The sequence below is a fragment of the Muscardinus avellanarius genome, assembly GCF_963383645.1.
Source record: "Muscardinus avellanarius genome assembly, chromosome: 2".
Lineage (NCBI taxonomy): Eukaryota > Metazoa > Chordata > Mammalia > Rodentia > Gliridae > Muscardinus > Muscardinus avellanarius.
In genome coordinates this window covers 80,210,159-80,354,337 of record NC_137787.1, presented here as the reverse complement: position 1 = coordinate 80,354,337, position 144,179 = coordinate 80,210,159, and the positions used below count along the sequence as shown (strand labels likewise).

The following is a 144,179-nucleotide window of genomic DNA, read 5'->3' as shown; positions in this document are numbered from 1 at the left end:
TATTTGTCCAAGATTTTTGTTTTGTTTTGTTTTGTTTTTCTTATTCAAAACTGTTGATATTTGGTTTTAATTTCATAATATGATTACCATTTTATTCATTTAACATCATCGTTTTCTTACTTTACTAATTGTGTCTTTAAAGCTTTCTAGTTTGTAGATATTAGGTAGTCTCTTTTACTCTCATGCAACATTTTCTTAAAGAAAATAACCTTTTGTCTGCACACTATGTGGAAATTAAGGCACATTGTATACATTTTGAAAGATGGAGTATGTTTCTAATATTCTTGGATAAAATATTTGCTCTTATCCTTAAGATCTGGCAACCTTGTTCTTTAGGTTGTCTTTAGCAGTGTTAAGGGTATTAGCTTGGGTCAAAGTCTCCTGTTTGCTGCTCTGAGAGTAGGAAAAGTTAAACCTAACTAATTTTATTTTGATTACATCACGTTTTCTAATTTTCATATCCTCAGTTCCTCTTTTCAAATTTCACATAGGAGAAAAACATTTTTTTATTATTCGGATTTTATTTCATTTATCTTTCTTTTTAAAGATGCATTCTGATTTCTATAAGGTATAGTATATTCTTCTCTTCTTTTGAATAGATTTGGCTTACTGTCTACAGTTAAACACTTTATGACATCTAGAATTATCTCACTCACTTGTTTGCAGGTAGCTATTATTTATGTTTTGATTTTTCTTTAAAAGTATTACCATATGAGTTTTCATGAATTGGTAAGATGGACATTTTAAATTTGAGAGCTCTTTTGAAAAAGTAAAGATCTTCGGTATTTTTTCTATCTCCAAAGGAATATATAATAAGTGCATTCTTTAAATATTTTGATTTTGGGTGAATGTCTAGCTGTTACTTGCAACCAAATACAAAATCAACTGGAAGGATATACAATTATATATACACAAAGAAAATATTTCACCAGAAGTCATATTGCCTCATAGCACTCCATATTTACTGATTTGTCTGTGGTCTTATTCACCTTACTTACTATCCACATGCATGCTAGTCTATCCCATTCTTAGTAATCCAACTAGAGGTGGCAGAGAAAAGATTGATGTGCAAAGAGTCTGTCAAAATTTCCAAGTCTCACTACACACTGATCTAATTTTCCCCCATTCTCTTTCTACAGAGTTACTATTTTTCTCACTGTACACTAGCACCAAAATCCATGAAAATTAAAATGAAACTATAATTCTCAGTAATATCAGACATCTACTGCCCTACACAGACAGAAAATTATTCAAGTCTTATTGTCACATCCTTCATGTGTTAGAGTAAGTTATCTTTCTACAAACAGGAGTACAATTTGGAATTGAAATTTGGTAAACAATGTACTTTTTACCTGAAAGTTATAATTAATAACATAAACTAATATCTCTAAAAGGAGGGTTGAGGAAGAAAACAGTTCAAGCAATGCTACGTCTATATATGTAGCTATCAGTACCAACTTTACTAACATGTACAGGGAGAGAGGAGGAGGGAGCATGTTGGGACATGGGAGGAAACATTTCAAGTGCTGTGTGCATGAACATTTGTATCACTCTGGAACTCACCATGATGCATAATTGCAGTGAACAAATAAAGGTATAAAAATATAAAAATGTTTTTATTAACTGGATCTATTTTTGTAATTAGAAGAAATATCTTCATGTACATATTAGCCCTGAATTTCAAGTTTCTTCTTTTTTTCTAGTACTGGGGATGGAGAACAGGGGCATTCTACTTCTGTGCTACATGCCCAGTGATATTTTTTATTCTTTATTTTGAAACAGGGTCTCACTGAGTTGCAAAGGGCCTCTTTAAGTAGCTGAGGCTGACCACAAACCACATGATCCTCCTGATTCAGCCTCTTGACTGCTCGGATTATAAGCTATGCATCACCAAACCTCACTATTCTTTCTTTTCTTTCCTTTTTCTCTTTGTGACCCTTGTAGGATTTCAGGGAAAGTTATCAGGCATTATATCATGAAAACCTAAAGAACATTTCCTTTTGATCATGTCAATATCAGCACTTTAACATAATAGACTTTTAAAGGACGACCAGTAGATTAATATTTTTCTTTATGCTAATCTCTTTTATTACCTCTATAATATAATCTCCTCAGGTCTAACCCAAGATGTAAAGTTAAAAGCCTCTATGGTTGTATTAATTCTTCATTTATTTTGTATCATCTGTCATTTTAAAATATATCTTTAATAAAAAATTTAATTTTACTGTGATCCAAAGTAATTCTCACAAGTAGAATTAGGTGATCTTAAATTAGTTACTTAATAAGTGTAGTGTCCCCAAGATAACAGAGGCAAAACACTTTTTACATACCTCAGAACATTTAAAAATGATGCATTGTAATCCTATTGATAAGTCATTTAACTTCAATCATACTGATACTGCATGATGGAAAAAAATTACACAAAATCTAAGAACTTGTTTGATTACCACTTAACCAGGACATTATAGTTTCTATTACATCAGATCAATAAAATGATGTAAATTGTATTAAACCCACTTCATATCACTATACCAGAAACTATACATTGGCTACTAGAATACTACTACATTTTTTACATCTCTAATCTCTAGTATATACTACCTTACCAAACTCATGCTCTCATTCTGTTTGATCCTATCTGAGGCTTTACCCTATTCTTTCATTTACAACTTCAATTCCCTCCTCACTCAACCTTCACTGTTGAATACAACACAACTTGCCCTTGGATATACCAGCTGGCACTTAGAGACTGAGAGAAATCTATCAAAAGCAACAGATACTAACTTCTGAAATCTTGAGAAAGAGGATTAACAAGGAAGCAATGAGCTCCCACAACACCACAGTAACAGAACCTGACAACACAGAATTGCAGAGATCTCCAGAAGGTAAAATCAGCAATGTAACTATTGAAATTATACAAGACATCTGAGAAGAATTTAGAGAGAGTCTAAAAGAAATAAAGGATGCAATCATTGAAGCAAAGGCATCAATTCAAACTATAAACAATCAATTAGATCACATGAGAATAGAATCTTGCTCCTAGAAGATGATGAATCCTAAAATGAATGCATAGTATATAACTTATAAAAAACAATTTGACAGCATCAATTGGATATTGAAGAAATATGGGCCCATCTTAAAAGCTATCCTAAGAATAACTGGCATAGAGGAAGGAAAAGAAGATGAAACAAAAGAGATCAGCAATCTTTTCATAGGAGTAATATCAGAAAAATTTTCAAACATAGGGCAAGAAGAGGTTGATACACAGATACAGAAAACTTACAGAATCCCCTTTAGACAAGATCAGAGAAAAGGTTATCCATGCCACATAATTGTCAAAATGACCAATGTAGAAGCCAGGGAGACAATCTTAAGGGCAAAAGAAATAAAAGAAAAATGACGTTCAGAGGCAAATGAATTAGAATCACTCCAGGTTACCAAACCAAGTCATGAAAGCCGAAGAGCTTGGTGTAGCATATTCCAAACTCTGAAAGAAAACAACTTTAAGCCCAAAATTTCCAACCCAGCAAAACTATTTCTCAAATTAGATGATGAATAAAAACCTTCCGCAACAAACAGAAGCTGAAGGAATTTATGTATTCAAATGCAACACTAGAGAAAATACTCAAAGAGGTTAACTGCAAAGAAGAAATAAGTAATGCATTCCAGAAGCAGAGAAACAATCATTTCCATCCAGCAAACAACTAAGCAAAGAACAACAAGCTCTTTCAAACAGAAGTAAAATCTCAAAATGTTAGGAATTAAAATCAGCTCTCAATAATCACACTGAATGAAAATGGCCTCAACTCTCCAGTAAAAAAGACATAAAGTGGCAAAATGGATTAAAAACAAAAGTCTAAACTTTTAATGTGAAAGTAAAAACAGATAAGTTATAAACAAAAATATAATCAAGTAAAAAATAATAAATATGTGCTTAATTTTATGTGGGATTCTAAACATAGCAGATATCTTTGCAAAATATCAGTTTTAGAAGATCAGAAAGTAGCCAGGAGTGGTGGTGCATGCTTGTAATCCCCATGCTTGGGAGGTTTAGACAGAAGGATCGTACAGGTTCGAAGCCAGCCTCAGCTACTTAGTGAGGCTCTCAGCAACTTAGTGAGACCCTGTTTACAAATAAAATATAAAAATAGGTCTGGGCATATAGCCTGGAGGTATAAAGCCTCTGGGTTTCACCCCCAGTACCACTAAAATAAATAAATAAATAAATAAATAAATAAATAAATAAATATCCAAAAGTAATACAAAGTAGTATTAATAGAAATTGGCCATTATAACTTATATAGGTAGGAGAACAATTTCTTTAAAAAATATATTTTGACAAGGTAACTTTCTTCAATTTATAGGTGTGTGTGTGTGTGTGTGTGTGTGTGTGTGTGTGTGTGTGTTAATGATGATTAAACGGAGGGACAATGTGCCTCCAAGCTAAAATCCCAGCCCTGCTTTATTTTTTAAATGTTTAAATAGGGTCTCACTAAGCTGTTGAAGGCCTTATTGAATTGCTGAGGCTGATCTTGAATATTTGATTCTCCTGTCTCATTCTCCCAAGTACTAAGATTACAGGTATGTACCACCAATGCTGGCTATTTTAGTCTTTTTAAAAGGCTCCTCTGGAAATAAATAATATCTAATAATAATAACACAATAACATTATCAACAGAGACAACTATTTATAAATATTACAGTTCCTAGTAAAAATATCTGAAATGTATGATAATCCATTTCTCCCAAACATTTTACATCTTTCTTTTCCCCTTATTAAGTAAATATTTACAGCTTGAAAAGATTTTTTAAAAATATACTGATAATTTTTTTATTATTATAGTAATTAGAATGAAAGCATTTTAAGTAATTTGCAGCAAGGTTAACTACAATTTTCTCTAAGGGACACAAAGGCACATTTCCTCATGCAAAATTAAACAAGTTACTGTTGCATGGCTATTACAAAGTCCTAGGTAATATGAAAAAAATTTGGACACTCAAATGTTTTTATGTGTTGTTAGCATCCAGAAACATTATCTCTAAAATAAGGAAGGCAATCTGGTTCCATGAAAAGACAATGCAGATATATGCAACCTCTCCAAGAAAATTATGGTTTCTTGATGCAGAAAATCAAATGTAGAAAACTTGAATGGGCTTTACATATTATAACATAGAACTAAGATGTGATAATAATACCTCTCATCCAAATTTAATGTTCTCTTTGTCACTAAAATGATACATTTGAAGTAAGGACTCAACCAGTAAGGATTCAACTAAAGAAGAATATTTGGGGTACTATAAAATGGTTTTTATAACATTTATAAATGCTCTAAAGAAGTCATTTTAATAGCTAGACTGCAATGTGATTTCAAAGCCCAGAGTAGATGCAGTGATCTTTATCTTACAAAAGCAAATTTAACTCAGAATCTAAATGGAGAAAAATGTTTTTCAAGTCAAATCATGTTATAAGATACAGTGGGATGTTTAACAACTCAAGGCAATACTCAAATCTATCTTTATAAACTCAAATATATTTTTTGCTTATCTCTGTGGAAATATGTTCTTCTAAATGGACTTTACCATAGTAAATGGATTTTCAGTGAACTGATCTTATGATGAGTTACATATAATTTCTTATTCACTTGACATGTTGACTTTTCCTGTCACTTGCATATATATAGAAAGAGAACAAATGTCAGAGCAAAATGACTATTTGGTCTCTATAACAATTACTACATTTTGCTTTATAAATATATAAATGAGTATTTTGTTTTTACATATCAGTGTCAATGTTTAAGCAGGACCTTCCAAAGAGTAGGTGTTGCCAGGCGTGGTGGTGCACACTTGTAATCCCTGAGTTTGGGAGGCAGAGACAGGAGGATCGTGCAGGTTTGAAGCCAGCCGCGCTAGCTTAAGAGACCCTGTTTCCAAATAAAAATATAAAAATGGGTCTGGGAGTATGGCCCAGAGGTAGAAGGGATTCCAGGAACCCCAGTACCACCAAAAAAAACCCAAAAACATAAAGTAGGTGTCATGTATTTATACATATATTGTGCTTATATAATATATACACACATACATAGATGCTTGATTCATTTGGTTTTATACTTATTTTATTAGTATACATTTATTGGTGTATTATAATTATACATTGTAATGAGATCTAGAGTGACACAAATATACCAGCACACAGCACTTGGTGTGTTTCCCTGCATACAAGGATGATCACACAAGGTGATCCACCCTATTCCCTCCTTTTTGTATATGTTATTGAGATTGGTGTTAATAATTTTATGTATTATTTGAACTGTCTTTTCCATCAAATTTTCTCCCTCCCTTATAACCTTTCCATTACTTTACTTACTAGAATCTCTCATTATTTATTTAAAGTCTCTTCTAATTTCCAATTTATCTCTAGCTTCTACATATGAGAGAAAACATACAATTCTTCAGAGATTGGATGATCTAATTTAGTGTAATCAGGTGTGTGTGAGTGTGTGTGTGTGTGTGTGTGTGTGTGTGTGTGTGTGTGTGTGTGATGGAGGGAGGGAAGGAGAGAGAGAGAAATACTGGAGATTGAACCCAGTAGCATAATTCTATCTCGGAGCTACCCTGTCAGCTCTTTTTATTCAGTTTGGAATCAGGATCTTTGTTGTTGTTTTGTTTTGTTTTGTTTTGCCATACTAGGGATGAAACCCAGGGGCATTCTACATCCAGGCTATACCCTCAGCTCTATTTTTTATTCTTTACTTTAAAACAGGGTTTTACTGAGTTGCAAAGGGTCTCAGTAGCTGAGGTTGTTTGCAAACTTGAGATCCTCCTGTCTCAGCCTCCCAAGTGTTGTGATTAAAAATATGTGCCACCTTACCCAGTTTAAATTAGGATCTTACTAGATATATCAGAGTCTTGCTACACTGCTGAGGCTGTCTTCAAACCTGCATTCCTCCTGGGATTACAGACATGGACTACCAAAACCAGCTTAATTTTCTTTTCTTTTTATTTTGTTTATTTCTTTATGAGTAGGGTGCCCTAGTTCTTACCATAAACTAGGAACCCCAGTTACAATATTGTCAAGGCACATAATATGATTCATTTTTTTAAATTAGCTAAATAAAAGGACCTTACATAACATTGTTTTCATCAAGTTAAATACAATCTTGTGATGATATCTCCTGGTAGTCAGTGGTATTTTTCTAGATGGTACTGCCAATTTTTCATGAAGATGAAAATGCCCAAGTGCAGTAAGTAAAGGGCACATGGTGTACAAGTTTTATAAAAATAGATAGATTGTTGCTAATGGGAAATTGAACATTTATATCAATATATTCTGCTGTAAAGCTGTGGTATTTAAAATGAAAACATATCTTTACAACATCTTAGGAATCTTGAGATTTAGAGACTCAAAAATAAATATAGGTAATGGAGTTATGCATTGTCAACATAGATAAAATATGGACATCATGGTACCCATCTACAAACAATATTATTAAAAAACAAAAACAGACAATTTATATGGTTTTCAGAAAATAATCATCAGACATTGAATGACATTGACCTTTATATGACTGAGAACACCTGGGGTGAGCATGATAGTTGTCTAGCTTGCTCCTTTGAGTGACCAGGCTAGGGTACCCAGAAGGAGACACTCCAACAAGCCCTAAGAAGCTCTTGAATTGGGCAGAATTATATCAGAAGAGAGAGGGAATGAGAACAAATAGTTGTCTTTGGAAAGAATTTTAGAGACTTGTAGAAAATTTTGTCAAATATTTAACGAGGTACTTATATTTGAATGCATATAAGAAAAGTATTCAAGGTAGGAAGTGGATTTTTCAAAAATAATAGAGGTAACAATGGCAGGACATCATACAGGACTTAGAAAAGCAGCTGTTCCCACCAGTCATATTTGAAACCTCAAGATTCACATTGCAAAAGGTGGAGTGCTACTGCAGGTTTTGTCTCAGTAGTAGTGATTCTCTCTAGGTTGAGCACTACTTGCTTCTAGCTAATCATCCAGAAATCCTCAAAAGTTTTAAACTCTTTTCTAACAAATTGAAGTTTATTCTAGTAAAAGTTAAGAATTATTTAGAAATATAAACATGTTCAAAATTCAAAAAGATAAAACAATTTCTGACATAACAAAAATTCACCAAATGAGTAAAAAAAAATCAGGGAAAATACAAACCACAGGAGAAAAATTGACCCTAGCTGATAGGAACATTAGAATTATTAGACAACACCATTCATTAAAACAGAACTGGATTTCATTTTTACTAAAACTTAAGGAAAACTATGAAAGATATTACAGGAGTGTATATCTTTGGTGAAAGCAATAAAGCCAAAGCCTTAAGCAATTTTAGACAGATATTGAAAATATTCCATTTTGGTGTATTTGTTCAGGTACAAAATACTCAGTGCTATCTGAAGTAGTCCAACAAAAGTGATGATCCACACCACTTATGCTATTCATATCTGAGTGAGACTATGATAAGCCATTTGTTAACCAGAGATTATAGGAAGCCAAACTGCATTCCATTTATGTATGAAATAACTAAACTCAAATGAGCTATCATTTATGGTTTAAAAACAAATTTTTGCATATGCAACCTCAAGGGAGACTAATAGTGACTTTTCTAGCTTCAGTTACAGGTGCCACCTCTTTTATCTGCCTATCTCTGTTCTTAGAAAGAGTATTCTCTCTATGATCCTAATATTCTACTATGATTCCAGCGTCTTAAGCTAACTAGAATGTTTTAAAATATATTAATCTGTTGCTCTGGTCCTCTATGTCTTTTGTGGTTGACAGTGAAGAGGATGGAGATAAATAATATGATAAATTAAATTTTAATTATTCAAAATAATCATAGAATTATAAACTTGTCTATTTCTGTAAGCTTGGGGATTACTATAATAATGTTTTGATGTCATTAAGTGGATTATTACTAACTGAATTTTGCAAATGTTCTGAGTCAAGCTTTGAGATTTTAGTTGAAGATACATTTTTGAAAAAAATTGGATTACTTCCTGACCTCATAAAAATTAGATTCCCATAAACAAACTCACAAATTATATTCTTAATTTATCCAAACTAGGTGATGCTGAGACAGCAAGATCACAGGTTTATTGTTAGACTCAGAACTTAGTGATTTCTGCCAAAATGTAGGGAGACCCAATTTCAAAATAAAAGATAAGTTAGGGCTTGGGATATAGATCAGAGGTGGAGTGCCCCTAGGTTTGATCCCGAGCACCACCACCCCAAATTAAAACAAAACAATAAAGATCCAAGGTGGTAGAATAAAGGAAGGCTGAGTGTTTGCATTGTTGCGTGACCTGAAACCCAACCAGTGGGTAGACTACTTCTTTAGCAAGAGAAAAAAAGCAGTCAGAACTCAACAGAAGAAAGACAGCAAAAACATGTTCCTCCAGGCATGGTGGCGCACGCTTGTAATCCCCGCGCTTGGGAGGTGGAGACAGGAGGATAGCAAAGGTTTGAAGCCAGCCGGGCTGGCTTAAGAAACCCTGTTTCCAAATAAAAAAAAAGTATAAAAAATAGTTCTGGGAGTGTAGCCGGGAGGTAGAAGGGCTTCCAGGAAGCTCAGTACCACCAAAAAAAAAAAAAAAAAAGTTCTAATTGGAGACAACACAGAGAGAAAATAACTCTGGTTCTTTGCTGTGTTCATCTGGTGAGTGGAGAGTAGAGACAGGCATCACCTTGGTGAGCCTGCATTGGGAGATGTTGGCTGCCACAAATCAGTGGCTTTTGGAGACCAACTCCAGTAAAGAAGAATCTAAATCCTACTGAGCCAGTGATTACAGCAAGCTAATAAGGGGGGGAATTCACATTTTTCTCTTCATGCTTAAATACTTCAACACCACAAACATGTAGACTGCCCAGATAAACTGTCCCAGAAAATCCCTATGGCAGTAACTAAATTCATGAGACCAAGAAACTACAAACTCTGTAGAGACCATAGATGCTACAGATAATCTTGTCAAGACCCTGAGTTTTTAAAATATTTCAGTGGGAGAAAAGTGTCCTGATTTTCAGCTGCTAAGGCAACTAAGTAAAATAAGTATAGTTATGCAGTAAAGCTATTAAAACATCATACACTGATAATCCTGTTCAGTTTGAAGAAGAGTATGAATGTAGTTACTTTAGCTATGCAGTGATAGTACCAATGATAATAAGCAAGACTGTTTCCTCCATTCTACCAGAAAATAAACCAAATGCAGTGGGCATAAGGCAAAAATTGCACCAAATAAAGCATAATGAAAAAGAAAACTAACTCAAAACCTGAATATAAATAACAGACTGTAGTAGATGTCACTGAACATTTACATAATTTCAGATTTGACAGTCAGGAAAAATCTGTTATTCTTGAACTTACTTTACATGTGGTGAATTCTCAGATTTCTTCAACTAGACCTTGCATAAAAGAAAAAAGTGCCAGAAAATTTTGAAAATAAATACAATAGAAATAACTCTTGTAGGCATAAGTAAGAAAAGTGTTGAGCATTTTAAGAGAAAATTTGCTAAATCAAACCAAAATTTTGGTCTGAAGTTGCAAAGACAAACTTTAAGTTCTGAAGGAGACTTTGAGTGATTGAGTAAAAGAAAGGAGAAACTTTTAGGTCTTTATGTGGTCAGAATTATACTTTTGTATGTCAGAAACTCTCTTCAGCTTCTCTGGTTAATGGAGAACTTGATGAGGATGACATAGATTCTGATTCAAATAGTCATTCTCCTGCCTTGAGGAAATCTCAGCCTAGCTTTGATGAGTCTTTGCCATTCAGATAATTTGATACAGTCATTAATCCAATACCAAGTTATTAGAACTTGAAAAGTATTTGAAACCTTAAATCTGAGGATCAGAGAGTTTTATAGGGGTCAAAATGTTTTAAATGAAGAAACAATATAATCAAAAGACTTGGAAGAACATGGTTCTACATTTTCTCTGAGAGATTCAAGTTCCTTGAACAAGATTATTAAATGCATTGTACTAGAAAAAATGAATAAAGCATTACCTGTTATTTTGTGTCTTCTTCAAATTACATTAGGACATTTATCTCAAAAATCTTTTATGAACTTTCAAATTAACAAATAAAAAATTATCCACAGACCTGCATAGTGAACTTTAATCACTCTGATGTTGCTATCATTACTGATCTAAATTTTTTGACACCCAGAAGTATAGTCATTCTGCTGAAAGAATTAAATAATAAAGACCATGATGTTTAAACATATTTAAGAGAAGCTGTTAAGAAGAGTGTTATAATTCAGGAAGACAGAAGATGAACTTCTGCTTAGTATCTAGAATTCTAACCACAACAATTATCTGGTGGTGAATCATAACTATCTTCTTAGAAAGAGCTTAAATTTTTAGGTCTTAAATTTCTTATTTTCTTCTTCATGGTTCATTTCTTTAAGTATTTTCTCTAGTGTTGGCTTTGTATTCATATTTTATTTCTTGAAATTCTGCTTATGTTGAAATACTTATGCTTCTTCATCAATTTTGAAAAATTACCTTGCTGGATATAGCAGTTTTCATTGGAAGTTGCTTTATTCCAGGGTCTGGATTACATCATACCAGTCTCTCCTGACATTCATGGCTTGGGTTGTAAAGTCTGGGGTGCTTTTTATTGTTTTGCACCTGTATGTTACTGATTCATTTGTCATCATGGTTTTTAAGAGTCTTTCTTTAGCTTTTATGTTGGTCAGTCATTTTGATTATTACATGGCATGAGGAGGTTCTTCTTTGATCTTACCTTAACAGTGTTCTTTAGGTCTCCTGTACATGTAAGTCCAAGTCTCTTTCCATGTTTGGATAATATTTCTCTGAAGAGATTATGAATACCCTTTGTCTGTACCTCTATCTCTTCTTCAATGCCTTTTATCTGTAAGTTAGGATGTTTCATGTTGTCCCATAGTTGTTGGATGTTTAGGTTTTGTTATAATGACTTCTGTATGCTGTTGACTGTGCTTTGGGTTTTGAATGAACTGTTTTATAACAGTGATATTCTATTTTTCATTTCACCATATTTTCAGAATTTCTTCGTATTGCTCTTTTCATTTCATTTATTGACACTTTCATTCCAGACCCATTTCTGATTCTTTCTTAATGTCTCCATTTCCTCTTTGATTTCGTTTACACTTGCTGTGAGGCCTTTCATTATATTAAAGATCAGGATTCAGAATTTTCCTTCTTGCATTTCTGGTAGGTCAATATTCGTGATTTTCCTTATACCCTCAGTGCTTCTAGTTCTCATATTTTCAGGGTTCTTAGGCTTTTTTTCCGATGTCTTGGCATCTTTTTGTGTGTGTTTGTGATTTTGTGTGTAATCTGCCTGATCTAATCTTAGCAGTAGAAATTTAGAGGTGTCAGCATATTCATGCATGGGTAAACAGTGCTTTTTTCAAGGATGAGGGTTGGGTAAGGAAAGAGGAGCTGGGGTGATGAATACAGGAGTTGGGTAAGGTAGAGGATATGATTAAGTTGAGTAAGGATTTATGTATAGTAAGATAGTATCTGGTTGAAAATGAGAGAAGGTTAGACAATAGGATTCTTGTAGTTAGTAGAGTATTTGGGTATGGAGATATGCAATAGCTTGACTATAAAACAATAAGATACAGCAAGGGAAAAACAGTTTTGAGAGAAGAGAGTAGATAGGCTAGAGTAAGAAAGTTTGCAAAAGGAATAGAGGGAAGGAGCAAACATACTTGCATAGAGTAACAAAATAAAAACTAACAATTATATATCAAAGACAAAAAAAACAAAGAAAAAAGGTATAAGAAAATAATGAAAGAAAAAAAGGAAAAAGAAAAAAAACAAAAAGAACTATCAGCACTGTGAGAGAAAAAAAAAAAAAAAAAAAAAAAAAAAAAAAAAAAAAAAAAAAAAAAAAACAGCAGTCCTGCTAATTTACATATACAGGGCCCAGACCCACATAATAGCTGTATGTCTGTTCACTGTGGTAGATTCTGCAGTATATTCTAATATCCCTCATTTGCTCCATAACCTATTGTTAGCTTTTAGACCTACTTTATGAGTGTTCACACTCCATGTTCTCTGGCCCTGGCTCTGCGCTCTCTGCCCTGGGCTCTTTTATTTCAGGCCATGTGCTCTGTGCTTTCTCACCCTGGACCTACTCCTTTCTACCCACACAGGCAGAGGGCATCCAGTGTAGTCTTGGAGTGACCCTCTGTGACCCTATGCAAGCACTATGCCTTGAGCACTATGTCTTTTCTGTGTCTCTGGAGGTCCTAACTGGACTACCTTCAGGATGGGCCACCAAGTCTTAGCCCACTGGGGTCCTCCGGCTGATCTGGGCTGTCTTTCCTCTCCTGCTGAGTATGGAGTAATGCAAGTGGTTACCTTGCTGTCCTATGGGCTAGGTCTCTGAAGGGCACATTGTGCCACTGCAGGTGCCACCTCTGGTGAGCACACAGGCTTTTGAATCTTTTTATGCATCCCTGAAGAGTGGTGCTGGTCACTTACGATACTGGAGCTCTGTGGCCACTTTACATTCTTGGATTATTTGTCATGATTTCTTAGGGCTGCAGTACAGAAGCTGGCAATTGTGGTTCAGGTCAGCAGCCTGAAATGGCACTGGCTGCCACACCAAGTCATTGCATACTCAAGCTTTTAGCAGTGTATCTTGCATTCAGAGTACTGAATTTCCTTCCACTGTGGTTCCCCATGGTATCTTCTGCTGCTTTGTTTATTTTGTTTATCAAGACACTGCCTTCTCAGTAGTTGAACTTTATTTGTTCCAGCTACTGAGATGTGCTGCATTCCACAGCTGTCATTTTGAAATCTCAAAAGTCTGCTTTCTCAGGTCTTAATCCTCACCTCATAGTGTCTAACTGCAGAGGAGAACTTTTTCAGATGGAGAGGAACAATTATTCCAACAAAAATAATTAAGGGTTTATCCCTAGATTTAAAACCTGAAATTTTCATTTGAAAAATAAAATTGAGCTGCACATATCTATAATTCCAGTACTTGGGTGGCTGAGATGGGAGAATCATAGGTTTGAAGACAGAGAAAGAACCTGTTTCCAAATAAAAAACAAAATAAAGCTAGTGATGTAGCTTGGAGGTTAAATGCCACCAGGTTCAATCTCCAAACACACATACACACAGACAGACAGACAGACAGACAGACACACACACACACACACACACACACACACACACATATCACACAAAGAAAGAAGAAGGAGAAGGAAAAGGAGGAGGAGGAGAAAAGAAGAAGAAAAAGAAGAAGAGGAAGAAGAAAAAGAAGAAGAAGAAGAAGAAGAAGAAGAAGAAGAAGAAGAAGAAGAAGAAGAAGAAGAAGAAGAAGTTGATGTCTTAAATGTAAAATTGAATAAATATTCAAGTTAATATAATGACTACTTTTTATATGATTCTAGCCATCTTATCATCTAGCAAAGAAAAGAAAACTACCATTCTGGAAATTTTATGTAAACTCTAGATTCAAAGAATATTGAACGAATAAGTTCATAAGTGCTAAGAAGAAGCCCTAAAAGGATCAAATTTTGTATTTCAATATAAAGACATTAGAAATGAATCAGAGAAATTGTATAGGATATAAAAGAACATATTAATAAATAAGTTGAGATCCTAAATAAGAACCAAAACAAGGCCTTGAACAAAATTAAATAGACAATAAATAAAATAAGAAATAAAGACCTTAACAAAAACATCTCTGACAGACTAGATGACATAGAAAGTAAGTCTCAGTTTTAGAAAACAACTGATTTAAAACTGATTACAACATTAACAATATAGAAGCTATAAAACAAGACCAGAACATGACTAGAACATGAAAAAAATATACAATAATATAAAACAACCTAAGAGCCGATGTGGAGGTGGAGCGGAGCGTGTCGGCTCAGAGCAGCTCCTGAGCCAGTGGGTCCTGTGGCTGTGGAGGAACCTCTCTACAGAAGGTGCGAGAGGTTGGCAGCTTCTATTGAAGCCCAGCGAGCAGCGACGTCAGCCCGGAGTCATGAGGGACAGCAGCGAGCAGAACTCCGGCGAGCGGGTAAATATTGAAGAAGGAAAATGCGGAAGTCGTCATTTGACAAGTTTTATAAATGAGTATCTTTTCAAAGAAGTAATAGCAGAAAATTTTCCAAACATAGAGCAAGAGGTCAATACACAGGTCCAGTAAACTTATAGAACTCCCTTTAGAGCGGATCAGAGAAGAGGATCTCCACGCCACATAATTGTCAAAATGACCAATGTGGAAGCCAAGCAGAGAATCTTAAAGGCAACAAAAGCAAAAGGCCAAGTGACATTCAGAGGCAAAACAATTAGAATCACTCCAGACTTCCCAAACCAAGTCATGAAAGCCAGAAGGGCTTGGAGTTTAACATATTCCAAACTCTGAAAGAAAACAACTTCCAGCCAAAAATTTCCTACCCAGCAAAACTTTCTATCAAATTAGATGGAGAAATAAGAAGCTTCCATGACAAACAGAAACTGAAGGAATTTATGTCTTCAAAAATACTCAAAGAGATTAACTACAAAGAAGAAATAGGTAACACACACCAGAACCAGAGAAACAAGATTTTCCATCCAACAGACAACTAAAATTGGTTATCTGTGGAGATTCATTATTTATGTTAGTCTTTTACCTATTTCTAAATTGTATTGTATGCTTTTTATTGTTGCTAATTTTTAGGATTTCTATTTGGAATATTAATATACCTTCAGATATAGCATTTGGAAATATTTTATCCCATTCTATCAGTAACTTTTAACTCTGTTTACATTATCTTTGGACATACAATATTTATTTATTTATTTATTTATTTATTTATTTATTTATTTATTTATGGTACTGGGAATGGAACCCAGGAGTGTTGTACCTCTGAGATACATCCCCAGCCCTATTTTTTTATTTTTTATTATTTTTTTATTATTTTTTTTATTGGTGCACTGTATTCATACATCATAATGGTATAAAAAAAAACACAAGAAATCACTGCCAATTTCAATGTTGTGAGGTTTTATGATCCAGATTTTCTTCTAAAAGTTTATAGTCTTAAGATTTATGTTTAGGTCTTTTATCTGTTTTGAGTTAATATTTGTATATGGTGTTAGGTAAGGGTCCAATTTTATTCTTTTTCATGTAATTATTATTTTTCAACAATATTTAGTTAAAAGATTATTATTTCTTCCACCAAATGTTCTTGGAAATCTTGTCAAAAATAATGACAATATATGAAAGGATTTATCTCTAGGCTTTTATTTAACTCCAATGGTTTATATATCTGCCTTTATAACAGTACTACACTGTTTCAATTATTGTAGCTTTATAAGGATTGAAATCAGAAAATATGCATCTTCTAGCTTTGTTCTTTTTCGAGATCGTTTTGGGTATCTAGAGTCCATATTTCATATTAGGATAGATTTTTTTCTGAAAAATAAATAAATAAATGTATGATAGTTTCACCTAAAAAAAAGAAAAAAATATTCTCTGGTAAGAAAGAAAGCAAAAAGAAATATTGAAATATTATCTTTAAGTTGTCAAAAGCTTGGTATCAGAAAAATGAAACTTTTATGTGAGATTATCATTGTTAATTTTGGATAAATTGCTATAATACTAGATGTCAACCACTAAGCCCAGCATGGGAAGGAGGGATGGGGATGGAACCGGGTGGGGATCAGGTAGGGGCTAACTGGGCGATGTGTGCATGTATGTCTACAAAAGTTTTTTTTTTTTTTTTTTAATTTCAATATGATGTATGAATACAGTGCACCAATAAAAAATAAAAATAAAAATAAAAGAAAGAATGCATGCTAATTATCAGACCAGAAGTCCCACTTGTCGAATATTGAGAGCAATTTGTGTGAAGTGGGGGAGATGAAAGAAGTCAGAATATGAAACGGAAGAATGAAGAAAAGAAATTAAAATGAAGTTAAGATAAGAAGTAATCTGGAATCAGAAAGCACTATGCTAAGAATCCCATTCTGCTTCCAGAAGTGGAAGTGCTCACTATCGGGAAAATGTGCAAGGCATACCCCTGCAAGGTCTCGCTCCAAGGAAGATTCCAGGCATTCCAGATCAAAGTCTAGGTCCAGATCTGAATCTAGGTCTAGATCCAGAAGAAGCTCTCGAAGGCATTATACAAGGTCGCGATCTCGATCCCGCTCCCATAGACATTCCGTAGCAGGTCTTACAGTCGAGACTATTGCAGACGACACAGCCACAGTCATTCTCCGATGTCTACTCGAAGGCGTCATGTTGGCAATTGGGCGAATCCTGACCCCAACTGTTGTCTTGGAGTGTTTGGGTTGAGCTTATATATGACAGAAAGAGATTTAAGAGAAGTATTCTCTAAATATGGCCCCATTGCTGATTTGTCTATTGTCTATGACCAGCAATCTAGGCGTTCAAGAGGATTTGCCTTTGTGTATTTTGAAAATGTAGATGATGCCAAGGAAGCTAAAGAACGTGCCAATGGAATGGAGCTTGATGGACGTAGAATTAGAGTCGATTTCTCTATAACAAAAATACCACATACTCCTACACCAGGAATTTACATGGGGAGACCTACCTATGGCAGTTCACGCCGTCGGGATTACTATGACAGAGGATATATGATCAAGGCTATGATGATCGGGACTACTATAGCAGATCATATAGAGGAGGAGGTGGAGGAGGTGGTGGATGGAGAGCTGCTCAGGACAGGGATCAGATTTACAGAAGGTGTTCACCTCCTTACTATAGTCGTGGAGGATACAGGTCACGTTCTAGATCTCAATCCTACTCACCTCGTCGCTATTAAAGCATGAAGTTGAAGACCTTCTGAAACCTGCCATAGAGCTGGGATATTGTTTGTGGACAATATTTATTATTGTCTCTGTGTTTAAAAAGTGAACCGTGCCTAGTGAAGTTAGGTGACTTATACACCTTTTATGATGACTACTTTTGGTGGAGTTGAAATGCTGTTTAATTCTGCATTTGTGTAGTTAGGTGCTTTGTTCAAAGTTAAGTGTTTTCAGAAGAGTATGTTTCGCATGTATTTTTTTTACAGTCTAAATTTTGACTGCTGAGAAGTTTCTGTTGTACAAAACTTCATTTAAAAGGTTTTTCTACTGAATCCAGGGTATTCTGAAGATCGAAGCCTGTGTGTAAAATGCTACCAAATGGCAAAAAGCAACAATAAACAGTTTGATTTTTACTTTCCTTTCTAACATCAATGCTTAGCATAACTTCAGATCTAAGTTGCCAATAGTAAATTTAGAACAAAAATACCCATTTTTCCTCCAGTCCATGAAACATATGTATTTAATATACCTGCAACTAAGTGTTTAAAAATATTCTCTGTAACTCTGTACTGCTAATATTAGAAATAAAAAATCAATACCGCAAATGCTTAGTGCTTATATAAAAAAACAAAAATAAAATAAAACAAAACAACCTAACCTATGGAAAATAAGTATTGAAGAAGAAAAATAAACATAAATCAAAAGCATTAGCAACATCTTAAGAGACATTAAATATCATATTTTTCCAATCACAGAAAAATGAGATAGTCTTCCGTCTTCAGGATGCAAGCAGAACCCCAATAAGACAAGATCAAAGAACTCCGGGCCACATAATAAAATGACAAATGTAGAGGTCAAAGAGAGAATCTAACACATCAATATAAAAAGGATGGATACAAATCAGGGGCCAAAAGTAAGAACCACTCCATATTTCGCAACCCAAATCATGAAATCCATGAGGGTTACGTTTGATATAACCTAAAATCTGAAAGAAAACAACTTTCAACCAAGACTGCTGCTATATACAGCAATGATACCCTTCAAAATTGATGAAGAAATAAAAATCATCCAAGATAAGCAGAAACTCGAGGAATTTATGACTACCCAATTGACACCAGCAAAAGTAAAATAAAACACAAAATAGACAATAAATAATTACAAAAATCAGAGAAAGAACCAATTATATAAGATAAACAATATAAACACACCAATAAAATATCAAGAAAACAAAAAGATGGTTCTTTGAAAAGAAAAACAAAATGAATAAACTATTTTTCCAATACAACTAAAAGAAAGAATCTACCCCAAATATTACAATAATAAATAAAAAATGAGACATTACAACAGACAATGAAGAAATCTACAGGATCATCAGAAGTTATTTTGAAAAGTTATACTCCAATACAGAAGAAATTGATAGATTTCTATACACATATACCTAAACTGAGCCAAGAAGATATAAAAACATAAATCAACCAATAGTAAAAAAAAGAGAAACAGAAATAAAATACTTCCATCAAAGAAAAGTCCAGTTCCAGATGGATTCCCAGCTGAATTCTACAAAATATTTACAGAAGAACTAAAATAAATTCTTTACAAATTATTTCATTAAATAGAAAAAGAATTTTTCAAAACTCCTTAAATGTAGCCAGTATCATGTAATACCAAAAACAAATAAAGATACCTCAAAACGGGAAAATTATGAACATAAATGAAAAATTCTAAACAAAATCTAGTGATACACATTCAAAACTAGATCAAGAAAATTGTACACCATGAACAACTTGGTTTTATTATAGGAGTGCAAGGCTGGCTTAACACATGCAAATCACAACTACATAAAGATCCAAAGGAATTATGTAAATGCATGTAGATTGAATGACTCACTTTTGAATGAGGACAAGATCATAAAAAAATAAAGAAAAAATGAAGAAAATATTCTAAAATTAAATAAAAACAGAGACACAGCATACCAGAATCTATGAGATGCTTTGACAATAAACCTGTAAATTAGACCAGAGACTGAAATTATTAGAGGACTATATAAGTCCACAGCTCCAACATATAAGCACAGGTAGTCTCTTCCTCAATAACACCCCCAATGCACAAAAAATTAAAATAAGAATTAATAAGTGTGATGGCATTAAATTAAAGAGTTTCCATTCAGCAAAGAAAATCATCCAGAACCTTAATAGAAAGCTAACAGAATGGGAATAAAACTTTGCCAGATATTCCTCCAATAAACAAGTTATATCTAGATTATACCAGAGATATACTAGAATATATCTAGAAAATAACTTAAAAAACTTGTCACTAATGCAACAGCAACCCAATAAGAAATGGGCAATTGAACTAAATATTTTACAGAAGAAATACAAGTGCCCAATAAACATCATTCACAATCATGGAGATGCATGTCAAACTATACTGAGATTCAATTTAATCTCAATCAGAATGGCATTAATCAAGAAAACAAACAATGGTAAATGCTGGCAAGAATGTTGGGAAATAGTAACTCTTTTACACTGTTGGTGGGATTGCAAATTAGTGCAACTGCTATGGAGATAAGTATGAAGATTCCTCAAAATATTAGAAAGGAATCCATGGTATGATCCAGGTAAACTGCTCAAGGATATCTTGCCAAAGAAACTGAAATCAGAATATTATAGTGATACATGTATATTCATGTCCATGCTTATAGCAGCAAAATTAACAATACCCAAATTATGAAACCAACCTAGGTGTTTATCAACAAATGAATGTATTACAAATTTATGTTATACACACAAAGCAATTCCACTCAGCAATAAAAAAGAACAAATTTGTTTTTTTTTTTTTCAGGAAAATAAATGAACCACATTGTTATGTGAAATTAACTAGCCACATGAAATGAAGGGTCATGGGTTTTCTATCATATGTGGAAGATGGGGAATAATTGGGATACAAGAGGAAATTTAGATAACAAAAGTAAAACTCCAGTGGAATGAGAGAAATGTTCCAGGAAATGGTAGTGACAGGTTGAGGAAGAATTAACAAGGAAAACACATCCATTGAAAAAGAGAAAAAGGGCTTCAGATTTAGAGAATCATATTAGAGACAGTCTAAAATCAGGCATCGAGCTAGGTAGCAAAGCTGAAATTTAGAATAAATTGCTGAAAATGATAATTAACATTTGTCTAGCTCTTTTCAAAGCTTTTTCATGTGTATAATTTAATCTAATAATCATGCTATGAAGTGGAAACTTTAGAGAATGATTGATAGGTAGAAAATTTGCTATTCCCCTTTTGACTTAGATTCTATTATTAATTGTGAAAAGGAAAATCTAAAATAAATTTACAGACATTCTGAGTGGCATATGAATTATTTGTAGGTAAAATATTCTCTAAGATATTTCCCATTTGAAGAATGCTAAGAATGAAAGCATTCTTTGAATATTTAGAACATATGATTAGATGCTAATCATTTACCTTTACTGAACCTACATCATGTCTAGAATTTTATGTGAGTATTTTAAGGATAAAAATGACTGTACAGAGAAACAAATTAAGTTGTAAAATACTCTAGAAATTTTTTACCAGTGTCTTGAAATATGTTCACACATATGTACATGTCTCTAACAATATATGTGAAGGGGGTATAACAAAGTCTATGTCTATATATATTTTTAAATTGTCCAAAGATATATGTGCCTCATATATCTACAAATATGTGGAAATATATGCACAGTGCTTATAATTATTTTAAAATGTATGTATAACTAAATAACCATAGATATGTTTTAATTCATATACCCTGTACCATATTTCTTTCTGTTAAAATAATGATCATATAAACATACTTATAAGGTTGTTGGCTAACTAATCTTCACTGTCACTAAGTTTCAGTTAAAAGTTAGAAGTTTTGGTGCTCTGTCGCACATGATGGTGACAATTATTATATGCTATGGTGACTTTTGATAACCATAATGTACTAAACATTTCAGAAAGCTAGAAGAAAGGAATTTGCCATGAGTAAATGATAAATGCTTGAAGATATTAATATGTTTAACCTAAAGATTACACAATATATTCATATATATTCATTAGCAAACATTACGTGGTACCCATTAAAAGTTCAACTTTTTTTTAACAATTAATAAAACAAATAAAATAAATAGACTTTTAGTATAAAGTATGACCAAAACAGAGTCAAAAGACAGCTATCTTCCATATTTAAATTTTAGAAAAGAAACACATTATATTCTATTCTGAAATAATTTATTTAAATAGATTGCTTTTCTTTCTTTTTATTTGTGTGCGTGTATTTGTGTGTGTGTGTGTGTGTGTGTGTGTGTGTGTGTGTGTGTGTGTGTGTGTTATTGGAAATTTAAACTAAGGGCATTTGATATCTGAGCTTTACCCCAAGCCCTATTTTATTTTTTATTTTAAAATAGGGTCCAGCTAAATTCTGAGTTTCATAAAATTACTGAGGATGGCCTTAAAACTGCAATCTTCCTGTTTCAGCCTTCAAAGTACTGGGATTATAGGCTTGTGAAATCACACCCAGCTATATAGTAAGATTTTTAAAATAGTTCCTTTGCAAAAATTCTATACACAAACACAGAAGCTTACACAAAATTCCACTTTATTTTGTTCAGTTCTCACAAATCATTTTAAATTATCTTCTTTTTCATATTATTGAGACTTTATAGTCTTTTCTCCAATATAGCAACCAAAGTAGTCCTTTTAAAGCATAATGAATTAATGAGTAAAACTGATTTTAAAGTATCTCTGTGCACAGATGTATACTGATGCCAGATATTATTGTCTAATTTGAATTGTCACTGTATTTTGTGATTCTAAAACTCCAAGTGCTGCACTGTAGTTAACTCACCCAAAGTCAAATCTATAGTGTCTCCAGTGCCCACAACAGAATTTGTTCCCTTGACTAATTTTATCTATTTCTTAATGCCTCCAGATTGCACCCTCTACTATAGCTACACTATAGTAGAGGTAAAACATTCTCCTTTTAGGACCTTTGTAATTGTTTCTTCCACTTGAAGGATCTTCCTCCAAATATACATTTGAATGGCTCTCTCATTTCTTTAGTACTCTTATCTCAGATGCCTTTATTTATTCTTTGAAAATTGAAACCATACTCTACCTTCTTCCCTGTACTCTTATTCTATTTTATTATTCTCCATAATGCTTAACAGCATTGGACAAATAGTTTTACTATGGTCGTTATTAATCTTTAATTCTGCTGGAATGCAAATCCATGAAGATTAATAATTTATCATTTTATTTTGTCATAAATCCCTAGTCTGGAGAAACATGGGTGCTCAATAAATATTTTTGGGTGACTTAATGAAATCATTATAACACTATGTATAAAATAATTAATATTGGAGTAATTTTGCTAACACAGTTATGAGTTTTTTATATTAGTAGTTTTTAAGATGGTATTAAAACTATTTAGCCATTTTTTAAAAACTTGCTTCCCTGGGAAACAAGGATGTAATAAGCATAGAGGCAAACAGTAAAGTAAAAAAATTTGTTTCTTAGTCTTTTTTGGGGTGATGATGTAGAATATACATAAGATACCAGCCTAGAGTTTGAATAAAACACATTTACTTGGCCAAAATGCATGTAATTATTTAAATATTATTCATGTCCTGTAACAAGGAAAGGCAGACACTAATGAATGCAATGAAGAAAATCCCCTATGTTCACAAACATGCACACAATTATTTATTAAGATAGTTTTAAACTCCCCCACTGGTAAAACAAATTTCTAACCTTTTGTATCAGAGAGGACCTTAGATGTTACCTAAAATTACCTCATTAGTGGAAGGGGAAATGAAACCCAGAGAGGCCAGAAGACACACATTAGGAAAGTGGAGGAGCCAGGTTCCTTCCTGGTTGTCAGTCCCAAGACATGTATCACCACACCTGTCACTGTACCCTTCTCATCACAATGCAGATAAAGGTACCAATAAAAATTAACTTTATAAGTAATTGATAAGTAAGTCCAAGGGAAAAGCAGCTTGCATTGGCAGTAAATGACAAATACAATAAACAGAATTATAAAAGTTGCTGGATGGAATGATGATATAGTCTCATACTGATTATAGCCAGAAGTATTTTTTTTATACTGAGGACTAAATCCAGGGCATTTTACCTTCAAGCTACGCCACCCTCAAACTCTTTTAATTTTTATTTTGAAACAGGATCTCAATAAGTTGCTGAGCGTCTAACAAAGTTGCTGAGGCTGGTCTTGACCCTGTAACCATTCTATCTCAGCCTCCCAAGTAAAAGAGTTACAGGCATGCACCACCACACCTGTCACCTAAAGGTAAGAGGAAGTATTTGTTGACCACCATCAGTTGATATCAAGAGACATTTTAATCATTCTTATTTTATTTATTTTATTTTATTATATTTAATTAAACACACACATAAAACATACATTTGTAGATATTTGTGGGATGAAATGTAATGTTTTCATTTACATACATATACAAATGTCTATCTCTTCAAACATGTATCATTTTCTTGTGGTAAAATAATTTAAAATCCTTTTTCCTAAAATTTAAAAATATATAGTACATTATTATTATCTATGGTTACTCTTCTATGCAATAGCACAAAAACCTTCTTAGTTCTATTTAAGTATAACTTAGTACCTATTGATCAACCCCTCTGAAACCCTCCTTACCCTACCTTTACCCTTTTTAGCCATGGTCAATACCGCCTCTTACCCTTCCAAGTCACTGGTATCTACTTTCTAGTTTCACTTTTCGTAGGATCAACTTTTAGATTCCACATATAAGCAAAATCAAGCAGTTCTTGGCATCTTTGTTTGGCTTATTTGATTTAAAAGAATGATCTCCAGTCTCATGTATTTTATCATAAATAATAGAAGTTCACTCTTTAATGGCTGTTTAATATTAAATTGTGTATATATATCAAAATTTACACCCCATTTTCTTCATTCATCAGTTGATGAATGCTCAGGTTGTTACATTTCTTAGTAGCAGCATTATTCACAACAACTAAGAAATGAAAACAAACTGATGAGCTGAATCGAAGATAGAAACAAATGGAAAGGCATCGATGTTCATGGATAGGAAGAACCAATACTGTTAAAATGTCCATACTACACAAAACAATTTACAGAATCATTAAAATCCATACCAAATTTTAATGTCATTTTAAAATAATTATAAAAATTCTAAAATTCAAAAGTTATCACATACACACATACACATACATACACACACCTGCAAAAAGTCAAAGATGTCTTGAGAGCCGGGCATGGTGGCACATGTTTTTAATCCCTAAGCTTGGGAGGCGGGGACAGGAGGATCGCGTAGGTTTGAAGCCAGACTTGCTGGCTTAAGAGACCCTGTTTCCAAATAAAATATATAAAAATAGGTCTGGGAGTGTAGCCTGGTGGTAGAAGGGCTTCCAGGAACCCCAGTACCACCAAAAAAAAAAAAAAAAAAAAAGGCTTGAGAAGAAAGAACAAATCAGAAAATCAGAAAGTATTACACTATCAGAAAAAATATACAATTTTTATTAATTTTAAATGTCCCTCTGACCATGTTTTTATATTTAGATAGGCTTGCTTGCCATAATATTTAGTGATGAATTTATACATTTTCTTTGTTACTTTATTGTTTTATTTTGTTTTCACATTTTATTTAATTTGTCTATATGCCACCTTTGTCATCAAAGTCCAGTTATTAAATTTCTCATAAAATTTGCCCATAGTAACTAAAACAAATGTCTCCCCTAGAATCCACACTTATGAAAATACATTTAATTTAGAGAAAAAATTAAGAATTCTCAGTGTATAAAGGTCAGCACAGGAAAACATAATTTATCTCTATATTTCTCTCTCTCTCTCTCTCTCTCTCTCTCTCTCTCTCTCTCTCTCTCTCTCTCTCCATATATATATATATATATATATATATATATATATATGTGTGTGTGTGTGTGTGTGTGTGTGTGTGTGTGTGTGTAATAAAGGACATTTTCACATTTCAAAACTGTACTTACTAATTAGCATATATATTATAATAGATGAAATATGACAAGTTTTTTGAGGCAAAATACATACAACAAATATAATGTCTCAGGCAGCATTCTTACTGCTGGGACCTGATCCTTTTCCTCTTACTGATGTAGTTTTGTTTTAGGGATTCACCAGTCTTAAAAACTATAACTGGAAAGTTTTGTCATTCCCCTTTTATTTTTTATATGTCTAGATTCTCTCTTACATCAATGAAGGGAAACCAGAAAAGAGAGGAAAAAGAATACAGTATATGTATAAAGAAAAGGACGTGGACAAAAGTAACAGGGGAAGGGAGAAAAAAGGAGAGGCACTGTAAACAAAAAAGAAGAATATAGGCGAGAACTAGAAGAAAGGAGATGCAAATGTGTCATGGAGGACAGAAGATGGTGAAGAGTATTTGGTGACAGTTTGTTCCATTTGAAGTAAGGAAAGTGTTTAACTCAGCGATTCAGTTACTAGAAACTTTTGTTTGTTTCAGCATGCATCTAATCCTATCATCTCATAATGGTATCTTTAAACAATGAGTTGCTAATATCTTCTTCATCCCTGAAGGATATGACAATTAACTGTGTTTTCCCAGGCCTGCAACTAAGGTAGTGAATACTTACTTTTTAATGGGCATCTGTCTGAATCATGAACTATGTGTATAAGCAGTACCAAGGTGTTTCTGTCGGCTCTTCCACCACTGAGACCAATGTATCTGACAAGAGTGGTTTATTGGGGATCATGGTTCCAGAGGTTTTGGTCCTTAGGGCTGGCTCTGAGGCATCAACCATAGCAGCAGTGGCAGCGGTGGTGGCAGTAAGGTTCATGGTGTGGAGTGTTGTTGGTCTCACATCGTGGTGGCTGAAAACACAGAGAAGGACAGGAGGGAGAATATGGACTTATATAGTCCCCATGACAATAGCCCCAGTGACCTGCTTCCTCTGACAGTGCCCCACCGCTGTACGTCGCTGCAATGGGACATGCTATCAACACACGGCCATCTAAGGGACATTTTAAATCCAAAGTATAACACAAGAGATACCAAACATATAGCTAATGATACTAATTGCAAAGGGTCTGATGCATGGTTAAACATACTCTAAATTGCCTTGCTAAATAAATGTTGTTTACTTCAAAGCTACATAAAATTTATAAGATCATGCAGAATATTGGATGTGTGTGCATAAATTGTCTTGATGATTTAAATTCTGAAGCCATGATTCTAGGGGCTAAAGGCAAATTAAATCACAATATTAGCTGAAGAAATGTCTGAAGCCATATATAATTATTAAATTGTTTCATTTAACTTTAAGTATAAAAATATCATATTACAAAAGAAAAATAAATGTCCATGCACCTTGGGAAGGGAAAATGAAAGTAAGAAATTGAGTAATATATTTGCAGGCACATCAAATCATACAAATGTACTACTAAAAATTGTTATATAGAAATTGAGAGTAAAACATAGGAATTACCAGAAGCTGACATTTTGAGATAAACATACATTTTAAAAGACTTACATAAATTACATGTGGAACTATTTATATATGAATTAAATTTTATTTCAACACAATTTTGGAAGCTAATATGCTAAAGATCCAAGATAATGAGTATAATATAAAATTCAAAATGTTCCTTTTTTAAAACTTTTTATTTTTATTATTGTTTTTTTTGCAGCAGAGAGTAGGAAAGCAAATTGTAGTTCACTCTTAATTATAGAGTTGCAAAAGCAACCCTGTAATTAGAGCTGTGAAAACTGTCTGGTGACAAATTTTCTTTGTAGTTTGAAGGAGTGAAAAGTCCTATTGATAGTATTTGATGAGTTTCATCACAGAATACTAAAGGGATACACTAACATCTTCATATTTCTCTGACACTTTGAATGTGACAACTGCTAATTGTTATCATTTTAGTATGTGGTAGCCACTTTTAAATATTCAGGCTTGCATTTTTCAGTGTTAACTGCTTCTAAATAATAGACATTAGATGATTTCTAACTAGTTATAATCTGATCCAATTTTCTGATTTCAACCTAATGTTTATCTACACTACATAAGACAAATGAACATGTTATGGACTAAAAATATTTTGGCTCTGCTTATCTGAATGTGTTTTTACAAAAAGAAAAATTTGTCAGTAGTAATCTCATGTTACAAACCTTGAGGACATTAAAGCTGTTAATATCTGAAATATTTTAAATAAATTTTAATGGTGGGAAACATTTTTAAAAGACACAAAATTATTAACTTTTCACTGTAGTTAGTACTAAGAACTTTGTGAAATTTCTAAAAGTTGACAAGAAACTGTTACGGATTAGGAGAATATGGTTTGTGGAAACTGTTTCCCGGGAACCCCTGTGAGGGTCCCGGACACACTTTCCCCTAACCCATAACAAAATCCAAAATGACCCCAAACAGAAGAAAAAACATGGATTCTTGTCCTAAGATAAGAATAAATATGCATAGCTTGGACAGTTGCTGAAGATTTAAAGAAGTTTATTAGAAAGATAGAAATACAGAAAATAGAAATACAGCCCCATGCCAAAATGACATGGGAGGGTGACTCGAAATGAATACACCAAAGGGCTTACACGTGGACTCAGCCTTTTATACCCATGACCTCCATCTTGTTTGTGTTTCTCTGACATAGTGAAAGTCCCTGTAAGGTACCTCTCCCAGCAAGGTGGCAAGGTATCTTCTTTCATGAAGGTCGACTCCTCCTACCATCTTAGCTGGCTTATCCAATCATGTAGATCTGTCTTTAGATAGAGACAGGCATAGTTCTCCTCTCCTATTGACTGGTTAATTGCTTTGAGCTAAGTTAATTTACATTGGAATAGCTGCCTGTTTTAGGCAGAAATCAAGTCCTTTCTTTACCCATGTCTGCCGCCATTTTGACACAACTATTTAGAAATATATCAATTATTTTCTTTTGAAATATATTAATAATCAGAGCTTTCCCAAATCTTCCTAGACCGTTCCCAATACTGGTACAGAAACTACATCTACAAACAAAGACCTTAAGGAACTTTGGTGTTAGCTTGTTCAAATTTCCTAATCTATTATAATGCTCAGCGAGTCAACTAAACAAAACTCTAGATATAAGATGTATCGAACTTTGATTTTAAAATCAAAATATTGATATAATTTTCCTGTTTTTATTAGCTTTAGCTTATATGTATAGAAATATTTTTCAATATTATAAACAGCAGTGCATTGGAAAAAGAGCAGTACATTGGAAAAATTATTAAAGAGAATAATAGGATCTTAGTGACATTGTTTTCTTTCATCAGTGTTGTTACTTGAATATGCAATCTAGAATAAGCTATATTTTTAAAGCAATGTTGAAAAATATGAAGAATACACTGGTGTGGAATGTAAGTGTGCTTCTGGGAGATTGGAGGCAATTTTCTTTAATTCTTAGCTCAAGATTGAGATTCATTCCATTTGCAATTTCCTGTGGTCTTTGGTAGTAATGCTTTCTTTGCAGATAAACATAAGGAGTTACTGACCAGGAGCTTGTGTAGGGTTAGGTGACTGCTATTTCTGCTCTGACCTCACACTAAGGTTACAGAATATGGGTTTGCTATTTTCCTTTTGTTGGAGTGATTTTCAAGAAGTGACAAATATACAAAGAAGAGATATTTGCTTTATATTAAATAAAAATTTGATCATGCTCTGTTGGAGAGCATGAATATTTATACATATTGTTCAGTTGGTTCTATTAGCCTTTTTAGATATGCATTGTGTGTGTGTGTTCAGGTCTGTGGATGAAATTCAGGGGCATTCAATGACCAAGCTATACCCCCTGCCCTATTTTTTATTCTTTATTCTGAAACAGGTTCTCACTAAGTTGCAGAGGGCCTCACTTAATACCTGAGGCTGTACATGAACAGCGATCCTCGTCTCAGCTTCCCAAATGCTGAGATTACAAGCATGTGCCACCATGCCCAGCTTAGATATGCATTTTTAAAATGAACTATTTTCTCTATATACAAAGAAACATTCTACATTATTTCAAAGCAAACCTATATGAAAATTATTATAAAAAGAGAAACAAAAGTAATTTCATATTTAAACTGTTCCAACAAATATATCCAAGGGCATATTTTTATAATGTTATATCATATACATAAATATGGACACAGGGGCATCTGTGGTACTGGTAACAAGTTTTTCTTGCTCTGGATGCTAGTTATATAAGGATTTTAAGTTTGATAAAATTTCTCAAGCCCACAATCAGATTTTATACATTCTTAGATATGTAGTTCAACTTTGTTTTTAAAAATTCTTAATAGCATTCTACTTCTCTGCTTCTAAACATTTGTACATGACGGTAAGTGCACCCATGGTTATTTCCTCAAGTTTATAAGCCCGTTTTACTTCTTTGCTTACTTTCACCATTGTATCTATCTGCCTTTCTGTTTAATGCCAGCTACCTCTAAGCGTTTTAAATCAGAACTGACTGCAAAAATCCTGCCCTTGATCTCCCACCTACATACACACACACACAAAAAAAAAAAAAAAAAAAAAAAAAATTGACACTTTCTTCATTGGCTTGTATTTCTCAAAGCATTCTTATAGGTCTCATTTGACGGTCTCTTAAGAACCTTTGTTGTTCAGAGTGGTTTTTAAGTCTCATTTTCTGTGATTTGGGCTGCAGGAACAATTGGCTTTTCCAACCTGCGGAAGAGTTTAAGCTTTGGGTTCTCTTTATTGTCTATCTTGAACATGCTGCAAACTGGCTAGCTCATTCTCTCACCTCATTGCTTTCTGTAATACCTTTCTAAAAGCAGCAAGGAGAAGCCAATATATTCTGACACACTGACATATTTCCAACTATTTCTCCTGGAGCTACACACACTCAGTAGGGTCTTTGTAAGCCTGCCAACATATCAGAGGCCACTGTTTCCCCAAATGTTTGTTAAGAAGTAGAAAGGATTTTCAGCTATCCTGTAGGCTAAATCTGTTTCTTTGTCCAGTATGTTTTGCTTAGCCAAAGTTATGGCTTTTTTATTTTTAGCTCTATAATTTTTGCATTTATTTTAAATTCCTTTTTCCCATGTAAAAGAATATTTTCTTTTCTGTCTTTATTATTTAGCAATCAAAGTTAGATTACATGGTTTTATAATTTTTACAAAATTGAAAAATGACATATGGTAACTTTTGAAAGATTTTATTATCTGTTTTAAGACTTTTTTCCTTTTATGGTACTAAGGATCAATCCAAGGGTCTTGCACATTCTGGGCATGCACTCTATCACTGAGTGACATCCTAGCCCCTCTGTCTCGAATTTTGATTCTAAATATCCCCATCATAGTTTAGAAATGTGAAAGATATGCAAAGAGTAAGTCAGGTATAGAGCTCTTTGAAATTTTTTTTTCTTTTTTTTATTGGTGCATTGTAGTCATACATCTTAGTAGAATACAAGATGGCAGAAGCATACACACACATCACCCAATTATACCTATTTGTTCTTAAAACCTTTTTATAATTCAAAAATTTGTTTGTTTCCTTTCATGTTTAATGAAATTAAACTAGCCTTAGATTTTAATTTATATAAAGTGAGTTTGGAATTTTTCAGAATAATTCACTTACAATAGAAATTTGTACCATTTTTAGCAAAATAAATATGCTACATGTTTGCAAAAGTCAGGTTAAGGCAATGAAGTTTATTTTGCAAAATGTATCCAACATAGAAGCAGAAGAGGCCTCAAAAGTAAATGGAATACTGGATGCAGCAGTGAATGCCCGTAATACGAGTACTTGGGAGTCTAAGACAAGAGGATCACAGTTTGAGACAGCCTCAGCAACTTAGTGAGACAATATTTCACAAAAGTAAGTAAATAAAAAGAGATAGGGTCTAGCTCAAAGATAGACTGTACTCGATTTCCATTTGCAGTAGTAAAATACAAAAATAAAAATAAAAAAAGATAATCTGAAATAAAGGGATTATCCGCTGACAACAGTATTAATTGTTATACTAAGAATCTTCAGTACAAACAGGCTTAAACAAGAGATTCTTCTAATCATTTGTTATCCCTCCTGGTAAAGCTCAAAGAGGATGCATCAGAAGTCACAGCTAATGAGCAGTACTATACATGATTTAGAGGGCACACTTAGGCTGTGACTTTGCTATTCACTAACTATAAAACTTAGGCCATTAAAACTCCATTCTTCAGTTTTTCTTGTAAAGATTATAATAACCACATTTCTTGTTTTTTTTCTGAGAACGTAACAAACATCTTAACACTACCCCTAGCACATATGAGCTGTTATCAAAATCCTAAATGAGTGGAACTCATTAAGTGAAAGAAAACAAGTCTGTTCTCTGTCCATCCCAATCAAGCTATCCTGACCTTTGAGTGAAACTGGGTCATTTTCAGATAATGAGGATCTTCCCATCCAAAAACTTCAAGATGCAGAAGTGCTCTCATTTCCATAATTAAAGTGCATGTTTTCCATAACAGCCAAACCATCAGATTTTATTTAAACTTAGAATCTTCCTCTCATAGCTCAGACGTGCTAAAGACAGGAACTTGAATGAAAAATGGAGAAATGGAAACGGGGAGAGGAGAAAGAGCAGAGGGTACAATGGATTTTTTCTTTCTTTGATCTGTTAATTGTCAGGCTTTTCATTAACTATTATTTCTTGTTCCTCCATAACTACTGTTGATAAAAAGGACTAGAATGAAAGAATGATTAAAAATAGCATTTACTATGTTTAGGTGACACACACACTAGGTTTGGTGGACATGGGCCATGCTTCATGCCTATAGTTTCTCTCTTTTCATTTTTCTCATTTCCACCCACTTTTTTCCAGATAACCAAACACTCAATCTCTACAATTCACTTTCTGTGGATGGAATAATAATTACTTCCTTCCCTAATCCTTGACTCTTTTTATACCTATTTCATAGAGTTTCTTGTCTTTTAGAGGACTTCTAGGCTTGATGGAGAATTTTTCTCTTGTTGATTGCTTCCCAACCACTCTTTTCTACATGCTCCTGGAAATACTTAAAAGCCCTCTAAATGTTGTTCTGGGAACCACCATGTAAACACACTAACCATACTTTCTATTAAAATTTCTTCTATACCTTCTTACATTTCTCTTTACAAAGTCTTGTTTAGGTTACAACTAGATAGCTACAGTTCATGCACCTAGTTGAGTAGGTAAGCCAGTCTTAATTTGGAGTTACAGAGTATATTTATTTTTGCATTTTAGATTATCACATCACCCCAAACTGGATAAGAATTCACTTTTATCTCTTAAGGCTCTGTAATTTATTTGGCCCTGCAGAGGATTTTTGTTTGAAGTTGCCCACGGATTTTATCAAGTAGTATTACGGCTAGAGTTATCTTAAGTCTCTACTAGAAGAATCAGAAGCTTCCAGGCTGGTTAAGGGTCATGTCTCGACCTGATGCAGACTATTACATTGCATTCTTTGGGGTAGGGAGGAAAAAAGGTCTGTTCAGATTTGAATAAGGGAGTGAAGAGGTAGATGTTACTCTTCAAGTAGGTGTAACAAGGAGTTCCTTTTAAAAAGCAAATGATTTGGGGCACATGATTGCAGAAATTTAGAGCAAATACAAATTGCCATCATATACTGTAGAGTGTGCTTAGGACCTTGGTCTGAACTGTAAAATATTTTTAAGTCTCTATTTTGTAGGCATTCAGAAGATGATAGTAATCAGTCCATCACCTCCACCCACACTTCACATTTGCATTCACTGTGCTGAAATGGTTTGTCTATAACCTTTATACCTAATCTTATGAGTATAGAAATGAAAAGAAGTCAAATCTTGCCTGGTATTTGAGACAAGTGTCCCCATAAAAACTTATGTAGGAGAAAACCTCTTGAAATGGAAGATAATTCTCTTTTCCTCTTAGAGTTTGTGTTATTTAGTTTTTGAAAATCAACAGACATACTTTGGTATATAGTTCTGTGAATTCTAATATGTATAGGTTTTCACTGGCTGACATGGTGGCGCATGCCTGTAATACCAGTCCTTTGGAAGGTGAGAGAGGAAGATCTCACATACGAGACCAATCTCAGAAATTCAATGAAACCCTCAGCAATTTTGTGAAACCCTACTTAAAAATCAATCAATCAATCAATCAATCAATAAGACTACAGGTATAGCTTGGAGGTAGAATGCCCCTAAGTTCAAATCTCAGTATTACAAAAAGGAACTAAAAAAGATTTGTGTAAGTTAAACTTCCAAAATCACAATAAAGAATGATTCCAGGTTCTCTACAGATCTCATACCGTTGTGTTTTTTTTTAATCACCCCATTCCTGAGCCATTAAAACCCTAGCAACAACAACAGCATTTTCATCACTGTGATTTTTTTTCAGAATGTCAAATATACTGAATCTTAGAGTACACACTCTTTTTCAGGTTGTCCTACTTTTCACTCACCATACTGCTCTCAACATCTATGAAAGTTATTGCATGTGTCAATCATTCATTATTTTTTGTTGTAGAATATCATCCATTCTATAAATGTACCATGACTTTTGTATCTACTCATTGCTGAAGGTCATTTGCACTATCTCCAGTTCTTAGTATCATGAATAAAATTGTTATGAACATTATTATATGTTTTTTGCATATACATAATTTTCCATTTTTTAAAATAGATTTTTAGGAGGGATATTCCTGAGTCATGAGATAAATATGTATTGAACTTTATAAGACCCCACATATCTCTTTTCCAGAGTGCCTGTATCATTTTGCATTTCCTCAAACAGTATAAGAGACTCATTGTTAGGAATATTGACAAGTATTTCCTATTTTCAGTATTTTTTTTTTAATGATGCTGTTAGGTGCATTGTAGTATCTCATCATGATGAATTTACTTTTCTTGAATATTGAATGATGATGAATATCTTTTCCTGGGTATTTTACATTCATATATGCTCTTGGGTAAAGTGCCTATTCAAAGCTTTTGAATAGTTTTTAAATTGAAATAATTGTCTTTTTACTGTTAATTTTGAGAGTTTTTCTAATGTATACCAGATACAAGTTAGCTTTCAGATATATGATTTAAAAATATCTCACAAGTGTGATCTTTCTTTTAATAGCATATTTAGGACAGCAATTTTTAATGTTAAATCAATTTAACTAAACTTTTCTTTAAAAATTGAGCTTTTGGTGTCTAGTTTACTTGCTCAATCTCAGGGTACAAAAATTTCTTTCAACCTATGTTTCCTTAACTTATTTATTTATTTATTTATTTATTTATTTATTTATTTATTTATTTTTGGTGGTACTGGGATTCCTGTAAACCCTTCTTCCTCTGGGCTACACTCCCAGACACCTAATTTTTATATTTTTATTTGAAAATAGGGTCTCTTAATCCAGTGAGGCTGACTTCGAACCTGCTTGACACTCCTGTCTCCCCCTGAGCTACCACGCCCAGCCTAATTTGACATTTTAAATTGTAATTTATAATTATTTTTAATTAATTTTTATAGGTAAGGGTTTAGGCTGAAATTTTCTTTCATATATATTTTCTTCTGTTTTAATGGTACTGAGGATTAAACCCAAGGATGTTTTAATGGTTTGAAAATAAAATTCCCCCTATACCTCATGTAAACATGGCAGCAATTTCGGAAGCAGGATTTGGTTAAAATCTCAGCACTGTATAAATCCATTACAATTTTTCTGGGTGGAAGCCTGAGCTGGTAGAGCGTGGCTGGAGAAAGTGGCTGAGGCTGTGGTCTTGGGGATTATAAATGGTTCCTTGACCCCTCACTGTCTCTCTTACTTCTGGCCTCCATGATGTGAGAGTAGAGCTTTGTCCTCTCTTCTCTCCTCTTTTTGCTACCATGCCCTAAGATCTGTGGTCCCCTTCATCTCGTGGACTGAACTCCAAAGCCCCATGGAAACTGTGAGCAAATAAATCTTCTTTCCTTAATTGTATGGTTAAATCTTTTAGTTTATAACTGTGAAACTGCTGACAAAGACAGGTTTCTACTAATAAGCCATATCCCCAGCCCCTGTTTTTATTTTTCATTTTTACTTTGAAACAGAGTTTTACTAAGTTACCAAGGCTGGCTTTAATTTGCAGTCTCCCTGCCTCAGCCTTCCAAGCACTGGGATTACAGAACTGCACCACCACATAGGCTTCATATCTCTTTTGCTAAATTGATTTTTATTTTATTTTATTTTATTTTATTTTATATTTTATTTTATAGTTTTTGGTGGTACTGGGGGTGGAACCCAGAGGCTTTCTACCTCCGAGCTATCCTCCCAGACCTATTTTTTAATATATTTTACTTGGAAACAGGGTCTCACTAAGTTGCTGAGATACTCACTAAGTAGCTGAGGCTGGCTTCAAACCTGTGCGGTCCTCCTGTCTCAGCCTCCCAAGCACAAGGATTACAAACGTGCGTCACCATGCCCAGTTCTGATTTTTATTTTTATTGGCACAGTATAATTGCACATAATGGTAAAAATCATAGAAATATATCTAATCGTTCCACCATCATTTTCTGAAAAGATAATCTACTCCTTTTATTTATTGTATTTTTAAAAATGTATTGACTCAGGCATGATGGCACATGTTTGTAATCCTTGTGCTTGGGAGGCGGAGACAGGAGGATCACACAGGTTCGAAGCCAGCCGTGCGCTGGCTTAGGAGACCCTGTTTCCAAATAAAAAAGTATAAAATGGGTCTGGGAGTGTAGCCCGGAGGTAGAAGGGCTTCCAGGAACCCCAGTACCACCAAAAATAAAAAAAATAACAATAAAAGAGAAAACAATACACGAAGAAGTCTAAGGATACAGTCGAATGGATTATAAGATTATGGGATATACACAAAATGGAATTCTACTCAACAATAAAAAAGAACGAAATTATGTCATTTTCAGGAAGACAGATGAACTTGGAGAACATTATGTCATTATGTTAAGTGAGATGAGCCGGCCACAGAAGGGTCATGTGTTTTTTCTCACATGCAGAAGCTAAGGGGGAATGAGGGTACAAGAGAAACTTTAGATAATGGAGGAGAAGCCCCACTAGAGCAAGGGAGGGGGTCTAGGGGAGGGTAGTGATCAGGGGAGGGAGAACTAACAAAAAAGGCACTTCCACTGATGTCATGTGCACATGTGAGGATACCGGGGCCAATCTCAGTGCCATGTGTGAGGAAGGGGAGGGGGCTGGGGGAAGCTCGCCAAGTGCCGTGTGCACAGATGTCCCTATCATCTTGAATTATATTGTGATATAAAATTACAATGCACCAATAAAAGTTTATTAAGAATAAATTAATAACAAAAGACCCACTATATAAATATTGGAAATCAAAGAGAGCAGTAAGAAAAGAGCACTTGTAAGTTAACCAAAAGTGATCAAATTTACCAATGCAAAATTATTCAACAGTGAAATATATCTTTTAAATTAAGAGCTTACATTTGTCAAATATTGAAATTATTTGTATTAATTTGAAGGGTACAAAGACCCACCACCACTAATCAGGTTTGTACTGATAAAAATAGTACACACACACACACACCACACACACAGACAAATAAACACACATAAGCCACATGCACACATACACAAATATAAGACTCCCACTTTCAAATAAGCCACACAACCACACACACGTAGTACAAATGTGGAAAAGAAAATTAGAATCTCTTACTGTATGTAATCATATGATAGTATTTCAGAAAATAAACTATTTTAAACAAATGAGAGAATTTTGAAAATTTATTAATTTTACATCATTAAAATAGATTATCACCTTATTCACTAGCAAAGCTCAGTATAATTGTAATAGAAAATTGGATCTTTTAAAAACTCACAAAATCTTTATGGATATAAGAATGAGTTTGAAAATTAATGTACAAACGTTTTGTGAAACAAATCTATTAAAAACATAAGGTATCTGGACAAGAAGCATCAATGTGGCAGGAGAATAAATTCTTTTTTCCTTTCTTATGGAGGTACTGGGGATAGAACCCAGGGGCATCCTACCTCCAAGCCACACACCCCCCAGCCCTATTTTTTATTCTTTATTTTTGAAACAAGATCTCACTGAGTTGCAAAAATCCTCACTAAATAAAGAGGCTGTGAACAAGTGTATGCCACCACTCCTGGCTGAGAATAAAATCTTTAATTCAATATAAGAGTGTACCTCTAAGGAAAATAAAGTTCATCTTGAAGAATAAGATGAATGAAAGAATAAACAATTTTGATTATGCTATAATTTATACAGGTATTAATTGCATTATATTTAATACATTTTAAGCAATTTTGATTAAAGAACAATAGAGGTTTTCTTATCTATTTGTTAAAACAGAGGAAATAGTTCAAATAATACAGTGGTCATATAAGAAAGTATTACTATCAATTTCACTAGCATGTATGGGAAGGAAGATGGTGGAATGAAGATGGAATGTAGAAGGAAATACACCAAAAGTTGTGTGCATGTATGTTGTATCACAATGAACCTTGCTGTGGTAGAATTGCAATGTACTACTAAAAGTAATGAAATATATGTAGAAAACAGTGAATTAGAAGAGAAATGATAGAAAAATGAATTTTCTATTTTAAGAATAAAACTTTTTGCATTAATAAGATAAAATTTAAGTCAGTCAAAAAACATGCTATTTGACTAGGTTGGTGTGTGTGTGTGTGTATTTGTGTGTGTGTGTGTGTGTGTGTGTGTGTGTGTGTGTGTGTGTATGTGTGTGTTAGGGAGAGTGAGAGAGAAAAAAAGCATGTGTTTGTGTTGTGTATATAGACTCATGTGTGTATATTCCTAGTATACTATCTTCATCTTCATATATCTGGTCTGTATTTTTTACATGCATACATGCATAATTATATTTTAGCTTTAAGTATGGTAGTGAAATTAAAAAAAACTATGGTCATTTAATAAAATAATATTTAAATAGATTATCTTCTCTAATTATAAGAAATATTATTCAGAATTTTAAAAATGTAAAAAATCTTTATGGGCTCACACTGTTGAAAAACAGAGCAAGTCAAAGACAGTATATTTAATACAATATCATATATATTTATATAGAATTGTTTTTGTTCAAATGCATTTATAAAGTACCATTCCTTTTGTGTAGACAGAAAACATACAAAGGTATATACAAAAGGAAACATACATATTTATGAATATATGTGTGAATGTATAGCTATAGACACTATATGTGCATATAGAGTCTATAGCTATGCGAGAGGGAAGGAAGATAGACATTCACTTTTTCACTATATAAAATTTTAATTGATATATTCTATAATTAGTATAAATTAAAATTTTAAGGAATATTATAAACTTTAGCCTAATACAAGAAAATAGCAAGTAATTATCCTTTTCTCTTCTTGGTTTAATTTTTTTTTATTCGTTTGTTTGTTATACATCAAGAAGTTCAGAGTGCTAAAGACATACATGCTCACAGCACTTGGTGAGCCTCCCCTCAACTCTGACTAAGCTCCCTCATCCTCTCAGTGAATGATACTGAGATTAACATTTGTAATTTTATATATGAATATCATGTCCATTTAAGTGTTTTCTTCATAGAGTCTCTCTCTCCCCATCCACCTCCCTCTCTTAGGTACCCTTTATCATTCCACTAGAGTTTCTACTCTTTTGTCTAGAGTCCTTTTGTATCCCAATTTCTTCCTAGTTTTTGCATATAAGGGAAAACATCTGACCTTTCATGTATAATAGCAACATTTATAATAGCCACATTATGGGACCAACCTAAGTCTTTATCAACAGATGAATGGATTGCCAAATTACAGAATGTGCACATAAAGGAATTCTATTTAGACATAAAAATAACATAATTATGTCATTTGTAGAAAAATGGAATGAACCATAGAGTACTATTCTAAGTGAGATTAGCCAATCATAACTTTATTTTTTAAACTGATGGACAGACATGTCTTCTTTTAGGAGAGATAATATGAGCATTATGGTTACACACCTAAACTATGAAAAGAGACTTCTATAAAATTCTTGTTAGAATTACTCTATGTCATCTTGTCAGATCTCCATGACCAGCCTTGACCTCTGGCCTCTGCAGCTACATCATCACTAATAATTGTAGCCCGCAGAGTAGAGGCAGGCTTAGCTGCCTTCATTTTAATTTCACTATGGAGCTCCTATCATTGTCTCTCATCAGGTCAAGCAGATAGAATGAGTAACAGCACCTGTCGGTGACATTCGGTCACTTGTGAATTTTAAGGCTGATTTAGGAAGGATGCTCTTGGCCTTCATCTCATGTGTTATTGTGTGCTTCCCAACAATAACACTGATTTGTCATTTTTCAACTCATCTAAGATTCAGTCATACTTCTGCTGTGCCATATGGAGAACATAATTAGGTGCATTTCCATTTTAATTCTAATCTGCAACAATGAATGTTACAAATTGTATGTTTTTCTCATCTGCATATATGTCCCAGATATTAGTAAAGCCACATAAAATATGACTGTAATAATGCTAGCCAACTTTTTACTACAGAGATATCCCCCAGGTGGAACTCTCTGAATAAAGCTAGCATGTTTTTGCTTCAGAGGAACTAACAACAGACAATAAGTTGATTGATCAGTTTTTGGTTCCTGACATTTTGATCCATGAAGTGAGCACAGGATGCTTATCCTGTGAGTCTCCTGGGAACTAGGAACAGTACTCATTAATGCATCATTCTGTTAGGAAGGGAAAATAAAGCAGTACAGAAAATAGAAAAACTCAATCGATTGTAGGCCCAGGGAAAGGACCAAACTCTAAATGTTCAGCAGAAAATTAATAAAGAGGAAACCAATCTTGTATGTTTGTTCCTCAATAACAATATTCTACTCATCTTGATACACATAATACCTAATTATGAGTTCCTTTCTCTCCCTCAGTTCCCTGCTGTGTATACATATACAAGCAGATGTGCCTTCAGATTTAATTCATGCAGGATTTAATATTCTTGATCATGCCTACTAATAAATTGAACTATGTAGGTCATATTTGGGCAAATACCCAAAGACTCAATTTTTTCAGAATTATTAATTCTCAATATGATCATTATAGCCATAATGTCATAGTCTTTAGGGTCTCTCAGAGCCTTGGGAAACTAGTATCTCATGCTTTTTCCATAGTTTTTGATGGCTTTCATGTCTGGGCTTACAAAATATTCCCATCCAATCTTTTGCTTTAAATTAGAATGTTATGTTTTTCACGTAGCCTCACTGGGAACCATCAGTCAGAAATGGAAAAAAAAATTTTAATTGCAGTGAGAAAAATTTTTGTGGTTTCAAAAATTATTTAAATATTTTCTTCTAATAAAATCTGAATAGTTAAAAACTTTCTTTTTTATCTTTTTTATCCTATAAATTAATCAAAATTTTTCTTAATTTTCCTTTTGGTTGATTTCTACAATGCTCTCATTCTGACAAGTACACTAAAATAAATTTTTATGTTATCTAATCTTTAACATCTTCACATTTAGGAATGTATGTCTAGAGTTTAGTTATTAGTTAATACTAGTGTGTGAAAGTGATACAATATTTGTTTTTCTAATTTACAAAATATATGTGTTAATTTCAAAGAATTCCCCTCTTACCTTATAGCCCGAGTAGCTTAGTACTTTAACTATGGGTGTGTGCATGTGTGTGTCCTCATGCATGCACATACATGTGTATGTTTGTTGATATATGTAGTTTATGAGCTATTCACTTCTAGGGGATTTTGAATAACCCATACATAAATACACATTATGACAAAAAGCAAATTAAAGAATTAATCAAAATGGAATACATTTATAGAAATCAGAGTAAATGTTTCTAAACACTTGAGATAAATTGGTAACTAAAACATGCCACTAAAATGTATTCTTAGTTTTCTTGAAACAAAAATGAAAACATATTGGATTATAACCCTTCATCTGAAAGCATATGTATAGATTCACAAAGATATTCTATATCTGGATCTCCCAAGGGAAAACAATATATATTCAGCAGCATGCATTGAGTATTTTTGTTTATGAGTTATCTGTGACCAACATGTATATTTTCAAAATTAAAACACAGCAGAAAAGTGAAACATTAAAATGAATATACTTATTAGAATATACCAAGTCCTCCTTTTGAAAACAAAACACTTGGTTAGTCTTTCTTTTTTCTGTTTCTTTTTATATTGGATACTAGGGATTATTAAATTTAGGGTCATTCTATCTCCCAGCTATATCCTAGCCCTATTTTATTTTTATTTTGAAAGAGGGTCTCATTAAATTTCTGAGAGCCTTGCTGAATTGCTGAAGCTAGCCTCGAATTTATGATCTGCTTGTCTCAGCCTCCCAATTACTGCGATTACAAGTATGCACCACCACACCTCATTTGGGTAATCTTAATCAGGCTTACAATATACCAATATTAGGATTAAAATAAGAAAAACAAAGCAACAAAAATAACAATTAAGATTATTTTAATTCCTGAGAACTCAACCCAGAATGGTAGAAAAAGTAGCCAGCTATGGTTGTCTTAGCAAAAGTTTCAAGGGCTTATAGATTACTTAGAACAGCCCCAATGATATTCTTTAAATTCTCCAAATACAAAAGAGGTATATTTTTATAAATTTGGTTGGAAAGGAGAGTACAGTTAAGAAGGTGATAACCCACTATACTTCTGGAGCCAAGTCAAAATTTCTACATTTGAATGAGGGCAAAGTCAGGCCAGAAATGGTGTCTGCAGATGTGGATCTAGGTCATCACACAATGGGCCAGAGCAAAGCCTGCTATGGGGATCAGTGAGAAGAAGAGAGCATTCCAGAAGAGAAAACAAAACTAGAAGAAATACAAGAGGTATAAACAGGATGCAAGATTCTGTGGGAGAAAAAGCAGGTGGAAATAAAGAAGCGAAAATGAATTAAGATATTAAATTAAGATAATACTATAAAATAGTACTTTCCTTGTACTAGGGACTGAATCCAAGGATAATTCTACCTTTAGCCTACACCTTCAGTTTTCTTATTTTAAAACAAGGGGCCCCACTAATTTGCTGAGGTTCTTTCTAAGTTACTGAGGCTGATCAGAAGCCTATGATCTTCCTGTCTCCGCCTCCCAAGTACTAAGATTACAGACAATGCTCAACCGCAACTGGCTATAAAATAGTTTTTGATGTCTGATACTTTAAATCCTCAAATTCTTCTGTTCTTCAAGATTTCTGTGAGTATTCTTGGTTAATTTATAAACCCCTTATTTTTTTAACTTATTTACTTTATTCAAAAATATTTTTCTAAGCTACACTCTCAGTCCAATTTTATTTTTTTTTCACTTTGAAACAGGATCTTGCTAGTTTTCTGAGTCTCACTAAATTTCTGAGACTGGTCTCGAACCTGTGTTACTCCTGTCTCAGCCTATCAAGTATTGCGATTACAGGTATGTACCACCACACCTGGAAGAAAGGCCTTATTTCTACAAAATCATGATTTTATATTGTTTGTATTTGCATTAAGCAGTAGATTAATCCATTGATAAATTGGTGAAGTGGATATCTTTAAAATATCCAATAACGTCTTTACATTTGCATATCAGATGCATTATTTTTGTTTCATTTCATTTTGGTTAATTAGTTTTTAGTTCTAATTTTTTCCTTTTGTTCTTTTAAACTTTTAAAATTTCTTAACCAAATCTTCATTGCTCTGGTGAAATGTTTATGGTTTGTTCAGCAATTGTGCCTCTGTTCTTTATGTTTGGTACTTTATGCAGCATATAATATAATTAGGTGAATATTACTCCTCAATATGATTTCTCTCCTTCTCTCCTCTCCTGATTCATCTTTCCCCCTTTTCTATAGTGTAATGGATTTCTTTTCACTTTTATTAAATACCTTATTTTTTCCTCTAACTTTACAAATGAAGAAAACATTTGATAGTTGTCTGTGATATATTTTTCTAACTTGATCTTCTCTAGTCACATCTATTTTCCTGCTAATTATGTAATTGCATTCTGTTTGTGGCAATTAAAAATCTATATAGTTCAGTTATACCATACCTTGATATTTTTCCAACAGAATTAGAGGCAGATGCACGCATTACCATGTTTATTATGGCATAATTCACAGTAGCCAATTTACAGAATCAGTCTAGGTTTCCATCCACTGCTGAGTGCATAAGAGGAAAATGTGGCATATATATACACAAACTTTTATTTAGCATTCCTCTCTTATTTCATGTTTATTATGTCTGGGAAGAAAAATAGAGAAAGAATTAGGGTAAAGATATCATCTTTTTCATGGCAACAGTTATTCCTCTCCTAAAGCATGGACCAAAAATGACTCAAGATCAAAATTATTGGCAATCAGATTTTGTGAGCTTTTTTGTGGATTTTGGAGCAGAACCTCTAAGTGGATACTTGTTCTTATACCCATAGGCTCTCAAGCCTTTATTTTCCATTGCCGGGTACACTGTACATTTACAAGTTCACTAAAATATTACACAAATTATTCTTACTATTTGTCTGCATTTGCCCAAGTGTGCAACCACTTCTGTTCCATCCTTTATCTCAGACACTTGCCTTTCCTAAGACTTCAGGTGAGTTGTGTGCCCTGTGATCTTCAATCTGGAATTGTTTATAGAAAATTTCTGAGTACAAATTGTCCTAGTGGGTTGGTTAACTATTTTATATAAGGATGCAAGTTTACAGTTTTTCATATTCAAAGAAAAAAGCAGAAGTAACTGTATTCTTTGAACAAATATCAGCTTATTAACATAAAATTCACAATGTTGTACTAATAGTTCAGAAAGCATAATGACATAACTAACCCATAACCAGGCATAATGACAGTCAAAAACAGATTTCTCCTGATAAGCAGTAACTAAGAGAAAGAAAGTAGAAAAGGCTATTAATTACCTGTTCGGTGATTCAAAAGAAATTATGTATATAGTTAACAAGTCCACAGAGAATACAAGCTCCAAGATATAAATTTGGAATAAAGGAATTATTGAATTCAAATATTCAGTATTTGAAATAAAGATTAAGTGAATTGGCCTAGTATCATATTAGGGCCTCAAAATAAAATGAAAATTGTGAACTTAAACATTAGTAACTAGTAATGGAATATGATTTTCAGTTTTATTAATTTGGTTTATTGATCAATCAATGAATAAATAAAAATAATGGTCAAGTATTTCTTCTATCAATGGACTATTTTAGTGCACATAGAAATGGAATAGCATAAAGAGTAGTGAAATGTATGAAAGAATTAGCAAATCATAAATACAGCATGTGATATTCTCTAGTACTTTAGATATTTAGATGTCAAAGGTGAATGGATTATACTAATTACATAAGACAATATGGTCAAACGGACACTCAAAAGATGGAAATATGTTTGAACAAATAATTGGATACTTATATATCATTTACCCTTATCAGGTCTAATTTTTATTTTTTCATATGTATCATTTGATGTCATTTTCATCCTTTCACTCTCATGAGAGGGTAATATTATCTCCATGTCGGAGATGTAGTAATAGAGTCTCAAATCAAGTAATTGACATAGCATAGTGAATTACAGCTTTAAATTTTGAATCCAGGCTATCTGGGTCCAGGGCAAAGCCCTGAAGTACTTCATTACATCTCCTCAACAGATTCAGTGTCAGCCAAGAGTAATGAGATCATACAAGCAAAAGTACAGGGATGGAGATCGACCTGCTTTGACAAAGCTCTGTTACCAGTGATTTGAACTGGGCTTGTGAGTGCTTATTGATGAGGTGGGGTAATCCAGCACTTAGAAGACCTTCTGTAGCATTGTTTGGCAAAACAGCGGAGTTTTATCTAGGCACAAATAGAACCCCCTGTCCTTTCAATCATGTTTGATTGATTTCTAGCCTAAGATAAAGAACAGAAACTGCGTGGCATTATGTGATGGATGATCCCCTTTAAGTGATGGACTCAGCTAAAAATATCAGCGAAGAAATTCAATTCACAAGGCATCACTTCACATGACATGCAGCTAGCTATAAGCTCAACTGATATTTTTTAATAGAGTTGCCTTTTGTGACTCCATTATTGCTTCTCAGAGGCGACTGCCTGAAGACTCTGGAATAATGCATTTGGCAAGATTAAAAAATCTGCCTTTGAGAAACAAAGCTGTTCATATGGAAGAGATGCTTCAGTTGTTCTCCAATTATAATAATTTAGGAGCCCTGACCTTGGATTAGTGCCCTGAAACCAGCAAGAGGGGAAAGCAGATTCAGTACTCATGACAGTGATTTATTTCTAGTAGGCATATATCCTAGAGTGACCTAGCCTAACTTTGCTACCAATTGCCCTTGACACACTGAAAACTCTTAAGATATACAGTTTTATGTACTGTGTATATATGTATATATGTATATACATATGCATATACACATGTGTGTATATGTGTGTGTATGTGTATATGTATATTTACACATGTGTATATACAGTATATATGCACATACACACATATGTAGCCATTAGATCGCACTTAATTGCCATTACTACTAAAAGAGTCTTAATAATAATAAACGCTAAATTTCTTAAGGTAGTAACTATTTGAAATCATTTTTGAGGAATTAATGTATCCGGTCATGACTTGGTGATTTGTACAGTAACTCTTTTTATTTAGAAGCATTTGTATTAATATCAATTATTGGGAATGATGTAAGAAAAAATGAAAAACCACCCAAGATTCTAGGATTTTCCAATTGTTATTGAGTACTAGGTTTGGATCAATTAGAAGGCAACTATTTTTTTTTTCTATAGACTGAGCTTAAAGCCTGATGGAAATAACTAAATACAGCATCATCACTAAGTTGCTGAGAGTGGCCTATTATCTTCCCATCTCAGCCTCCCAAGAACTGGAATTATAGACATGTGTCACCATCCTTGGCTTTATTTTCATTATTAAATTGTAGCCGGGCATGGTGGCACACGCTTGTAATCCCCGGGTTTGGGAGGCGGAGACAGGAGGATCGCACAGGTTCGAAGCCAGCCGCGCTGGCTTAAGAGACCCTGTTTCAAAAATATAAAAAATAGGTCTGGGTGTGTAGCCCGGAGGTAGAAGGGCTTTCAGGAATCCCAGTACCACCAAAAAAATAAAAATAAAAAATATAAATTGTAATTATTTTTTCTTTTATTGTAAGTTTATTTTAGCCAAAGTGTGTTATATTATTTTGGATGTAATTTATTCAATGCTTTACTCAAATTTTTCTTGGTACCATTGATGAAAACAATTATATGTACTATGTAGGCATTTAGTCGCAGTCATTTTACTGCTGACTTTTCTTATCTGATTTTAATCAAGTCTCAAAACCTAGAAAGAAAGTGAGCCTGTAATTATAGATACTTGTGAGGAGCATTATGATTATATTTATAATTCAGACTTTTTATAGTCAGAAAATGCTTTGTTTGATAGATGAATTAAATTTAGTATTTGCCTCTTGAGAACTTGAATTGTTATCAGGTACTATGAGTAAGCCCTTCTGATTCAAAGACGAATATGAAAAGATTCTTACTATTACAAGTAAATAACTATACCCAGTCCAACCCTGCTGTCATGCTAGACTTGTTGATCAAATAGTTTTGAATTATTTTTATGTGTTATTTACCCTCCCTCCCTGTGGCGTGCAGGCTGATGAAACTTCCTTCTCTGCTGGAAATCTGCTTTGGTTTACTTTTATCAGATTTAAATGACTTATTGAAAGTCTTAACATTTGATAATTTATACCAAATAATATAATAGTGGAAGAGCATAGATTATAATGTAGACGTCTGTGCATACTACTTTGCTTCTCTACCTTCTGCATTCAGTGAAAGAAAGTATCCTACACAGATAATTAGACTGGGTAATTTCTAGTTTCTCTTTAAAAAAATAACTGCTATATATGTATGCGATTTTTGAGTGGGACTTGAAAAGAATAATCAGAAAAAGATCAGGAATGCTGAGACAACTGTCTGAGACATAAAATATATTAAAAATTCTACCAACTGATATACATAAGTATTAATTAATAAGCTGTTTCAATTATCCAATTTTTGTAAAAAATTACTATAAATTCGAGTTTCTTTGATTTTTAATCCATTCATCTGTTGATGGACACCTTGGCTGGTTCGATAGATTAGAAATTGTAAATTGTGCAGTTATGAACATAGTTATGCATACATTAGTTTGGTAGTTTGGTTTTCATTCTTTTGTGTAGATACGCAGAAGAGTTATTGCTGTATCATATGGTAGGTTTTTTTTCCCCATTCTTCTGAGGATCCTTCATATTGTTTTCAAAGTGGTTGCACTTATTTGCAAGCTCACCAATATATGAGAGTTCCTACTTCTCCACATCTTTGTCAGAATTTGTTTTTGTTTGTGTTTATAATGATTGCCATTCTAGTTGGAGTTAGGTGAAATTTCAGGATAGTTTTGATTTGCATCTCTCTGATGAGTATTTTTTCATACATTTAATGGCCATTTGAATATCTTCTTTTGTGAAGCATCTACTTAGTTCACTTGACTATTTTTGTACAAAATATAATTTTACTCAGCCATAAAAAGAACAAAATTACATCATTTACAGGGAAATGGATACAACTAGAAAATATTGTGCTGAGATTAGTCAATCACAAAAAGCAAGAAATCAGATGCTCTCTTCATAATATTTGGAAGCTAGGGAGAAAAGGGGTCATAGGAGAAACTCTAGAAAAAGATGGAGAAATTATAGATGAACAAATAAGATGACCTAACTGAGAATGATGGGAGGGAGGAAGAGGAATATTCCCTAATGTACGTGATGTACATTCACATACATATAAAAGTCAATCACTCATCCAAACATGAGAAGGAGGGAGTGGAGGGATTGGCATGGGAATTGGGTAAGGGCTAATTGGGTGATGTGAGCATGTATGCCTCTGCCATATTTACTCCATTAAGATGTATGACTACAATGCACCAATAAAAAAAAAGAATAAAAATGAATTTTGAGTTCCTTTCATAAATATCATTTTCCTTTTGTACTGATTCTCTTAATAATAATGAAGTAATTTTTTCACTTTTCTGATATGTATGATGCTTCGTTTCTCACATAATAATGACTGATCTTATGAATATTCTTATAAGAATTTTTATATTAAAATGAATATTTTAGTGACTCATATTAATTAAATTCAAGTTTGAGTCCTACAGGCATATATAACAAATTATGTTGGAAAACAGCTTTCATCCTACTATCAAAACCAAAATTTTCTTTCTTCTCAATTTATGCCTTTTGATCATGATATAATTTATATTCAGTAAAGTCTATACATCCTGGTGTGTAATTCCGTGAGTTTTGAGTAATTAATACAGTCATGTAACCACATCAACAATCAAGATACAAATTAATTATATCAACCCAAAATACCTCTTTGAATTCTCTAACAAAAACTTCCTCTTCAGACTCATATGATATGTGACTATGTGAGCCTGCTTTCTTTCACTATCATGGTTTACTTGAGATTTATAATGTTCTCCCATGTATCTGTAGTTTACTACCATTTTTGTCTAAAAAGTATTTGATAACATAGATATATTCTGTTTTAGCATAAAACCATGTGTTTGAGGACCTCTAGGTGGTTTCTATAATGAAGTCACTATGAATATGTGTGATGGTTAATATGAATATCAGTTATCATCTTTGAAAGGTTAATATTGAGATTATCGTATTGTAAGTACATGATTCATTTTATAAAAACCTTTCTATGTATATTTTAAAAATCAATATAATATTTTCCTTCCCATTATCAATATATAGAAGTCCAGTTGCTCTACAAGGGTTCCAGTATTTAAATTATCAGGATATAGAAGAACTAGAAAAACTATATACTTCTGGTGAAACTAAAATTCAGCATATGCTTCTGAAAACAGTTTGGAAATTTCTTTAAAAGTTAAAACTCACACACATTATATGACCTATCAAATTCTTTTTTAATTTTAATTTTGATTTTTTTATTGGTGCATTGTAATCATATATCACATTGGAATACAAGGTTTGAGAGGATATACAAGCACACATTATCCAATTAGCCCTCATCCAGCCCCCATCCCAATCCCTCCCCCTCCCTCGATCCCATGCTTGTTTGGTGATTAACTTTGATACATTTGTTTATGTACCTCCTGCATTTTAAAGAGGCTCCAGCCTCTCCTATTCCATACCCTCTGATTGGTCACCTTAGTTGCTTCACTATAGGGCCCTTTCTATAGCTCGACCTCTTCCTGTTGCCCCTTTCTTCCTAGTTTTTGCTGATTAGGGGAAGCATCTGGTTTTTATTTTCTGTGATATTTCTCTGTGCATGCCGCGTTGCAAGTACCGATCCCACTCTTGACAGCCCCAGTAGTGGCCTGGCTACCCGGTGGACTGATCCAGACCTTGCTGGCTCAAGCAGCGGCCTTGCCTCATGGGAGGCCCCAATTCTGGTCTTGCTGGCCCCGACACCAGCCTAAACCCTCAGCTGGCTCCAATTTCGGCCTCGGAGGCTCCAGTAGTGGCCTTGCCTCACAGCAGGCTCTGATGCCGGCCATTGGCCACGGCACCAGCCTAACCCCTTGGTAGGCTCTGATCCCGGCCTCGGAGGCCCCAGCACTGGCCTTGCCTCACCGCAGGCTCTGATGACGGCCTCACTGGCCCCAGCACTGGTCTAACCCCTCGGCAAGCTCCAATCTGGCCTCGGAGGCCTCAGTAGTGGCCTTGCCTCACAGAAGGTTCCCATGCTGGCTGCTGGCCCCGGCACCAGCCTAACCCCTTGGCAGGCTCTTATCCCAGCCTCGGAGGCCCCAGCACTGGTCTTGCCTTACGGCAGGCTCCGATGCTGGCCGCTGGCCCCAGCATCAGCCTAACCCCTTGGCAGGCTCCATCAAATTCGAATAATAGAAATGCAAGAAACTTGATAATATATGCATATTAAGACATATAAATGTTCACAGTAGCTTTGTAACTAATAACTCAGACCTGAAAAAATAAAAAAGGCCTACCACTATCAAAATAAATGAAAAAACAAATTACAGTACCTCTATGAAATGGAGTATCTGACAATAAAATGACTTAAATACTGATACATGCTTTAGAATACAACAAAAGCTAGTGAGTGGTATGAGTTACTGACACAAACACAGATCTCAAAATAGTCAAGCTAAGCAAAAGCAATCAGAGGAAGAGAGTGTACATTGTAAAGTTCCACTTACATAAAATTGTATATAATGCAAAGTAATCTAAGATGACAAAAAAAAAACCTGCAGTTCCTGTGGACTGTAATTATAGGGGATACAAGGTTTCAAGATTGCCAAAGATCAGGGGTGATTTATAGGTTCATTGACTTTACTATGGTGATGGCTTCATAAAAAATGTGTCAAAGTATGCATATTACATAAGAGCAATTTCTATTTAAACTATACTTCATTAAACTGCCAAAATTAAATCCTAGCAAGTATTTGAAAATAATAAACTGATTATATCTGTACATACTTATGTCTGTATCTGTAGATATTTTTATAGTACTGGGGATCAAGTTCTATTTTATTTTATTAATTTTATTTTTTTAATTTGAAACAGCATCTCATTAGGTTATGAGGCTGTCCATGAGCCTGCGTTCCTATTTTCTTAGCCTCCCAGGTCCTAGGATTACAGGCCTATATAACCATGCCCAGCTATTTGTAGATCTATCATCTATCAATCATCTATCAATCATCTTTGTACCTTTTGAGAGAGGACTTATAGGGAAGAGAACAATAGAGTAATAATTAGTTAAGACATTAGATAAGTCAGAACATTTTAAGAAAAAGAAAAATTTGATTGACTTATATTAACTTAATTTTAAAATTTATTGAAGCTACAATAGTCAGAACAGTGTGGTAAAGTTAAAAGATAGTTCTCACTTATTGTCAATACAAATTATTGTAACTGCTTATGAATATATATATGTGTGTGAGAGCTGTATAGGTGCAGATTTTAGATTTATTTCTAAGAGAGTACTTTTTCCTGTCCCAGATGTTTTCTTGGAAATGGCATGAGTTCCTATAATATAATAACATAATATCTCTCTTCACCTCTGACCTCTCACTATTTTCTTGGAAGGAAGGAGCAGCATTTTTGATTAGCTGAAAAGTCACTATGCATGGACCAGATTTTCCTTTCTCTGTGGAGCAAGCAGCCTAAAGGAGATATCATTCTCAGTAACTCTTGAAGCAAGGTCTAACCTTGAGTGGCCTGACCCCTACTAACTCCTATGTAGGATGGAGTGGATGAATCGAACGCTCTCAAAAATAATTGATGTTTCTTAATAGTTGTCTTTAACTGTAACAAGGGTGATATTTTGATCTCTTATTCTTTTGTCTTATTATCCAGGGAATATAGAATTCAGATTAATAAGTAGAATAATATTTTAGAGACTTTTTCATAATCTCTCATTTCAGAGACAGAAGTAATATCTAATTTATCCTTTAGCTTTCTTTAGTCAACCAGTCAATATGTCAATAAATGTTTGTTCTTATCATCCACATTGCTTGCATTTTTTACAGGCTAAAATATATAGTATTATATATATTTACATTCCGTCACCAGCTGTTTTCTTCCAACCCTCTTCTCTGTAAATGTTAATAGTGGCAAACTTAGTAGCATAAATTCTTAGAATAATATGGCTAAGATGTTATTTTACTAATAGGTTTTCAAAGGACCTCATCTGTTGAAAAATTTACAAACAATTCTCAAAAGCTTGGTTCTGTGAGTAATACAAGAGTTTGCTTTCAGGGGGAGTCCTATTTGATATTTTGCATATATGTTCCAACTGAATTTTCTAGCACCATATACAATGGTGCTTAAACAGTTTTCAAGGTTTATCAGTGACTCAGGTCTGGGTAAACCATACAATGCCAAGTTGCACTTTCAGACCCTTATCACCTATTTTAAAAGAGAAGATACACTAAGCACTTAAAGATTCTACTCCACCTTTGCCTGCTAGTAGTTTCTAAATTTCCAAAAGTCTTGATTTCACTTTCAGATGTAACTCATCTCTATAGCCCATCTAGTTTAGATTTGAGAAAGTTACAACTGAAAAGAGTGTCAATAAGAATTCCAAAACTACATTGACTGAAAAAAAATATCAGTCATGAAACAGTATCAACGTAGTCTACATTTGTAGTGCAAGTTACTAAGAATTCTATTACTCTGTATGTAGTTTTTATAATACTTGACAGCATTTTATTTCTCTACATGATAAAAAGGAAATATAATTTGACGAGGTGCCTCATCCTGTAATCTCAGTATTTGGGAAGCTGAGACAGTAGGTTTTCAGGTTTGAGGCCAACACATGGTAATTCAGCAAGCCCCTTCTTGTAAATAAAATGTTAAATAAAAAGAGTTGGGGGTATATCTCAGTGATAGAACACCCTTGAGTTTAATCCTCAATAACAAAAGAAAAAAAATCCAAGTGCATTTAGCATTATATCACTCAATATAAACTGCTATTTTCCCCATTGTTTTGTATTCCTATTGAGTTTGCCTTTTACTACCAAGATTCCCATGGCAAAATTGGAACTGCATACATTTCAGTGATGTTTTTGAGTGAATGCAGCAATCACAAGCTTCTTAGAAACTGAAAGGGCTAAGTGCAGGATCTTCTTCCATAACTTAACTTCTAACAATTGATCTTCTTTAGATGTTGGAATTCAATTATCCGGAAGGGTCTTCATAGGAAGCACCATTTATTATTTGAGTATTAAATTAGTCTAGAAGTTTTCCTATTAAAATTCAAATTAATCTTGAGAAAGACTTATGGTCATTTTAACAGCATAAATACTTTACTAAATTTTTTTTTTTCTAAGCCCATCTAAGTCTGACCAGAGCTTCAACAAAACCTTTTGTTTACCTGGGATGAATTCTGTACTTTGACAGGAATTTAATTCATGTAATCAAGCCACAATAAAGAAGATCCTACTTCTTTTAAAATATATTATTAAATTGTAGTTTCGCATCATAAACTAATTCAGAAGGCTAAAGATATATGTGCATATATTATGTGATGAGTTTCTTCTCAGCTTTTTCTCACTGTCTCTCCATCTCCATACATGATATTGAGATTGAAATTGGTAATTTCACACATGTACATGAAGTCAATGGAAGTGTTTCCTTCAGTAATTCTCCTTCACCCACCACTACCCTTCCCTAGACCACCTCCCTCTTTCCAGTGGGGTTTCTCCTATTTTAATCTAAAGTCCCTCTCATATTCTCATTACTTCCTAGCTTTCACATCTATACATTTTTACATATTCACCAAAAAGTACTGGTAACACTATTTCTTTTTACATTTTTACATACATGCAAATTCTCAGAAAGGCCCCAAGTTCACCTGCACTTCATAACAGACTCACTTCCACTCCCAGACTCATTAGGGACAACTAGAAAACAGGGTCATATCAAATTATCGACAACTATGAAGGTATCTTACCAATACATTTATGTTGTTCACAGTTTGAGAAGTAATGATCAATGGTGACTGTGGAAAGACGTGTGTTGCGATAAAGGTGAAGTACAGGAGGATGGATCTGTGTTTGTGTATGTTAAGTTATTTTTTTTAGTTCTTTATATATTTGAGATATTGGTCCTTTATCAGAGAAGTAGACGGTAGATGGCAAAAGATTTCTCTCATTCTATTCTCAGAGATTTTATTGTCTCCTTTTAGTTTTAGAAGCTTTTTAATCTGATGTCATCCGTTTTATTGATTCCTAATTTTATTTCCTGAGTTTTGAGGGTCTCATTGAGAAAGTCTCTATCAGTGCCTCAATGCTGGAGAATTGGTCCTATGTTTTCTTCTAGTAATTAAAAAGTTTCTGATCTAATTACTAAGCATATGATACTTGTTGAGTTGACTTTGTGCAGAGTGATAGATAGGGATCTAGTTTTTCATTCTTTTACATATGGATATAAGATTTTCCCAGCACTATTTGTTGAAAAGTTTATTTTTTTCTGGTGTACCTTTATCAAGAATCAGCTGGCTGATATTGTGTAAAATCATCTGTCTTCTATTTTATTCCAAAGAGCCTCTTCATTCGTTTAACTTTTAATCATTTCAGAAATCTAAGTCACATAGAGTGATCAGAATCTCATTCTGCCTGTGTGTGTGTATTTTTTTTTTTTTGTGTGTGTGTGTGTGTGTGTTACTGCAGATTGAACCCAGGTATGTCATACAACTGAGCTACATACCACCTTTTCATTTATTATTGTGAAAAAGGGTTTCACTAAGTTACCTTAAAAAAAAAAAAAGTTGCTGGCCTAAAACCTGAGATCTTTTTGTTTCAGCCTCCTAAGTACTGGGATTATGAGATTGTGCTACTTCAGCCAGCCCCAATCTGCTTTTAATTATCAATTATCTTCTTCTTAGACTCATAATGAAGAAAGAAAAACAGAGTAAACTTCTTAAATATATTAAGAAAATTCTTTGAATTTTTTTTTACTTTACTAAAATTTAAATTTTCTTCATCTGATACCATCATAATGAAGTTAATAAATATTTTTAAAAGGCTTATATAAATTTTGTCAGTTTACACAGAAATGTGGTATCCCCTCTGTTCTGAAAACACACACACACACACACACACACACACACACACACACAGTTGTTTAGTATTTGGGAGAAAATTATGCCTAAGAGCCTGTTGTTGCTATTTTTGGGTATTGCCTGCTGTCCCAGAATTAGTGCCAGCTCAAATCTACTAGCAAATAATAAAATCTTTTGAAGCAGAAATGCTATTTTTGCTTTGGTTTTTCTCATTATGCGCATTCACTAATAATTGTGAAATATTTACGGCAGTATTTTGGATCAAATTACCTGAGGGGAAAGCATTTCTGCCAGGGATATTTTTGTATAGGAATCGTCACTTAAAAAAAATCAAGCAACAAACAAAAACCCTTTTTGAAATTAGGCCATTATATGAATTGCCACAAAAAGCACAATACTTTCTCTGAAGATTATTTTGTTTGAATTTCTGACAAAATAGTTTATATGTAATAAATAAATAAATAAATAAATATACTCTAACATTAAGTTTAAAATAATAACTGTATGCCATTATATTAAATGAGCCATAGCTAAAGATAACTCCTAATGTGTACAAACTATGAAAGTATGTATTGATCACAAATATAAGAGCCACTATTGTGTTCTGCATGTAACTAGATTATGTTATTACATTAGTCTGTGCAAGATAAGCACTCAATAAATATTTATTAATCATATTAGTATGTTTACAAGATATTTTGTCATTTCAAGATTTAAACAGAACTCTGTAAAATAGCTTTGGTAATATATTAAATAATTGATAATTTAATAAATTAAAATATTCTCCAATTTCCAGGCATGGTGGCTCATGCCTATAATCCCAGTACTTGGAAAGCTGAGTTGGGAGGATTGCAGGTTTGAAGACAGCCTCAGCAACTTACCATTTGTATAATGACCATTATATAAATATAACGACCTAAAATAAATTAGGTGACATATATACGTGTGTGTGTGTGTGTGTGTGTGTGTGTGTGTGTGTGTAATACTGGTGTGTAATACTGGGGATTGAAAGCAGGGACATTCTACCTTTGGGCTCTAATTGCAACCTTATTTTATTTTATTATTTATTAAAATTTTATTTGTATTTCTCTGATTGCTAATGATGTTGAGTATTTTTTCATGCATTTATTGGCCATTTGGATTTTTTCCTTGGTTTACTCACCCAACTTCAACTAGAATGGAAATCATTCAAAACACAAACAACAACAAATGCTGACAAGGTTGTAGAGAAGTAGGAACTCTAATACATTTTGGTGAAATTGCAAATTAGTGCAACCACTTTGAAAAACAGTATGGAGAATCCTCAGAAGAATGACAATGAATTTACCATATGATCCAGCAATATCGCTTCTAGGTATCTACCCAAAAGAAAGGAAACCAGACTACCAAACTAATGTATGTGTATCTATATTCATAGCTGTATAATTCACCATTGTCAAACTATGGGACCAGCCAAGATGACCAACAACAGATGAATGGAGCCAGGGTGGTGGCGCAGGCTTGTAATCCCCATGCTTAGCAGGCAGATACAGGAGGATTGCACAGGTTTGAAGCCAGCCTTTCTGGCTTAATTGACCCTGTTTCCAAATATATATATAATATAATATAATATCTGGGAGTGTAGCCTGGAGAAAGGTTTCCAATAACCCCAGTACCACCACCCAGTGCAGTAGAATTTTACTCAGACATAATGAAAAATACAATTACATCTTTAAAGGGAAATTGATGGAACTGGATGACATTACGCTAAGTGAGATTAGTCAGTCACAAAAAATAAGAATTTGGATACTCTACCTAATATTTAGAAGCTAGGGAGAAAATGGGTCATAGGAGGAACTCTAGATGAAGAAGGATATTCTATAGATGACCAAATAAGATGACCTGATTGAGGGGATAGGAAGGGGAAAGAGAAAAATTCTTTAATGCACATGATGTATTTTAACAAACATATACTGTTAATCACCAAGCCAAATATAAGAAGGAGGGAGGGGAGAGAATGGGGTAGGAATTAAGTAAGGGCTAAGTGGATGATGTGTGCATGTATGTCTCCATCATTTTGTATCCCATTAAGATGTATGACTACAATGCTCCCCAATAAAAAATTTTTAAAAAATAAATAAAATAGAGAAGACCTAAGACAGCCAAACAGAATAAGAAATTTTGATGAAAATAACAAAAGGAGCACAGGCTTTTTAAAGGATAATAGATGAGGGTTTGAATCATAGATTTATCTCTTCAGAGCTGAGTAACCAGCCAAGCACCGTGTCACATGCCTGTAATCCCAGCATCTTGAGAGCTGAGGCCATATATGGCTTTTTAAGTTCAAGGCCAGCCTGGGTAACTTAGCAAGCCCCGGTTTCAAAACAAAATAAAGACTTCCGGGAAGATGGCGTCCGAGAAAAGCGGGGCTTAAGAGCCCTGCTAACAACCAATCTCCATTACCACAAAATCAGCGCCTTTCATAGCCAGAAAACACCATCACCAGAGAAACAAAAAAATCACCAGGCTCCAGAGAGAAAGCGGACTGAGAACAGAGCCACAGACGCGGCAGCAGCGCTTTACTGCCGGTGGCAGCGGGGAGTTCACCGGACGGCTACTGCAAGTTGAGGTGAGCCGCTGCGGAACAGCCAGGCGGGATTTCTCAGCGCAGAGAGCATCTAAAGCTCCCAGTGGCTGAGCTCAGCACATGCTGAAGGGATTCAGAGTGGAAATCAAAACCAAGAAGAAAAACACCAGCCCCACGGCCGAGGGTGTAGCAGCGGCGCCATATTGCCACCGGCGGCAGCAGCAGCGAATTCAGTGAAGCCAGTACAGCTACATCTGCGGACTCAAGAACAGTGAGTCAAATTGCGGGCCACAGAGGAGAAATCCCAGTACTGTACTCCCTGGGACTTGACCCAGTGGAGGAGGGGCGGTGGCAGAGATATCACACCATAGGAGAAAGTGCAACCTGGCACCCCCCACAGTCTAAAGCAGCCTCTATCGACTCTCTGGGTCGGAGACTCTGTGATACAACCCAGTAAAGGAGTAGTGGGATCTGAGATACTACTGACTCGAGATCCAGAACACCTTAAGTGAAGTCATAGTGACCCAAGGGAAGAACCCAGAGAAGGCACAAACATCCGAAATCATGGGAAAGAGGAATAATACTGGAGCAATGAATGCTCACAACCCCACAACATCAGAACCCGATAAAACAGAAAATCAGAGATTTCTAGAAGATCAAATCAGGAAAATAACTGTAGAAATAATAGAGGTGCTTCGAAAAGAACTGAGAGAGAGCCAAAAAGAGATAAAGGATGCAATTAATGAAGTAAAGGCCTCAATTCAAAGCACAAACAACCGATTAGACCACATGGAGAACAGAATCTCGCTCTTAGAAGATGATCATTCCAAAAATGAACACATAGTTTCTAATCTAGAAAAAAATATCCGACAGCAGGAATCTGATATTGAAGAAATATGGGCCCATTTTAAGAGAGCTAACCTAAGAATAATTGGAATAGAGGAGGGAAAAGAAAGTGAAACCAAAGGGATCAACAATCTCTTCAAGGAAGTAATAGCAGAAAATTTTCCAGACATAAAGCAAGAGGTTGATACACAGGTCCAGGAAACTTATAGAACTCCCTTTAGACAGGATCGGAGAAGAGGATCCCCATGCCACATAATTGTCAAAATGACCAATGTGGAAGCCAAGCAGAGAATCTTAAGGGCAACAAAAACAAAGGGCCAAATGACATTCAGAGGCAAACCAATTAGAATCACTCCAGACTTCCCAAACCACGTTATGAGTGCCAGAAGAGCTTGGAGTAACATATTCCCAATTTTGAAAGAAAACAACTTCCAGCCAAAAATTTCCTACCCAGCAAAACTTTCTATCAAATTAGATGGAGAAATAAGAAGCTTCCATGACAAACAGAAACTGAAGGAATTTATGTCTTCAAAACCAGCTCTAGTGAAAATACTCAAAGAGATTAACTACAAAGAAGAAATAGGTAACACACACCAGAACTAGAGAAACAAGATTTTCCATCCAACAGACAACTAAGATTGGTTATCTGTGGAGATTCATTATTTATGTTAGTCTTTTACCTATCTCTAAAGGGTATTGTTTGCCTTTATTGTTGTTAAGTTTTAGGATTTCTAGTTGGAATATTAATATACTTTCAGATATAGCATTTGTGAAATATTTTATCCCATTCTATTAGTAACTGTTAACTCTGTTTACATTGTCTTTGATAAACAATATTTTTTAGGGAGTTTGTATACTCTTCTGTTGCCTGTGCCATAGAAATCATATCCAAGAAATCACTGCCAATTTCAATGTTGTGAGGTTTTATGACCCAGATTTTCTCCTAAAAGTTTATAGTCTTAAGATTTATATTTAGGTCTTTTATCTATTTTGAGTTAATATTTGTATATGGGATTAGGTAAGGGTCCAATTTTATTCTTTTCCATGTAATTATTATTTTTCAACAATATTTAGTTAAAAGATTATTTTTTCCACCACCAAATGTTTGTGGAAACCTTGTCAAATATAGGGACAATATAGGGAAGAATTTAGCTCTAGGCTTTTATTTAACTCCAATGATTTATATATCTGCCTTTAGAATAGTACTACACTGTTTCAATTATTGTAGCTTTATATGGTTTGAAATCAGAAAATATATATCTTCTAGCTTTGTTCTTTTTCAAGATCGTTTTGGGTATCCTAGAGTCCATATTTCATATTAGGATAGATATTTTTTCTAAAAAATAAATATATAAATATATGATAGTTTCATCTAAAAAATAGAAAAAAATATTCTCTGGTAAGAAAGAAAGTAAAAAGAAATATTGAAATGTTATCTTTAAGTCATCAAAAGCTTGGTATCAGACAAATGAGACTGTTATGTGAGATTATCATTTTTAATTTTGGATAAATTGCTATAATACTAGATGTCAACCACTAAGCCAAGCATGGGAGGGAGGGATGGGGAGAGAATGGGGTGGGCATCGGGTGGGGGCTGACTGGGCGATGTGTGCATGTATGTCTACAAAAGTTTGTATCCCACTATGATGTATGAATACAGTGCACCAATAAAAAAAAAAGGAAAAAAAAAAGAAAAAAATAAATAAATAAAATAAAAAGAATTTTTGATACTGGCGATGAAACCCAGGGGGATTTTATCTCTAATCTATACCTTAAGCCCTTTTTCTTATTTTTTCTTTTTTTCTTTTTTTTTTTTTTTTTTCAGGTCTGGGGATGGAACCCAGGGGCATTTGATCACCAAGCTACAGCCCCTGCCCTACTTTTTATCCTTTAAAAGGCTGGCCTCAAGCCTGTGATCCTCCTATCTCTGCCTCCCAAGTGTTCAATTATAAGCATCTGTCCCCATGCCCTGCTATCTATGTATATTTTAATGCTATCAAAATCTATTCAATTGTATTTGATTTTGACTTAACTTTTTTCATTCCCATAAATTTTCCACCTGCTCAAGTAGAATGCAGAGATCTGATGAACCACACATATCCCTTTTCTCTTTCCCATTATATTATGATTGTCTTAAGTATTGTTTCTACAAAGGCCCAATAAAAATAAAAAAAAACTGTAGATTTAAACACTCAAGTGTATTTTAAACATCTCAATAGAACAACTTTAGTTATTTTTTTCTTTATTACTATTTCTTATATTTCTTTCTGAAGCAATTTACATTTTGTATGCAAAACTTTAGCAACTAAAGCAGGGTCTGTTGAAAAAAAAAAGTCCTCAGTTTCCTTTCTCCTGAGAATGTCTTTATTTCATCTTATAAAGTTATGTGTTTATTACTGTTTTTATTTATTTATGTGGTGCTGAGGATTGTACCTAAGGACATACTACTTCTGAGCTACACTCCCTAATTTAATTTTTTAGTTTGCAACAGTGTCTTACTAAGTTGCTAAGAGCCTTGCTAAATTACTGAGGTTGGCTTTTAACCTACAGTCCTTTTGTCTCTACCTTCCAAGTACTGAGATTACAGGTATGTACCATGCTGTCTGGTTTAGAATTTTCAACTGTATATAAAAGTCTAGATTAAAGCCAGGTGGGGTGGTGCATGCCTTCAATCCCTGTACTTGTGAGGCTAAAGAAGAAGGATCTCAGGTTTGAGGACAGCCTCAGCAAGCAGTGAGAGTCCCATCAACCTAACAAGGCCCTGTTAAAAAAAAAATTTAAAGCTGGGCATGGTGGCGCATGCTTGTAATCCCTGCACTTGGGAGGCAGAGACAGGAGGATCGCATAGGTTCAAAGCCAGCAGTGCGTGCTGGCTTAGGAGACCTTATTTCCAAATAAAAATGTAAAAATAGGTCTGGGAGTGTAGTCTGGAGGTAGAAGGGCTCCCAGGAACCCCAATACCACACACAAAAAAATTAAAAATAGGGCTAAGAGTGTAGCTTGGAGTTAGAATCCTACAAATAAATAAAAAAATAAATACATAAATAAATAAAAATCAAGATTGAAAGTGTTGTTCTTGAGCATTTGGCCAATATTATACCACTTCTTTCTGCTCTTCACATTTCCTAATAGAAAATCTAGTTTTTCCTTATAACAGAATTCTCAGTTTTTTAATTTTGACATTTTGGACCAGATAACTTGTCACTGTTTTTAAGAGTTTTTCTTTTTAAGTGTTCAGTGTTTTAATAATGACATATTTGGTCACAGATTTCTGTAGGTATCTTCATTGGGTATATGTGAATACTTAATTCTAAACACATATACCTTTCACCATTTTATTGATTATTATTTCCTTTTTTTTTTTTTTTGGTGGTACTGGGGTTCCTGGAAGCCTCCGGGCTATACTCCCAGACCTATTTTTACATTTTTATTTGGAAACAGGGTCTCCTAAGCCAGCGCGCGCTGCTGGCTTCGAACCTGCGCGATCCTCCTGTCTCTGCCTCCCAAGAGTGGAGATTACAAGCGTGCGCCACCACGCCTGGCTGATTATTATCTCTTTAAATATTTCTCAGCTCTATATTTTTCTCATTTTTTCTGGCACTGTGATGACATATACATTAGCTCTTATATGTTTTCCTCTAGGTCTTTGAGACTTTGCTCATTTTTTATCTTTTTATGGTACTAGGGTTTGAAACCAGGGACAGTCTACCTCTGAGCTACATCTCCAGCCCTTTTTATTTCTTATTTTGAGACAGAATCTTGCTAAGTAGCTAGGCCCTCACTATGTTGCTGAGATTGGCCTTGAGCTTGCAATCCTCCTGTCTCATCCTTCTAGGAACTAAAATTATAGGTGGATACCACCACACCAGGCTGTTCACTTTGTTTTAAATGATGGGTTTTTTTTTTTTCCGCTTTTCACAGATTGTATAGTTTTTATTGTTCGTATGTCAAATATATTGATCCTTTCCTCTGCTATCTTCTGCTGATCTTCTTAGATTTTCTATATTATTGTATTTTTCAGGTCTAAAATGTTCATTTTGTTATCTATTATATATTATATATTTTGCTAACTGGTTTTAATCTTCCATGAGCTGTAAGAGTGCAACTTCTTTGAATAATTTCTGCTTTGAAGTCCCTATCCCAGAGAAATACGAAGTCTGTATCATTTTAGTGTCCATTATTTTTCCTATATGACTTGAGAGATTTTCATTGCACTTTCTCTGCAGGGCAGACTTTTATTCTAGCCTTGAAAATTTGAATAATATTTTTTGGGGCCAAAATTAACCAAATCATGTGAAAAATATATTTGAATATAGTAAAAGCCAAAAGTTCTAACATACCTTCTATTTACTGGGGTACCAAAGACAAAATGGTTTTCAAAGATTTTTTGTATTCTTAATACCTGTGCCCTATGTATGCAGATCAATGCCTTCGATAGGTTGAATAATAGTCCTCAGATATATTCATTCATGTCCTAATCTCCAAAACCTGATAATACTCCATATGACAAAAGGAACTTTGCAGATGTGATGAAGTTAAGGATCATGAGAAAGAAGATTATTCTTAACCCTATTTCAAAATGAAAAATAAAAATGGCTTGTGGTGTAACTCAGAGGTAGAAAGACCCTGGCTTCCATGAGAGGCAGAAATAAAGGAGAAAGAAAAATGGAAGAAAGAAAAAGAAAGAGAAATAAAAAGAAGAGGAAGGAAGGAGAAAGCATGAATCTGAACCAATTAAGTATGGACATAACATTATTATCAAAGATAAGTTAAGAAATAACTCATATAGATGCATGAAAACATTTTATTCATTAATATGTCAAATGTTAAGAGTTAATTAATATTTTTAAAAATTTATTTTTATTGGTGCACTGTAATCATATATAACATTGGAATACAAGACTTGAGAGGATATACAAGCACACCTCATCCAATTAGCCCTCATCCAGTCCCCATCCCATTCCCTCCCCCTCCCTCGATATCATGCTTGTTTGGTGATTAACTTTGATACATTTGTTTATGTACCCCCTGCAGTGTTTTTTTTGTTGTTGTTGTTTTTAATTGGTACATTGTAGTCATATATCAATCACATTGGAGTACAAGACTTGAGAGGATATATACGCACACATCATCCAATTAACCCTCATCCAGCCTCTATCCCATTCCCTCCCCCTTCCTCGATCCCATGCTTGTTTGGTGATTAACTCTGATACATTTGTTTATGTACCTTCAGCATTTTAAAGAGGCTCCATCCTCCTCTATTCCATACCCTCTGATTGGTCACCTTAGTTGCTTCACTATAGGGCCCTTTCTATAGCTCGACCTCTTCCTGTTGCCCCTTTCCTCCTAGTTATTGCTGATTAGGGGAAGCATCTGACTTATATTTTCTGCGATATTTCTCTGTGCATGCCGCGTTGCAAGTACCGATCCCACTCTTGACGGCCCCAGTAGTGGCCTGGCTACCCAGTGGACTGATCCAGACCTCGCTGGCTCAAGCCTTGCCTCATGGGAGGCCCTGATTTTGGTCTTGCTGGCCCCGACACTAGCCTAACCCCTCAGCTGGCTCCGATCCTGGCCTTGGAGGCCCCAGTAGTGGCCTTGCCTCACGGCAGGCTCCGATGCCAGCCATTGGCCCCAGCACCGGCCTAACCCCTCGGCAGGCTCCAATCCCGGCCACGGAATCCCCAGCACCGGGATAGCCTCACGGCAGGCTCCAATCCCAGCCTCGGAGGCCCCAGCACTGGCCTTGCCTCATGGCAGGCTTCAGTCCCAGCTTTGCTGTGTCCGTCGCCGGCCTCACCCCTCGGCAGGCTCCAATCCGAGCACCCTCTTCGCCCAACCATTTGTCCCACGTTCTCGAGGGTGTGTGGTGGTAACATTCTGACTCTGGGGTTATTATTTCAAAGGTTCCAGGTGTAATGTATCAGATCTTTGCCTCCCCTGAGTAGTGGCCACTGCCATTGCCACTGCTTCCACCATTTCAAATCCTTCCCAGGCTCTTTTTCCACTCTGAATGTTGTCCAGTGTTCCTAAGCATGTGTGACGGTAGCATTCGACATTTGGTGTAATTTCTCCAAAAAAAAAATAAGGTTGGTATTGCCGAAGGCCAATTCAGTCCAATCGGGGCGCGAGTCCACTCGCGATCGAGAATCTCAGAAAAGATGGGGAAGGATGGAGTGAAATACTGCAGCCTCTTATCTGCAGTGATTCTTTCCCTTTTAGGGACTAAATTTCTTTAAGTCCCTAATGACGGCGCTCTTGGGAAGAATCTGATATGGACAAGAGCCTTTTGAGCTAATGACACTTTATTACAAGAACCCCAAAAAATTTATACCCTTCACCAGTAAAGTTAATAATAAGAGAAAAGGAAGTGAATGCAATTACTGTGAAACAATAGTGAATGACATGTAAACAAAGGTAAAAAAAAAACTAGGACTTTCAGCTGGCTTTTGGCTTTCAAGAGATTAACTCTGGATCTTCTCCCTGATCTTGCAGACAAGCAGTTCCAAAGGGCAATCTTCCAGAAGAAAAGGGCACGCCCAAGACTTGGAGGCTTCTCGGGGAATCTTCTTTAACTTTCTTGGAACTTTCCATCTTTTGGGCTCAGTCCATATAGCAAGTGTGGGGAGATGTGGTGATTCAGGTGGATGTGATAGAGTTTCTTCAGGTGTTGGCATCTTACCTTCTAAATCTGAAAGCTTAAGCAAACTCACAACACAGTTTGGCAGACAAATACCAGAAATACCATGTAGTTTTTAGATTTAGTTGTCAGATATACTTCCTTAGCTGTGAAACACTTTTTCCCAAACGATAGGCTTATTAGAAACCTATTCATCTTATAAATAATCCATATTCCTGTCCCAGACCCTTTGCAATATCCTTTCCTGGGCCACGTGGCGCCCCTCCCATCTCGGGCAGGGCTCATACTGGGTGTAAAGGTCAAAAATCTTCCTAGCCTTCAGCTCCATTGTATTGGGCAGTATTAGTTGCTCATAAACTGGGTTGCTTTGATGTTACACTCAACGTTTGTCTTCCTGTATCTGGGCAGGATCACAAAGAGAGGTAAATGGAGGCATCAGGTCGCCTCCCCCTCTAGGTTAGTTATAGATTAGGTTGAGGGTCAAAGATTGAGAGGAAATCTGCGTTTGTCATTGCTGATTGGAACGCTACCACTGCATCTAATCTCTAACTAAGTTCTCATAGTCCTGATCTTATACCACCGGAGCAATTCATGTGGAGAGTTAAAAGAATACTAGAAGAATAATAGTTAGGAAAGAATATCTAAAAGTGGAAAGTACTTTCGGCCAGCGACCACACCTTCTCTCAGGGCTATTTCTCATTTTGAGATTCTGCCTATGGACTGCATGAATAATAATAATGCAGATGCCGAGAGGGCATGGCTTTTGCTGGTATCTGCATGGTAGGATCTGATTTCTGCTTCTCCTGAATACAAGTCTCCACCACCATCGCGGAGACCGCTTTCAACACCACGTTTCTCCTTGGTCTCTGCTAAACTCTCTCCTTACAGGTGATGTCCAAGATACTTAACAATATAGAGAAACAGCAGTCCTCCTTCACGGGGAATTTTTCCATAAGTTCCAGTTCATTTGGATAAGTTTTGTCTGCATCTCCAGTATCCTGGCATCTGCCACGGCTTTCTTAACTCCTCTCCGATATTTTTTCTTTTTCTTTTTCTTTTCTTTTTTCCTTTTTTTTTTTTTTTTTTTTTTTAATAAGAGAAGACAGTATATGTGGTTTGAGGATGTAGTGGGATCAGGCACTCAGTAGCACGGTGACCCGGTCAGTTTCCCCATGGGTCCAGCGTGTTCCACACTACTCCGCCTGGGGCCCAGAGTCCCGTGACCCAGGCCCCTGCTGGCTTGCCCCATGTGACCCTCGTATGGGACCCAGGGTACTGGGCCCGGTTTCTTCAGGGGTCTGGCATGCTACGCGCGGTCCAGCCGGGCCCAGAGTCCCGCGACCCAGGCCCCAGGCTGGTGTGCCCTGCGTGACCCCTGCACGGGACCCAGGGTATTGGGCCCGGTTTCTTCAGGGGTCCGGTGTCCCTTCTGCGTTTTAAAGAGGCTCCATCCTCCCCTATTCCATACCCTCTAATTGGTCACCTTAGTTGCTTCACAATAGGGCCCTTTCTATAGCTTGACCTCTTCCTGTTGCCCCTTTCCTCCTAGTTATTGCTGATTAGGGGAAGCCTCTGATTTATATTTTCTGCGATATTTCTCTGTGCATGCCACGTTACAAGTACTGATCCCACTCTTGATGGCCCCAGTAGTGACCTGGATACCCGATGGACTGATCCAGACCTCGCTGGCTCAAGCAGTGGTCTTGCCAAATGGGAGGCCCTGATTCTGGTCTCGCTGGCCCAGACACCGGCCTAACCTCTCAGCTGGCTCCAATACTGGCCTCGGTGGCCTCAGTTCCAGCCTTGTCTTATGGCATGCTCCGATCCTGGCCTCGGAGTCCGCAGCACCAGCCTAGCCTCATGGCAGGCTCCGATTCCGGCCTTGCTGGCCCTGGCACTGGCCTAAACCCCTTGGCAGTCTTTGATCCCGGCCTCGGAGGCCCCAATACCGATCTTGCCTCACAGCAGGCTCCGATCCTGACCTTTCTGGCCCCGGCAATGACCTAACCCCTCAGCAGGCTCCGATCCCGGCCTCTGAGGCCCCAGCACCATTCTTGTGTCACGGCATGCTCCGATCCTGGCCTCAGAGTCCCCCGCACCAGCCTAGCCTCACGGCAGGCTCCAATCCCACCCTTGCTGGCCCCAGCACCAGCCTAAACCCCTCAGCAGGCTCTGATCCCGGCCTCGGAGGCCGCAACACCTGTTTTGCCTCATGGTAAGCTCCGATCCCGGTTTTGCTGGCCCCAGCAACGGCCTAACCCCTTGGCAAGCTCCGATCCTGCCCTCAAAGGCCCCAGAACCGGCCTTGCCTCATGGCAGGCTCCAATCCTGGCCTCACTGCCCCCAGCATTGGCCTAACCCCTCGGCAGGCTCCGATCCCAGCCTCAGAGGCTCCAGCACCGGCCTTGCCTCACGGCAGGCTCCAATCCCAGCTTTGCTGTGTCCGTTGCAGGCCTCACCCCTCAGCAGGCTCCAATCCAAGCACCCTCTTCTCCTAACCATTTGTCCCACGTCGTCGAGGGTGCATGGTGGTAGCATTCTGCCTCTGGGGTTATTACTTCAAAGGATCCAGTTGTAATGCATCAGATCTCTGCATCCCCTAAGTACTGGCCATTGCCATTTCCACTGCCTCCACCATTTCAAATTTTTCCCAAGATCTTTTTCCACTCTGAATGTTGTCCAGTGTTCCTAAGCATGCGCGAAGGTAGCATTCGACATTTGGTGTAATTTCTCCAAAAAAAAAATAAGGTTTGTAGGATCCGATTTCTGCTTCTCCTGAATACAAGTCTCCACTGCCATCACAGAGACCACTTTCAACACCGCCTTTCTTCTTGGTCTCCGCTAACCTCTCTCCTTACAGGTGATGTCCAAGATTCTTAACAATGTAGAGAAGAAGCAGTCCTCCTTCACGGGGAATTTTTCCAAAAGTTCCAGTTCATTTGGATAAGTTTTGTCTGCATCTCCAGTATCCTGGCATCTGCCTCGGCCTTCTTGACCCGTCTCTGATATTTTTCTTTTCTCTTTTTCTTTTCCTTTTTTTTTTTTTTTTTTTAGTAAGAGAAGACAGTATACATGGTTTGAGGAGGTAGTGGGATCAGGCACTCAGTAGCACTGTGACCTGGCCCATTTTCCCCATGGGTCCAGTGTGATCTGCACTACTCTGCCTGGAGCCCAGAGTCCTCCAACCTGGGCCCTGGATCTTCCAGGGGTCCGGAGTGTCCCAACTGACCCCTGCCCGGGACCCAGGGTCTTACGACCGGGCCGGTTTCTCCAGGAGTCTGGTGTGCTCTGCGTGATCCCGCCTGGGGCCCAGAGTCCTGCGACCAGGCCCCAGCTCTTCCAGGGTCCGGCGTGCCCCACCTGAACCCTGCCCGGGACCCAGGGTCTGACTACCGGGCCCTGTTTCTCCAGGGGTCTGGCGTGCTCCGCGCAGGCTGGCCCGGGGCCCAGAGTCCTGAGACCCTGGCCCCGGCTCTTCTGGGGTGTGGCGTGCCCCTTTAATGAATAATTTTTAAAATTAGGTGCATGAACTATAGCTGAGTTATTATATGAACTACTGTGGAACTTTCCCATCACTGACTTAAAATTTGAGTTTGATAAAATCAAACCTATTTCAAGCTAAGGATAGTTAGAATAACATGTTCTGCTAACACAATATTTTGAAAATTTTTACAAAATTAAATATGCTAGAGTGAGTAGAAAAGCCTAACAAATTGATTTATTAGTTATTCCATTTATTAAAAAATGCTTTATGTATTTGCTTATGTTCTTAATTAGTAAGATATTACATGTTCTAAAGGATCCAAAAAGCAGATTGATTATTAATAAGTAACTTCAATTAGTGTGATAAATACATATGTGGAGGAACACAGAAAAGAGTGAGTCATTCTTGTTTCAAGGGTCATGAGAAATTATACAAATATAGATTTGCCAGGAGGGTTTTAAATGAGGAACAGAATTTTTGTAGGAATTATGGCAAAAGAAAAGAAGATAAAAATATTATTGGAAGGTTTTTAAAGAAATGTACATATGTGGGTTTATACTAAAGGATCATATGTATGGGCAGAGCAAAAAGAAAAATAGGCATGGGCCAGATTAGAGAAAGTCTTGATGAAATGCCATATATACATATTCTTTCTTGTAGTTTCATGAGAATATTTTTTAAATTTTATACTTAAGTCTGAAATCTTTATTTTGGATACATATTTACAACTACTTTCTGAGAATTGTAAATGGCCATGCCAATATTGTTTTACAAACAATATGTTCTAACTGGAATATCCCCTCTTCTCAGTTTGCTTTGTTCAAATCAAAAGCTGTCCAACACAACCATAATGACAAATTTTAGTGACTAAAGATATTATTTAAAACATTTTCATAGATGTCTGTGATTCTCTTAGAAAGATGTCTCCTTTTAAAAATAAATTCAAACTTCTAAAATAGTATTTCTCCTGGAAATCAGACAAGAGATTTTGATATTGCTAGAGGAGACTAGAGGCCCAACACTCCAACATATAGCAAAAAAAAAAAAAAAAAAAAAAAAACTCCCTTAATAAGAATACAAAAAGTCAGAAAATTAAAACAAGAAATAATAAATGAGATGCCAATAAACTAAAAAAATTTTGTTCATCAAAGTAAACCATCAAGAGTCTAATGAGAGAGCCTACAGAATGGGGGAAGATCTTTGCCAGACATTTCTCTGATACAGGACAAATATCTAGAATATACAAAGAATTAAAAAGACTTCAAATAACCCAATCAAGAAATAGAAAGTTAAACTAAATAGATACTTTACAAAAGAAGAAATACAATGGTCAATAGATAGATGAAAAATATTCAACATCATTAGCAATCAGGAGATGCAAATTAAAACTACACTGAAATTTCATCTAACCCTATAGAATGACAATCATCAAGAATACAAAAAACAATAAATGCGTGTGAGGATATGAGGAAATAGAAGTTCTTCTACACCATTGGTAAGATTACAAATTAGTGTAGCCACTATAGAGATCAGTGTGTAGATTTCTCAGAAAACTGGGGATGGATCCACTCTATAACCTAGATATCTCACTCCTGAATATCTTTTCAAAAGAACTGAAATAAAAATATCACAGCAATATAATAGTAATACTGTAGTTATGATAAATTTGAAGAGGTACATATTTGTATATATACATATATGTGCAATGGGTGAAAATATGTACCTTTTTATACAATAGGTACATATTTGTACCTAGTTTCTCTACTGAAAGAAACAATAGGAATTCTGTAGTTATAACAAATTGGATAAGTACATATTTTTACAGCCATAAAAGAATACATTCTGGTTAAAAAAATAATTTTAGCAAAGGAGAACTCATAATGTCCTTTCAAAGAACTCTGAGTAGACTGTACACAAATGCAAGTTTCCATATACATGAATGTTTTTTCTTCCTCAACTCATGAACAAGCTTCTCAAGCAAAAACAAACAAAACAGATGAGAGACAGAAGGCAGAGTAAGTTAGGAGCCCTCAGAAAAGAAGCATAAAATTTGAGTTCGAGTGGAGTTAGGACAATTCAGGTATGTTTGAAACATAAATCATGAATCACAAAGGAGTGTTAGAGGACCATTTGTATTGATGCTCCTGTAATCCTTAAATTGATTGGATAGATATTTGTCAAAACATAGATCAGAGGAAAGAAACATTGCCTCATTTCTGTTATTTCATTTTGGGAGAATAATTGTGTCATGTGTGATAGTCATGTAATTTCATTTAATACATAGAGATTATTGTCTACTAAATGTTTGCTGTAAATAAAACTACAAGAAAACTTTATTGTTTTGTAATGTTTTTTAAATACAATGGAGCCTATATTTATTATATTTATAATGATAAAATCAAAGTAATACATATTAAGAAAATGTTTTCAGTTTCTTATAGGTTATATTATTGTACAATTTGTATGCTCCAGTTTCTTATAGTTCAATGGTGTCTACAGAGTACAAAAAATAGATATTCTTAAACTTTGTTTCCTCACTTTCTTCATAAAAATGTTTAATAATATTAATCTACTTGTTTATATTCTAAGCATCCATTAAAATGTTTTGCATGTACAGACATATAAGTTGCAGAACAATTATTTTATAAAACAAGAAAAATATTTCTATTTTATTTTTTAGATTTTGATTATTATGAAGTCATAATATTATTTCTGTTGTATCAATTACATGTGTAGATTTTTATGATTAGTTAGTGTACTCTTTAATAAGAGTTAAGTGGAGTATCTATCGCTATTATATCAAAGAGTTTCCTCTTTCATATCATATTTAATTTGGTTTAATTAAGAAGACAGCATTGATTGTGCTTAGCTTAGATTATTAGAATTTACTGAGTAAACTATAAGATGTATCATTTTTCTTTAAGACATTGCTCTCCTGCTTACGAAGCTTATAGTCACCAAAATTCGGAATGTTCTCATCAGATTTTTCAATATTTTTTACAAATTTATTTGGGCCATATATTATTACATGCATAATTATTTTTGTTCAATTATTCCATTAAAACTCTTAGTATGTATTGATTAATTAGTAATTGTGTATATGTGTGTGTATATGTGTGTATATATGTGTGATATATGTGTGTATATGTGTGTATGTGTGTGTATGTGTGTATATGTGTATGTGTATATATGTGTGTATATGGGTGTATGTGTGTGTATGTGTGTGTGTATGTATGTGTGTATATGTGTGTATATATGTGTGTATGTGTGTGTATATGTGTATGTGTGTATGTGTGTATATGTATGTGTGTGTGTGTGTGTGTGTGTGTGTGTGTTACTGGAGATCAAAAGGCATTGTACAGCATATGCTGGCAAGTGCTCTACCACTGACCCTGCATCCTCAGTCCCTGAAATGTCCTAAATAAAAATTGTATATATAATATATTTATAACATGTATAAAGATTATATATTCTGATATTTTATTATTTTTAGATTCCATATTTTATCCCTTCAAAAGAAATAAATTTCAAGTGAAATTTTTACATTGAAATTATTTTTTTAGGTAGTTTTGATTTGGACCTCCTTGATTGCTAATGACGTTGAATATTTTTTAAACATTTATTGGTCATTTAAATTTCTGCCTTTGAAGTGTCTATTTATTTCACCTGCCCATTTTTTTTATTGTTATTTGTTTTTTGTTATTTTAGCAGTGAGGTTTTTTTTTTTGGGGGGGGGTCTGGGGATGGAACCCAGAGGCATTCGTGAATACTTCTGAGCTACACACCCTGCCCAATTTTTTTTTTTAATTCTTTATTTTTGAAGCAGAGTCTCACTGAGTTGCAGAGGGCCTCACTAAGGCTGTCCACAAACTGCGATCCTCTAGTCTCAGCCTCCCAAATGCTGGATTACAAGCGTGTGCCACCACGCCCTGCTCAGGACTGAGTTTCTTGAGTTCTCTATATACTCTAGATATTAGTCCTCCATCAGAGTAATAGTTGGGAGAAACTTTTTCTCATTCTGTCAGCTCTCTGTTAAGGTTCTTGACAGTTTTCTTTGCTGTAGAGAAGCTTTTCAGTTTAATGCAATTCTAAATATTGATCCTCCTTTTAATTTGTTGTACCTTTGGGGCTTATTAAGAAAATTTTTATTTGTGCCTACATATTAAAATGTTTTTTTCAAGGAACAGCAAGGTATATGGTCTGATTTTTCAGGTCTTTGGTCCATCTTGAATTGACTCTTGTCCAGGGTGAGAAAGTGGGGTTTATTTTCATTTTTCTGTATATGGTTAACCAGTTTTGCCAACACCATTTGTTGAAGAAACTATTTTTCGGTATTTATTTTTGGCCTATTTTTCAAAAATCAATTTTGTGTGAGTGTGCTTATTTGTTTCTGAGTTTTCTATTCTGCTTGGTCTATGTATCTGTTTTCATGCGAATACTCTGATGTTTTTATCACTATGTCTTTCTAGTATACTTTGAAGTTAGATATTGTCATGCTTCTTTCATGGTTCTTGTTGCTGAGAACTGCCTTGGTTATTCTGGGTTTTTTGTTTGGTTGTTTCAAATGAATATAAGGACTAATTTTTCTATGTCTGTGAGGAATGACCTTCATAATTTAATAGGTATTGCATTGAATCTGTAGATCATTTTTGAAAGAATGACCATTTTGATATTTATTTTGTTATCTACGAACAAGGAAGATCCTTCCATCTCCTAAGTTCTTCAATCATTTTTTAATGATTTATAATTTTCTTTGTAGAGGACTTTTACCTTCTTGGTTAGGTTTATTTCTAATTATTGTATTTGTGTATGTTTGAAATATCCTGAATAGAAGTGTTTTCTAGATTTCTTTTTCAGTGGATTTATGGTTGACATACAGAAAATTTTATTATTTCTATTTGGTTTTGTATCTTGACACTTTGCTGAATTTGTTATTCATTTCTATAAGCTTTTTGGTTGAGTTTTTTTAATCTTCTATGTATAGTATCATGTCTGAAAATAGAGATAGTTTTAGTTCTTCTTTTCCTATTTGTACTCCTTTGATTTTCTTCTCTTGCCTTATTGTTCTGGCTAGAATCTTAAACACTATATTGAAAAGAAGTGGTAATAAATAGTGTTTGTATACATAATAACACATTTAATCTTTAATAATGACTTTACGACATGAAAACAATTCTTGTATTACTGTTGTGTTGAAGAAAAGCAAAATAAGTCATATAGAGTCTATGGTTCAAATATTAATACCTATGAAATTCAAATCAATTTGTCAGTGGGCCAGAGCTGTGCTTAGAATTCAGCTAGATGTGTAGATTATAATAAGAAGTCCTCCAAATGGTGTAAGAACAGCATGCTGGGGGAATGTACAGGCCAGGCCAGGCTTTCTAATCAGTCAGTAGGCAGATGGTGGACGAGTGGCTTCTCAAAACAAAAAAAACAAAGAAACAAAAACAAACAGGAATTGCAGGCATGAATACAAGTTAACTAAAAAAAAGAAAGAAAAGAAAAGGTAATTTCTGATCAAGTGCACTGCATATGTGAAACCGCAGAACTTAGAATGTGCTATTTAATAATGCTAAAACTTGTAGACTTAAGTCATAGAAAGTAATAGTTAACTACTCTTGTAGTTAGCAACAGAACGAGATTAGAATGTTTAAAAGACACACACACAAACACACATATACAGTATGTCCCTATGGTGAGGGATTTACCCAAAATGTTTCTTTTCCATAGGCATCTGGCCATAATCTATTTCTCACAGTCTTAAGTTTTATCCAAAATTAAATGGAATAGGCAATGTGTCTAAAGAAATCAAAGGAATTTATAGGACTGATAAGCTTTGGGTTGTTGAATATAGCCTTTTGAATCTTATGTCCTTTTAATAAATATTTAATAAGCAATTTTAACTATACATATTTGTAGCATAATTCTAAATATATTGGCCATAGACAAAAACTCTAGGTCTCAAATGGAGTATGTGGGGAGCCATTAAGGTCTTCCCCTTATTAAAAGCATACTTCTGACTGTCCTCTGCCCAGAGTCAACAAGGTTTGGGGCCTTGAAAGCTTCAAGGTTACTAATGCTAATGATGCTATTGTTCTGTCTGAGCTAAGGATAGGTTTGTATTGTTTGTGGCAAAAGGGTATTATTTGACCTGCCCTGACTTTGGACTTTTTCTCATCCAGGGTAACCTAAAGTTAAAACTATATATACCACAAGAGAAGAAGCCCCAGTGTCGGCCAGTAGAGATATCGACCCGGGAGTTGACTGGCGATCCTTCCATGCTTAGGAATAAATCATATTTGGAATTTAATTCTTAAGAGTTATATTATTTCATCCTCACTCCTCTCTTCGGAACCCGTACTTTTGCTGGCTGGCTCCAGCAGAGTACAAAAAATATGAATATACATATAGTGAAAAAGTATTATGTGATCAAGGTAAAAAAAAAAAAACAAACTGTGATAGCCAGGCGTGGTGGCGCACACTTGTAATCCCCGCGCTTGGGAGGCGGAGACTGGAGGATCACTCAGGTTCGAAGCCAGCCTTGCTGGCTTAAGATACCCTATTTCCAAATAAAAAATATAAAAAATAGGTGTCTGGGAGTGTAACCCGGAGGTAGAAGGGCTTCCAGGAATCCCAGTACCACCAAAAATAAAAACAAACAAACAAAAAACTGTGATATATTTTATAAATTAATAAGAACATTGTTAGTACTTAATAGTACTGAAAAACTGAAAATGTAATTTGTATAACTGATCTATTCATGAAATCTTGACAGCTAATTAAAATGTGATTGAATTATATTGTAAAAAAGCTTGTATTAGTACTATATGAGTGAGCTCATTAATAAAAGAAATATATTTAAAATTTTAATAGTTAATCCTTAGTTTATTGTTCTAATAAATTTGTATTAATTATTATAATTATGAGATGGACTTCAAAAAAGACTCCTACATATTTTATCAAGAATTAAGCTATCTGACTTTTAATTGTGTAATTACTTTTCTGAAACTCACATGCAAAATTAAAACATCCTAAGAGGCAGTTGGCATTTACTATGTATCGACTAAATTATTTCCTTGCTATCTTAAATTAATTAATTTCCAAGTTGACTGTAAGGGATTTTTCTAATCCCCAAAGTATGAAATCCAGGTTTACAGAAAGTAGGTTTAAGTCATTCAATAGCAAACAATAGAGCCTGTATTTTCACATGGCTCTGACTCAATATTTTTTTCAGGTATTCTATAGAGAATTGAATTGATAGAAATGAACAGCTATGCCCTTAAAAAGGAATTACACTTTTAAATTATAAATTCTTAACTTGGTTTCAAATGATTTATCCTCATACTGCCTCATTTGTGACACAGAGTTGAACTCTTCTGCTGAATGTAGAACACAGTACCTGTCTCATAGTGAGTCAGATAACATCCCATTGTGTCTGAGGATAATCAATACAACTACTTATTTTTAGTAAAATATTTTAACACTGACTGCATTACTAAAATTAGGGGAAGGGTGCTCAACTGTGGCTATGCATTGTACTAGGAGTGGTAGCTTTATTAAAAATATGCTCTTGCCCAGGTCCTATCCCAGAGCCTTCATATTAGAATCACTAAAGAAACTCAGGCATCATAATTTTGAAGAGTTGGTGAAGTGATCATTGCTTTTAAGTTTGAGTCAGAATAGTATTGTTCAATATCTTACATAATGTGACAATGTAAACAAAGGATGATTTCCTCTTTTGTGTGGTTTATTGGTCTGTGTGACAGTAAACTGCAACTTGGTACAGCTGTCATTTGTTATAATCTATTGAGTAAATTGATTCTTTTGAAGGGGAAAAAGCTTCCAACTGTGTTGCTAATTCATCCCATGAATGATTTTCAAACTGGCATATGGCATTTTGCCATTTTAAACCTAAAAATGACAGTTATTTCTTTTCACTATGGTATCCAGACAAAATTTAAATTGTTTAAATTACAAAAGCCCACAGTTAAAATAATTTCTTCCAGCTTTTTGATTAACATATACATTATTATTTCAGCTTTTTGGTGTAATATGCATATCAAATATCCATATATGAAATATATGTTACATCATATATATTACATCAAAAAGCTGAAAATTATAATAAATTATACTAATTAACTAATTTTAATAACTAACTAAGCTAGTAATTATTATAACTAATCAAAATATATAATGCATAGTACACAGTGATATAATGAGAACATATTTTATTATGTGACGGTTTATTTCAAAAACATTGATTTTAGCCAGGCATGGTGGTGAATGCCTTGTAATGCCAGTTCTTGAGAGGCTGAGACAGAAGCATTACAGTGTGAGTCAGACTCAGTAATTTAATGAGGCTCTCAGCAACATAACAATATCCTGTTTAACAATAAAAAATAAAATAGGGATTGTGGGTGTACCTCAGATATAGAATACCCCTAGTTTCAGTCTTCAATACCATACACACACACACACACACACACACACACACACACACAGAAAAACATATTGATTTTAAGGTGTAACTCAATTATGTAATTTTAAAAGTTCACATGAACTTACAATTAAACAAATGATGTGTGAAGAGCAATCTGATTTTATCCCTGTACAGAAATAGCATTGTTTAAGAGCAAAAACATAAATGATTTATGAATAAAAATATAATTAAATTAGAAAAAAATTTAGATCAGATCTACAATAAATATTATTATACAAAGTTTTTTTTTAATTTTTTATTGAACATAAATGGTATACATTTAAACTATACTTGATGCCCTTTCCCGCCTCCCGCCCCTGTTTTCCCTTTCCCCCTCCCAGCAATAAAACAATGATTGTCCCGGGTAACCATGCCATATTCATAATTTTATATATATTCGGATGTGGACCCTCATTAATCAAGTTTAGCCTTCCTCCTCCTCTATCTTTGCATTAAAGCTTTGCTGGTATTTCCCCTCCATTATCTGGAGTACCACTGGTATCTTCTGGATTCCCTAGTTTGGGCACATTAGCAGAAACATATGTACCTTCTCCTTCTGTGCTTGGCTGGTCTCACTTAACATAATGCTCTCCAGGACTTTCCATCTTCTTGCAAAAGGTATGATTTTGTTCTTCTTTATGGCTGAGTAGAATTCCATTGTGTGTATTTCCCAGAGTTTTGCAATCCATTCATCTGTTGATGGGGACCTAGATTAGTTCATATTTTGGCTATTACAAATTGTGCTGCTATGAACATAAGTATGCATATGTTGCTATAGTTCTTTGTTTTCAACCCCTTTGGAAAAATACCCAGGAGTGGTAGAGCTGGATCGTATGGTGGATCTATTCCTAGGTTTCTTAGGAATCTCCAAATAGATCTCCATAGTGGCTGAACTAGTTTGCACTTCCACCAACAGTGTAAAAGAGTTCCTTTTTCCCCTCATCCTCGCCAGCATTTGTTGTTGTTTGATTACTTTATGCTTGCCACTCTGGGTTTAGATGGAATCTCAGTGTAGTTTTGATTTGCATCTCCCTGATGGCCAGTGATGTAGAACATTTTTTCATGTATCTATTGGCTCTTTGCATCTCTTCTTTTGACAAAGTTTTAAAATAAGAATGGGTTGAGGACATAGAAATTTTGAAGTCTTATTAAATTACATAGGTTCCATTAATATATATAAAACATATATAGAATTCACCTGAGAAACTATTTTTGTTATTACTTGTACAGTTTTTGAAATGTCAATATAAACTCAACTACAAGTTTATAATATAATTTCTATATAGTATCCTATTAATATTATCTTGATATTAATTAAGGAGTAGTTTTAACTTTTACTCTTTTATAACTTCTAAGGATAGAATATGAATCAGAAATTCAGTATTTATGATTATTTCAGTGTACAAAATCCAATATTAACTAATACTTCTGAATGAATTTTTAAATAAAATTATTAAATGCTATGTATTACCTAAGTATTATGTTATTTAAAAAGTAATAAACCAGGTGTGGTGGCACACGCTTTAAATTGCAGTACTTGGTAGTTGGGACAGGAGGATTGCAGGTTTGAAGCTAGCCTCAGCAGTTTAGGGAGGCTCTCAGTAACTTAGTGAGACCCTGTTTTCAAATAAAATATAAAATAGGTCTGGAAGTGTACCCTGGATGTAGAAGATCCTGGGTTCTATCCCCAGTATAAAAAAAGTAAGTAAAAAAAAACATAGTAAAATTACTTCTTGAATTTTTTCACACATAATAATTGTTATTTATTATAATTTATTTATTTTTAATTTTCCTGATTCTTAGTATGCTGAATGTAATAAAAATCAGTTTTTTCCCATAGTATTATGGATTGAATCCATGGGCATTCTACCTCTGAGTTACACTCCTGGCCCTGTTTCATGATGTCATATACCTCTAATCCCAGTAGTTTGGAGAATGAGACAGAAAGATTGCAGGTTAGAAGCCAGTGACCTAACTTAATAAAGCCCTATTTCAAAGAAAAATAAAATTAAAAGAGCTAAAGGTTTATCTTAGAGATAGAAAACCTCTGGGTTTAATCTCTAATATCACAAAAAGTTAGATTATTAACATTTCATAAGATCTTTGAGATTTTGTAGTTATAAATGCATTTTTAGTAAAGGGAATTCTAGGGACCTTCATTCATCTTAAATGTACTCTTGTGTTAGAAATCTATAAAATAAATAAACTTAATAGACATATAGAGAATATTTCAGCCAGGAACAGCAGAATACACATTATTCTCAACAACCCATGGGAACCTTCTCCAAAATAGATCACATCCTGGGCCACAAAGCAAGTACCAGCAAATTCGAAAGATGTCCTATAATTCCCTGCATCTTTTCAGACCACAATGGAATGAAAGTAGAAATCAACAACAGGAAGACCAAAAGAAACGATTTAATACATAGAGATTGAATGATACACTATTGAATGATAAGTGGGTAAAATCTGAAATAAGGGGGGAATAAAGAAACTTCTGGAATTAAATGAAAATAGAGACACAACTTACCCAAATCTATGGAACACTGTGAAGGCAGTGTTAAGAGGAAGTTTATAGCATTGAGTGCTCACATAAGAACAGAGAATTGTCAAGTAAACAAACTAATGACACATCTCAAGGACTTATAAAAACTGCAACAATCTAATCCCTGAGCCAACAGAAGGCAGGGAATAATTAAAATCAGAGCAGAAATAAATGAAATAGAGAATTTAAAAAATTCAAAAAATCAACAAAACAAAAAGCTGGTTCTTTGAAAAGACTAATAAGATTGACAAACCCCTGGCCAACCTAACCAAAAGAAAGAATCAACTCAAATCATTAAAATCAGAAATGAAAAAGGAGACATCACCACAGACAGTGGGAAAATTCAAAGGATTATCAGAAACTATTTTGAAAATTTATACTCCAAGAAATTGGAAAACATGGAAGAAATCGATGCATTTCTAAACAAATATAACCTACCTAAATTGAACCAAGAGGACATACCCAGCATAAACCAACAAAAAACAATCAAAAGGCCTCAATCAACATGATGTACATACAAAATTTACCAATGCCAATCACAATGACATGCATGCAGAAGAAGGAATGAAAAGGGAGTGGGGTGGGAGTTGGAGGAGGCTCGAGTACTGTGTGTATATATACTTCTATCACTCTGAACTTCATTGTGATGTATGATTAAAATGCAACAATTTAAAACAAGTGGGCGTGGTGGTGCACACCTGCAATCCCAGCAATTGAAAGACTGAGACAGGAGGATTGCAGTTTAAGGATAGCCTCGGCTACTTAGTGAGTCCCCTTGCAACTCGGTGAGATCCTGTTGCAAAATAAAAAATAAAAATTTAGGGCTGTAGGTGTAGCTTGGAGGAAGAATTTTCCTGGTTTCATCCCCAGTACTGTAAAAAAAAAAAAAAAAAAAAAAAAAGTGGGACGGGGGGTATAATTTGGATAAGAAATGCTCATCTTTAAATTCTAAGCATCAAAAGGAAAAAGAAGAAAAAAAACAAAAACCCTTGTCTCATGTACGAGCAACAGAGCCAGGTTCAAGGTGGCACATCTCTGGAGCAGGTAGTCTCTGAGGTTATGGCCAGGGATTAGATCTGTGTCTGGTCCCTTCTGCTTCCTTTTTCTTGCTCTATTTCCACCATAAAAATAAAGGTAGATTTTCCCATCTCTTCTACTCCATAAATCCCTTCCTATGCCAGCAGGCTGGCCATGGTCTGATCTCTGAATCCTCCAAACCTGTCAGTCAAATATCCTTTTTTGTCTGAATTGTGCTTGCCAGGTATTTTGGTCACAGTAATGAAAAGACTAGAACAATTAGCTTTATAATTTTAGGGTTCTTTACTAAGTATCTTATCTGATATTGTTTTAAATATAAAGTGTCAGGTTGTTTTATTTTTCCTCTTCTGGTATATAGAGATGAAATTAATTTTGTATATTTACTCTAGCAATGTTATCAAATTTACTTATTAGTTATATATAAAAATTATTTATAGATTGACTTGGATATTTTCAAAGTATTATCTGTGAATAATTGTTTTGTATTGGTCAATCATTATTTTTTCTCCTACCTTTTATATTGTACCAGATCTCTTATAAAATAGTGAATAAAAATAATGATTGAAGGCAGCTTTAACTTGCTATTAACTTTGCGAGGAAGAAAAATGTTTTAACTTTTCTCCATTAATTATTATGTTATATATGTGTATCTGTGATTTTTTTTCTGATTTTAATAACTTTCTTCAACATATACTTTGGTGCTAGTCTTTGTAGATATTTCCACTCATTATTGTTCTCTATTTGCCATTAGTTTTGAAAGACATTTTCAATTAATGTAGAATATTTTTTGTGTTATAGATTATATGGTTTGAAAGTATCTGCTCCTGTGCTCCAGGCATTCTCTTTGCTCTTATCCTAATTTCCTTTGCTGTGCAGAAGTTTTTAGTTTGATGTAATCTCATGTGTCTGTTTTGTTTTTTGTTTTCTATGCATAGCCATAGTTTGAAACAACACATGTTTGGAGGAGACAATAGAAGAAAAAGTAGAGTGCAACTCTCATCTTCCTTTTGACTTTTTTTAAATTCCTTTCTAGATATCTCTTTCATGATGTTACAGTGCTACATCTTGAATTATATTTATTTACTTTTCTATTTTTCATAGTTCAGGTTTAGAAACAAGGTAGTATGACACAAAGTATCATTGCCTATATTTGAAATTAATTGAATGTATTGTTCTGTTTATTTTTTTAGGATCTTTGGTTAGAGCAGCTTCTTCTTTGTATTATTATTATTATTATTATTATTATTAGTAGTAGTAGTAGTAGTAGTAGTAGTAGTGGTAGTAGTAGTACATTGCAACCAGACATCATGATGAAGTTCAGCATGATAGAAGCATACATGCACACAGCACTTGGTGAGCCTCCCTCTCACTCCTACCCTACTCTATCATGCTGCCCTTTCATGACATTGAGATTGGCATTATAGTTTTGTGTATGTATATTATGTCCAATGAAGTGTTCCCTTTATTGACTCTCCTTTCCTCCACCCTCTTTCTTCCTTAGATCCTCTCCAGCACTTCAGTAGGGTTTCTTTTCTTTTCTCTAGAGATTCTTTTGTATTCCAATTTTACCTTAGCTTTCACATATGAAAAAAATCTGGCCTTTCACTTTTTTAAAATGACTAATCAATTTTATTTAGCAAAATATTCTCCAATTCCATCAATTTCCCTGGAAATGACAATTTTATTCTTTACAGTTGAGGAAAATTTCATTGCTTTTAACTCTTATAGTTCTGTAATTCATTCATCTGTTGATAAAAACTTAGGTTGGGTCTATATGTTGTCTATTGTGAATTATGCTACTATAAGAAGAGATGTGCATGCATTATTATGGTAGTGTGGCTTTAAACTCTTTGAGTAGATAAGTAGGAGTGGTTTACCTGGGTTATAAGATAAGTTTATTCTCATTCTTTTGAGAAGCCTCCACACTAATCTCCAAAGAGGCATTCTATATTTGTTAAAATTTTATATGCTTCCTTGTCATATTAATGAGAATTAAAAATATCTCCTTCTTAGAATTTTTACATAACAATGTTACCCCTAAAATTAACAAGTTTGTATACATTGTTCAGTGAGATCCAGAGCTAGAGCAAAGGTGAAATAATCATGCAAATTTACCTAAGGTATCAAAGCTATTATATACATATATGTACAAATATATCTATCCAATTGCTTGAATTGAAAGACAAGAGATCTATAGAAACACAATTATATAAAAATGATTGTTTCCAGGAAAGATTATTTACAGCAATCTTTAATAACACAGTTTATCTCACCAAGAACAAGGAAAAATAAAGATTGAATAAGCAAAGACAATCAGCAGACATTGTACAATGATATTTAATAGATTGGGATTACCTGACAAATATTTTAAAGTACTCATTATAAAAATGCTTTAACAAACCATTATAAATTATTTTGAAACAACAAAGAAATTTGAAAAGCATAGCAAAGAATAGATATGGGAAGAAAGTAACTTAAAATTAAAGCACTAAAAAAATGACCAAATAAAAACCTTGATGTATAGATTCAATAGTAGATTGGAAATAGTAGAGAATAGAATTAATGAAGTGGAGAGCATAAAAATAGATAAATAAATTTTTGTTTTTCTTTTCATCTTTGGAGTAAAATGCTGTGAGGCAAGATGGTGGCACCATTGTGCCCATGTCCTCAAGGTGGGTGGTTTCTTTTCTGCTCTCTGATTGGTCTTCTAATATTCTTTATTCCTGCTTCTTGTCACAATTTCTTTATTTCTCTACTGATAGTATTTTCTAGCTTTGTAAAATGCTGTTTTTGAGGCAAAGGAGATTATATATCTGCAGGACTGGTATGTTCCTATTTTATATTTTATTTGGAAACAAGGTCTCACTAAGTTACTGAAAGCATCACTAAGTAGCTAAGGCTGGCTTTGAACCTGAATGATACTCCTGTCTCAGTTTCCCAAGTACTGGAATACAAGCATTTGCCTCCATGCCAGACTTAACCAAGATATTGCTTGAACCTATACACAGTATACAATCAAGCATTGCTTAATGACAGAGATAGGGTGTAATGTATCATTAGGTGATTTTGTTGCTGTGTGAATATCATAGAATCTGTTCACACAATTTAGATGATACAGCCCTCAAAACATCTAGGCTATATTACAATATATAGAACCATTATTGTATATGTGGTTTGTGCTTGATTAAAAGATCATTATTTGACACATGACAATATGTCTCTTGCCAGAAAACACTCTTTAGTTATGAAAATTTTTAAAGAAATAAAAAATATTTCAAATATTGCTTAATTTATTGAATTATCTTTATTTTTATAAGTTTAGATTCACAATATGATTTTCTAATTCTTGCTCCATGAATCTTCTGTTTAGAAATCATGCAATAATTATACAAAATTACCTGACCATTCCCTCCAGATCTCATCAGTACCTTCTCATCTTAAATGCTTTTTCCAGTCGGGCGTGGTGGCACACGCTTGTAATCCCCGAGCTTGGGAGGCGGAGACAGGAGGATCGCGCAGGTTCGAAGCCAGCCGCGCTGGTGTAAGAGACCCTGTTTCAAAAAATATATATATAAAAAATAGGTCGGGGTAGAAGTAGTAGTAGTAGTAGTAGTAGTAATAGTAGTAAGTAGCCCGGAGGTAGAAGGCCTTCCAGGAACCCCAGTACCACCAAAAAAATAAAAAAATAAAAAAAAATAATAATAATAATAAAAATAAGATGAAATAAAATAAAATGTTCTTTCCATAGCCTTTAATCTTTTAATAATATTATGTTTTATTTATATTAAATTTCAATCTTTATCTATGATGGTAAAGCCAAAAGTTACACATTTTTACAATAGGCATATTCCAACATAGGTTTTGTGTGTGTGTGTGAATTATATTACTGACTTCCCCTTCTCTATGCTTATTCAGGTCCACTTGGAATTATAAATGGATGTTCTGTTATTCCTGAAGTTAAAGTGAGTATCAGACACCTGTCCTTTCAGATTTATGACTTTAAATCCACAACATGTTTCAATAACATCCAGCCCACCTGAAAGGAAAAGAACGATCCAGACACAGCATGCAGATTGAAAGAGGTAATTCAGAGGACCTCACTCTTAGGTGAAGGCTCTGCTGGACACTTGTCCACAGCTTTTATTGTCATTCTAAACGGAGGACGTTGTGGTTTGGATGCTGTTGCATAGTGCAGAAAGTCAGTGAGGTAATGGTTAACTAGTAAATGTGCAGGAAGTCCTTGAGGTAATGGCTGAGTAAACTGCCGAACAACTGCAGAACGGACGTCCTTGACATAATGGTTAGCAATAAAACTGCTGAGGATGCTCAGAAGATCCTTGAGACAGTGTTTGACAGGTAGAATATTTGGCAGTTGGCACTAGCAAAAACACAGGAATGTTTACCTTCAAGGAATAGGCTGCTTTCAGCAAGCTTAACAATCTGGGCATAGCTTTCCATGACCTTTATACCTTTCCAAGGCAAATGTTAATCTGCCACTGGCAGTCATTTTCTCCACAAACATTACTGACAAAGAGACAAATAATAGCTGGCCTGGTGAGATCACAGAGAACATTAATACCTGGCAAAATGTGCATCTTTATAGTATAATTTTCTCAGGTATAAAGTAAGGAAAATTGCTACGTAACTATAGTCTAAGAGCTTTATTACTGGTTTAGCTATTTCAAAATATGAGACATGTAGGTAGAAAAGATGAGTTCACCTTGAGCTCTACATGGAGCCTGAAAAAGAATAATCCATCCTTGAGCAAAACTGTATGTATTTTTCCACCTTATTATAAACTCAATTATACTCTCTATGTAACACATTTTAGAATACAGAGAATTTAGATGAATCTTATCTTAATTTTGTATAGAAGCAAATGACTGACATTTAAAATGCATGTTGAAAGCAAAATTTACTTGTAATTTGAACATGGGAGAGATAGATTTCTAGAGCTTTTTTCAAGAAATCATCTAGATGTAGCAGAAGCACATAAATCATACATGTATCTTTGAGACAATCTTTGTGGTGAAATATCCGACTACCTAGGTAAAACTAGCATACATCACGAGGGACAGTATTGCTAGCTTCCACTTTAAGTTCCAAACATTGGTTTTATGTCTACCTTTCCAGTCTCACAAGAGTTGTACTTTATGTATTCATTGTGTCTGGTTTGTTTTATCTGTGGTGTCATGTGTGGTGATCATTTTCACCTAAATCATTTATATAGACTATTATGGAAATTATATATGATTGATTTTATTATGAAAAGGAATATACCCTTTATGCAGTTGAAATAGACTTTTCTTTCAAATGGTACTTATTTTACTGATTGCCATTCAAATTTGGGTTAGGTGAAATCTCAGGGTAGTTTTGATTTGCATCTCTCTGATTGCTAATGATGTTGAATATTTTTCATACATTTACTGGCCATTTGAATTTTTTTGTAAAGTGTCTATTTAGTTGACTTACCAATTTTGATTGGGTTGTTGTCTTAGCCAAAAATGAGTTTCTTGACCAAAAACATAAATTACAAAAAAGGTAGCCTCTTTAACAAATGTTGACAAAATTGGTTAACCATATGCATAAAAATAGAAATAAACTCCACTTTCTTATCCTATACAACAGTCAATTCAAGATGGATCAAAGACATGGAAAGCAGACCAGAGACCTTGAAGTTACTTTTTAAAAGGGCAAAGGTCCAACACTTCAACATATAAGCACAGGTAAAAGCTTTCTCAACAAGATGCCAAATGCACAAAAAAATTAAAGGAGGATCAATATGTGAGATTGCATTAAACTGAAGAGCTTCTGTGTCTCAAAGGAAATTATCAGGAATCTCAACAGAAAGGCAACAGAATGTGAGAAGATTTTTGCCAGCTACTCTTCTGATAGAGGACTAATATCTAGAATATACAAAGAATTCTAGAAACTCACCACTAAATCTTATTCAATTCTAAGTTACTTGACTATGCTGAGCTCAGGTTGTACTAAAAAATATACCTATATTGCCCAAAATTTCTTTACAGGATTATTTTAACCTGATTTCTTCTCATTAAAATCTTTCAAACCAAGCATGGTGGCACACTTCTGTAATTCCAATACTTAGGAGTCTGAAACAGGAGGATTGCAGGTGTGAGAACAGCCTCAGCAAGTCAAATAGTGAGATTTTCACCAACTTTGCATTACCCTGTTTTAAAGTAAAAATATATAGGGATGGGTATGTAGCTCAGAGGTAGAACACCGGACTTAATCCCCAGTACCGTAACACAAAAAAATCTTTCAAGTTCTTGAGAAAATGTTTTTTAAAAAAAGAGATGGATTTTCTCTTTTTTTATGTATTCATTGAATACATAAAATACATTGAATAGAAAATCTTAATTAAATGAAAAGGCAGCTTCTGATCAGTGTGGTTTTTATATAACTTGAGATCAGAAATTATATCTCTAGATTTGTTCTTTCTCAAGATTGCTTTTATAATAATTATGCTTTTATAATTTTATTATGCTTGTCTTTTTTTTTTTGTACTTGGGGTGGAACCCAGGGGCTATTCTGTCTCCAGGCTATACTCCCAGACCTATTTTATACTTTATTTGGAAACAGGATTTTACTAAGTTTCTGAGAGCCTCACTAAGTTAGCTGAGGCTGGCTTTGAACCTGTGCGATTCTCCTGTCTCAGCCTCCCAAGCACGGGGATTACAAGCATGCTCCAACACACCTGGCTAGGATTTTCTTTTTATTTCAGTAGAAATGTCATTGAGGTTTCAAGAGGGATTATACTGATTAAATTGATTAGGCTAGTATGAACATTTTAACAGTAATGATTATTCTAATGTGTGCATATATCTTGTCTGTATTCCCACTTATTAGTGTCGACCTTAGTTTCTTCTATCAGTGATATTTTAAGTGTACATATCTTTAGATCTTTGGTTAAATTTGTCTATGGAATTTTCTACATATTTAATAACATGTCATCTTTAGAGAGAAATTTATGTCTTCCTTTTTGGTTTGATTGCCTTTTCTTTATCAGAATTGTTTTCTTTTTCTTGTTTTTAACTGCTCTGGTTAGAACTTTCAGTACTATGTTGGATAGAAGTGAATAGAAAATCTTGAGAAGAGTCATATACAAAGCACATTTCAAATGTGGATTTCAATATGTGAAGTGTTATAACCTGCCTGTATTGAAATTTAAGAACACCCAGGAAAGGCAACTACGAGAAAGCATAAAATTTTGTCTACTTATTTTGTGTATTTTGTGTAATGATTTATTAAATAACTGAAGCAAATATTATTTTTCTAATTCTGTAAGAAAATTTAATCTACTGATTCTCTTTAAAACCCCATAGAAGCCGGGAGTGGTGGCACATGCTTCTAATCCCAGCATTTGGGAGGCTGAAACCGAAGGATTGTGGTTTTTGGACAGCCTCAGCTACTTAGTGAGGCCCTCTGCAACTCAGTGAGACCCGGTTTCAAAATAAAGAATAAAAAACAAGGCAGGGGGTATAGCTCGGAGGTCAAATGCCCCTGAGTTCCATCCCCAGATCTGCAAAATAAATAAATAAATAAATAAATAAATAAAACCCCATAGAAGGGTCCCCAAATCTTCTCAAATATTTCCTTTTAAACTGCTAACAATGAATATCTCTAGGAGTGAAAATTGGGTATTTAGGAGCTGTTAGAAATTAGAAAACTTTTGTTGTGTAGCTATTAGTACACTTTTTATTTGTGTAAGAGATATGTATACTTATAATTGTGTGCCAGGTACAGGTGCTGTGTATTAAAATCAAGAAAAAAAATTTAAGCAATACTGCAAAAGAGAAGGGAGAACATGATGGTAAAAGATGAGTTCTGATGTACTGACAGTGGTGAGGATGATGTTGTATTAACAGGCTGTTTATTCGTTTTTTTCATACATTGTGTCAGTATTTTTCTAATAGCAAGTGCTTTAACCATCCAATGAACTGGCTTCAGCCAAAAGAGAATTTATTGACTCATTTGTTCTGAAAATTCAAAAACTAGAGCTGGCTTCAAATATGGCTGGGTTCAGACCTTACATGGTACCTCCTAGATCTATCTTCCTGACAAGTCTGACCTGTATCAGGCAATAAAAGGGGGCCTTTAAGCTTGCATTCGCTGAGGCTGCATGAGTGTCTCCTGAATCTTGGACTTGGAGTAAGCTTCCTGAAGCACATTGTCTGAAAGCTGAAGATGTAATCCCTTCAATCCCTCCAAGAGAAGTGGGTAGTAAAATTCTGGGTAAGCAAAAACTGTCAAAATAAACAAAAATAGTCAACATCTATGTCAGTAAACAAATTTCTGCTGTGATTAGCTGACTTGTACAAATTGTGTTTGAGCAAACTATAGGGAGCATGTGTTTGTTCTACATTTGGGTTAATGAACAAAAGTGGACAAGGATATAGATAAGCACCAAAGAGAGAGTGATGGCTAATTTAGCAACAGCAAAAATAAATAAATAAACAAACAAACAAACTTCTTAAGAAAAATAAATCTTTGGGACACAATGTTATCCTCTGTACACAAAATTTTCTTAGGGTGCATTAGTAAACATGACAGAACTACACATGCTCAACAACTCAAAGAACATAATTAAAAGATTCATGAGACCCACAGTTGTCATAAAATTAAACTCAGGTATTTTACATTATTTAAACATTCTTCCAGGGGATATTTGCATTTAACTTCATTTTGTGGAGCTTGGCTATTCTGGAATAAAGATAGATATGTGGAAATAGCCTCGGGCAGAAACATCACAGAACCTGAAAAAAGAGAGGGATCAAAAGATGTAGTCTTTTTCCAAGAGTCAGTCTCTATAGACAAGCATCCCAATGAGTAATTCTTCATACACAAGTGATCAAATGTGTATGAAGTCTAGAGTCTAAAGGAGTTTAAATTTAGGATGACCTTCTTATCTTTAAATATTCTCAGAATGCTATTATATAGTTGCACTGCCCTTGGTTTTTTAATTAACTAATTGAAAAAAATTCTTTCCTATTTAAGAAAACAAAATAAGAGAGAAAAGTAATGGTATTCTATTTAACTCTGAAAACCACTCATAAGGAAAGATAATTAAACCATGCTCATAAGTGGAATCCTAGGATATTTTTACATGCAAATAATAGCCACCAATTATTGATTGTCATTAGTTCTTCAGATGTGAAGTGTTGGGATGCATGCTGGAAAGTACTCAAGTCTCAGAGTGAGGCATGGGTTTAAGATCATCTCTGATACTTACTAGACTTGTGTTCTGTGGGAAGTTCCTTCAATATATTTTGAGCTTTATTTTCTATTATGTCAAATGTCAATTGCACTGATATCAAACATTATGTAGGTTATGTAGTAATGAACAAAATGTGAGAGAGAAAACATTGCTTTACTGTGTGTGTAGAAGTAATAATCATTTATACTTCTTTATAGGAGTGAATATCCCCATAGCACAGTATAAGTTATTGTAATATAATTTTTAAATGCAAGCACATGTTTGCTATTTATTGAAGCTGCTATTAGCTGGTTTCAGAATGTTCCTGTCTGTCATCACTTTGTGTAAGTTAGAAAAGGTGCTAAGATACTTCAAATCTACATTTTGGACTGAGATCTACTTCCCTTGAACTCAGGACGAACACTGATCAAGTAAGTGACTTCAGGAATAAATGAACTTTCCATTACATCAAGTGTAATGACACCTGAAATAGGTCAACAGAACTATCTGGAAATGATTATACATTATTTAGTCAAATACCAAATATATGTGTAGATGAAATAAAATATATTATTCCTTTTATTATAAGGAAGGTTATTAGGGATTGAACCCAAGAGTGCTCTACCACTGACCTATAACTACAGGCCTTTTAATTCTGAAACATTCTTGTGCTAAGTTAACCAGGCTGGCCTCAAAGCTGCAATCCTACTGTCTCGGCCTATCAAAGACTAGAATTACGGCTGTGCACCACTGTACCTGGCAAATGTATAATTTTTTAAAAATCATTTGTCAGATTTGCATGTGCTTAGCCAAAGCAAAGGATATACAAATATATTTTCAGGAAAGGAGGCATTGCTCAGAGGTAGAATGCCCCTGGGTTCTATCCCCAGTACAGAAAAAAAAAATCAAGACAAGCATGAACTTTTGTGCTAATATAGACCAAACATACATTTTAAATTTCTAATAAAATTTTCTTAAGCATTACAATGAAAGGATTTCAAGATCAGCATTTCTATACAGGCTGAGAAAAAAAATTCACCATGACCTCCCAAACCATAACACATAACAACATCTTGGTAAAAATGCATGTATGTATAATCTCAGGTCATTCAATACTATTTCCAAGTTTCCCAATTCATAACTATTGAAGAGAGAAATAACATGTCCTATCAATTTATTTACTCTAACAATTGTAGAAATTGTTGTTTCTCATCTCCCTTGCAAATTTCTAAGTAACATTTCTTTACCTTCTCTAACCATTAATAGTTCTCTTTATCCTTCAATTTTTTTTAATAAACATAAAGTTGGGTATATTTTTCTTTCTATTAGTTAGAAGACTCAAATAACACAGAGAAAATTTTTCCCTTAATAATGGATTCTCTGGGTTTTAGGGATACTAAAATTATCCTCAGCTAAATCTACATTTATGTCTTATATCACTCTAATCTGAATGGTTTTGTTTATCTGCTTCATGTGACTTATGTATCTTCAATACCTGATACTGTGACTTTTAGTGCCCATTTTACTAAGAGTCATTCAGACTCCTTATACTGAAATGTATAAATCATGATTGAGTTGGAAGCATAGAGCATCAGTCTGAATCTGAATGCTTTAGTTTTGTTTGTTTGTTTGTTTGTTTTTGGACATAAATTCATTTTTGTCACTTTTGCCCCAGTATTTTATAGTGAAAATTTTATTAATTCAGAATATTTGTCTTGCTAATTAAAATAATATAAAAACACAGCATATCTATCAATTAAGTTACCAGAAATAAAATATAATTGAATATCTGAAAAATATATTTTTATCTTACCATTTGAGCATTGAGAAAAAATTATTTCCAAAAGATTTTCATACAATATTTTAATACCTTGTAATTATCTAATATGTAGGAGTAGGTATATAAATAATATTGTTGAATAGAGTAACAATTTTGTATATATTAGAAATTTATGTCTAATGACTTAAAGTTTTGGACAAACCCAGATATAATGAATAATTCACCTATACCTAGTGATATAACATGTGAATGAAAGTACAGATACACAAACCAGAAATAGAGTGTAAAATGTTCTGAAAGCTACATAAAAGTAAAAAATTCAAATTTAAATTAGCTTTAGTCTTTTATTAATAAAATCATTAAAATAAAGTATCTTGCAGAGACAAAGTGTTAGTGGAGTTTTGGAAACAGATAATAGAGCATATTAGATGCCAAATTAAGAAATTTAAAGATGATTTTTTAAAGTAAAAGAATGGTGACGTGATACTTAAGGCAGCATGAATGATGAATTAGCACAATCGTCTAAAGTAGAGGATCTCAATGGGGCAGTGTAATTCCTAGAGGGTATTAACTGAATCTGGCAGTCTTTGTTTCAATGGTAGAATGGGTGTACTGACATTTGATGGGTAAGTATTATCGACACTAGATATCCTGCCATGTTTAAGATTACATTAAACAAGAAACAGTTGTTTCAGTTCACTCAACCTTCAAATGTTTTGAGAGTTGAACACTAAAAATTTGTTTAAATTTATGTTTTTATAGTTTTATAATAATTTTATTTATAAATTGATACAGGAGCATCTTATTTAGGTTGAACATCCCTAATTCCCAATATACAAAATATGAAATGCTCCAAAATCTGATTTTTTGTGCTTTTATTGGTGCATTATAATTATACATCATAGTGAGGTTCGAAGTGATACACAGAACTTGATATGTGTTCCTCAGGGTCCACCTCACCCCTCCCTCCTCCTTCCCTGTCTCTTTCTACGATTCTACACTTTCCTCATTTGTGTGAAGTCCCTTTTATTTCCTATTTCCTCTCTAGCTTATACATAAGAGAGTAAACATATGAGCCTTGATTTTTTTGAGACTAGCTAATAACACATGATATTTTCTAGTTCCTTCAAAACCTATATTTCAAAATGTAAGTAAACACAAATAATTTTTTTTTTGCCTAGCTTTAGTGTCACTGAAATCAAAACTGGTAAGTAAATTGAGGAGTAATTATATTCTATTTGTTTCCAAATTAATCAAGAATAGTTGAGCATATTAGAAATCATACCACTAATGGCAAAACTATTTGAGGGATTTTAGTTGCCAGTACAGCATACTTATGCCAATCTGTTTGTAAGTTAATTTATATTAATATTTTAAAATATTTGCTTTCTACTAATTTACTATTTATTTCAATATTTCAAGAACAAATACCATGAATCAAAATTATCCAGTTTTATATTTCAAACTTGGTCATTATTATCTCCCACAAATAATAGTTATCAATGTACCTAATATACCAACATTATTTTAATTCTAAGGAAACAGAAAATAGTAAGTTTGGTAGAATATTTTGCAATAAAACATGCTGGTAAAATTGGCAACATAATATATGCTTCCAAAATGTAGAGAAAACTTTTGAAATCTCAGTACCATTATCTTCATGTGAAAATGAAATATTAAAAAAGGCGTTTTTTAAAAAATTACCAAAAGAGCCGGGCATGGTGGTGCACACTTGTAATCCCAGCATTTGGAGGCTGAGACCAGAGGATCGCGGTTCGCGGGCAGCCTCAGCTACTTAGTGAGGCCCTTTGCAACTCAGTGAGACTCAGTATTCACAATAAAGAATAAAAAATAGGGCAGGAGGTATAGCTCGGAGGTCAAATGCCCCTGGGTTCCATTTCCAGACCCAAACAAACAAACAAACAAACAAACAAAATACCAAACGAGTAAAATTCCATTGTGTACATATCCCACAGTTTTGTAATCCATTCATCTGTTGATGGTCATCTTGGCTGTTTCCATAGTTTGGCAATGGTGGATTGTGCAGCTATGAACATAGATACACATGCATTATTTTGGTAGTTTGGTTTCATTTCTTTTGGGTAGATACCTAGAAGTGGTATTGCAGGATCAAATGGTAAGTTTGTTTCCATTTTTCTGTGAATCCTCCATACTGTCTTCCAAAGTGGTTGCACTAATTTGCAATCCTACCAACAATATTTTAGTGTTCCCACTTATTAATGTAATCTTTATAAGAACGTCTTGAGACTTAGTCTTCAGAAAAATCTATCCTAACATAAAATATGAACTCTAAACATCCAAAACAATCTTGGAAGAAAACATAGCCAGAAGACCTACATTTTCTGATTTCAAACCTTATAAAGCTACAATAATCAAAACAGTGTAGTACTGCTATAAAGGCAGATGTATAAACCAGTGGAGTAAAATTAAAATCCTAGAAATAAATTATTCCATATATGGTCAAGTTATTTTTGACAAGGTTTCCAAGAACATTTGGTGAAGGAAATAATAATCTTTTCACTAAATATTGCTGAAAAATAATAATTACATGAAAAAGAATAAAATTGGACCCTTACCTAACACCATATACAAATATTAACACCAAATAGATAAAAGACCTAAATGTAAATCTTAAGACTATAAACTTTTAGAAGAAAACCTGGGTCATAAAACTTCACAACATTGAAATTGGCAGTGATTTCTTGGATATGATTCCAAAGGCACAGGTGACAAAAGAATAAACAAACAAACTTCATAAAAATTAAAAAATATTTTACATCCAAAGACAATGTAAACATAATTAAAAGTTACTGATAGAATGGGATAAAATATTTCCACATGCTATATCTGAAGGTATATTCTACACTTTCCTCATTTATGTGAAGTCCCTTTTATTTCCTATTTCCTCTCTAGCTTATACATAAGGCCCTTTGCAACTCAGTAAGACACTATTTCAAATAAATAAATAAATAAATAAAAAATAGGACTGGGGCTGTAGCTCGGAAGTAGCCCTGGGTTCTATCCCCAGTACCACACACACAAAAAAAATTATACCAAAAGTAATCCTAGTCTATATAAAGTCACATACTATTAGAAATTAAACCTATCAGCTGTGAAAAGTTATAAGAATGAAGGAAGGAATTTTGAATAATATTTTATTATTTTATTAAAATAATGTTTCAAGCTGAGCTGATGTAGTAGCTTCGGATGTCAATAAACAGCTGAGTAATAAATTAAGTACATCTTCATTGCAATCAAGAAGATTGCAAAAATCTTCTTGATAAACGTATGGTTTCCACACATTGATGTTTATGGAATGAAAAGTTGTGTAAAAATGCTACTTCTTTTTTTAGAGTTGGTTCTAGGTGTAGTTTAGATCTGAAATCTACCCCCAAAGACCTGTGTTAAGAGCTTGGTCTTACTTCATGCTATGGGGAGATACTAAAACTTTTGAAAGATGAATCCTAGTAGGAGGAAGTTAGGTCACTAGGACATGTCCTGAGATAGATTATGATACCCTGGTCTTTCTCCTTTTTTTTCTTTGCTTCTAGGCAGCCTTGTGGTGAGCAACTTCTTTACCAAGTGCTCCCAAAATGATACACTGCCTCATCACAGGCCCCCCAAAATGACCATGGACAAAATTTTCCAAACCTAGAAGCCAAAGTAAAACTTTTCTAGTTATAAGTTGATTTATCTCAGGCATTTGCCAGAGGAACAGATGACAAACACAATTAAATTTTAGTTATTTATATTCTACTTCCAATGGCATTACTTGTATAAATTGGTGAGCACCCACTGTGGCTGGTAGTGCAACACTCTCTGCAGTTAGCAGGAAAGTATAAAAATGTTGTAAGCAATATTTTAACTATTTGCTTATTTTAGAAACCAAGATTTTTGGACCCAGACCAAAAATAATGAATGCTATTACCATTGGTATTAATAAAATAAAGGTGATATATCAAGAGTGAATTACTTAAGTTAACAAAATGAAAAAAAATAACACCTTTTTTACACAACAACTATCTAAAGGAATGGTTTAAAAAATTGAATTCGTGCCCAGTGCAATGATTTATGGCTACATGTATAGCACTTGGGAGCCTGATACAAAAGGCTCATTAGTTTGATGACAGAATGAAGTGACTTAGCAAAACCCTGTTTCAAAAATAAAAAATAAAAAGGATGAGGTATAGCTTAGAAATTCAAGCCCAAGCACCAAAATAAGCAGAAAAATAAAAAAAAAATTATTTTGCCATTCAAAATAATTGTAATATGTTTTATCCAATCAATGTAAAAGATCAAAATTAGTACATTATGGAATGATGTCACATCTTTCAGATGCATTTATAGTGATTATAAAACTGCAAAATAATACTAACATTACTAAAAGAAGTAACTCATTGTATGGATAAACTATAGTTTGTTTATCCATTTTTTCCAATTGGAGGAGGGTTAGATTATTTTAAGTTGGAAATAATAAAAATGATAAATAAAGATGCTATAAATATACTAATAAATTTATTTATAATTATAAGTTTTTATCTCTCTTAGGTATGTACTTAAGTGTGGGAAGATTGGGTCATAACAAGAAGAAATGTTTAGTATCCTAAAACAGAACAGAACAAAACAAAACAAAAAACAGTAAACTGAATATACTCTTTTGGTATTCATCTTACCAATGTATTGAAATTCCACTTATTCAGCATGCATAAACAAATCTTGGAATTTTAAGAAAAAATTTTAGTGGAATATGAGAAATTTATTTAGGGAATGGGGGCACAGTTTAAGAGAAGTAAAATGTTACATTCCAGAGAAAGGCTTAGGAATAATTATTTTACAGAGATGGAAAATAGTATCTGAAGTAGAAGACCCCTGGGTTCCATCCCCAGTACCACACACACACACACACACACACACAAAAAAAAAAATCTAAACAATATTCTTAGCTGAGCGTGGTGGCACATGCTTGTAATCCCCATGCTTGGGAGGCTGAGACAGGATGATCGTGCAGGTTCAAAGCCAACCTCAGCTACTTAGTGAGGCTTTCAGCAACTTAGTGAGGCCCTGTTTCCAAATAAAATATAAAATAGGTCTGGGAGTGTAGCCCAGAGGTAGAAAGCCTCTGGGTTCCATCCTCAGTACCACAAAGATAAATAAATAAATAAATAAATAAATAAATAAATAAAAAATTGAGTCATTATAATAAGAGTATATTACTATCTCTATCTCATTATGATAGTTTTGGTACAGGGGATTAAAGGCAACAGCATTCTTCCTCTGATATACATTCTCAGCCCTTTTTTATTATTTTATTTTGAAACTGTTGCTAAGGCTGGCCTCAAACCTGTTGTTACAGTTTCAGTGTCTTTGTGGTTCCTCTTCTTAGCTCAATATAAAAATAAAGAGCCAGAAAAACCTGAATGCACTGCTAAAGTAGAACTTTTTTTTTTTTTTTTGCCCTTTCTATTTTTTTTTTAATTTTATTTTATTGGTGCACTGTATTCATACATCATAGTGGGATACAAACTTTTGTAGACATACATGCACACATCGCCCAGTCAGCCCCCACCCGATCCCCACCCCATTCTCTCCCCATCCCTCCTTCCCATGCTTGGCTTAGTGGTTGACATCTAGTATTATAGCAATTTATCCAAAATTAAAAATGATAATCTCACATAACAGTTTCATTTGTCTGATACCAAGCATTTGATGATTTAAAGATAGCATTTCAATATTTCTTTTTGCTTTCTTTCTTACTAGAGCATATTTTTTTCTGTTTTTTTAGGTGAAACTATCATATATTTATATATTTATTTTTCAGAAAAAAATCTATCCTAATATGGAGTATGAATTCTAGATACCCAAAACGATCTTGAAAAAGAACAAAGCTAGCAGATATATATTTTCTGATTTCAAACCACATAAAGCTACAATAATTGAAACAGTGTAGTACTGTTCTAAAGGCAGATATATAGACCATTGGAGTTAAATAAAAGCCTAGAGCTAAATTCTTCCCTATATTGTCAAGTTATTTTTGACAAGGTTTCCACGAACATTTGGTGGTGGAAATAATAATATTTTAACTAAATATTGTTGAAAAATAATAATTACATGGAAAAGAATAAAATTGGACCTTTACCTAATCCCACATACAAGTATTAACTCAAAATAGATAAAAGACCTAAATATAAATCTTAAGACTATAAACTTTTAGGAGAAAATCTGGGTCATAAAACCTCACAACATTGAAATTGGCAGTGATTTCTTGTATATGATTTCAATGGCACAGGCAACAGAAGAATATACAAACTCCCTAAAAAATAAAAGAAAATATTGTATATCCAAAGACAATGTAAACAGAGTTAAAAGTTACTAATAGAATTGGATAAAATATTTCCAAATGCTATATCTGAAGGTATAATAATATTCCAACTAGAAATTCTAAAAATTAACAACAATAAAGGCAAACAATACAACTTAGAGATAGGTAAAAGACTAACATAAATAATGAATCTCCACAGATAACCAATCTTAGTTGTCTGTTGGATGGAAACTCTTGTTTCTCTGGTTCTGGTGAGTGTTACCTATTTCTTCTTTGTAGTTAATCTCTGAGTATTTTCTCTAGCGCTGGTTTTGAAGACATAAATTCCTTCAGTTTCTGTTTGTCATGGAAGCTTCTTATTTCTCCATCTAATTTGATAGAAAGTTTTGCTGGATAGGAAATTTTTGGCTGGAAGTTGTTTTCTTTCAGAGTTTGGAATATGTTACTCCAAGCCCTTCTGGCTCTCATGACTTGGTTTGGGAAGTCTGGAGTGATTCTAATTGGTTTGCCTCTGAATGTCACTTGGCCCTTTGTTTTTGTTGCCTTTAAGATTCTCTGCTTGGCTTCCACATTGGTCATTTTGACAATTATATGGCGTGGGGATCCTCTTCTCGGATCCTGTCTAAAGGGAGTTCTATAAGTTTCCTGGATCTGTGTATCAACCTCTTGCTCTATATTTGGAAAATTTTCTGCTATTACTTCCTTGAAGAGATTGTTGATCCCTTTGGTATCACTTTCTTTTCCCTCCTCTATTCCAATTATTCTTAGGTTAGCTCTCTTAAGATGGGCCCATATTTCTTCAATGTCAGATTCCTGCTGTTGGAAATTTTTTTCTAGATTAGAAACTATGCATTCATTTTTGGATTGCTCATCTTCTAAGAGCGAGATTCTGTTCTCCATGTGGTCTAATCGGTTGTTTGTGCTTTGAATTGAGGCCTTTACTTCATTAATTGCATCCTTTATCTCTTTTTGGCTCTCTCTGAGTTCTTTTCGAAGCACCTCTATTATTTCTACAGTTATTTTCCTGATTTGATCTTCTAGAAATCTCTGATTTTCTGTTTTATCGGGTTCTGATGTTGTGGGGTTGTGCACATTCATTACTCCCGTGTTATTCCTCTTTCCCATGATTTCGGAGGTTTGTGCCTTCTCTGGGTTCTTCTAAAGTAGAACTTATTAGAGGAACAGGGAAGCATCTCACACACAGGAAAGAGTAAAATGGGGGCTCAAGAAAGACACTGTCCTCTTCTGGAATTCACATCTTATTTATGGATTTTTGCTTTCTTATCTTGTGGGAAACAGAATGTGATAACAAGCTGGTCTGTTATCACAGTATGAATGTGAGAATAAGCTGGTCTGTCATACCAGGATAGATGGGAGAACAATTTGGATGAACAATCAGTGAATCCTGACTGCCGGAGACTGGAACATTCCTCCCTCTCTTATAAATTTGCATACATCCATAAGCATAGGAGTAGGGATATTTCATGTGCAGTCTGGCTTTTCTGAGATGAAAGGCTGTGATGTGTATCCCCAGCCTTAGGGTGCATGCAAGTATTGAGTCACGTCGGGGAATGTCCCAGATCTCCATGACCATCCAAGGGATTCTTAACATATGTTCATTCATGATTGTATTTGGAGCACCATCTAAAGCTTGATGGCTTCAATCTTGTTGAAGACAAACTTGACCACATAATTTACTATGACATGGAATGAATATAAGCATGAATAGAATGGTCACTAAGGGTCCTAAATGAAGTAGAAACCAAGGTATGGAGGGTAAAACAGATTTGACAGCTTTCCATACTGAGTAACTCTCAAATTTAATGAAGTTGTTTAACCAGGATGCTTGCTCATATATTTTGTTAATGTTTGTATCAACTGTTCCTGATGTGTTAATGTACATGCAAAAGGTTTTGTTTAAGGTTACACATATGCCACCTCTGTCAGCAAAGAGATAATCAATGGCTAGCTGGTTATCAAATACCACTCCCACTAAAGACTCATTGCTCTTTTGAGATCTTGTAAAGCATTACCAGTGTTGACTATGAAGGTTTCAGTGGTACAGGTTAAATTTTAATACTGGCCTGGTAATATGCAAACCCTCCCCAAGGGGTTAGTAATTCACTGGCAAATACAGCCCCTGCCATAAGGAGCATTAATGCTCTCTTAGTGCACTACACTGTCCTTGTTATGGTTGGAACTTGTACCTCATAAGAAGCTGCCAATAATCTGACCCACAGCCCACTGGCCTTGGAAATACTTATTGTTGATAGAGGAATATGCTAAAGCTGAATGATGGAACTGAAAAGGGCTTCTCAGGGCTCTTTTGAGAACTGAAAAGAAAGTCAGAGCCAGGGAGATTATTTTGAAGGTGGCCACACAGGAAACAATATCTGGTAGGGCTATAAAGTTGTTGGTAGGTAGAACCTCTAAACCTCCAAGAAAGTTTAGCAAGACATGAGGGGTTTTTTTTGTTTTGTTTTGTTTTTTTACCACATTTGAGAAAAAGTAGTCCCCACTGGAGGTAAGACAAGATAGCCTAAATTAGGAAGATATTTTTGTTTTCATTCTCACCTCAGAGATACCATTCATACACCAAGGTGTGAAGTACTGTATGGGTCATATTCAGTAGGGTATCAATGAGTCCAATTATCTTGGCAAATACTTTGATGGGTTTAGTCAGAGGCAGAAAGTATGAGCATAGGGATGGGAAGACCCATGCAAAGCCTTGTACCAAGGTGTTAAAATAGATCATTTGAATTCCAAGAGATTTGAAAGAGAACAGGGACCTTGGTGAAAACAAGCAGGATGAGGGTGACATTTGCTTGTACCTAAACTGTTGCAGGTTCAGCAGTTAATGTTATTGGGGAAGTAACAAAAAAATGAAGCAACTGCTATATTTTTGGGAAAATTTGCTCATGGTGAAAAATCAAAACTGATTAGACTAAAAGTTTTGACATTAGGAAGATTAGTCAGGAATGGCTCAGATCCAAGGAAGCATTGCTTAAGTAGACAGGCTTGAGAGGGTTGCTAACAATATTTAGTAGTCAATGGGTACTCTTAGAAAGGCATTGGGAATGACACATCCAATAAGCTTGTAATGATTCACCTTCTGCTATTAGTCACCTTGTTATAAAAAAGATTTTGAGCACAGAATGGGTTTTCCAGAATCATTTCCCCCAAAAAGAAGATATTATAGACAGAGTTTAGCATAATGTAATCCCTCAGGTAACATGCATAGGATCATCAGCAAGTAAAAGAGGGCCAGCCCCCACACACAAAAGAGAAGATCAAAGATTGGCACCATCAATCATGCATCTACTTTTCACTGTTTGTCTTCTTGAAAAGGAGCTTGAGTCCAACTAGTGGCTCATAAGAATATTTCTGGGGTGGTCTCAATAGTGTCAGGAGTTGGGGATGGATCTTCAGTTGTCTACTGCTTGACTCTAGTATGGTGTATCCAAGAATCGATACCAGACACATTAATAGCAGTATGGGTAGAGAGCATGATGAAATATAGGCCCATCCAGGGATTTTGCTTTATTCTATAGATTTTATTAACACTAGGTCCCCTGGACATAGCAAAAGTTATCCTCTTTCTTTTGTATCTTTTGGACTTTGCCTAAAACTCTGTGTGTGTGTGTGTGTGTGTGTGTGTGTGTGTGTGTGTGTGTGTGTAACTGAGGATAGAACCCAGGGGCATTCTATTCTGAGCTACACCCCCAGCCCTATTTTTTATTATTTATTTTGAAACAGGGTCTCACTGAGTTGTACAGGGCCTCACTAAGTAGCTGAGGCTGGCTGCAAACCACAATCCTCCTTTCTCAGCTTCCCAATTGCTGGGATTACATGTGTCAGCCACCATGCCCAGCTTTGCCCAAAACTTTATGATAAGCAGCCTGCTAGGTGACATAGTATGCTAATATCAGGGAGTCTTAGTCTAAGACTATATCATGAATCATGAAGGGCCTCCCATGTAATTTTTCAAAAAGTGCATGATTTAATTTGCCACGCATGTTGTAGATCCATAAGAATCATAAGCATTAATTGACACTAGGGTACTTTTATTTCTTGAGCCAGTTTTAGGAGGTGTGTTTTAATGTCCCATTAGTCCTTTCTACTTTCTCAGAGGATTAGGGATGACAAAAACAGTGAATATTAGAGCCATTATCAAAGGCTTGTGTAATAATTTGGGCAACCTCAGATTTGAAGGCCCACTCGTTGTCACTTTGTAATGAGCATGAAACTTCAAAATGGGAAATACTTCTTTGAAGTAGAATTTTTATTACCTCTTGTGTATTTTTTAACTTCCAAGTGAAGGGCTCTACCCACCTTGTGGAAGTATCTACCACTATCAACATTGATCTGTTTTTCCCTAATGGCATGTGAATAAAATCAATTTACCAACTTCTCCCTAGGTATGTATCCTCATACCATTTCCCTGGTGTACTTGATAGGCTATTTGGAGGTAATTCTAAACATATTTTACATCTATGTACATCTGATTCGTTGTTTTCTGTAGCCACTTTTCCCTGAAGACCCTTGAAGCTAGCCTTAAGAAATTATCTCTCCCCACATGATGTATTTGATGAAGGATTTTGAATATTTTCCATCATAGGTTTTGAGGTGACTATATACTTTTATCAGAGGTAACCCACCATTATCAATGGTCCATAGTGTGCCCCTGTTGTTTAGCTTTGGCATTTTCTCCTAAGGAGTTTACAGGCCTCATGCCAGATAACAATGACCCGTTCCACAAGATGAGGCAGAGAGTCATTGTGCATGGGCAGGTGACAGTATGTTGGGCTGCTTCATCAGGCACATTATTATCCTGAGTGACAAGATCCATTCCCTTTTGAAGCCCCCTGCAGTGAAGTACAGACACTTGTTTTGGTTATAAGATGGTCAGTAATAAATTCATCATCTGAGACTTGTATCTAAGAGGGAATCCAGATGAAGTAAGAAGCCCCTTTTCCTTCCATATAACTTCATGAGCATGAATGGCCAGATGTATATATTTGAAACTATATAGATATTAACCCTTTTCCCCTCAGCCATATTAAGGGCTTTATTCAGGGCTATTAATTCAACCAATTGAACACTAGTGGAGAGTGACAGTAGTCCTGCCTCTCTTACTTCAAAGGGTCTAGTGATGTCATAACCAGAATATTGTACCTCCTCTTTTACAAAGAAGCTGCCATTAGTGAATAACTCATCATTGGGGTTAAGGAGAGGCTGATCTGTCGTATCTTCTTGGGTTGCCCAGAGGTGTGTTAAGGTCTCCTCACATGAATGGATGGGCTTTCCATGTTTCCAGGTAGGAAGGTGAATAGGTTGAGAGCCTTGCATTTCTTTAAAGATATATCAAATCTATCCACAAAGATAGCCTGATACTTAAGGTTGGGGCCATTTGAGAGCCACAGGTGTTGTTTTGATAATAATGGGTTCTGGAGATCATGGGGAGTTTGTACTATAAAAGTTTTCCCTAATGTTAGTTTTTGGGCTTCACAAGCTAGGGTACCCACTGAGCCCCTTACTTTTAGGGAAGCTAGCCAGCCATGAGCTATGGGGGTCAATCTCTTTGCTGAGATAAGCTACAGGCTGCAGAGTTCCTCCCCTTTGTTGTCTAGTGTCAACTCTCAACATCATACCATTTTTTTTCCAAAGATGTACAAATTGAACTTATCTTGCATGGGCAATCCAAAGGCTGGTGCCCTACTCAAGGCCTTTTATAAACTTCAAATGCCTGTTTTGCTTCAGGGGACAACTCCAGGAGTTTAGGCATTCTTTAAGCAAGCTGTACATGAAACATGCTATTTCAGCATAGCATAGGGTCCATAGGCAGCAGTAATCTGTGTTTTTCCAAAAATTCCAAAATGGTGGTGGGGCCTTAAAGAGGAAAACAGTATAGGCTTCACCATTTGGGGCCATAAAGAGTGAGAGTCCTCCCTTAGTATGATACCCAAATAAGTAACTTGGATCTCACAAAGTTGAGCCCTTTTCTTTAAAACTGTATAGCCTCTTTGAGCCAGGAAGTTGAGAAGATATTTTATTTTCTCCTCAAAATCCCTTAGGGAGGTACAGAACAATAGAGGGCTGTCCACAGCCAAGCATGGAGGCACACTGCCTGCAATTCCAATAATTTTGAGGCTGAGACAGAATAATTGCAGGTTTGAGCACAGTCTCATCAAGTAGTGAGACTCTCATCAACCTGGTGAGACCCTGTTCCCAAATAAAATAAGGTTAGAAGTGCAGCTTGGAGCTAGAATGCCCCTGAGTTCAATCCTCAGTGCCATAAAAAAAGGACATCCATATATTGGAGAAACATGGCCTGGGGGAATTCCAATCCTCCAGGTCTTTTGTCAAGGCCTGCTCACACATGTGAGAGCTATCTTTGAACCCCTAGGGTAACATCTTCCAAGTCAACTGGCCTCCACCACTCCACTGCCTCATTGATCAACATGAGATCTTGAACCCACAGTCATTTGTCCTTCCCTTTATCCACACCAAGTATAAGGTTAATATGAGGACTGACACACTATACCAATTAAGTATAAGCTTAATAGATTATTTTCAACTGGAAATAGTTCTTTTTTTAACTTCAGGTCTCAGGAAGTTTTGTTTTGTTTTGTTTGTTTGTTTGTTTGTTTTGTTTTGTTTTTTTACAGGAAAAGGTGGATGAGTCCTTCAGCTTAATTAGGACCGGTTTGGTGAAAAGGGTCCATCCTACAGTTCTGCCCTTTGACCATACTATAGTATTGATGTCTATTTCCATTAAAGGGAAACACCCAGGTAGCTCTGAAGGGAGAATTAGTTTCACCTTGATTTTTGATGTTATATCTCTTCCTAGCAGTAAATTGGAGGAATATTGTATGACTAAGACAGAATAAGAGAAATGGAGATTTAAGTATTGAGTAAAAAGCTATTCAAGGGGCTAGTCCAATAGCATCAAATGGTCACTTTATGAGAAGATCTTGGACCAGGGGGAAAAGGTAATTCAGAGAATCTTGTATTCATGTCCATAAGGAACTAGATACTGTGATCACTCCTTTAGTGTTGTCCAAGGTTCTTTAGTCTTGGCCCCGGTGGTGGAGCCTGAAAAGGTATCTCTGGGACACATCATAGGGTGTGAGGATGCCAGATTCCTTCCAATTTGGGGGCAATAAGACTTCCAGTGGTCCCTCTTTACACCATGGACAGGGTTTCCAAAGATGTTTGCAGCCTCTATGCTAAGGACATTTGCATTTGAAAAGCTCTGAACTTTAACAACCAAAGCAGACCAGAGTCTGGACTCCAGTGGGATTGGTGCCCACACCCAAGACTGCTAAAATTTCCTTATTGGATTTTTTCCTCTGTTTTTCTTATTTTTAAATTTTTTATTTTAATTTATTGGCACTGGGAATTGAACCACCAGAGCCATTCTACCTCTGAACCACAACCTCAGTACTTTTTGTTTGTTTGTTTGTTTGTTTGTTTTTATGTGGATTGTATTGAAAATGGCATACATTCAGACTGTTCTTGGTGTCCTCTCGACCCTCCCTACTTCTTCCCCCCTGCCAACAATGAGTGTTCAGGTTAACCATGCCATATTCATACTTTTACACATATGTAAATGTAGCTCCCCCATGAATCAACCTCAGCCTTATTCGTCTTCTATCCTTAATTCTAGCTTTGCTGAGGTTTCCACTCCATTATCTGGAGTCCCTCTTGTATTCCTAATAGTCCCTAGTTTGGACATATTAGAGGAAATATATGTCTCTTCTCTTTCCGTGCTTGGCTGATTTCACTTAGCATAATGTTCTCCAGGTCCTTCCATCTTCTTAAAAATGACATGATTTTCTTTTTCTTTATAGCTGAGTAGAATTCCATTGTGTGTATTTCCCATAATTTTGCAATCTGTTGATGGAGACCTAGGTGGTTTCATATTTTGGCTATTATGAGTTGCGCTGCTATGAACATGAATATGCATATGTTACTGTAGTTCTCTGATTTTAACCTCTTTGGAAAGATACCCAGGAGTGGTATAGCCAGATCATAAGGTGAATCCATTCCCAGTTTTCTAAGGAATCTTCACACTGCTCTCAATAAAAGCTGAACTATTTTACACTTCCAACAACAGTGTAAAAGAGTTCCTCTTTCTCTACAACCTCTCCAGCATTTTTGTTATTTGATTTCTTTATGCTTGCCACTCTGAGTGGGTTTAGATGAAATCTCAAGGTAGTTTTGATTTGCATCTTCCAGATGATTAATGATGTTGAATATTTTTGTCATGTATCTATTGGCCATTTGTATCTCTTCTTTTGTGAAGTGTCTATTCAGTTCAGTTGCCCATTTCTTGATTGGGTTATTTGTTTTGCTAGTGTAGAGTCTTTTGAGCTCTTTGTTTATTCTGAATATAAGACCTCTATCAGAGTGGTGGCTGGTAAAGATCTTCTCCCATTCTGTAGTCTTTCTCTTTAGGTTCTTGTTGGTTTCCTTTGATGAGAAGAAATTTTTTAGTTTGATGCCATCACACTTGTTAATTCTTGCTTTAATTTTCTGCTCTTTGGAGATCTTGTTGAGACAGGTACTGCCTGTGCCTATATGTTGGAATGCTGAGTCTATGCCCTCTTCTAATAACTTCACAGTCTCTGGTTTAATTTCTAATTCTTTGATCCATCTCAAGTTGATTACTATGCACTGTGAGAGGTAAAGATTTAATTTCATCTTTCCATAAATGGATAGCCAGTTCTCCCAGAGCCAAACTCATATTCTGGAGAAAAGACAGCCTTTTGTTGAAAAACAAATTCATTGTTAGCATATAGAAAAGCAACTGAGTCTTGAGAACTATACTGAAAAGAAGTGGTGATAATGGGCATCCTTGTCTTGTTTCTGATTTTAGAGAAAATTCTTGCAGTTTCTCCCCATTCAAAATGATATTAGCTTTGAGTTAATTGTATATTGCCTTAATGATGTTGAAATACATTCCTTCTATTCCAATTTTCTGCAGTGTTTTTAACATGAATGGGTGTTGGATTTTTTCAAATGCTTTTTCAGTATCTATTGATATGATCATGTGGTTTTTGTTCTCAGTTCTATTTATGTGGTGAATAATGTATATTTATTTGCATATGTTGAACCAGCCTTGGTTTTCTGGGATAAAACCAACTTGGTCATAGTGTCCAATTCTCTTGATATAATTTTGAATGCGTAGAGTTAGTATTTTGTTTAGAATTTTTGCATTTATATTCATCAAGGATATTGGTCTGTAATTTTCTTTTCTTGAGATATCTTTATTTGGTTTTGGGATTAATGTAATACTGGCCTTGTAGAGGGAATTGGGGAGAATTCTCTTTCAATTTCTCAGAACAAGTTGTGAAGTATTGGGATTAGTTCTTCACTGAAGGTTTTGTAGAATTCAGCTGGAAACATGTCAGGTCTTGAGCTTTCCTTTGATGGCAGAATTTTTATTGCTGTTTCTATTTTTTTGCTTGCTATCGGTTCTTTTAGGCTTGCTATACCCTCTTGGTTCAGTTTTAGTTATATGTGCTTAGAAATCTATCAGTTTCTTCCATATTTCCAGTCTATTGGAATATAAATTTTCAAAATAGTTTCTGATAATCTTTCTAATTTCCTCACTGTCTGTGGTGATGTCTTCTTTTCCATTTCTGATTTTAATTATTTGAGTTGATTCTCTCTCTTTCTTAGGTTGGCTAGGTATTTGTCAATCTTGTTAATATTTTCAAAGAACCAGGTAGCATGCCAGACCCCTGGAGAAACCGGACCCAGTATCCTGGGTTCCAGGTGGGGGTCGTGCAGGGCACGCCAGCCGGGGCCCAAGTCATGAGACTCTGGGCCCTGGGCCGAACTGCGCGTAGCACGCCAGACCCCTGAAGAAACCAGGCCCAGTAAGACGCTGGGTTCCAGGAGGGGGTCGCGCGGGGCATGCCAGCTGGGGCCCGGGTGGCGGGACTCTGGGCCCCGGGCCAAACTGCGCGTAGCACGCCAGACCTCTGGAGAAACCGGGCCCAGTACCCTGGGACCCGGCGGGGGTCAGGTGGGGCACACCAGCCGGGGCCCGGGTCGCAGGACTCTGGGCCCCAGGCCGAACTGCGCGTAGCACGCCAGACCCCTGGAGAAACCGGACTCAGTACCCTGGGTTCCGGGCGGGCGTCGCATGGGGCATGCCAGCTGGGGCTTGGGTCGTGGGACCCTGGGCTCCAGGTGTAGTAGTGCGGAGCATTCTGGACCCATGGGGAAACCGACCGGATTATAGTGCTACTGAATGAGTAGCACTATAATTCTGAATGAGCCTGATCCCACTACCTCCTCAAACCACATCTACTGTCTTCTCTTATTTAAAAAAAAAAAAAAAGGAAAAGAAAAAGAAAAAGAAAAATATCAGAGAGGAGTTAAGAAAGCCGTTGTGGATGCCAAGAAACTGGAGATGCAGACAAAACTTATCTAAATGCACTGGAACTTATGGAAAAATTCCCCGTGAAGGAGGACTGCTATTTCTCTATATTGTTAAAAATCTTGGACATCACCTGTAAGGAGAGAGTTTAGCGGAGACCAAGGAGAAAGGCAGTGTTGAAAGAGGTCTCCGAGATGGCGGTGGAGACTTGTATTCAGGAGAAGCAGAAACCGGATCCTACCAACCTTATTTTTTTGGAGAAATTACAACAAATGTTGAATGCTACCGTCATGCATGCTTAGGAACACTGGACAACATTCTGAGTGGAAAAAGAGCCTGGGAAGGATTTGAAATGGTGGAGGCAGTGGCAATGGCAGTGGCCAGTACTCAGGGGAGGCAGAGATCTGATACATTACTCCTGGAACCTTTGAAATGATAACCCCAGAGACAGTGATTAGAGCTTGCTGAGGGCTTAGGCTGGTGCCAGGGCCAGTGGCCGACGTCGGAGCTTGTCATGAGGCAAGGCCACTACTGAGGCCTCCGTGGCCAGGATTGGAGCCTGCCAAGGGGTTAGACCTATTCTGGGGCCCGCGGGGCTGGCATAGAAGCCTGCCATGAGGCAAGGCCGGTACTGGGGCCTCTGAGGCCGGGATAAGAGTCTGCTGAGGGTATAGGCCAGTGCTTTGGCCAGAGAGGACAGCATCAGAGCCTGCCGTGAGGCATGGCCAGTGCTGGGGCCTCCAAGCCCTGGATCGGAGTCTGCCGAGGGGTTAGGCCAGCTGTGGCCAGCGAGGCTGGCATCGGATCCTGCTGTGAGGCAAGGCCGGTGCTGGGGCCTCCGAGGCCAGGATCAGAGCCTGCCGAGGGGTTAGGACGGTGCTGGGGTCAGCGAGGCCGGCATCGGAGACTGCTGTGAGGCAAGGCCAGTACTGGGGCCTCCGAGGCCAGGATAAGAGCCTGGCAAGGGGTTAGGCCGGTGCTAGGGCCAGCGAGGCTGGCATCGGAGCCTGCTGTGAGGCAAGGCCAGTACTGCGGCCTCCGAAGCCAGGATAAGAGCCTGCCGAGGGGTTAGGCCGGTGCTGGGGCCAGCGAGGCCGGCATCGGAGCCTGCTCGGAGGCATGGCTGGTGCTGAGGCATCCAAGGCTGGGAACAAAGCCTGCTGAGGGGTTAGGACGGTGCTGGGGCCAGCGAGGCCGGCATCAGAGCCTGCTGTGACGCAAGGCCAGTACTGGGGCCTCCGAGGCCAGGATAAGAGCCTGCCGAGGGGTTAGGCCAGTGCTGGGGCCAGCGAGGCCGGCATCGGAGCCTGCTCGGAGGCATGGCTGGTGCTGAGGCATCCAAGGCTGGGATCAAAGCCTGCTGAGGGGTTAGGACGGTGCTGGGGCCAGCGAGGCTGGCATCAGAGCCTGCTGTGACGCAAGGCCAGTACTGGGGCCTCCGAGGCCAGGATAAGAGCCTGCGGAGGGGTTAGGCTGGTGCTGGGGCCAGCGAGGCTGGCATTGGAGCCTGCTGTGAGGCAAGGCCGGTGCTGGGGCCTCCGTGGCCAGGATCAGAGCCTGCCGAGGGGTTAGGACGGTGCTGGGGTCAGCGAGGCCGGCATCGGAGACTGCTGTGAGGCAAGGCCAGTACTGGGGCCTCCGAGGCCAGGATAAGAGCCTGGCAAGGGGTTAGGCCGGTGCTAGGGCCAGCGAGGCCGGCATCGGAGCCTGCCGTGAGGCAAGGCCAGTACTGCGGCCTCCGAAGCCAGGATAAGAGCCTGCCGAGGGGTTAGGCCAGTGCTGGGGCCAGCGAGGCCGGCATCGGAGCCTGCTCGGAGGCATGGCTGGTGCTGAGGCATCCAAGGCTGGGATCAAAGCCTGCTGAGGGGTTAGGACGGTGCTGGGGCCAGCGAGGCTGGCATCGGAGCCTGCTGTGACGCAAGGCCAGTACTGGGGCCTCCGAGGCCAGGATAAGAGCCTGCCGAGGGGTTAGGCTGGTGCTGGGGCCAGCGAGGCCGGCATTGGAGCCTGCTGTGAGGCAAGGCTGGTGCTGGGGCCTCCGAGGCTGGGATCGGAGTCTGCCAAGGGGTTAGGCCAGTGCTGGGGCCAGCGAGGCCGGCATTGGAGCCTGCCATGAGGCAAGGCTGGTACTGGGGCCTCCGAGGCCGGAATTGGAGCCTGCCGAGGTGTTAGGCCAGAGCTGGGGCCAGTGAGGCTGCCATCGGAGCCTGCCATGAGGCAAGGCCGGTACTGGGGCCTCTGAGGCCAGGATAAGAGCCTGCCGAGGGGTTAGGCCGGTGCATGGGCCAGCGAGGCTGGCATCAGAGCCTGCCGTGAGGTGAGGCCGGCATTGGAGCCTGGCCGTGAGGCATGGCCGGTGCTGGGGCCTCTGAGGCCCGGATAAGAGCCTGCTGAGGGGTTAGGACGGTGCTGGGACCAGCGAGGCCGGCATCAGATCCTGCCGTGAGGCAAGGCCAGTACTGGGGCCTCCGAGGCCAGGATAAGAGCCTGCCGTGGGGTTAGGCTGGTGCTGGGGCCAGCGAGGCCAGTATCGGAGCCTGCCATGAGGCGAGCCTGGCATTGGAGCCTGCCGTGAGGCATGGCCGGTGCTGGGGCCTCCAAAGCCGGGATCGGAGCCAGCTGAGGGTTTAGGCCGGTGCTGAGGCCAGCGAGGCCGGCATCGGAGCCTGTCATGAGGCAAGGCCGGTACTGGGGCCTCCGAGGCCAGGATAAGAGCCTTCCAAGGGGTTAGGCTGGTGCTGGGGCCAGCGAGGCCGGCATCGGAGCCTGCTGGGAGTCATGGCCGGTGCTGGGGCCACTGAGGTCGGGATCGGAATCCTGCCGAGGGTTTAGGCCGGTGCAGGGGCCAATGGCCAGCATCGGAGCCTGCTGTGAGGCAAGGCCACTCCTTCAGCCTCCAAGGCCAGGATCAAAGCCAGCTGAGGGGTTATGCTGGTGTGGGGGCCAGCAAGACCAGAACCGGGGCCTCCCATGAGGCAAGGCCGCTGCTTGAGCCAGCGAGGTCTGGATCAGTCCACTGAGTAGCCAGGCCACTACTGGGGCCGGCAAGAGTGGGAAACCATAAACCAAATGGACCTAGTAGATATTTTCAGATTATTTCAAACAGGAACTACAGAATACACTTTCTTCTTAGCAGCCCATGGAACATTCTCCAAAATAGATCACATCCTGGGACACAAAGAAAATACCAGCAAATTCAAAAAATGTAATATAATTCCTTGCATCTTTTCAGACCACAACGGAATAAAATTAGAAATCAACAACAGGAAACTCGAGGAAAGTATTCAAATTCATGGAGAATGAATGATACACTATTGAATGACGAATGGGTAAGAGCAGAAATTAGGGAAGAAATAAAGAAATTTATGGAATCAAACGAAAACAGAGACACAACCTACCAAAATCTATGGGACACCATGAAGGCAGTACTAAGAGGAAAGTTTATTGCATTGAGTGCCCACATAAAAAGGACGGAGAACCACCAAGTAAAGAACCTAATGACACAACTTAAGGATCTAGAAATTTTGCAACAGTCTATTCCCAAACCCAGCAGAAGGCAAGCAATCATCAAAATTAGAACAGAAATAAATGAAATAGAGAACAAAAAAAAACAATTCAAAGAATCAATAAAACAAAAAGTTGGTTCTTTGAAAAGATTAATAGAATTGATAAACCCCTGGCCAACCTAACCAAAAGAAAAAGAGAATCAACTCAAATTATCAAAATTAGAAATGAAAAAGGAAATATCACCACAGATAGTGAAGAAATTCAAAAGATTATCAGAAACTACTTTAAAAATTTATACTCCAATAGACTTGAAAACCTGGAAGAAATTGATAGATTTCTAAGCACAATTAACCTACCTAAACTCAACCAAGAGGACATAGCAAGCCTAAACCAACCAATAGCAACCAAAGAAATAGAAACGGCAATGAAAATTCTTCCACCAAAGAAAAGCCCAGGCCCAGATGGGTTCCCAGCTGAATTCTACAAAACCTTCAGTGAACAACTAATACCAATACTTCACAACATGTTCCGGGAAATTGAAAGAGATGGAACTCTTCCAAATTCCTTCTATGAGGCCAGTATCACATTAAGCCAAACAGAGACACCTCAAGAAAGGAAAACTACAGACCAATATCCTTAATGAACATAGATGCAAAAATTATAAACAAAATACTAGCTATACACATTCAAAACTATATCAAGAGAATAATACACCATGACCAAGTCGGTTTCATCCCAGAAAAACAAGGCTGGTTCAACATACGCAAATCAATACATGTTATTCACCACATAAATAGAACCAAGAACAAAAACCACATTATCATAGCAATAGATGCTGAAAAAGCATTCAACAAAATCCAGCACCCATTTATGTTAAAAACACTGCAAAAAATTGGGATAGAAGGAAAGTACTTCAACATCATTAAGGCAATATACTGCAAACCCAAAGCCAACATTATATTGAATGGGGAAAAACTGCAAGAATTTCCGCTGCAGTCAGGAGCAAGACAAGGATGCCCACTATCACCACTCCTTTTCAATATAGTCATTGAGACTCTTGCTGCAGCAATCAGACAAGAGAAGGAAATCAAAGGAATTCACATAGGAAGAGAGGAATTAAAATTATCCTTATTTGCAGATGACATGATCCTTTATCTGGAAGACCCAAAAGCACTCAACCAAAAGACTTCTGGAACTGATTGACAAATTCAGCAAAGTCGCAGGTTACAAAATCAACCTAAAGAAATCAGTGGCTTTTCTTTATGCCAACAACAAATCCACAATGAAAGAAACAAAAACAACAATTCCATTCACTATAACCTCAAAACCAATAAAATACCTAGGAATAAACCTAACCCAAGATGTAAAAGACCTCTACAACAAAAACTATAAAACATTAAAGAAAGAAATTGAAGAAGACCTTGAAAGATGGAAAGGTCTCCCGTGCTCATGGATAGGCAGAATAAATATCATTAAAATGGCCATTCTGCCAAAACTGATCTATAGGTTCAATGCAATTCCCATTAAAATACCAGTGACATTCTTCAGAGACCTAGAAAAATCAATCATGAACTTCATATAGAGAAAGAAAAGACCTAGAATAGCCAAAGCAATTCTCAATAATAAGAAACATGCAGGAGGTATTACAATCCCAGCCTTCAAACTATACTATAGAGCAATAGTAGTAAAAACAGCATGGTACTGACACAAAAACAGATCTACTGACCAGTGGATTAGAATAGAAGATACAGAAACAAACCCACACATCTTTAGTCAATTAATCTTTGACAAAGGGGCCAAACACATACGCTGGAGAAAAGAGAGCCTTTTCAATAAGTGGTGCTGGGAGAACTGGCTAACCATTTGTAAAAAGATGAATCTAAACCCCTATATCTCACCAAACACAGGAATCAACTCAAGATGGATCAAAGACTTAGAAATTAGACCTGAGACTATGAAGTTAGTTGAGGAGAACATAGGTTCAACACTACAACATATTGGCACAGGCAGTAACTTTCTCAACAAAACCTCCAAAGCTCAGGAAATTAAAGCAAGAATAAATAAGTGGGATAACATCAAACTAAAAAGTTTCTTCTCATCAAAGGAAACTATCAATAACCTAAAGAGGAAGCCTACAGAATGGGAAAGGATCTTTACCAGCCACCATTCTGATAGGGGGCTAATATCCAGAATATACAAAGAGCTCAAAAGACTCTACACTAGCAAAACAAATAACCCAATCAAGAAATGGGCAAATGAACTAAATAGACACTTCACAAAAGAAGAGATACAAAGGGCCAATAGATACATGAAAAGATGTTCTTCATCACTGGCCATCAGGGAGATGCAAATCAAAACTACACTGAGATTCCATCTAACCCCAGTCAGAGTGGCAAGCATAAAGAAATCAAATAACAACAAATGCTGGCGAGGATGTGGGGAAAGAGGAACTCTTTTACACTGTTGGTGGGAATGCAAACTAGTTCAACCACTATGGAGATCTGTGTGGAGATTCCTAAGAAAGGTGGGAATAGATCCACCATATGATCCAGCTATACCACTCCTGGGTATCTTTCCAAAGGGGCTGAATTCAGAGAAATACAGCAACATATGCATACCTATGTTCATAGCAGCACAATTTGTTATAGTCAAAATATGGAACCAACCCAGATCACCATCAACAGATGAATGGATAGCAAAACTGTGGGAAATACACACAATGGAATTCTATTCAGCCATAAAGAAGAACAAAATTATATCATTTGCAAGAAGATGGAAAGCCCTGGAGATCATTATGTTAAGTGAGATCAGCCAAGCACAGAAGGAGAAGATACATATGTTTCCTCTAATATGCCCAAACTAGGAAACACAAAGGATACCAGTGGGACTCCAGATATTGGAGGGGAAATACTAGCTAAGTTTGAATGGTAAGATAGGAGAGGAGGAAGGCCGATCTTGATTAATGAGGGTCTACACCTGAACATGTGTAAAATTATGAATAAGACATGTTTAACCTGGACAACCATTGGTGGGAGGGGGGAAGGGAAAACGGGGGCGGGGAGAAGAGGGCACCAAATATAGTTTAAATGTATACTATTTATGTTCAATAAAAAAAATTGTTAAAAGAAAAAAAATTAAAAAATTAAAAAAATAAAATAGTTACAATACAAAAAAAAAAAAAAAAGAGTGGGATCGGTACTTGCAACACAGCCTGCACAGAGAAATATCGCAGAAAATATAAATCAGACGCTTCTCCTAATCAGCAATAACTAGGAGGAAAGGGGCAACAGGAAGAGGTTGGGCTATAGAAAGGGCCCTATAGTGAAGCAACTAATGTGACCAATCAGAGGGTATGTAATAGTGGAGGACGGAGCCTCTTTAAAAGGCAGAAGGTACATAAACAAATGTATCAAAGTAAATCACCAAAGAAGCATGGGATGGAGGGAGGGGGAGGGTATGGGGTGGGGGCTGGATGAGGGCTAATTGGGTGATGTGTGCTTGTATATCCTCTCAAGTCTTGTACTCCAATGTGATCGATATATGACTACAATGCACCAACTTAAAAAATAAATTAATTAATTTAAAAAAATAAAATGTCATCTTTTGGTGAAAAAAAATATTTTCAAAGAACCAGTTTTTCTTTGTTTCGTCAGTTCTTTGATTTTTTTTTTGTTGTTGTTGTTCTTTTTTATTTCTGCTCTGATTTTAATAATTTCCTGCCTTCCGTTAGCTTTAGGATTAGACTGTTGTAGTCTTTCTAGGTCCTTGAGATGTGTCATTAAGTTGTTTACTTGGTGACTCTTTGTGGTTCTTATGTGGGCACTCAATGCTATAAACTTTCCCCTTAACACTGCCTTTAGAGTGTCCCATAGATTTTGGTAAATTGTGTCTCTATTTTCATTTAATTCCAGAATTTTTTTTTATTTTTCCCCTTATTTCTAATTTTTTTTTTTTTTTTTTTTGGTACTGCAGTTCCTGGAAATCTTTCTACCTCTGGGCTACACTACCAGACCTATATTTTTTATTTGAAAACAGAAAGCTGGCTTTGAACCAGCACAATCCTCCTGTCTCTGCCTCCCAAGTGTGGGGATTATAAGCATGTACCACCACACCCAGCATTTATTTCTGATCTTACCCACTCATCATTCAATGGAGTATCATTTAATCTCCATGTATTTATTTATTTTTTTTAAGTTTTTATTGGTGCACTGTATTCATACATCATAATGGGATAAAAATAATACATTTGTAGACATACATGCACACATTGCCCAGTTAGCCCCCACCCGATCCCCACTCCATTCCCTCCCCATGCCTACTTCCCATGCTTGGCTTAGTGGTTGACATCTAGTATTATAGCAATGTATCCAATATTAACGTAGATAATCTCATATAACAGTTTCATTTATCTGATACCAAGCTTATGATGACTTAAAGATAACATTTCAATATTTCTTTTTGCTTTCTTTCTTATCCGAGAATATTTCTTTCTTTTTCTTTTTTAAGGTGAAACTATCATATATTTATTTATTTATTTTTCACAAAAAAAATCTATCCTAATATGGAATATGGAATCTAGATATCCAAAATGATCTCGAAAAAGAACAAAGCTAGAAAATGTATATTTTCTGATTTCAAACCATATAAAGTTACAATAATTGAAACAGTGTAGTACTGTTCTAAAGGCAGATATATAAACCACTGGAGTTAAATAAAAAGCCTAGAAATAAATTCTTCCATATATGGTCAAGTAATTTTTGACAAGGTTTCCACGAACATTTGGTGGTGGAAAAATAATCTTTTAACTTAATATTGTTGAAAAATAATAATTATATGAAAAAGAATAAAATTGGACCCTTACCTAACACCATATACAAATATTAACTCAAAATAGATAAAAGACCTAAATATAAATCTTAAGACTATAAACTTTTAGAAGAAAATCTGGGTCATAAAACCTCACAACATTGAAATTGGCAGTGATTTCTTGGATATGATTTCAATGGCACAAGCGACAAAAGGGTAAACAAACTCCCTAAAAAATAAAAACATATTGTATATCCAAAGACAATGTAAACAGAGTTAAAAGTTACTGATAGAATGGGGTAAAATATTTCCAAATGCTATATCTGAAGGTATATTAGTATTCCAACTAGAAATCCTAAAAATTAGCAACAATAAAAGTAAACAATACAATTTAGAGATAGGTAAAAGACTAACATAAATAATGAATCTCCACAGATAAACAATCTTAGTTGTCTGTTGGATAGAAAATCTTGTTTCTCTGGTTCTGGTGTGTGTTACCTATTTCTTCTTTGTAGTTAATCTCTTTGAGTATTTTCTCTAGTGCTGATTTTGAAGACATAAATTCCTTCAGTTTCTGTTTGTCGTGGAAGTTTCTTATTTCCCCATCTAATTTGATAGAAAGTTTTGCTGGGTAGGAAATTTTTGGCTGGAAGTTGTTTTCTTTCAGAGTTTGGAATATGTTACTCCAAGTCCTTCTGGCTCTCATGACTTGGTTTGGGAAGTCTGGAGTGATTCTAATTGGTTTGCCTCTGAATGTCACTTGACCCTTTGTTTTTGTTGCCTTTAAGATTCTCTGCTTGGCTTCCACATTGGTCATTTTGACAATTATGTGGCGTGGGGATCCTCTTATCCGATCCTGTCTAAAGGGAATTCTATAAGTTTCCTGGACCTGTGTATTGACCTCTTGCTCTATGTTTGGAAAATTTTCTGCTATTATTTCTTTGAAGATATTACTTATCCCTTTGGTTTCACTTTCTTTTCCCTCCTCTATTCCAATTATTCTTAGGTTAGCTCTCTTTAAATGGGCCCACATTTCTTCAATGTCAGATTCCTGCTTTCGAATTTTTTTTTTCTAAATTAGAAACTATGCGTTCATTTTTTGAATGATCTTCTTATAAGATCAGGATTTTATTCTCCATGTGGTCTAGTCGGTTGTTTGTACTTTGAATTGAGGCCTTTACTTCATTAATTGCATCCTTTATGTCTTTTAGACTCTCTCTGAATTCTTTTCGAAACACCTCTATTATTTCTACAGTTATTTTCCTGATTTGATCTTCTATAAATCTCTGAATTTCTGTTTTATCAGGTTCTGATGTTGTGGGGTTGTGGGCATTCATTGCTCCATTGTTATTCCTCTTTCCCATATTTTGGGAAGTTTGTGCCTTCTCTGGGTTCTTCCCTTGAGTCACTACGACTTCACTTAAGGTGCTCTGGATCTTGAGTCTGTGTTATCTCGGTCCCCACTACTCCTGTACTGGGTTGTATCACAGAGTCTCAGACCCAGGAAGTCAATAAAGGCTGCTTTAGATCATGGGGGGTGCCAGGTTGGGCGTTCTCCTATGGTGTGATGTCTCTGCCTCCGCCACTCCCCCACTGGGTCAAGTCCCTGGTAGTACAGTACTGAGATTTCTCCTCCAGGGCCTGCAATTTGACTCACTGTTTTTGAGTATGCAGATGGAGCTGTAGTGGCCTCAGTGAATTCGCTGCTGCTGCCACCGGTGGCAATATGGTGCTGTTGCCACGCCCTCGGCCATGAGGCTGGCGTTTTTCTTCTCTGTTTTTGAACTCCACTCTGAGTCCCTGCAAGGTGTGCTGAGCCCAGCCTCTGGGAGCTTTAGATGCTCCCTGCACTGAGAAACCTGCCAAATTCCTCCTGGCTGATCCGCAGCGGCTCACCTCGGCTTGCTGTCCGATGCTCCTCTCTGGAGCTTGGTGGGCTGTGGAGTGCTTCGGTCTGGTGTCATCTGGTAAGCTCGCCGCCTACACTGGCAGTAAGGCGCTGCTGTTACGTCCTCAGCCATGAGGCCGACGTATCTCTTCTGTGGCTCTGGGCTCTGTTCTGAGTTCCCCTCCTCTCTGGGGCCTGGTGCTGCAAGAAAAGATGGTGCCTGCGCCGTTCCGCACCGCGGCTCCGGCTGCAGCACTGCGGTCTGGTTTCTGGTGTCTTGTTTTTCCAGCCCTTTTTTTCTCTGTCCCTTGTAATTACATTTTTTGTTTCTCTGCTGATGGTGTTTTCTGGTTATGAAAGGTGCTGATTTTGTGGTAATAGAGATTGGTTGTTAGCGGGGCTCGTAAGCCCCGCTTTCCTCCGTTGCCATCTTCCCAGATGTCCTAATCTCCATGTATTTAAATAATTTCTTTTGGTCTTTCTGTTATTGATTTCTACTTTTTTGTGGTCTGAAAAATGCAGGGAATTATATTACATCTTTTGAATTTGCTGTTGCTTGCTTTGTGGCCCAGGATGTGATCTATTTTGGAGAGTTTTCCATTTGCTATTGAGAAGAATGTGTATTCTACTGTTCCTGGTTGAAATATTTTGTATATATCTATTAAGTCTATTTGGTTTATAGTTTTCTTTAGTTCTGAAGAGTCTTTACTCATCTTTTGCCTTGAAGATTGATCTAAAGGCGTGAGAGGTGTCTTGAGGTCTCCTAATATCATTGTATTTTGGTTTATTTGAGATATGATGTTCTGGAGGGTTTGTTTTACAAATATAGCTGCACCCACCTTTGAGGCATAAACATTTACTGTCATTATACCTTCTTGATGAATTGTTCATTTTAATAAAAGGAAGTGCTCTGCTTTGTCGCTTCTGAATTGTTTTAGCTTAAAGTCTGTTTTGTTAGATAACAGTGTTGCTATTGCTGCCCGTTTTGGTCTCCATTACCATGATATATATTTTCCATCCTTTCACTTTCAGTCTATGAATGCCTTTGGATGTAAGCTAAGTTTCTTGCAAACCTACACTTAACACTAGACCCAACTAGTAGGATTTTCAGGATCACTAAAGACCTCCCAATCATGGTGAACGGAGAAAAGTCAGACCAGACCAGCCCCTATGGTGGAAAACAGAAACTCCTATTCTTACTTGCTGACACCTCTAAATTCCTACTGCTAAGATTGGATTGGGCATAATATCCACACACAAAAAAGATGCCAAGATATCAAAAAAAAAAACAAGCCTGAGAACCCTGAAAATATGAGAACTAGGAACAGTGAAGAAATAAAATGACAATCATAAATACTGACCTATAAGATATGCAAGAAGGAAAATTCTGAATCCTGATCTTCAATATGATGAAAGGCCTCAAAGCAAGTATACAGGAAATGAAAGAGGAAATGGAAAAACTAAGAAATAATCAGAAAGAGGGTTGGAATAAAATGAGTCAATAAATAAAATTTATTTTAGGAAGAAATTCTGGCTTCATGTGAGTGGCCTCATTGTCTACCTCAGATGGCCTCTATGAGTGTGGAAATTTGTCATTCTTGCTCCAACATCAATTCATTCTTCATGCCTATTTCCCCCTGCCCCTTTATCTGAGAAGGATCTATATATTCTCTCTTGTATTGTAGACACCACTGGTATTTCCAATTGATAAAACATTGCAGCTCAACAAAAACTTGCAGAAGCCACAGACAGATGGTGGATACTAGGTATAAGATCTTGAGTATAGGAGGATCATGCCTTTCAGCCATCTTTTATGCTTTAAGGAGAATGTGGCATGGGTTATATGGAGACAAAAGCCTAAGGATGACAGGAGAACAGTAACAGCTTTCTGAATTCAAGAACTATATTCTGTCATATGATGAAGGAAAGGAACACAGGCCCCAAAAATAGAGGTTTCTTTGGTTTCTACTGCTGAGTCTGCTTACAGAAAGGGCACGGTTTCTGTTGAGGGCACAGCCAACATATAAAAAGTCAGGTGCCTTCCCAAATTTATCTTCCCACAAGTATTTTAAAATAGTTTTCCTTCCTAGGTGGGGGCAAAATCAACAGGAACTCATTAGGCATCTACAAGAACAGGATATTTTTTTTCAGAATCTCAAAATAAGTCTTGGCACTGGCTTAGTTCTGCTTGTGTGGCAATAGGCAGTGAGAGCTGTGGCCCCAGAGAATGTGAGGCTCTGGGCTGCTTACCAGCTGCCACTGAGCTTAAACAAGCTGAGGAGAGCTCCAGAAATCCCTCCAGTCTGTCCTACACTAGTTATAGAGATGATTCTTCTCCCCTGGAGTTTTGATTGTAGCTAAACTGTAGCCAGGTTACTCCCACAGTCAAGAAGAACCTTGGAGCACCGGATCTTCAGTCATCTGGGAGGTTTTGATCCTGCTCAGGGAGTACTGACTTTGATAGATGCAGTGCTGTCAGGAATCAGACCACCATAGAGAAGTAGCTGTTAAGCTCCACATCTGGGTGCTAAAACTGTTGATTTCAGTGTCACCATGGTTCCTTTTCTTAGTTCACTATAGAAATAAAGAGCCAGAAAAACATGAATATGCTGCTAAAATAGTATTTATTAAAGCCACAGGAAAGTAATTCACACATGGATAAGAGTGACACAAAGTGCATGAGGGAGAAATTCTTGTCTCCTGGACCTCAAGTCTTATATATGGATTTCAGCTTCCTTATCTTGTGGAAAATGGGATGTGAGAATAAACTGCCCTGTTGTAACAGAATGGATGTGAGAACAAGTTAGCCTCAGGATAGGTCTTTATCAGCCATTCTGATGAATGGTCACAAAGGTCTTTTTCTGAGTCCTGACTACCTGAGACCATAACACTGTGACTCTCCTGTTTCAACCTCCCAAGTACTGAGAGTACAGGCATGCACCACCATGCTCAGTTTATTATGATTTTAATTTGCATTTTTTTCTAATGAATAATGATGTTGAGAATCTATGTATATACATGCTTACCATCTATACACTTATTTGTTGAAGTGATTTATTCCCCAATTTTTAAACTTTTAATTGGATTATTATTAAGTACTGTGAGCCATTTATACATTCTGGTTAACAGTTGTATTAGCTTGTTTTGTTACCTTGAACAAAATATGTGACAAGACAAATTTAGAGGAGAAATAGTTTATTCAGTTCAAAGTTTCAGAGGTTAAGTTTATGGCTGGCAATCTTCACTGAAGAAACATCATAGTGGCAGGTTATGGCAGAGGAAAGCTCTTCAGGGAGGCCTGAAGTCATAGAGAGAAAAAAATGGGGACTAGAGACATATACAGCCCCCAAGGGTGCATTCCCAGTGATGTACCTTCTAAAGCTACAGCCCATGGGCCTAAAGCTACCATACAGTAAACCCATTCAAATTCTTAATCCACCAGTTGATTTATTCACTGATGAGGTTAGCATCCTAATTCAGTTATTTTACCTCCAAATATTTCTGCATTGCCAACATATGAGCTTTTCTGGGCGATACTTCATACCCAAACCATAACAGCAGTCTTGCTTTTGGTGTTTTTTCTAAAAAAATTAACTTAAAGTCTCAAAAAATTCTCTTAATTTGTTTAATGATAAAATATAGGAGTCTTTTTTAAATTTTAACATTACATGTATATCTGTGTTTTATTTTGAACTTATATCTGCATAAAAATTTATATATTTTAAGATTTACGTGTTTCTATATAGATATCCAGAAATTTGAATACTGTCTTTTAAACTTTAGTTTGAATTAATGTAAAATCTATACACATATTTGTGGCTTGCCATGTTATGTTTTTATGTATGTATATATGGTATAATGTTCATGTCAAGGTAAGCATATCTATCTCCTAAAATTATTTATTATTTCTTTGTGGTGAAAACATTCAAAATTCTTTTTCCTAGCTTGTTTAAAAGGTAGAATACATTAACATCATCTATAATGACCCTACTGCCACACTATATTTGGAAAATATTATATTTTCAGCATTGATTTTTCCACTGAAATTTTGTTAAAAATCAAATTACTATGCATTTATGAATTTATTTCTAGACCCTCTTCTATTCCATTTGTTGATGTGTCTCTCTTTGTCATCCAGTAAGTCCTGCAATCAAAATTATTTGATTCTTCTTGTTTCTATGACTTTTTATTTACTTTTTAGATTCAGCTTTTTGACATTTATACAACACCCTGCTGAGACTTTGATTTGGATATGTTGACTATAAATCACTGTGAAGAATATTGACATCATAACTGTGTCAAGTTGTTCAACCTATTTATATAATAAAATGGTATAAGGCATAGAATATAAAACAACTTTTAGAAACTCATAAAAAAAACTTGTTTTAACATGCCAGTATATATCTCAGACAAAAATTCAAACAGCTTGTTCAGACATGCCAGCATAGAGCTTCAGAAACTTGTCTGGACATGTCAGCATGGGGCTCAAACCAGCACTTCTGTGCTGGAGTTGGTAACAGACATTTGTATCATAAAAATGCCTTCTCACTTCTGATGAACTCAAATCTGCAATACATTTGAACTGGTGATAGGAGCCTGGAAGTTTTGATAAACCTAGATGAGCTAGCCAAAAATGCTAGGAAATTCCCAGAAAGTCCCACAAAGACCCTGTCCTTCCTAGAAAAAGCACACTGAGCTTTATTTATGCCATGACTGTCTGTCCCTGTGTATGACCATGATCCAGCATTTTCTCTGGTCCTGATGTTCTTGCTGACCAAGGATCAATGTGACCAGCTCAGTGTCCAGGCCAACTCCTGAATCTCCTCTTCCATTCCTGGATTTTTTTTCTTTTTAATTTCCCACTCCCTGTTTGTTTGTATTGCATCATTTTGGTGAATATTGAAGTGCTCTTAAACTTTAAGACTGGTATATTGTTTAATATACTTGTTTGATTTAAGTAGTTAAATTTGCTTGTGTGAAGTGTATTTTATTTATTTATTTATTTATTTATTTATTTATTTATTCATTTATTTATTTCATGGTACTGGGGATGGAGCCATTCTACCTCCAGGCTACACTCTCAGACCTATTTTATATTTTATTTGGAAACATGGTCTCTTAAGCCAGTGAGGCTGGCTTTGAACATGTGCGATCCTCCTGTCTCCACCTCCCAAGCTTGGGGATTACAAGCATGTGCCACCATACCCAGCTAAAGTGTATTTTTTATGCTCTTTCATTGTTGATTTGCTTTAGCAAACCAGCCATCCAGCATATGAACTTTGAACTTAGCTTAACCTTATTTAGAGGATTTGCTGATAAGTTCTTGTAGCTTACAAGTCTGTTTATCATCTAATACATATTATTATTATTACTATAAATCACTTTCAATTTATTTCACATTTTAAAGTCTTTATATTGAGTTTTTATTGAATATATATATATATATATATATATTTATGCAAGTAGATTATGCTATCTCACAATTTCATTTCAGAAATTTTATTTGACTTGTAATGCCCCTTTTATATCAAAGGAATTATTATAAAGTATTTGCATGAAGAGGTGAAAAAGCCCAGAGGAAATATAGGGCAGCAGTGAGGACATGACCTTATTCACCCCATGCAGCACAGATGTGTAGTATATATAGTTATGTAAGCAGGACTAGGTAATACACAAGACATATGTGCAGGTAACACTGGTGTAACATGCACCATTTTTTCTGGAATCCTATATAAGGGACAGATTTGTAAAATAAAGCTGCTGTTGTTCTCCTCCAGATGGCACCTCCACATGCTTTCTTCTTGCTGGGTATCTCACTGCCAAAACCTTCCCTGAAACCACAGTTGGGCTCTGACAGTGGCCACTGACAAAAGGGTATTATATCTGATAGTGTTACCATATTCTTTTTTGTTTTGATTTAAAAGAAGGGAAATGCAGAAGTGATATGTGTAGTTATATTTGAAGTGTACCTATCATTCGATGAGGACATGAACTGCATCAATGATGACAAGTAGAAAAAAAACATGGATAAATAATGTATGGAATATTTTTAAATCCTAATACAATTGACAAGTTACTAGATATACTGTAAGCTAATAGTTTCCATTGAAGAATTATAGTCTACCACATCCTTTGCTAGAATGTAATCTGGTCTTTAAATTAATTGACATTTATTTTGTCCCAGATCTACTAATGTTATTTTCTCAACTAAACTATGTGGACAATTAGTCACTGGTCAGAAGGAGAATCTTTTACTATGAAAATGTTGATATTTTGTCTGTGAAATCATTTTTTTTTTTTTTTGGTGGTACTGGGGTTCCTAGAAGCCCTTCTACTTCCAGGCTACACTCTCAGATCTATTTTATATATTTTTTTTTATTTGGAAACAGGGTCTCTTAAGCCAGCATGGTTGGCTTTGAACCTGCACAATCCGCCTGTCTCCACCTCCCATGCGCGGGGATTACAAGCGTGTGCCACCATGCCTGGCCTGTGAAATCATTTAAATAGCTGGGAGTGGTGGCGCACACTTGCAATCCCCATGCTTGGAAGGCAGAGACAGGAGGATCGTGCTGGTTCGAAACCAGCCTCACTGGCTTAAAAGTCCTCCTTTCCAAATAAAAATATAAAAATAGATGTAGCCCAGAGAAGGATTTCCAGGAACCCCAATACCACAAAAAAAATGAAAAAAAAAGAAATCATTTAAATATTAATAAGTCAACAGTACTCCATTCTTCTTTTCTTATGTTATGGAGAAAATTATTCTTTGTTTTAATAACATTTCTACAGTTTTTATGATCATAATACCAAACTTGACTTGATGCTATAAAAAGTACTAATGAAATTAGAGGTTTTCTATAATATTAGCATTGAGAAATCAGGTTTTTATTATCTTACTTTAGAGTTTCAGAATAGAAAAGAGTTGTTTAGCTGAAATGAGTCATCATTTGATCAAGAAATTTAAAATATTTCTGATCACTCAATATGTATCTGTGAATACTAATTCTAAAACTACACAAAAGACACATTCAACAGAGTGTAAAGAGAAAGATAAACTGCAAAACTACCTAAAACAACATTTTTGGTTTTCCATATATTGTAGTGAAAATTATCGAGTTCATGTGCCTTTAAAGCACATGATGTACTTAAATAAACATATCAAAGTCAGTCACTAAGCCAAGCATGGATAGGAAAGATGGGAGGGAATGAGGTAGGGATTGGATATGGTCTAATTGGGTGATGTATGCATGTATCTTTCCACAAATCTTTTATCCCATTAAGATGTATGACAAAATGCACCAATAAAAAAGGAAAAAAATTAAAAAGTAAAAAATTAGACCAAAAATGAAGAATTAGTGAGTTCAGTCAGTAATAATTGCAAGTAGGCTTCATGGTACACATCTGTAATCCCAGGTCTCTGCCTTTAGGAGGCAGAGATAGGACTATGATAGGTTCCATATTATCAGCCTCAGCAACTTAGCAAGACCATGTTTCAAAATAAAAAATTTAAGGCTCAGCATGATGGCACATTCAGGTGGTGGAGACTGGAGGATCATGATTTGCAGACAACCACAGCTATTTAGTGAGGCCCTTTGCAACTCAGTGAGACCCTGTTTCAAAAACAAAAAGACTAAAAAATACGGATGGCGGTGTTGCTAGGAGGTAGAATGCCCCTGGGTGCTATCCCCATTACTCCAAAAACCAAAACCAAACCAAAACAAAACAAAACAAAAAAAACTTTAAAGGCCTGGGGGTATCCCTAAAAGGTGAAATGCCTCTGGGTTCAATCCTCAGTATGCCTCCCTAAATAAATAATCATATATGAGCTAATAGTAACTGACTCATTTTTCTTAAATGATCAGTCCTGCTGAAAAATCTTATCCTTTCCATTTATTTGATTAGAAAGGTAGGTACATATACTTTCTAAAAAATTTCAAACTAAATATATGTGTTAATTATGAAATTTACAATACTATAATAGTGTTCTGGAAACCTTTCAAGATTTAATTTAAAATTTAAAGTATATTACATGTTACAATTTAATTCCAATTAACTCTCTCAAAGTACTTGGGGTTAACCCCACAAAAATTACAATGAAATGAAAAAACTGAATTTTTGTTATTTAGGAATAAATTTTACCACAAGAAACAAAGTCTCTGCTAAGGCAGATGATTTTAGGAGTAATATGGGTACCTTGGTTTCATAGCATCTGAAAGGAAAATTTGAATGGCCTTATACACTCTTCTCACCACTTTGGCTAGCTGAGCAAAGAGCTAGTGAAAAAGGTCTCAGCTAGCTCAGTGAAAAGGGCCAATATTATGATTCAGAATCTCCTTCTTCTCTTGGAACCTTTACTAGAACTTTGCAGTTTGGACGAAAGGGAACTAAAGAACTAAAATGTTTAGTAAAAGCTTGAGTGATTATAGTTTTTTCTTGTGAAAAGATGTCAGTATATCCTTCTAAATCAAGAAACTAAAGCTAAGTCAAATATTTAATAACACTTTTCAAAGTTTATAAATGTAATGGATTTATATAATTATTGGGGATTCAAGGTGACCAATTTATAGCAAAAAACATTCATAATTTGGAAAGTATTTGAGAAAAAATAAGAGTGTTTATGTTATGGTCCATTATTTGGTAATTTTATATTTACAATAAAAATAAACACTGAGTTCCAAAGTAATCTGAATCATGTTCCTTGATTCTGCTATTTTTATAGTTTTGTTTATTAAATCATTCTTTACATGATGTTATTGTGTTCTCATTTAGTAGAGAAGTTATAAAAATGATTTCTTAATCTTATTCATACTGTTTATGTTAGAGTTACTGTTCTTTGGCTCAAATGATGTTATCAAGTAATATCTTAAAGATTCTTAGTAGATCAAACAGCAGTTTGATCAGGAAAAATAAATAATCCATATGAATGTTTTCAAGCCACATAAACAAATAAAAATAAATTAAAATGAGAGAAGCTACCAACTAATAATAACTTAGGTAATGAAAAGAGCAGTTGATGTTTTTTTCCATGGCATGTAAAATATTCTTTGCCACGAAAAAATAAGTGTTGTATCTCATTTCACATGTTAAGATATTCTAGTAGTATTTTTGCTGAGATTATCATAGAAACAAACTAAAGTATAAAGGAAAATAGATGTTCCTTAAAATAAGACACATATGATTAAGCCATTTTATTTTTTGTTCAGGAGCAAGTTGATACACCATCAAGGTAATGGTAAACTAGTCAGTCATTCATTTAATGAGGCAGCATTATGGATGTCTCAGGATGTTTCACAAATCAAAACAAACCAAGAGCATACCTATTCCAATGAACTTATTAGCTTTTAAAATGATTCGAAGTTTATAGAAGCATATCTAATGTTTCTATTTTTAATGCCTACAGTTCTAGATAGAAAATGTGACTTGGGGGGTGAAAGGATGCAAATAGGGTTAGGGAGTTTAGGAGGGAGGTAAAACACCAACCAGGTTACCAGAGACCGCTGTGTTTTTGGACCTGGCACCCTCCAGGGAGTCAGCCAGCCATGTCAGAAGGGACTAACAGGCCATGCATCCGGAAAGTTGCGCATAGTCCTGTTCAGCCTCTGAGTCACATGGTCAATTAGAGGCATGGATATTTTATAGGCATGCCAAGTCTCTCATGACATCTGTAGTCTCAACATGTTTGGAGTCTCGAGGCACCTGGATTCTCGCTATATCTTCACTTCTGGCTTCCAGGGTTCCACCTCCTGTTCTCACTGCAAGATCACATGGGGGAGAGACCCAACTTATCATCCTGGCCTTTTGGTGATAATGGGCAGAGACCAAGTCTTAAGCTACTTCCTGCTGTCAGGGGGCATCATAGGGGGGCCCATTGGCTGGGAGAGGTCGGATCCTCCTGAAGTGGGAAGGTGAGAGTGTGGCTGCAGCAGGAGTCGGAGGTCACTCTGGACATCTTGGTGGTATGCGTTTGAGGAGACTTTAACAGATGAGCAGCTATTAAAAGAAAAGGAAAATCTTGAGAGCTGGTTCCAGGTTGGTCAGGAGCCCTTTTAGAGATGAGGTAGATTGTCATTAGATTTATTAATACAATAGCCACATTTTCCCTGAGGAAGACATACACCTCCCTTTTAGCAGTTTTTTCTTTAGATCAGAGTCATTAATCACAGCATGACACACACTACTCTTTTCAGCAGTGAGTGGTTTTGGGTCTGTCTGGTCAAATGAAAACGTGCTATTAGGTCAGGAGTATCAGTAACAATTTAGTATCAATATTTTATTATATTAGTAACAATATAGTATCACCATAGTATGTAAACAAATGAACTTGCTAAAATAAAAACATCAAAGAGAATTATGCTGAGAAAAACAAAGCTTAGTTGGCTCCAACACTGTACAAGAGAGTTCATTATGAGGCTGTTGTAGTGGAGCCCTTTGTATACTGGGCCTGAGCTTAAGGTAGAGCAATTTTGTCCTGTAAAAGAGGGTGTGCACTGCGTGAGCAGTAGAGCTTGCTGTCAATCCCCTGTATTGAGATTGGAAAAGGAAAACTAGGACCTGAAAGGATGGAAGGACTCAGCAGACAACCAAAAAGGAGATTGGCTTACCTGTTACCTGGAGAGTTACCCTGGGCTGGAAAGGAGGATTGAGGTTGAGGGGATCCAGTAGCTGTCAGTCTTCGGCCAGGCCAAGCAGTGCCAGCAGCAGGTCCTAGTCTGGAAGGGTGGTCCCCCTGTGTTGAGGCACCTCGGGCTCATCCTTTTCCAAGGGCACTATTCCAGTGGCTCTCCTGGCCGCATGCTGGTCACAGTCTGATAGGTGGGCACGGCCTTGCCGCACTTGAGACAGGATCCTGGAGGTAGTTGTCATTGCTGACCTCCACCCCTAGGTGGTGCTCCAGAGGGCTGAGCCACCACCGCCAGTAGCAGGGGAGCTACCAGGTATCTGGCTTTTGGCAAAGTCAGAGTGTGTACTCCATCTCTACCTGTTCGTCTCTGAAATTAAAAACTTTTAATGCCATGTTAACCAAATCTTGGATAGGGGTTTGAGGAGCAGCCTCAGCCTTTCTTAATTTTTCTGAAAAGCCTCCTGAGTTGGTTCCTTAAGGAAGGATGGCAGGGGAAACAGAGCAGGCTAGAGTGGCATGCTGTCCTGGGATAGGATGGTGTCCAGGGCATTGAGGAAAGAACCTGTAAATCTGTGTCCACAGAAAGAAGCGCCTACAAGCCAGCCGGGTCAGATGCTGGCATCCACGTGTTATCACAAAATGTGGACTGTGCCTGTGACTCAGCAAAATTGCAGGCTGGTGCAGACCGAGATGGCAATTGCATAATATCACAAGGTCGCGACTATGTAACGTCACAAGATGGCAACCAAGATGACGAATATGACGTCACCAGGTAGCAACTATGTGCCACCAGAAAATGGTGGCTGATGGGAAAATGGCAGCTGATGGGGGAGAGTATTTAGAGGGATGGGAATGCAGCAAAAAATAAAAAAAAAATAAAAAAACTGGACATAAAGACTTAGGACCATTTACCAGACTGCTTACAAAAGTTGTTAACCATTCTTGGGCCACCACAACCCATTACCCAACTCATATTAATGCCAGATAGGTGCTCAGGGCATAAATCTTCTGCTAGTTTAAAGGTTTGACTTCCCATAATTGGTTCGCAGGTGAAAATGAAGAACGGGAAATAGGCATCCCCATTTTACTGATCAATCATTTGGAAACAAGGGTTAAGAGATTGGGAAAGACATCTCCATCCCTTCTCAAAAACCAGAGGATGACCTGGTCATCCAGAGGATGGCCCAAGTGGACCAAAGGACAATGGGTCACCAAGCACTTGGATTTCTGGGTCCCAAAGGACAGGAAGAACCAAATCCAGATACCGCTAACCAAGGAAAGGAGAGGGAGCTTACCAGAGTGAAGTGTTGCCAGCTAGCGCCAGCTGTGGCAGAAGAGCTGAGAAGCTGCTGGGGGCACGTTGGAGCCAGGGCGTGCAGTGCCTGTGCCCGGTGTGGGCAGTACTGGCAGCTGGCACGGGTGGAATCAAAAGGTGGCGCACAAGCGGTGGCGCACAAGCAGTGGCGCACAGGTGGTGTAGCTTGCCAGGCATACAGCATGGAAACAAAATGTCTGTCAGGCACATGGCAGACACTGAGGCCCAGCCACAGGACACACTGCCTCGAGCCTGGCTCGGGACAGGTGGAACAGAGCAGCAGCAGTGGGTGGAGATATGCCTGCAAATCATGTCTGGTGTGGGTGACTATAGTGGATGCCAAGGCCGGGTCATGCGTCAGAGGTTCCGGCGACGACCAGAGCCAAGCTGGAATGATTGCTGTGGGAGGTCCAAGCTGTGGTTGAAGGTCCTGGCCCGCGCAGGTGGTTGGCAGGCTGAGCAGGCACCAGTGGCCGCAGGGTGTGCACCCCCAATGAGCTTGGCTCAGGGCGGGTGCAACTGGCAGCTTGGCAGCCAGCAGAGCATGCAATATCTTGATTTTCATCCTTTTGCCTACATTAAAAGTCAGATATTTTAAATGTCATAAAGTAATCAATAGTAATCATAGTTTATAACTTCTTAATCAGTCTGATCAGTCTTTTCTATTTTTATTTGGTGAAAAAAAAGAGAGATAAGCCAGGCATGGTGCCTCACACTTTTAATTCCAGCATTTGGGAGGCTGAGACCAGAGGATCACAGTTCCCAGACAGACTCAGCTACTTAGGCCCTCTGCAACTTATTGAGTCCCTGTTTCAAAATAAAGAATTAAAAAATAAATAGGACAGAGATTGTAGCTTGGTAGTCGAAGTCGAATGTGTTTCATCCCCAGACCTGCAAAAAAAAAAAAAGTAAATAAATAAATAAATAAATAATAAATAAATAAAAATAAAATAGATAAATACATCTCAGTTTGGTGACTATTTGCACATGGAACATGAATTGCTAAGGAGTTTGGTAGATGTGTATGGTTGCCCAAGATGAAGAAAAGGATGTTACTGTCTACATAATCCTCTGGATAGGATGCAGGGGGCCCACATACTGATGATCCTCTACCCAAGAAGGTATGAAATTACATAAAGAGAAAACCTTAAAAAGTATAAAGAGAGTCCATGGCTCAAATGAGTTCACTTACTGCAAATAATCTGCTCCTCTGAAAAACATTAATATTAATTCTTATGTAGACCCAAATTTGCAAATCATTTGAAGAGAAATATATTTTATTGCCTTTTCAATAAAATATTAATATTACACATTGGCATAAGCACTTTTTATTCTAAATTTGTTCTCAAATATATTTATTTGCCTTTCATTATAAATAAGTAATAAGCCTGGCGTGGTGGTGCACACTTGTAATCCCAGCACTTAGGAGGCTGAGACAGAAGGAGTGAACAGGTTTGAAGCCAGCCTTATCTATTTAGTGAGGCTCTCAGCAACCTAGTGATAGCCTGTTTCCAAATAAAGTATAAAAAAAAATAGGTCTGAAAGTATAGCCCAGAAGAAGAAAAGCACCTGTGTTCCACCCCCAGTACCACACACACACACACACAATAAATAAATACATAATAAATTTAAAAACATTCAGAAACATTTTAAGATGTTATTAGTGCACTGAAAATATACATTAGAGTTTCAAAGTGATACAGACATATAGTACATGCACACAACACTTGGTGTGTTTCTTTCACATTCCACCCTCTCCCTACTCCTCCCTCCTCCCAGCGGTTAGCGAGATTGGCAGTAATATCTGTATATATGGAAAGAGCACTATTTGAACTGTTTTCATCTTTAATACTCCTTTTTATGACCTTCTACCTTCTTCGTTTTCTTTCACTATTCTATTGATCTCCATTGATTTGAATTCCTTTTATTGTTCCCTAGTTTTTATCTAGCTTCCATGTATGAGTGAAAACTCCTTTACTTTTATCAGTAATAGCTCTCAATAATGTGTTTTAAATAAAATATTTAAAGCTGTGCATGCTGACACACACCTATAATTCCAGAACTTGGGAGGTTGAGACAGAAGGATCACAGGTTCAAAATCAGTCTGAACAACTTAGCAAGATTCTCAGTAACTAAGCAACTCCTCGTTTCCAAATAAAATTTAAGTAATCCTTGAGGCTGTAGTTTGGGTTAGAATACTCCTAGGTTCAATCCCTAGGGTAAATAAATGAATACACAAACTTCATCTGTGAACACCAAATGATGTGGTTACAAAATCACAGAATGTGTTAGGATAAAGGTTTAGGGCATGATGCTTTTAATCTCAGTACCTGGAAGACAGAGACAGGAGGATCGCAGGTTCACAGTCTCAGCTACTTAATGAAGCACTCTGTATCTTAGTGAGACTCTGCTTTGAAATAAAAAAAAATAAATAAATAAAGGGCTGGAGGTGTAGCTCGAAGGAAGATGCCCCTGTGTTCAATCCCTAGTACCAAAATAAATACATATTAATGAAAAGAAAAGAAAAGAAATAAAGGATTCATTATTGTTATAATGATCGGATAATACATGTTCATTCATAATATAGTACGCTAAGAATTTAGAACATAATATAAGGTCTTTTAGTTAATTGTCTATGTCTGGTAATAACTGAAATAAATCTTTTAGTATTCTGTCACTTCCATGCTATTTTATAGTTTAGAATTGTGAACTTAGTAATAAAACAAATGAAGCTAGCAAAAGACTTGCACTGAAGTATTTGTTCTGCTTCTAACTCCCATGGGATTTCTGTGTGTGTGATTTTCCTCTGCTCAGCCACAATTTTCTCACTGTAAAAAGTAGTCTATGGGCTAGATAGACTATGGGACTAGATAGACATTTTGTTACAACCTATAGAACAAGAGTTAAAACCTAATGTTCTAATTTCTCCTCTTCTTTCTATCTCTAATATTTTAGGACTCCACAGTCATATGCTGTTTACTAAGCAATTCTATTTATCACATAATGTTCAGCAAGTAGAATGTGATGACACATTAGTATTTATTCAATTTTACTGATATTGAACTCTTAGGGAGATCTTCATATTTTCTAGCCATAAGATCTGTGTGAAGATCATTCTTAAAAATATTATACTTAATAAAACCAAGTCCCCCAAAATGATCTAGAAATCTGCATTTCTGATAAATACCAACTGATTTTTATGAACATGCAAGTTTCAAAAATACTGAATTATCATAATTCACAAAAAGATATCTATGTGATATATTAAAGAGTTGTAAAACAACAAATACTTATTCCAGTTTATGCTGTGATTAAATGGATAATTTAGCTTAAAAGCCCAAGAGTAAAACATTTTTCAGTTTCTAGACATTCAACAATTTCAGTAATATTATCAAGGTCTGATTTCTTTGTTCTACTAATAATTTATTCCTTATAATTCCACTTTCCTCTGTTTTATTCACTTTCGTCGATTCATTTTATGCATAAAAGTCCCAGTTGCCATCCCTCAAAGCTCCATGTTTATATCCATACTGTTCCAGGTGAACTAGAATGAACAAATTTCTCCACTCGTCCTGTCAACAACCCCTAGGTCTGTTCTTAATGTCTAATTTTTCTACATTCTTATACAGGAAACAGTCTCTCCAGCCAGAGTGGGACTCAGCACTCTGCTAACCAGGCCAGTGTCACATGCGCAGCCCTGAAACATCTGTTCCACATAAATAAAATAGGATTCCATTGGAGAAAAAATATTTCCTGAGGAAAAATTGGCTGTTAAAAGAAAGAGAATTGACCTTGGTCAAGACACTAACTAAAACACATGATTACATTGCTCAGAAACGTCTCTGCTGGTTTGAGAAAGTCATGGATCAAAGTCAGGTAAATAGGAATATGGCAGATGTCCTTCCTCACTTCTCATCAATAAATTTTTATTCAGTTAAGTCCAACATAGGAAAAACCATTCACATTCTTCTCTCCTCCCTGATGTTTCATCTAAGAATTTAAAAACAGAAAGAACTTTGTCCAATAAGTATATTTGGAAGAAAGTTATACTTGGTTGCAAAAATTTTGGAGATAAAATAGAAAATATAAAAATGTATATAATTTTGTTACAACCTACAGAACAAGAGTTATAACCTTATGTTCTAATTTCAAGAAAGAAAAATTAATTTTTAAAAAATTTACAATCTTTCATATATATATGAAATATATAGAAACTAATTATATATATAAAATATATATATTTTACATATATATTTTACACACATATATATATATATATGATTCTAAATATTTTTATACCATGATGTCTTCCTGAACATTGAAAGTATTTTTCTTTAATTTCTACCTGTAGCATGTTTTCTCAATAAAACCACTGAAAATTATTAGTATTTATAAGCACATCAAAGCAATTTACTTATCAAAATAACAGGCAAATAATCTATTTCTGTTTTTCATACATTAATGAATTTCAATATACATTGATAGTATAACTCTTTTCATAGAAAATGCAATGCAGTTTATGTCTTAAAGATGCACATTTGCAATGACCATGATAAAAATGGAGTTTGGAACTTGTGGATCTGGCTACAGTGGATTGGTACACTCTATCCTAACTTCCTGACAGATTATAGCCTGAAACCCAGGCATAATACATATATAAAGCAAATATCTGAGAGAGCTGAAAAGGCTTAGCTTTTCTGCTCCCATACTCTGTTTTAGGTTCCCTGGAAACTTGAATTCCATAACTGTGTGGCCACAGAAACATCCACAAAGAGCTATCTGGTTCTGACCAGAAAGTGGGAATGGTAAGCCCTTTGGGGAGGGGAGTATGTGAAGAAATCCTTGACTTTCTTCATAATTTTGCTTCCCTGGTCTGTTTCAAGGATGCCTGTCAGAAGTGTGTTCTTGTAGCAGTGGTGGAAGCAAATCCAGGAGCAACTGACACATGAACTAAGAGGAGACAGTCCCTCTACCTTTGAAAATTGAGGAAAGTGCCCCCGTGGTCTTTAAGGTACAAAAGTAGTATCTGTGACTTTTTTTCTCTTTTCTTTCATCACTTTATCCCAAGATGCACTCAGTCTCAGAAAGTATGTGGCAGTGCAAGGAAGCTTGGTGCTCTTTAGAGGGATAGGAAAAGGGTACTACTTGACTAATACACTGGGTATCTTCATGAACCAGGGAGAAAAGACTGCCACTAGTTTGATAATGAAGGCTTCAAGACAGTAAGAAGCTTCTGAATGGCCTTGGTTTGCATGTAAACATTAGGGCCACCATATTCAGTAAAGAATAATTTGGTTCTATGAATATGCAATATATAACCTCTGCCATTATATATTATATGTTCATTTCCAAGGCAAACTGATTTTATTTTTCCCATTCCCAATATTTAAGAAAAAATTAAATGAAAACAAAGTAAAATTTCTAACTCATATTACAAAGCCAGCATTACCATGACTTAGCAAAAAAGATAGACTATAAACCAATATTTTTATAAAAATAGATTTTTGACTTCTTGGTAAAATATTAATAAAAGACAAAGTATATAAAAAGCAGCACTTCATAACTAAGTGAAACATAACTTACAAATGCAAAGCTGAAAAAATATTAAGAAGTCAATTAATATAATTTACCCTATTATCACAATAATGAATAAAATTTTGTCATTTGCAGTAAAAAGGATCAAATTGGAAAATGTTATGCTAAGTGAAATCAACCAGTCTCAGAAAGCCACGGGTCATATGCTTTCATTTATATGTGGACACAAAGGGGAAAATAGGAAAGAAAAGAAATTTTATAATACTAAGTAGTTAGATCAGTAGAATAGTAGATGATGATAAAGCAAGGAAGGAATAGAGGAGAAAGAGGAGACATTAGGAAGAAAACAGGCCAAATAATTTTACACACACACATATATATAGTGTAAAATATATATATTTTACACATATATTATATATGTATATTATATATATTATACACATATATTACACATATAATCCCTCAAAACCATATATATATATACATATATATATACATATACATATATACATATATATATATATATATATATACATTCTTACTTGCATATATTTAAGATGGAGGGTAGGGAGCAACTGGAATTAGATTAGGAAGGACCCACAGCAAAAAATGGTGTGTACATATATGATTATGTCACTTTGAATTTCACTATGATACATAAATCGTATTGCACCAAAAAATTCTAAAGGAAAGGAAAACATCATCAGTTGAAGAGAAGAAAAAATTTGACCACATTCTTTTTTAAAAATTTTATTGGTACATTGTAGTCATATGTCTTAATGGAATACAAGATGGTAGAGGCGCACATGCACACATCATTCATTTAGCCCTTCCCCAATTCCCACCCCATTCCCATCCCCCCTCCTGCTTCTCATGTTTGGCTTAGTGATTGATTTTGATATGTTCGTGAATGTATATTTTGTACTAAGGAATTTCCTTCTTCACTCATCCAATCACTCCGTTAGGCCTCCTATTTGTTCATCTATGGTTTCTCCTCTTTGTCTAATGATTACTTTTTGTGATTGACTAATCTTACCTAGCATAATGTTCTCCAGTTCCATTAATTTTCCTGTAAATGATGCAATTTTGTTCTTTTTTATGGCTGAGTTAAATTCAATTGTGTACATATGCCATAGTTTTGTAATCCATCTGTCTGTTGATGGACATCTTGGCTGGTTCTATAGTTTGGCAATTGTGAATTGTGCAGCTATGAACATAGATATGTATGCATTAGTTTGGTATTTTTGTTTCCATTCTAGTTGGAGTTAGGGGAAATTTCAGGGTCGTTTTGATTTGCATCTCTCTGATTGCTAATGATGTTGAACATTCTTTCATACATTTATTGGCCATTTGAATTTCTTCTTTTGTGAAGTGTCTAATTAGTTTTTACCCATTTTTGACTAGGTTATTTTTTTCTTAGCACAAGTTTTTTTTAGTTCTCTGTCAAAAACATACACTAATAAAAAGATAGCCTCTCTAACAAATGGTGTTGGCAAAACTGGTGAACCATAAACAAACAAAAAAAATGCAAATAAACCCCACTTACTCACCCTGCACAAGAGTCAATTCAAGATGTGTCAGACTTGGAAATCAGACCAGAGACCTTGCAGCTATTTGGAAAGGGTGTAGATCCAACACTTCAGCATATAGGCATAGGTAAAAACTTTCTCAACAAGACTCAAAGGGCACAAGAAACTAAAAGGCAGATCAATACATAGGATTAAAATAAGCTGAAGAGCTTATGTGCAGCAAGTGAAACTATCAATATTCATTCTTGCTAAATTATCTCACTAATCTAAGAATAGAAAGGAATTTATTTAACCTGGTAACTTAAAACAAAACAAAACAAAACAAAACAAAAATACTACTAATAGTATGCTTCCTGGTGAAAAGCTGAATTATTTTTTTAAGATTGGAACACACACGTCAAATTAAATAAGTACAAGAATATTTTAAAACATAATTGAATCTAAATTGTGTTAAATAAGAGGAGGCAGACCAAAAGTTTCATTTTATATCATACCTTTTGGAAATTTCAACTCTGTAGGGCTTGAGAACAAATAGAAGTCGGCCAAAGGCTATGAAGGGTTTGGGGAATCAGGGCTCTACAGCAAGAGCAGGAAGAAAGTGTGTGTGTGTGTGTGTGTGTGTGTGTGTGTGTGTGTGTGTGTTTAGGAAATGGTACTATACTGTGATTGTAATGAGAGTTGCATTACAATATGCATCTGTTAAAACTGAAAAGAATTGTACACTATAAAAATTTAAGTTGCAGCCAGATGTAGTGGTGCATATTTGTGATCCTCAAACTTGAGAGGCCGAGACAGAAGGAGTGCAGATTCAAAGCCAGCCTCAGCAATTTAGCCAGCCCCTTAGTAACTTAGCAAGTCATTATTTCCAAAGAAGAATAAAATATGAATGTGAGGTGTAGCTTGAAGTTAGAATGACTCTGGGTTCAATCCCAGCCCCCCCCAACACACACAAACACACACACACACACACACAAATTTAAGTTGAAAATAAAATAAATGTATTTCTTGATATATTTCTCCTCCCTCATTACATTATAAATTCAGTGAATATGTAGCATAGAAAAAATATTATTTGATGGAGATTATTCATTTTTGGGGCAATGTGACTTTAATTACAGCCATTTTCATTTTAAGGAACTGCATATTGATTACACCCACTCACACGTCAGAAATGTTATTAAGCTTTTACAAAACACATATTAGTAAATTGAAACTCCTTTTTAATATTTTAATTGATGCATTATAGTCTCACATCATAATGAAGTTAGTAAACTCAATTTCAATGTCTAATACTAATCAGAGAGAATTTTGAAATATAAAAAGCCAAATTTTGCTCTGGAGCAATTCTTCATGCTTTTAAACTTTGTTATTAAGCAAGAATAATTTAGTTCAGTTGTCCTTAAAATTTTGTATGTTCATGTGGATTCAAACTCCTGCTAGGAACAAGTTAAATTTTTTCCCAGTTAGCCTCATTAACAAAGAAATTGAATTAGGGCACAGGGACACATTTTTATAAAGTCCATTAATGATGTACCTCACAGTTTGAAAATATTTCAGCTAAAATCTTATCACTTAATTATATAGTCCATGTTTTCTTATTTCAATTTATTATAGTGTATTTTATACAGAGTTTTTTTTATGACAGGATTAGGGCAATGTACCAAGCCTTAATTATCCAACAGACAATTAGCTTCCACAAGGAAAGATCATAATCTGTTAAAGAAAACCACTCTACTGTACATTCATCTCAACTCTTTTCTTTCCAAAATCTCATTTATCTTTATTCAGGGACAGGATACTACACTGAGTACAAAATTTGTCTCTGAATTATGATCCTTGAAAAACTCATTTTTCAGCAAATATTCAAGGTAGATTTGAATCATAACTCTACCTAATCATGAGCAAAAATTCAATTTTTTCTACTTTTCATTTATTTTTATAAACTTTTGTGCATAAGCTTAATCCAAGTAGTCATCTGATAATGAAGGAAAACTTGAATTTCACCATGAAAAGCTTAAATAATGAAGCCTCAAAAAATCAGAATTGTACTTAGTCTTGAAAAGACATATTCTGAGAGCATTTAAATATGTGCTATAAAATTACCACTTACCATTCAAATAAAAATACTATATATATATATATATATATATATATATATATATATATATATATATAATCAAGGATCCACTGTGTAAGAAATGAGTTAACCAGAAAGGAAAATGACATTGCATTTCAAAAGTATCATTAAAGCCACAGTAACACTGTCATTTCTAACAGCAAGTAGGGAGCTCACTGCATTAACACAAATGCCAGAAAAACACTGGAATGTCTCAACAGGTAGTGAGGGTCTGATTCCTTTTTAACTAAACACACTGTTTCCATGTGTGTTCCTTCAATGGAATGAATTTATCTTCAGCATGCATCAAAACAATGAAATATGTGTAAGTTAAGAAACACCAACAAAGCAGCAGATGCATGTTATTCCTCTCTGGAGTTAAAATTAATTTAATTAAAGGAGGAAAAGTGTGCTTGGGGATGTCTGATTCACTCTTACACAAATACACACACACACACACACACACACACACACACACACACACATAATCACATATGTAATTTCAATTTTCAGTCTCCAGGCAAATATTCTTGGAACCCTATTTAACCAGTCATAAGACTGGCTATTTTCTTAAAGCAAAAAAAGATTGCACTTAGTCTAAATCTAGGAATCGCAAATTACATGACACACATTCATGGTCTTGATCATTTTTAAAAATGTGTTCCAAAATTGGCCAAGAACTCTACCTAGCTTTACATTGCTTTTTGAAGCACATATGCTTTGAATTATTTTTTCTTTTGTTTTTCAATTTTATTTATATTTTAGAAAAGCAAAAAGTGAATGTATCTCTTGCCAAAGTGAGAGTTTTCCAATCTATCATCCTACTCTTTTCTTAGACCCTTTATACTTTCCAATGAGGTACTTTTTGCTGTATGCCAGACACATCCAACCATATTTTTAATGTGCCTGAAAATCTGAAATGATGGCCAATGTAATCAAAATAGTTTTCATAAAAATTTAAAAAAGCTAGACCTGATGGCTCACACCTGTAATTCCAGAACTTGGGAAGCTGAGATAGGGGATCATAGGCTTGTGTTCAACTTCAGTAATTAAGTGAGACCCTGTTTTGAAATAAAAAATAAAATAGGGTTGGGGTGTACCTCGTAGGTACAATGCCCCTAGCTTCAATATCCATTGAAAAATAAAAGCAATGAAAAATGATGAGATCATATAAAAGGAGAAAAGAGAAAGATTTGAAGGTGCTACAAAGCTGGCTTTGAAGATATGAAAAGGGGCCACATACTAGTGGTGGAAAAGAAAAGATCTCTACTTAGCAGTGTTTAAAAGGAGTGCAACATTCCTAATGGCATGTTTTATAACCTTAAGAGAATTAGCTGCCTCTTCTGAACTCCAGAACAGAAGAGCATAATTTATATTATTTTAATCCACTAAATTTATGATAATTTGCTATAACAACAAAAGGAAGCTAATACAATTAACAAATTTAAGGTCATGCTATATATTAGGGAGACATTTATTTATATAGAGCTTGTGTTACAATGATATGCAACTTGCCTATAGCAGTAGGTGAACTATTTTTTTCATGGGATTTTGTTAGTCATTTTATTTATTTATTATTTATTTTTATTTTTTGGTACTGGGGATGGAACCCAGGAGCTACACCCCCGGCCCTATTTTTTATTCTTTATTTTGAAACAGGGCCTCACTGAGTTGCAAAGGGCCTCACTAAGTAGCTGAGGCTGTCCTCAAACCATGAGCCTCCTGTCTCAGCCTCCCAAATGCTAGGATTACAAGTGTATGTCATCACGCCTGGCTTTTTATTTATTGATTTTTAATGCAGTTTTATTTGTGCATTGTAATTTTACATCAAAATGAGGTTTAAAGTGATAGAGATATGCATGAGCAAAAGTCAGAATGATATGTTCATATTCATTTTAGATGGATTATTTCTCATAAACAAAATACATATTTAAATAACCCTATTGCAATTACATATTAATTTACTTAACAAATAATCATGAGCTAGTTTGAGACAAGTTTTCTTGTTATGTCTTCTTTACTGTAGAAAAATTCTTAATTTTAGTGAAATCTAATTTCGCTAGATTACAAATTTGAAGGTCTTGAGATATATAATCTACATCATTATACTTTCATAATGTCAACTCCATGATTTACACTAATTAAGTACTTGATAAACATTTGCCAATTAGCAGAAAATCATTTATTTTCACTTAGTGTAATTTCTTTAATTCATTTTACAAAAATATTTTCATCTTGGATAGCATGGATATGATTACAGAACTGAATTGGGCCTTGTTATTGAATGCATTTCTTTTTGTTAAGACAGATATTATCTTAGAATTTGATAAGGCATGAATGAAAAGATAAAACTCATTTTAAATACAAATGTAATTTAAAATAAAATAACCCATTTTTAGTGTTTCAGTATGAAATAGAGGTATTAAATCTCTCTTTTTTCTCTCAACACACACACACACACACACACACACACACACACACACTTACTATAACTCTTTACTGCCCACACAACACCTGCCATTTCAATATGTATTCATGCAGGGCATAGAATTATTCAGTCATAGTTTCTTGAAAATGTTACACATTGCAGCTACATATTACAAATGGTAATTTGTCTTTGTTGACTTATAAAACTGCTTTAAAATGAGTAAATTTAATCTAACTATAAATTCCTTCATTTTGTTCTAATCACTTCGTTTTCTAAAGACTTGTGTACCTTTCACTAATCTGAGAACTATATGGCTTTTTCAAGTTACTAATCTCACACATACCAATTTATTGAAAGTGCTTCTGAAAGAGCCAGTGGAATGGCACATGCATGTAATCCTAGTACTTGGGAGGCTGAGACAGGGTGACTGCAGGTTTGAGGCCATACTCAGCAACTTATCGAGGCCCTAGCAACATAGTGAGAACTTGATTCAAAAGAAAAAAAGTTAGGGCTGAGATTATATCCCAGAGGTAGAATTTCTCTGAGTTCAATCCCTTGTTCCTCAAAAAATAGCTTCTGAGAAATTACAACCATTTAAAACAAATATAGTATTACTGATATCTTTCTCTACTATGTAGTTCTAAGAAAATGTACTGTGATTTGGGGAGTAAAAACACAGATTAAAAAAATAAGCCTGGAAGAAAATAAGAAAGAAAAGTAATAACTTTGTGAAACTATTTCTGCTGTATTTAACAAATGTTTGTAATGTCTAGAGACAGAAAATTGTATTATATAATACTGCACATATTTTCACAATGAATTTTGATAAAAATGAAGTACACTTAAAATCCAAATACATTAATGATTATTTGATTAACTGTAAAAAACCTAAAATATTTTAATAAAATAATCCACTGAAATAAAATATAAATTGCAAACATTACATCTTTTATGATGTGATTTCATATATATATATATATATATATATTTTTTTTTTTTTGCAATTCTGGTTGAGACTTTATTTCTTGGGAGGAAAGAGAAAGTTTTCTATTGTAAATCCTAGGCCCTTCCTTCCAAATCCTTTATTGTTGCAGAAGGCTTTGGTCCATGAGGAACAAGGCCAGAGGCCAGAGTAAAATATAGCAGTTCTCTTTATTCACTAGTGATACTCAGAGAGCAAAGCTCCTGGTCTAAGCCCAAAATGGTATCAACATACAGATTATATAGCTTCAGTAGGACAGATTTTGATTGGATTAATAACAGGTATGGGGACCAATATGGGGGATTGAGTCAGGTTTCATTTCCTCTTCCTGAGCTAGATTTTCTATATTAATCTCCACATGGCTGAGTGGCACCATCTTGGGTTCCACGTGACCAGGACTGAGTCACACCATCCAGGGCTCCTGCCTCATTCTTCCCTTGGAGATTCTTAGACTCATATTTAATTTGGGGGTCTCACATGTTGAATTTTTATTCTCAAAGTTTCTCTGGAGGGGCTTGTAGTGATGCAGCCACATAAGGTGGGCAGACATCTTTTGGGATACTGAAGCTTGACCATGGCAGTGACTCTCTCTCTCTCTCTCTCTCTCTCTCTCTATATATATATATATATATATATATATATATATATATATATATACACACACACACACACACACACGCATACATATATATATATGTATATATATGTATATATATGTATGTATATATGTATACACACAC

General features: G+C 35.7%; 1 protein-coding gene across 1 annotated transcript; it reads left to right on the top strand.

The window, feature by feature from the left end:
• Positions 1-17,231: 17,231 nt before the first annotated feature.
• On the top strand, positions 17,232-17,797 carry LOC308259113 (transformer-2 protein homolog beta-like; the record flags this gene model as incomplete). Its single annotated transcript, XM_080689905.1, is given in 2 exon segments — positions 17,232-17,606; positions 17,609-17,797. Coding segments are annotated over 2 exon segments (564 nt in total).
• Positions 17,798-144,179: the final 126,382 nt, after the last annotated feature.